This window comes from Mytilus edulis, chromosome 2 (genome assembly GCF_963676685.1).
Source record: "Mytilus edulis chromosome 2, xbMytEdul2.2, whole genome shotgun sequence".
Taxonomy (NCBI): domain Eukaryota; kingdom Metazoa; phylum Mollusca; class Bivalvia; order Mytilida; family Mytilidae; genus Mytilus; species Mytilus edulis.
In genome coordinates, this window is record NC_092345.1 from 87,536,466 (window position 1) to 87,680,644 (window position 144,179).

The 144,179-nt window shown below is 32.8% G+C and overlaps 2 protein-coding genes and 1 long non-coding RNA gene across 5 annotated transcripts; 2 read left to right on the forward strand and 1 right to left on the reverse strand.

The window, feature by feature from the left end:
- Positions 1-29,789: 29,789 nt before the first annotated feature.
- On the reverse strand, positions 29,790-46,940 carry LOC139513296 (uncharacterized). Of its 2 annotated transcripts, none has more exons than XM_071301662.1 (9): positions 46,850-46,940; positions 46,006-46,263; positions 43,097-43,284; positions 41,803-41,847; positions 38,916-38,962; positions 38,604-38,705; positions 36,739-36,830; positions 35,347-35,476; positions 29,790-30,118 (listed from the first exon to the last, which is right to left on the reverse strand). In XM_071301662.1, the coding sequence occupies exons 1-9, from the start codon at positions 46,852-46,854 to the stop codon at positions 29,831-29,833; spliced, it is 1,155 nt and encodes a 384-aa protein (XP_071157763.1). In that variant the 5' UTR covers positions 46,855-46,940; the 3' UTR covers positions 29,790-29,830. The 2 variants fall into 2 exon arrangements, with proteins under 2 accessions (XP_071157763.1, XP_071157762.1); XM_071301661.1 differs by having other exon boundaries at positions 46,845-46,882.
- A 10,643-nt stretch (positions 46,941-57,583) lies between these two features.
- LOC139513297 (uncharacterized) lies at positions 57,584-66,939 on the forward strand. The gene is made up of 3 exons (XR_011662423.1): positions 57,584-57,810; positions 58,939-59,046; positions 66,781-66,939. It is a non-coding gene; the product is annotated as an uncharacterized lncRNA (long non-coding RNA).
- An 18,549-nt stretch (positions 66,940-85,488) lies between these two features.
- On the forward strand, positions 85,489-112,030 carry LOC139513300 (uncharacterized). 2 transcript variants are annotated; one of them, XM_071301665.1, is made up of 11 exons: positions 85,489-85,697; positions 89,468-89,714; positions 93,528-93,563; positions 94,601-94,685; positions 95,322-95,387; positions 99,111-99,158; positions 103,228-103,266; positions 104,727-104,831; positions 105,935-106,027; positions 107,988-108,137; positions 111,535-112,030. In XM_071301665.1, the coding sequence occupies exons 2-11, from the start codon at positions 89,511-89,513 to the stop codon at positions 111,714-111,716; spliced, it is 1,008 nt and encodes a 335-aa protein (XP_071157766.1). In that variant the 5' UTR covers positions 85,489-85,697; positions 89,468-89,510; the 3' UTR covers positions 111,717-112,030. The 2 variants fall into 2 exon arrangements, with proteins under 2 accessions (XP_071157766.1, XP_071157767.1); XM_071301666.1 differs by having other exon boundaries at positions 85,489-85,632.
- The last annotated feature ends 32,149 nt before the right edge of the window (positions 112,031-144,179 follow it).

Genomic DNA, 144,179 nt, shown 5'->3' on the forward strand with positions numbered 1-144,179 from the left:
ATAACTTCAGGCAAATTATCAGTTTTCCTTATTTTTTTCGGAAGCTGGCTTGTCATGTTTTTAGAATTTTTTTATCCATTTGAATGCCATAACAAATTTTGCCCGACATTCGCTAAAAAGCAAGAGAGCGAAACAAAACTTTAGAACTATATCTGTAATCTTCATGGTTAACTCACATACTATAAATCAGACCAATATCTGAAGGCGTATATAATTTTTATCATAGTCCAAAGCCAATAATTTCGTCAAAAATGAGCAGAGCAGAATGAGACTTGATTTGTAACTCATCATGGTTAACTTACATACAAAAAAAATCGGCCCAATATCTGGAGGCGTTTTGCTGTGGAATGACTAAATGACGGACAAGGGTGAAAATGACCCCGATAACTTTGTTGCGGGCCATAATAATAAGTTGTGCTTATACATGAGAAACTATGCATTCTCCACGTACTCGTGTCACAAAAACTGCCAATACAGACATTTGTGAAAGAACGACTGAAAATGACACTGTCTTCGTGTTGAGGTACAATTACAAGTTGTCAATCGATAAGCTATGTCATTCTATTAACTGGATAGCGGTTTGTTGCACGGTAGAACATCTTTGAATTTCAGAAATATCATCTGAAAAATTTACCAGTTGTGTTTTATTCTAGATCGCGACATTCTGTCATAATTTTTGGATTCTCAAGTGATTCAAACATAACAAGGGATACTCACACTGTCGAAGCACATAGTCTTGCGCGTTTTTGAGTTCTGGGGGATACAAGTATACTAATGGAACCCAGTCGGAAAAGTTCGGATTGTTAATGGAAAGATCATCATCAATATATCTGAATGTGAAATAAAATAACCTGGCTTCTTTGATCTTCTTGCTTTGACAAGTGTCTGCAGGAACTCCGATTCATATGAAAATAAGTAGAAGTTGACAAGGAAAGGCGCACAGTTTCTTCCCATATGAATGCCGACAATTTGTTGAAAAACCAAATAAAGGATGGAATTTTGGGTCCTCAATGCTCTTCAACTTTGTAAATGTTTGGCTTTATAACTATTTTGATCTGAGCGTCACTGATGAGTCTTATGTCTTATGTAGACGAAACGCGCGTCTGGCGTATTAAATTATAATCCTGGTACATTTGATAAATATTTACACCACTAGGTCGATGCCACTACTGGTGGACGTTTCGTCCCCGAGGGTATCACCGGCCCAGTAGTCAGCACTTCGGTGTTGACATGAATATCAATTATATGGTCATTTTAATAAATTTTCTGTTACAAAACATTTAATTTTTCGAAAAACTAAAGATTTTCTTATCCAAGGAATAGATAACCTTAGCTGTATTTGGCACAACTTTTTGGAATTTTGGGTCCTCAATGCTCTTCAACTTTGTAAATGTTTGGCTTTATAACTATTTTTATCTGAGCGTCACTGATAATTCTAATGTAGACGAAACGCGCGTCTGGCGTATTAAATGTCCTAGTACATTTGATAAATATTGTATCGTCTTTCTGGCTATTGTCCTTGTTGGTTTGTAAATAGGGGCCAAAAGGCCAGATCCTGCTCCACATGTGACACCCATCGTGTTGCTCATGTTATTACACACCCGGTAAATAGTCTAAATCGGTAGGTCACACTCATGAAAAGGGAAGGGGATTGTAGTTACGACGTAAGAAACCCATCTGATATCATCTGTGAACCTAATTCCATATCGGTCAACCAACTCCGTAAAATTTGCGAAAGAATGATTTCAACTTCACCATTTGGAACTCTTGGTTTAATAGCTTCATTGTGAGCAACCACCCTCTATCAAGGAAATCATGATAGGAAATACAAGCGCTGAAAAATCGTATCAATTGGGAGATATATACTTCGTATGCAGGCGCAACTGGAATATTGCTACATAGAAATGGAAAGTTCACAATTGGAAAGCTCAATTGGACAGTTGAAATTATTTCTTTTGTCGTAAAATTTTGTTTTCAACCGATCTTCATTGTCAATTTCTAGATGTAAGTCAAGATATGAGGCCGACTTAACTGTATCTGTTGTATCCTTTATCTCTAGTTCGATGGGATAGATGCATTCAACATAGTCGCCAAATTTTGTATTATTTAGTGAGAGAACACCATCCATATAGCAGAAAGTAAAGTTATAGGATATTGTTAACTTCTTATTTTTCATCCTAAGAAGTTCCTGTATAAAGTTAGCCTCATAATAATAAAGAAGCAAGTCGACACGAAGAGGGTCACAATTTGTGCCCATTGGAATGCCGACAGTCTGTTAAAAAATACGTCCTCCAAACGTAACAAATATGTTGTCCATCAAGAAATCAAGCATCTTGATATTATCAGTTTCAGAGAATTTTATGTTTGAATCAGTGTGATCCTTTACAAAGTAGGATTTATCCCTCCCTCAGAAATAATACTTGTATCTACGTGGGCCATTCTTTTTTATGAAACAAAGCAATACCAACTCTTTCAATTGGTCTTTTAGTTTGGAATGGGGAATACTTGTGTAAAGTGTAGAAAAGTCAAATGTTTTAATACTATTGCAAGATGAACGAGTCTAAGATTGTATGTACTCTAAAATATCTTTTGAATTTTTTAGTATCCACATCTGATTCACGCCACCTCTAGAATAGGCAGCTTCAAAATAACTTTGAAGCTCGGCTTTGATCGCTGATAAAATAGATGTTAATAATTTAGAAAGAGGTTTCGTGGAGCACTTGGAAGACCCAGCAACAAACCGTTGTTTGTAAGGACACTTATGCAGTATATGTATCCAATACATTGATGGAAGATCCAGTTCTTCATCTATGGTTGAAATTCCAAAGAAACAAAGAACAGACCTATGATTATCCAGTATTTCCTCTTTGGTAAGTGTCGTGACGGTATTTGTTGAGTTTCCAAGTGAATTGTCAGTACCTAATTCATTTATTAAGCAGTTTATGTAATGACTTTTACACACAAAAACAATGCTGTTTAGGGCTTTATTTGCGGGACAACAACATATTTGTCATGGAGGTAGAACAAGTGTGTTTTAGTATTTGGGTCCTTAAAGATTGACGTAGCATGGGTATTATATATTCGGAAAGAGTATCTACGTCTTCCTTTTCGCGCTTAGCCCATTGCCTGGCATAATCCTCGACTGAATCCATCAGTATTTTGAAGTTGTATTTCCAATTGATGGATTTAGGCTCATGATATTTAGGACCTTTAGATAACACATTTCGCAGGGGAGTGTTATTGGTCACCGGTAATAACGTACGTGGCCAGCCAATTGAATGTTTCACTTTGTAATAAATATAAAGCTCTTTATTAAGTTGAAGCACAAACCGTTTCAATTCCACAAAGGTTGTGATTTATTGATGGGGTTATTGTGGTAGCTGTTTAGTAATTAAGGACCAAAAGGCGGTCAAAAATAAGCATTTTTAATGTTTCTGGACACTACTTTGAGTTTGGATTTCTATGAAATTTAACTACAAGGTTTCATACTTCAAAATGAAAGTTGGGATTAATTTTAGGGGTCATGGTCCAAACTGTTAATAATTAAGGGACTGAAAAGGGGCCTTAGTTTTATTTTTTGTTTCTGGACAATAACTTGAGTAGAAGTATATTTCTTACACTTTAATAATGCCATAAGGTTTAGGATTGTATAGGGGTTATGAACCTATCAGTTTAGTTAAAAGGGGCCAAATCCAGTACTTTGTATACACTGCTTATTTCTTTTGCACTTTCAATGGAGTTTAATTCAAAAGTATTTAATTCTTGGGACTCTGTAATAGGCTGAATCTAATTGGGTATTTGATATTTGGATTTAAAGTTCTGCTTTTGAAATAATTCATATCAAGGCCAAAAGGGTTCAAAATTAAAATTTGTTTGATCTCTTTAGAAATGAAATCATTGGTGTTACTTGATATTGTGAAAATAAGTGTACATTTAGAGTTTGTTTAATTTTGAGGCTTGTTTTCAAATAAATCCACATAAAGGTCCAACGGAATTCTTGGGGTTCTTTGATATGCCAAATACATTCGTGTTATTATTTTTGATTTGGTGCACATTATCCAAGATGGTCAAATTTGGCTTCAAAAATTGAACATTGTTTAATTTCACCAAAATTCAATTGTTTGTGTTATTTCATATGGTCAACCAAAAAGTGTTTTAGATTTTTTGATTTTGTGCTTGGTTTTCAATGTTGATCCATATTGGGGTCCAAAATTAATTTTTGTTTGCTATCTTCAAAAATTAAATAATTAGTGTTATGTAATGTGTGCATCTTACAGTGTTTTAATTATTTTTTTTTTAGGTCCTGCTTTTTCATCTGAACCCCATTCAAGTCAAACTCAAAGATCGAAATAAACTGACAACGCCATGGCTAAAACTGAAAAGTAAACAGACAAATAATAGTACACATGACACAACATAAAAAACTAAAACTTAAATGTGATAAGGAATTATTGAAAGTCATACAGAATAATACGAGTCATATGACAGTTGTGTTGAAACATTACAAATATAGTAATATGCAACAAAAGAGTTTATCAATTCGTATGATTAAAGAGAATATATGTTGTCATTTTACTGCTATATTGGAGAAGTTACGGTCATAAACTAAGTCCTCTATTTAGATTTTAACGTAGGAAGTCTGTTTCGTTATTTTACTTTAAAAGTTTATTATTTTTTGCTTGTTTTGATGCAAATGTTTATAAGGGTCCCAGTTTTAGAATACAACTGCAATTTTAGCAGCTGCCAGATGAGTGCCCTAAGCTATGATTCAAACACTTGGTAATTTTTGTATGTAAGTAAATTACCTTCTTTTCTCTTGGTAGTAATTAGTTGTTTTTATTTTGTCAAAAATTCTATACTTAATAGTAGAGGTCTTTGGTATGCTGAATTTAACCATGCATATATAAGGTTTTAAAATTGGTCCACATTGTCAAGAATTTTGTTTGATTTTATGAAAAAAAATAGTATATGTGGTTCTTCTATCTAACCATGTATACATATTGTGGATTTGGGACCCCTTCATCAAATTGGTCCACATTGATCAAAATCCAGATCAAGAGCTGTATCATGCTTGAATGTAGTGTCTATACTTGCCCTAACTGTTATTGGTTCAGTGGCAGATCCGGGGGGTTCCCCCTTTTTTGGGGAAGATCAATGCATTTGAATAGGAGCATATAGCTGGAACCCCCCCTTTTTACTCTGGGTTGGGAAGTGGAACCCCCCTTTTAAAATCGGTGGCGTCGCCCCTGTGGTTTGACCTCGAGCTGCAAAGTCCGTTGAGTTAAGGAATTACTTAAAAAATCACTTTAAAACCACGTTTTTTAAAGTTATTTCAAATAGGTAGAAAAACATATTATTGTCATTCCTTATAATTCAATTCTATATTTCATTTTTAAGGAGTAAATCACGATGATGACGTCACTATCACATAACAAAATAATGTTTTTGAGCTGATAGACAAAAACTGTCGGCCAATCAGAAGAAGTTAAAATTGAATGATGAAATATTATTTTATTTGTTTTATTCAGTTATAGATGGATTCTTAAAAAAATGAAATACCCAAGTGTGGTAGAGTCGAATGCTTTTTAAAGATCATACATGTCAAAATTGAAAACAACGTTCAAACCTATGGTTGCGTTGGATAAACACCGCATTTTTCATACGTGTGCATGTAACAAATTTCGTTGTACAGGGGTCTTAATACAGAACAAACAACATTTTACAAAAGACCAAAAGAGTGAAAAAATATATTTTAACAAGACGGCTTGACTAACAGGTCGAACAACTGATGTTCTTAAACGCTGCTGACTGTCATTGACGATTGCCAAATAAATAGATCATAAATATTAAGGTGTAACAAAATGGATCTCTCTATATTCATATATATAACACACAAGAAATGTCACTTATCTCTGTGAAGTGTAAGACATTATAAGTCTACAGTTTCTCCTCAATAAATCTACTTGTGATAAAGCCTGCCTGGTCAGAATTCATTAGTTTATTTGAACAGGACTGACTGTATCTCTCTCCGGTATACAGCTAGGAGCTAATTTATGTATTTACTCAAACTATGTCATGACAGCTGTATACTTATTGTCTTCATATTACTTTATTATTTATTCTCTCAGAATCAACTAATACTGATAACTTTACTTTCTTCACAGGTTTTCACTCACTTTTGCGCTGTGCAGGTGACCAATTAAGCCCCAGTCACATTTTCACGTTTCGACAGCTAGGTGTTAGTACGTTTAGAAATGCTACGTTTCATGATTTCTTTTTCATTTTTTAACGGTCCGTACGTTTTACTAGGTTATGCCACGTTTTGATACGTTTGTCTACGTATTGTTACGTTTTGTTAGGTTTTTCGATAAATATACGGGACACGTTCTATCAAATTTTTAAAATACGTTTCATTACGTATAAACTACGTTTTACTACGTTTCAGTACGTACTACGAGCCGGGGTCAGTACCTTTTAAATTTGGTTCACTACGGTTGAAGTACGTTTTCGCACGTTTTCTTACAGTTTTGTACGTTTATTCTACGCAGTATCAAGTGTCACTACGCTGTGATCATTGACATATGAAACGTCATCATTAATTCAGAAAATTCAGAAAATCAAGACAATTCAAGGAGGTGCACTTTATTAATATAATTAATACATCTGTTATTTTAATTAAATTATTTGGTTCCTATTTTATGTTCGTAACTCTATTATGATGTTTCTGTGTACTGTTCTTAATTAGTTTTAGTTAGTCGTTGATATTCTGTTAATATTGTTTACATGTCGCAATGTACTTTTGTATTATTTATTTAATTTTTTCTCTCTCCTGTGTGTTCTTGCAATTATTTCCACTGTATTCCCGTCGTGTAATGATGTCATTTTAGCAGTATATTTAACATTACAAACAAGCGCGAGGTTCGACTAGCCATAAAACCAGGTTCAAACGACCATTTTAATTTGTTGTTTGCTGCACTTCAGTGCTTCAGTTGTTTCGTGTTTTCCTCTTATAGTTGATGTGTTTCCCTTGGTTTTAGTTTGTAACCCGGATTTGTTTTCTCCCAATCGATTAATGACTTTTGAACAGCGGTATACTACTGTTGTCGTTATTAATGGTCTAAATAATTTCTTGTACTCCAAAAGCAAGATTTTATTGTTATGGTTTTTTTTCTGATAACATATTTGTTGAGAGGATACACGAATCATGAAAAAAATTGAAATCCTTGGTGGTAACCTTGTCAATGCATTCCCTTTTATATTAAATGCTCTTTTGAAATGTTTTTCGTTGCACTTATTCGTTTTTATTCCAATTTTCCTCCTCCTGTGTGTTTCAAATCAGACCGTTCTGATGAGGACCAGAGCAGAGGAAGGGGTCGTGGAGGGCGTGGAAGAGGCCGAAAAGTTAGTCCATCGTCCGATAACAAAATCGTTTTAATGTGTAAAACTCATTACATTAACTGCTTGATAAACGAATTAGGAATTTACAATTCACTTGGAAACTCAACGTATACACTCAATACACTTACCAAAGAGGAAACCTGGATAATCATAGGTCTGTTCTACATGTATGTTCTTTTGGAATTTCAACCAAAGATGAAGAACTTTATCTTCCAAGTCTTGCCTTAGGGAGGGACAAATCCTACTTTGTAAAGGATCACACTGATTCAAACAAAAAATTCATTGAAACTGACATTATCAAGATGCTTGTTTTCTTGATTGACAACATATGTGTTACGTTTGGAGGATGTGTCGGCATTCCAATGGACACAAATTGTGCCCCTCTTCTTGTCGACTTTTTTCTTTATTATTATGAGGCTAACTTCATACAGGAACTTCTTAGGAAGAAAGATATGAAGTTAGCTATATCCTTTAACTTTACTTTTTGCTATATGGATGATGTTCTCGCACTAAATAATTCAAAATTTGGTGACTATGTTGAACGCATCTATCCCATCGAACTAGAGATAAAGGATACAACAGATACAGTTAAGTCGGCTTCATATCTTGACTTACATCTAGAAATTGACAATGAAGGTCGGTTGAAAACAAAATTTTACGACAAAAGAGATGATTTCAGCTGTCCAATTGAGCTTTCAAATTGTGAACTTTCCATTTCTATGTAGCAACATTCTAGAAGCACCTGCATACGGGGTATATATCTCTCAATTGATAAGATATTCCTGTGCTTGTATTTCCTATGATGATTTTCTTGATAGAGGGTTGCTGCTCACAAGGACCCTATTAAACCAAGAGTTCTAAATGGCGAAGTTGAAATCCTCCCTTCGTGAATTTTACGGACGCCATCGCGAGTTGGTTGACCGTCATGGAATAAGTTTCACAGATGATATCGGATATTTTCCTTACGTCGTAACTACAATCCCCTTTCCTTTCATGAATGTGACCTACCATAATTGTTAAAATATGAGCAACACGACGGGTGCAACATGTGGAGCAGGATCTGCTTACCCTTCCGGAGCACTTGAGATCACTCGTAGTTTTTGGTGGGGTTCGTGTTGCTTATTATTTGGTGTTCTGTGTTGCATCATGTGTACTATTGTTTGTCTGTTTGTCTTTTTCATTTTTAGCCATGGAGTTGTCAGGTTTTTTTTTCGATTTATGAGTTTGACTGGTCTTCTGGTGTCTTTCGTCCCTCTTTCTCCTGGAGTTCTAATGGGAAATAACTGATCTGAGGTTTTATGAAGTCTTAAATAGTATTTTCAGGACTCTCCGAAATAAACAGAAAATATCGAACCTCTATTTGTCAAGAACGATTGCTTTTTTTTATTTACAATGAAGGTACAGATGACAAAATAGCACAGTGTTTTGAACATGCTAACAGACAACACGCACTACTTAAATCTACATACGAGAAATCACAAGCTAAAATGTGTTGGTATTCTAAGGCCCAAGATTACGAGAAGTAGGATTCTTAGACCTCACGGCAATCGGGAAAAAACCTTAACATTATCAGAACTTGGAAAGGTCCTCATACTATCCACCCTCTACTTTCAGAGGCACAATTAAAGGAGAATGCTTCCCTTTTAGACCTGTACGAACGATCCAGTAGATTTGCAAAAACAATATGCATTATTTAGTAAACGCCTTTTAAAAGGGAATTATAAAAATGAAATTAAAACTGTTATGCAGGAAGTGACTGCACAACAAAAAAATGACACATTAATGGTAAAACCAAAATCTGTATTACAGTCGCGTCGCGTACACAGTGTTTGAAGACAGAAAACACACTAAAAGAACCATATTTTTCTCTTTCCGTAGGCATACAAACTTGAAAGACACAGTACCATCTGCAAATCTTGGCAATTAACATGTTGCAAATTATAAAAACATGTTCTATACTGTGTTTGTTAAATTGATAAACATGAAAAACAGAAAAAAAAGTATAGAAAAGTATAAACAGATCACGAGGTGTCAAGTCCCTTTTAAAAATTACAGTATATTCAAAATAAGTGTCACCATGAAATGGCACTGGCTCCTGACGATGGACATGGCCATAGTCAAGTAGTTCATTCTAATTGGTCTAAATAGATGCCCGAAATAACTTGTGATCTATGGAGTTGGGGTGTTGGTATAGGATTGGACAACGATTTATTGTAATAACTGTGTAACAAACAATCATCCATAATTTGTCAATTCCATCCGTTTTCTCTTAGAATGACAAAATATTTTAGCAATTGGCGGGAAATATGGATACACGTGGTTTGCTTATAGGAAGAAGAAGTTAAAGATGCGTAGTAATAAGCACCAACAAGTATGCCTTGAAAAACGTAATAAAACCTAGTTATGCGTACCATGAAGCGTAATATATACCGTACAAAAACCTATGCGTACCATGAAGCGTAATATACCGTACAAAAACCTAGCAGATACGTACTAAACCGTAATAACACCTAGTGAATATAATCAAACACGTTTTAGTACGTAACATGTACGTCTCTGTTACGTATTTCTACGTCCCTATTATGTTTTTATTTTTAGTCACGTTTGTATTGTGCACACGAATACAAACGGGACCGATCACGTATCAATCCACGCATACCTACGTATATAGCCGTTTTAAGGAAGTTTGCTGCTCAGTTTCAAAATAAATAACTTTTCATCAAACTATAATAGTTTATATTGATAGGGGATTAATTGAGGAATCAAAAATGCAAAAAAAATATAGGGGTCAATGTGCTTGTTATTAGCCATTGAAATTTTGGCGGGAAAATGTTCTCTCTTGACTTTTCATAGCTTTATCATTGATCAGTTAAAGTTCTAAAAAACTATTAAAATACAAATTAAATTTTATAAAACTTTTACAAAAGGCGTATAATTATACATGTAAAAGATTTATTAAAAGAAAAATTGGGGTTCAGGGGCAAATTTTTTTAAGGCATTCAAATGAATAAAACCAGAGGATTTCGAAAATCTGACAAAAATTCCAAAACATGACAGGCAAACATCCTAAAGTACGGATTGTTACGATCGATTCGCTACGTATATTGCCGTTTAGCTACGCTGTGAAAACGTAGCAAAACGGGATAGCCGAAACGTGACCGTGTGGCTCAGCCGCTGGGGCTTTATAGTTATAAATGACAGTAATTCAATAGAAGTACATTTTTGAAGATTTGGATAATAAAAGAATTTTTCATTCGAAATTATATGTTCACTTGTTTAACGGTAAAATTTATTCGTTAAAGTAAATAAAACACGTTCTGCATAATAACGACTCTTAACATTACTTTTGTCGTTGAATTTTAAGGGCATACGATACAGTTACAGGGGAGGTAATGATGTTGCTAACGTAAAATGTTATTTTCGCGACGTCAAACTCTGACATATCGGGAAAAGATGCATTTTTCGACTGATTTTTATCATTCAAACTGATTTAATTTGAAAACGAGTGCATGGACCCCTATTTTGTAAAACGACATTTTGTTTCCTTTTCCAGGGAGATTATGTGGACCAAAATTTATAAAACTGTAAATAGTGCAATTTTTTTATTTTGATAAATATACAGCCAAAAAAGACGTTAATTTTCTCAATTCATGACCATTTGATAAATATGAGTTATTTCTGAATAAAAAATGCATAAATTTTTAGGATACTTATAAAATACAGAAATTATAAATTATTTAACAAAAAACAATTTGTGTTTATCTTTTAAAACAAAAAAGTTATGTCTTTCTTTCGAAAAGAAAAATACGGCCACAAATTCGAATTTTGAGCAAATATACAAAATTTCGACCTCATTTAACTCAAAAAGTAGCACATGGAGGTATACTTTTTATTACATATCCTGATCCCGAATTTCAATGAATTTAAATCCCGCATCCCGAAATTCGAAAAAAAAAGAATTCCCCTTGATGATTGTAGCACGTGTGCGTCCCGAACTATTCTAAGGGCATCACATACCTGTTATTGCTCAATCTCATGTAGCTAAACATCCCGAATGGATCAATCCCGAAATCCCGAGTTGAAATACACCAGATGCCGAAGTCCCGGTAAAGGTCCTATCCCCCTCTTTGATTCAACGCGGTTTGTTTGGATATTTTGGGAGCATACAAACACCACCTAGGCCGCCTTGGTGCACTAAGCTCAGTAACTGCACTAAGCCCATGACTGGATGGTGCTATGAATGAAAAAAAAAAACCAGAACATCGGACGTAGTAATACGATACCGAACGACGTTACGCCACGAGTTATCGTTCCTGACGTTATCGAATAACGTTCACACATACAAGCCAATGCAGCAGGTTCTTCAATCACAAAGTGATTTAAAAATAGTAAAAAAATAAATTTTGGAAACTATTTGACATTTTTATGCTAACTTTTTTTTAGATGCAGAGTGCCGAAAGTTTTTACGCAATACGTAACGGTACACTTTTTGACTTATATTGCTTTATCGTGTTCCGTCAATTCTTCTGCTCATTGTGAACCTTTAAAAATGTATTACTATACTTTTAATTTTATTCTGGTTTTTTTTAAATATTTAAGCATCTGCACGATTTATCTATATGTTCTTATGCAAAATGACTGAGTTTTATCACTTTATTTCATTCTTAGTTTAATTTTGCAATAAATACTTTTTCATGATGCACGCCGTATCCCCATAAATTTTGTTTTGAAAATAGAAAAATCTTACATGTATCTATAGAAACTTAGGATGATGTGTAAAAAAAAACGGGGAATCGTACAACTATTAGTTCGTGTTAAAATTGTCGTCAAAATCACCGCTCGGGCAAAATGGAAAAAGGAAATTTATCTGGATGAGAATACGGATAGAATAGGGCGAAAAAGCACAATACAAATTCAAATTCAAATTCAAATTCAAATTATTTATTCAAGAAAACTCACAAAGAGCATAAAATGAACAATATAAATGCATATGTACATAAATATTGAGAAAGAGTTATAGCTGACAAAGAGATCTAATACACACATAAAAAAGGAAATATTATATTATATGGTATGATAAATATCAAGGGAGACAACCCTGTTCTTATGTAAATACTATATCCATACAACAAATAAATATATATATATATGACAGAACACTAAGATGATAATTTTTCTGTTGCTTTGCTATCAGTTTTGTAAAATATACTCAAACTTAGAAATCTAGATATATTTCTACATACATTGGCATGTTCATTACTCATAAGCCAAATAAATTTGTTATCTGTGTTCAGTTTTGAACTATTCTTATTATAGCAAATGTCTATATAGGTTTGCCTAATAGTAAAATATTTTTGGCAATCTAATAAAATGTGTTTTTCATCTTCTACTTCACAAGAGGAACAGTTCTTACATGTTCTGTCATTAACAGGTGTTTTTGGTATTGTATATCTACCCAATTCAATTTGCAGTCTATGATTGCTGGTTCTATATCTACTCATGTTATATTTATCATTTTCGTTACAAATATTAACAAGATAATTTTCAAATTTGAAAATGTTTTTGAAAGTTCTATATGTTCTCAGTTTCTCACTGGTTTGAAGTTGTTGAAACCATCTAGATTCAAACTTACTTTTAGTAGATTTTATTATCCTTTGGATATCACCATTTTTCATAGAAACATGTAATTGAGTTAATTCTGACTCATTAGAGTTGAACATATTAAATTTCTTGAGAATATTTTTTATTGAGCCTAACCAGCAATTTTGATTATTTTCAATCATGAGTAGATTCTCTGCAAGTGCATGAGATAAAAGTTTATCACCTGTTTTATCATTTTCAAGTCTAGTCCAATATTTTAACATAGACGAAACAATATCAATATAAATTGGATATCGACCTAATAATACAAGCAGACTTTGAAACTCAAACAGAAAATAGTTTGTTAGTATGGAATGTAAAAAAAGTGGTTTAACTTGGTTATTTTGCCGAATAACATTACATGTGTTCCTAGTGTAAACAGTCTCATAAATCCGATATAGTTTCGGAAACATTTTAAAAATAAAGTCCTAACTTTGTAATATTATAGACAAAGTCTACACAGGACAGACAGCAACATCGGAATCAGGTCTGAGAAGGTTACCGTAGGCTGAGAAATACATGGAAACTTGATGCGAAAAAAAAAAAAAAAAAAAAAATAAGGTCCCGTTAGAGTCTGATTACGTTAGGCCACACCAACTTAATTCCTTGTTCGACGGACCCGCCCGCACCTATTTTTTTCAACACAGATTTTTTTTTATATTCCCGCTTCCCGCATTCGTAAATGTAATCATGTCCATTTCCCGCACCGTTTTTTTGTAAATATTATAAAAAGATGTAAACATTTGTCTTTAGATCAAAGTCTTTAAAACCTGTATATAACGATTTTATACCTATTAGCACCCCACCACACTGTACATGTATATCTGTGAAACCAATTAATCCCAAGTCGGAGTGCTCCGAAATGTAACAGCGGAAATACCTATACAGAACAAAACATAGGTTTCTTTCCCCTTACTTATATTCCCTATCACAAAATGTTCGTTGTTAGAATAAAATACAGGGAACTTCTGAAAGAGTTGCCTTCAACTGCAATTATATTATATGCTGGCGAAACAAAACTATCCATAGCCGCTGTATGTTTATGCACCTGTCCTTATTGATTCAGGGATCTGTCGTTCAGCAGTTGTCGTTTGTTGATGTGGTGGTATTTTCCCGTTTGGATATCTAAATTAGATCGTTGGTTTTCCTGTTCGAATTGTGTACACTAATGAATTTGGGGTCCTTTATAGCTTGCTGTTTGGTATTGATCAAAGCCCTGTGTAAAAGCCGTACTTCGACCTGTATTTGTTATTATTAGGTTGGGAACAATACCCCCCCCCCACCTTCAGTCAGACATGGGGTCATTTTACTGTTGTAGAAAAGAATATAGAAATACCAAGGATTTGTAAAGTGCTACTATACAAAACCTTTGATAACTCAGAATTTTTTACTCAAAAAGAGGTTAAATACAACATATTTTTAACATGTTTAACAACTTTTCTAAAAGAGGGGTCCACTTATTTTGAATAATATTAAACTGTTAAAGTAAATGTGTTAACATGGTTAAAGTCCAGAAATATTACAAAATTCTTGGACCAGATAGATATATAGTTCTTTGGGAAAATATGAGCCCTTTTGTACTAAAAAGTCTTTTTTTACAAAAAAATATATTATAAAGTTATATTGAACCCTCACTAAAAGGGATATTTATAACATTAAGGGGTTGTTCCCAACCTGATTATGACTTGGATGGAGAATTGTCTCATTGTCAGTCACACATACAAAGACCAGATTTAATTATTCAATTATTTCTTGGTAAACAGGGAAAAAAAACTTCATAAATTAAAGAAATGTTAAAGTACAAGTGATAAATCAAGTTTTAATATTGTCCAATCCTACTATTTTATGTTTACAAAAAAAAAAATATAATCGCTCGCCTTTACCTTTCAAGCTTCGCCTCAAAAATTTGCAAATTAAATATTTTTTATTAAAATTTTCAAATCGCTCGCTCGCCCCAATTTTTGGAGTCCAAAAATCCGTAGAACAAGAAATTAAATTGGTGTGGCCTTACCGCTTGCTAATTATGGAAGTGGGGTAACATGAAACTTTATTTGTAAAAGTACAAGTACAAATAAAACAAAAACAAATATGGAACATGTTATTTGTTCACCAGTTTACTGTTAGAATGATATATAGATATATGGGATATGCAATTTATAAGATTCTAACATTTGGACATTTAACCACATCAAAACCAAATAAATCAAGCAAATTGTGACTAATGGTAATTGGACGAGTATCTTTTTATTTCTAATTTGTAGTTTTACTAAACGACGGCCCACTAAATTGGAAAGTTTTGATAAGTATAAATTTCACAGTAACATTTCAGTCTCCTAGTACATATTTGTTTAAGTCCTAAAACTTTTGTTCTTCAGGAGAAAATTCAAACCATAATGAAATAAGGAGGTGCAGTAATACAAAATGACAGAAATGTTACCTTGCTTACATTGCTACTTCATTTTATATCTCCAAATTACCTTCCATTATATGAACTGCATATTCAAAAATATGTTTTGTCACCAATATCCTAATAGAGCACGTATCATCATATAGTTTCACCCGTGTCCGTTCTACCGTCAATCCCGCAATTGGTGTTTACATTTAGGGTTTATACGGCTTATCATTTAGGACTGCAGTCTTTTTGCTTCAGGTTTAAATTATGTACCTGGTGTTACTAAAATGTACTCATATTAAAGGTGCGCATATCGTCTGGATTTCCTTTATTTTTTGTTCATGACAGGTTGCTGGATTAGACGTTTTGATAAAATATAAAAGGCACGCAGTCTCCAGTAAAAATATGTTAATGACAAATGTGAAAAAGAAGAAATGTTGAACGGCTCCACATTTTTTTTAAGTTGAACAAGTTTTTGTTATCTTTCTTGATATTTGCCAAACCAACTTGATATGTATTAGTAAAATTAATAATAAAATTGAGAATGGAAAATGGGTTATTGCCCAAAAAAAGAATTTATCTAAAGGTACTTAATACTAATAGTGGGAGATAAAATGGACATAATTGTTCAAATCGTGATACAAGCATGAAATTTGGTACAAAGGTTGACTTAATGAAACTTAAGAAAAATCCGCTGCTGGCCAGAAAAAAAACTCATTTTTTCAAAATGGCCACCACACATTTCGGAAATGGCGTCATTACAAATTGGCAATAATTTGTTAATCCTTTGAAAGGTGTGTTATATGTAAAATCCAATTTCAGATTTGATAAAAAGTAAATGACAGTTCCTTAATTATGACTAGACAATACATTAATGAAACTAAAGGTGACTTCCGGTTTCAAAATGCCAGCCAAAAAGACAAAAATTTCAATTTTTATACTTTCAAGCAACTTCACAAGGGATGTAAATCCTTGAAAGATGTGTGATATGTATAATCCAATGTAAGTTATGATTAAACGTTAAAAACAGTTCCTAAGTACCTCAAACCAACACATAAATGAAAAAAATGGTGTCTTCCGGTTACAAAATGCCGGCAAATATGTAGAAAATATTTCTATTATTTCCATCAAATTAACAAGTGATAACACTCTTTGTTAATTTTAAATGCCTTGTTTGGTTAGAAAGACAGCTTGCTTATCTTTTAATTATCTGATAGCTGCCTATACAACAACCCGTACAAGGAAGGCCAGAACGGTAGCATCTACAGTTACCAACACAGCTGTATTTTCGCCTCCGCATTTCAAAATTTCCTGACACAAGGATGCAACGGCAGTCAAAGAAGTCCATTTTGGTTTCCAACTGCCATTCTTTCTTTCATCCAACCCCAGTGTTCATGACTTGGTACATGTACCTGTAGAATACATGAATCAGGCTGAGCCCAAACAACTCCTCCTTGATATACTTATCTTTAGATGTGCTCTGGAAAAGAACCTCTTGTTGGCGGAATTGCATCACAATGCCGCTGCTTCCAGGCAAACAATACACATCGTGCCTCGCTTCATACTTCAGCCAAAAAAACGTCCTTTACATCTGGAATACCTTCCGCAAAACCTTCCACAAAAGTGTCAGTCATATTGATTTAAGGGAAAATGAAAAAAATAGGTTTTGCAATGGTTGTGAGAGTCAATTTGTGATTAGATCTTCATGATGAAAAAAAAAAAAAAGTAAAAAGTTAAGGAAGTTAAACACGTTTGTTTGCCCATTAAGGAGTATATGGTACAGTTAGTGAAAGGCGTTACAACAAAATAAAAAATAGTCATCTGATATTGGAGTGTATATGATTTTTTGTTATAAAGAAACAGACGAATTTATATTTGTGCCGCAAAAAAATAGTGTTTGCCACATAAACAAGACATATTGGGAATATAATAATGATATACATATTTTCATACATGAGATCAACTGACAAAAAAAAGACTTCATAGAAAGATGCTATATAATTGCCTGTTAGAATTGAGAAAACCCTCCGTTGGTCGTTTCATTTATATCTCAATTTAAAAATTAAACTACTGATAATGTTTTTTTTTTGTTCGTAATATATAACGCAACGCAAAAATAGATTTATTATAAGGATGTATGTCAAGACAATTGTTCAATATTTCACCAAAAGATCAATTAGTTATAATTGAGTACAATATGACTGATATTTTTTTTTTTCCTGTTAGTTTTCTTTAAATATCAACAACAAAAAAAGGAATTCATAACAAAGATTTAATAATAGAGTTTTCAAAAAAGGATCATTGATATATGGTTCACGTACGCAAAAGAATAAATGAAGTCATATGATTATTAAGTTATGTCATCCTGTGAACATACTATATATTACCCTTGACAATCAATTATATTATTTTGTTTTGATTACTATTTGAAATGTCAGACTTTATGTTAATGTTCAACCTTGGACTGATTTAAAAAGTAAACAGTCGGCAATAGTATGATTTTTTAACCCAACTTAAATCTTTTAAGAGTCTTAAATCATTATATTTTCCAATCGCACTTACAGTTAAAAATATGTTAATGACAAATGTAAAAAAAGAAGAAATGTTGAACGGCTCCACATTTTTTTTAAGTTGAACAAGTTTTTGTTATCTTTCTTGATATTTGCCAAACCAACTTGATATGTATTAGTAAAATTAATAATAAAATTGAGAATGGAAAATGGGTTATTGCCCCAAAAAAGAATTTATCTAAAGGTACTTAATACTAATAGTGGGAGATATTATGGACATAATTGTTCAAATCGTGATACAAGCATGAAATTTGGTATAAAGGTTGACTTAATGATACTTAAGAAAAATCCGCTGCTGGCCAGAAAAAAACTCATTTATTCAAAATGGCCACCACACATTTCGGAAATGGCGTCATTACAAATTGGCAATAATTCGTTAATCCTTTGAAAGGTGTTTTATATGTAAAATCCAATTTTAGATTTGATAAAAAGTAAATGACAGTTCCTTAATTATGACTAGACAATACATTAATGAAACTAAAGGTGACTTCCGGTTTCAAAATGCCAGACAAAAAGACAAAAATTTCAATTTTTATACTTTCAAGCAACTTCACAAGGGATGTAAATCCTTGAAAGATGTGTGATATGTATAATCCAATGTAAGTTATGATTAAACGTTAAAAACAGTTCCTAAGTACCTCAAAACAACACATAAATGAAAAAAATGGTGACTTCCGGTTACAAAATGCCGGCAAATACGTAGAAAATATTTTTATTATTTCCATCAAATTAACAAGTGATAATGTAAAGCAAAATTATATCCGGGTGAAATTTGATCCGGAGGAAAAAATGTCACAGTAGTTGTTGTTATTTTTTTATCCGGAGGAAAATATTTCCCTGGGATATTTTTTCCTTTGCCGTGAAATTCTACCTGGGTAGTTAACTTATTGAATAGTTATTAGAAAAAACTTATCCTTTAAAAATACTATGAAATACTAATAGTGTATTTGAAATAAAGCGAAATTGTTAAAAAAAAAATGTATTATAATGGAAAATAATTTCACAAATTATCATTGAAAAAAGTTCCTGAAATATTCAAGTAAATATCATTCTTTTAAAAAGAAAATTATCATTAAACATAAGAAAGAAATTCAGAAATAATTTCAAAGATCGTAATTGTGAAATAATATCATGATTGAATAAGGTAAGTGAAATACATGTAAAAGTGAGTTGTTTTCAGATCTCAGTACAAATATAAATTAAAACGTAAAGGTAGAAATATAGTTGCATTACTACTGTTAACAGTAATAGAAGAATTTGATTATGATGATATTTTTAACTATATAAATAGTTTTGTCTGGGGACAGAGATGTATGGAAATCAGATAAATCATAGCATAACAATATATTGGATCAAAAGCATGTTTAACAGCTGGATAGTTTTTACATGTGAAATGTTATCTGTCTTATTAAATCAAGTTGTAAGTCATCTTTTTATATAAATGAATATATAAAAAATAAGATTTAAGGAAAAATTTCACTATAAAATAGATTCAGAAATATATTATATTAATATCTTTAAAATATAAATTGCTCATAATTACCTCCCTTTGATAAATTATGCAAATTTGGTCTACCTTTGAGAAACATTTTATAATTATAGTCAGGTATATATTGATTGTGAGTAACTTACTTAGTAGTTAATGGGACTCTATTTCACCCGGTTCTGTGAAATATAGTACGGCAAATATATACCGGTTCATACTATCCGCATAACACAGATAGATTTTCACTCCTCTGGAAAAAAACAACCTGTGAAATACCATGCCTGGTAAAAATTACCGGGACAAATTATCCTCAGGATGAAATATCACAGAGGAAGAAATAAACCGTTACAATAACACTCTTTGTTAATTTTAAATGCCTTGTTTGGTTAGAAAGACAGGTTGCTTATCTTTTAATTATCTGATAGCTGCCTATACAACAACCCATACAAGGAAGGCCAGAACGGTAGCATCTATAGTTACCAACACAGCTGTATTTTCGCCTCCGCATTTCAAAATTTCCTGACACAAGGATGCAACGGCAGTCAAAGAAGTCCATTTTGGTTTCCAACTGTCATTCTTTCTTTCATCCAACCCCAGTGTTCATGATTTGGTACATGTACCTGTAGAATACATGAATCAGGCTGAGCCCAAACAACTCCTCCTTGATATACTTATCTTTAGATGTGCTCTGGAAAAGAACCTCTTGTAGGCGGAATTGCATCACAATGCCGCTGCTTCCAGGCAAACAATACACATCGTGCCTCGCTTCATACTTCAGCCAAAAAAAAAGTCCTTTACATCTGGAAAACCTTCCATTGTTAGCCAAGCTGACATCTTCCCTTTCTCACGACAATACGACAAAGTGCCACATCCACTGAATGCATGGAAGAAAGTAAGAGCAGCTACACAAGGACCAAACGCATTTGATATGTCACGTACAGAAAGCCATCAAAAGACGTTATTCCTTCCATAACCTATCCTAAATTTGTTCTATCTAATTTTGCGATTGCTGCAATTTCTGAAACTTTTACATCTGTGTCAGTACTACATAACATTACATTTTACAACACTTTTCATAATCATGCCAAACATGGACAATCATTCGTGTATCTGCTTCTTCATGATAACAAGGGTGTAGATAGGAAGTATCTTTATTGAAATTGCAAAGAATATTTTCACCATGAGTAACATACACATTTTAATAAGTCTCTTAAGAAGCAATTTTGTCAGTAAGAAACTTGAACAATTTCGTGTCGTTGTCATCTTCACAGAGAAAACTATTACAAACCCTTGGTGTTCTACCAAAATCAACACCTTTCCATCTGGCACAAGAACCTTGCCTTTGTCTTGCCACAGCCTTTAAATTATTAATTTAGTAAACATCAAATACAATGTCTACTTTTGAATACTTGTCGATGCACGATTTTATATAAGGCAGTATGACATCATTAGCATAATCATCAAATATTTTTGCAAAACTTTGTGCCCTGGAATTAACCATTGCTGCCCCACCAACGATAAATGCGTCCGACATTGGATCAGCAAATCACAGAATGTTTCAAGTAAACCCATTTGCAGCGCTTTGATACCACTATTTCAAGTGACATCCTGAGATAAAGACGGAGGGGCAGTTTAGTTTTTATGGATAAAGGAATATTCCAAGTAAAACTGTCTACTATGACAAGAAAGAAAAAGTCTAGAAAAGATATCGAAATCACTTTTAATGTTCTCTAGCTTTGTTTTTGACAAAGACATTTCCAGTTTAATTTTGTGGCCAAAATAGGAAGTTGTTCTTTTTTATTTGGTTATAAAAAGCAGGTTCTCCTTCGTTTTGCATTTGCTTCAAAAGATCTTCGTTTTGTTTGGATCAATATCTTGAAGTTTATTTTCATATCTTACCTGTTTCCTAATCAACAATTTCCTAAATGGAGTATTTTTTTTTTTACAAATCTGACGACTCTTCTAGAAATGAATTTCCAAACTCGTTCATCACTTTACAATGCCTTTAAAGCTGTTTAAAGAAATCTTTTTGTGTTTTCGTATGGTCTTCATTATGTCGTTCGTCTGTTGTAGAATGGCCCAAACCACTAGATTTTTCAAATTCATCTTCTAGTATACTGACTCCTGGTCCAGCTACCATCCATTTGTCTAAAAGGGATCTTCGGTTAATCCTATGGCACCACCATCGCCCTTCACAATTGCATTATTCTGTTGTTGTGCCTGATCAATTGTGTTATAAGAAAGACATTTGCTGGACTTACGGACAGTGAAATTTTCATTTTCAAATTCCATTGCCACCTGTGGATGATGTTCGGGAAGGGAAGTCATATCTCGGAGACGGTCGGTAACGATCTAGCATAATTTACACGATCAAGACCTGAAACAATACGCTTTCGAGCTTTATATGGACTTTTTGAAAAGTACGAAATCTCACTCATGAAATGAGCATAAAACCAAAATCAGAAGAAGTTCTTAATTTATAATTAAACGCCAGGAATTAAACTGTGGTCGAAATGACTCTATTTCCTTACACCAGTCTTTTAAATTATTGAACGCCACAATGTTTTCATAACAGTCATGACATAATTATATATGCTGAGTTGAGCTTTCATAATCCGAAATTAACAATTCAAGCAAAATACATGCGGTTGTCTGATACGTCTGTCTAGTTCTATGTACATTTGAAAATACATAAAAAGAATCTGATGTTCTTGGTGTTGCAATATTGGCTTCAGTAAGACGAAATGTCCATCCGTACCACGCAATATATCACCCAGAGTTTTATAACAAGTCATTTCAATGTGCTATCCACCAAACATTACGATACACTTATCTCTTTCTTACAAATCAGGCCATTCTTACTGAATTTGATTTACCAATCGAATACCTGAGAAATGCTTGGTAGTGCATACAAATTGCTCTTGATGTCTATAAATAGTTTGCACATGCGCAAAAGTGTTAAACACATATGTATCATAACCTTGAAAAATGTTATTAAACCAATTCATAATATCATTAGAAATCCAAAAACACTAAATATATGTGAAATAGTTCAAATGTTTTTGAAAGAATTTTGTTACATTTTCGCGCATGCGCAAATACTGGATATGTCAAATATTATTTTTTTAATAAATATGTGATGTAAGGAAGTTATCCACCAAACTAGGTAATTGGTTTTTATTAAAAGAAGTTCAAAGAAAAGTTTCCCAGAAAAATCAAGATTTTCAAACTAATAAAAGAAAACAGCCATTTTAGAAAATGGCCGTGGCCATCTTGAATTTTTTTTTTTTTTTTTAATGGCCAGCAGTTATTTCTTAAAAAGTATATAATAATGATGCTTTGTGGTAATTTTCATGCTTGTATCATCATTTGCACAATTCCCTCGATTTTGCTTGCTAATATCTTCCACTATTTTGGCGACGTCAAACTCTGACATATCGGGAAAAGATGCATTTTTCGACTGATTTTTATCATTCAAACTGATTTTATTTGAAAACGAGTGCATGGACCCCTATTTTTTAAAACAGCAATTTGTTTCATTTTGCAAGGAGATTATGTGACCCAAATTTTATAAAACTGTAAATAGTGCAATTTTTTTTTTAATTTTGATAAACATGCAGCAAAAAATGACGTTTTTTCTTCTATTCATGAACGTTTGATACATATAGAGTTATTTCGGAATAAAAATTGCATAATTTTTAATGATACTTATAAAATACAGAAATTACCGATTATTTAACAAAATACACTTTTGTGTTTATCTTTTAAAACAAAAAAGTTATGTCTTTCTTTCGAAAAAGAAAATACGGACACAAATCTGAATTTTGAGCAACTGAATATACAAAATTTCGAACTCATTTTACTCAAAAAGTAGCACATGAAGGTATATTTTTTATAACATATTTGATTTAATGAGATAAAAAATAGCCTATTATGCAAATTTTCATCAACTTGTAAATACAGGTTCAAAACTGTATCGTATAATGTCCTTAAAATAATGTATATAACAAGTCAAGAATGTGACGGCTGTTTATCATTCTTTTGATGTATTTGAGCTTATGATTTCGTCATTTGATAAGGGACTTTTCAGTTTTGAATTTTTCTTTGAGTTTTGTTATTTTATTTTTTAGAATGTGTATTTTATCAGGATCATTATTTTCCCTCATAATATTCACAACTAACATAATGTTAAACATTTTTTGACTGGTGCAACAAATGTGTCTTTTATTAACAACTGTTTTCAATATTGTATTGTATCGTCCCGAACATCACTGGCGTCAACGTGATGATCGTAACTGCAGTTACGATCATCCCAATATGGTGGACACAAATATAGGGAAATTTTATAAGGCTGATTACTCCACTTTAACAGGTTATTTTCAGATATGTATTATTTCAAGAAACATCTTTATAAGCATTGCCAATGAAATATTTTTTCGGACTGGATGGAAAAGCAACAAGAAGAATGAAAATCGAAATACAAAAAATCACGATGATGATTTATCAGCTGATATTGTGATAATAATGACGAACGATCATAGAGGGGAGGATAACGTCCTATTGGTAAGTGCACAAATGGTTATGACTTAGCGAGATTTGGTATTTCTTATTTATCTAGTTCAATATTAAAATGCATTAACACAACTTTATATTGATTTCATATGTTTTATATAAATAAGGTATTGGACAGTTCATATTAATGACCAGTTTGTTAAAATTGAAGTTTTTATTTTATTTTTTCCCTACACTTTTAGGGACAATAGTACCTTTCGAGGATCTGGTATTTTTGGGGAATTCAGACTTTATAGTTTCTTTTATTTAACAGATTTACGATTTTTAAGGGAGAGGTTGGAAAAATAAAGCATTAAGAAGTGAAATCATATCTGTTGAATAAAAAAAACCCAATGAAACCGTCAATAAAGGGAGCTACTATTTGATTTTTATTTTGGGGGAGGGGCTAGGATGAATAATTTTGTCCTGCATTTTTTTTGTTGAACTCTCTATCCTGTGTTTTTATTTTTACTCTATTCGGTCCTCCTTTTTTTCATCCTGATTTTTTTTTACATAAATTGTCATCCTGCCTTTTTGTTTGGCCAAGATGTTCATCCGGCCTTTTTTTTACTCAAATCTCCTGTCCTGCCTTTTTCCAAACATCTCCCCTTATCATAGATCCCTTATTGATACGTTTGGCTCAACACAACTTCTTCGACCAACTTCAATAATACATGTCATATACCGTATAAATGTAATAATTTGTAGCTTGAAAAATCTAATATGAACGTGTATACCATCTATTTCAACTTTTCCTTCTTTACATAGATAGTCAACCCATGGTAAATATAGGCAACAGTAGTTCGGTGGCGTATTCAGAGATTTTCCAAAAGGGATTGGGGACTGGCTGCCTAAGAGTAGGCCCGCTACAGTCATGCTTCATTGATTCCCTATACAATCAACCAAATTTCCCCCACAAAAAGGTGATGCGAGCACCTTGACACTCCCTCGAAGTCCACCTCTGTAGTCTTCCAATTTTTAATGTCATAGTTTGATTAAGAAAAACCGAGACCAGGCAACAATTTAAAACCGATAGAAAGTCATCAAAATAATGTAACTTCATGCCCTCCTTTACTTTATTCAGTGAAAGTTTTGGTCTGTATTCTTAAACTGTATTATGAGAATGATATTTATATCAACTTCATATCCACGTAAATCTATTTTGAATGTTAACTTAATTTCTCATAATGTTGGGGACATTTGCATATAAGTCTGCTAATCCCCCTTATGTCATTTCTTTTTAGAATAGCGGTTTTCATTTATTCTTTGTTGATTTTAAAATAATATGTTTTTTTTATCGTGACTGCTGAATAGGGAATTCATTTAGTGGGGAAAAAAACATTCGTAAATTTTGAGTTACGATCATCTTTCTATAAAAACAAGTCAAAGTTACGATCATCTGTAGACGAAGTTACGATCATCATCGTGATTTTTTGAATCTCGATTTTCGTTCTTCTGTTTGTTTTTCTGTAACTTATGAAAAACACATTCAACGGCAATGCTTATAAAGATGTTTCTTGATATAAAACAAATCTGAAAATAAGCTGTTAAAGTGGAGAAATCAGCCTTCTAAAATATCCCTATATTTGTGTCCGCCATATTAGGATGATCGTAACTGCAGTTACGATCATCACGTTGACGCCAGTGGAACATGCATGAACTATTTGCCACTGACCGTAATACAACCATCCAAAACCGAGCAATTATAAAATTGTTTACTGAATCAAATCTTTAAATTACTCCATTTCTGCATGGATGAAGCAACGACACCACCATTGACTTAAACGATGGAATTAAAAACTCAGTAATTCAAATGAATCATACGTGAAATTTTTCATGTTATTTTCACGTGAACTTTGCAAATGTATGAAGGTATTTTTCATGATTTTAATTAAATTTTAGAAAAAAGATATTATTTGAATAATCTTATTGTTAAAAATTACGTGAATTTAATGTGTAACAAATTCCAGTGATTGATGCATGAACTATTATCATAAGATTCACGTGGAACCAACCAGTATAAGCAAGTTTCAAGTATATGCTCGTTTGGAGTGAAAATCAGACGAGATTAATGTTAATCCATGTGAGTGAAATTTCCTGGTGCAGGTCGAAATAAAATATATCAGCAGAATTGCATATTGCATCACTAGGAAATTTACGAAACCCGACAGGGGAAATTGAAATAAAATAAACACCATTCAGATCCCGACACATATTTTGTTTCCATATCTCTGAGTAGTAATACCATGAATACCGTAACGTTACATTCTGTATTCAATAACGTCACACGTTTTCGGTCCAATTCTAAGGGTATCAATCAACTTTGAAGCCATTTATCTCAAAAACAAGGATGGTGACATATGAATTTCTATACGTGTATGGATTTAGTATGCAATTCTGGATATTATGTTAGTTTTTTGTTTTTCTCCGTATATGAGAACATAGCTATCCATTGGAAAATCTAAAAAGGTAAGCCGAAAAAAAGACATTTCACCTATATACCTAGGTAAATTTGTCGCCAAAATTGACGTTTTCTTATGAAAATACCAAGAAGACAAAAATGATGACCCCCATTTTTTATTACATATTCCGATGTAATTCGATTGAAAGAACACGTGTGCCAAAGCGTTTTGAAATCGGGAGATATGCCATTCGGTATCGTGTTACCTTAATGTGAACCAACTGTTCTCCTCTTCTTTACAAATTATTACTTTACTCATATTAGTCTGATTTCAAACAGGAACTTCTTCGGAAGAATATAAAGGAGCTAGCAATATTCTTTAACCCTTACTATGCTGTGACCGTCATATGACGGTCTTACCCAAACCACCGCTAATTTGCTCCAATGGCTTCCCATACTTTTAGAAGTCAACTGAATGATACTTATTTCGAAATTCATGCATATTCCCTCAACCTGATGCTATGTATTGTCATATTTCTCATTTATAATTCCATTTTGAGCTCAAATACAAATTTGGAAAATTGAAATCGGATAAAACTGGGTTTCCTGGAGGGGTGGGCTTCTCTTCGATGTCTTACACAGGAAGTTCAGATGTCTAAAACTTGCAAAAATAGTGCAAACTCACAGGCATACAACTACTGATCGCAATTATTATTGAAATACGCAAACATTCCCCATTTCCTTTCTCAATCTTAGGTAGCACTCCACAGTTAGGTGTGTAGTTTCGCATTTTGGCCCCTGTGGATTTTTCAAATATGAGAGCTAGTGTGCAATAAAATTCATTTTTGGATAGCTGAGTATTAAAATAGCCTTTGTATTGGGTTTATATGAACATCAAGATTATGTAATGTATGTAATATAGGCTGTTTTCTGTATGACAGTCCGTATTTGCATGTCCCTACCATACATTGGTCCGGCAATTATTGTAATGTTTTTTTCCAACTTTTTATCGCACGAACTTTGTGATTGGAATTTACGAAAAAATGAGGCGAAAGACCCCCATTTTTTATTTGATCATTAGGAAGATTTATGAAAACAGTTTCTAAAAAGGTATCACTCAAAGGCATTGAAATTCTAGTTTGATCCAAATTTTGGGGGGATATGTGACATGTCCACCCCCCTTTTTGCAATATTTTATGGTAAATAAATGCAGAATGTTGCCATGGATACACATAACAGGAATTAATTTTCACTCTTTTAACTTTTGAAAATCAAATCTATGGACTATACTGATTACATACATATGCACATGTACAACACAAACAGTTAGGTTAATGTATTAGAAATCCAGGAATAGGAGATGATAAAACATTTTGTGGCTCATTTTTAATTTTATTTTCTAACTGTGGAGTGCTACCTTATAGGAAACAATCACTCCCGGTTTCTGGTCCAGTTGAAGTCAAAAATCGGAAAATTCCGTATTTTTGGTCCAAGATCAGATTCACTCCCACCTAACAACTGTTTGCGGTTAATATTCTTTTATATTTACAAATAAATAAATTTGGTGTATTTACTGTCTTCTGATTGGTTAAAAGAATTGGCTTTATTTTCAATGTTATCGTATAGTTTTTTATTTTAAAAACGCATAATTATATGCGAAGTTCGTTTTCTTCAACATTTCGAAATTCTCTACTATCTATAGTATATGTTCAGTGAGTGAAATAGCTGCCTACTTGGATCTTTTGACATACATCCTTCTTTTTGACAAGTTTCGCGAAAGCGATACTTAGCGATGCATGGTTCCGTCGTCACCATTCACGCCGACTAATTCAGCATTTAGGTTCAGTCTGTGGTTAAAGTTTTGTTTTACATCAAAATCGTTGTCAAACATAATGGAATTTCGGGAAATTGGGAGCTTCTTTCTGTCCAAAATACAGTATCCAGGGCAAAATTTTGCAAATATTTATTTTCATTTTTCCGTAGTTTACTACTAGATGTACTTCGTTTTTCCTGAACAGTTAATTTCATGTTTTGTTTGAAGTAAAGGTTTTCGTGCAGTCGTCAATAACCGTTTTGTTTAATCGTCCAGTTGCAAGTTAAATGCATATCCATGCAGGTCAAGATTATGATAATGATATATGAATGTTGAAACTATTTTGTTCTACATTGCGCTAGACTTTCACTCGTGTGTTTAAAATGCAACAGTCAGAGTAAAGACATTTATATATCTTATAAGTGGGTGCGGCTTTTTTTGCTAAGATTTTAATTCCATATGACGATCTGTAGCTGTTTGATTTTATGGGAACTTTTATTTTTATTATGGTTAGAACAAGGAACGTATATACTGTACCAAGGTTTAACGGTAAGATTATTTATACAATATTGAAAACATAACATTTATGAAGCCATGATGTTTATTTTTTATTTAATACATCGCATAATATCATTCATTACGACTGTGTGTTATGACCAGCAACAACTTTTCAAAAAGCTCCGTCTTACATGACAATCATATGGTTTAGATTGTTTATCTATATTCTCCCGAAAAAAGGCTAAAGAGAATAAATTATGTATTGTCACCATTGTATGCTATACTGTTTTGGCAATTAATGCCATTACGCCAGCATGTTTCTGGAAATTATTCTCAATCAACAAAAAATTATATTTCTGCACATAAACTTCTTCAAAGTTCTAAACAGCTTCCAGGGACTTGAAGGATCTCGTTCCTTCTTTATCAAACATTTCGTTTTGGCTTTTTGCAAGCAGTAATTTCAATTTTCTTTTCCAATTTTCTCCCGTAATTTTTAAACACTATGTCCCGAAATTTTTCAAAATAATACTTATTTTACTTTATTACACATAAACATACACAAACAAAAAACAGATGACACTCAACGACTTCGCAGGTAAACGGGAAAGCGGCAGGCGTCCTAATAAACGCCTATTAAACAACGATTATTGATGTGTACCATATATGACTTTGCCCCAGTTCAACCAAATCTCGTATATTCTCGCATGAGTTTTAATTAAACGCTTGACCCAATCAGAATTCTAGGTCGCGAACAAGCTTTCCCTGAACTACTGTATTTGCATGGACAAACAGAGAGACAATGTGATTTATATATATCTACAGCCCTTAACTTAGATAGCGGGAATATACCAAAAACTTGGGTTTCTTTGCATGATGATAGTTAGCTTAAAAGAGAAAAGGAGAGAAAAAGAAGTTCAGAACTATGTAAACTATAATAAAAAAAACCCGATGAGTTAACAATTGGTGTGGAAAAAATTCATTTTATTACAATTCGTCATATATTTTGTAATAGTATAAAGGCTTTAAAATAAAAACATACATTTTTCTTGTAATCCATATCTTTAATGATTAAACGTTGCATTCAATTTGATACTAAGCTAGAAGTTGACTTTACTCGGTTCCTTGTTTTATCCGGTGTGTCATTATTACCATACATCAATGAGCTATGAAACAGTCTAGCTTCCTCTCCATCAGATTCACTTTCTGCCATTCTCATTCCTGTCAAAGTCTTCACTCGTGTGTCCTCTGTTGACACACTAAAAGATGTCAGTGACACATCAAAGTCAACTGTACCACACTGGGTTGACTTTGAATTCCAATCGTCGCCTGCTATTTGTTTTTTATCCTTTTCGCTCCTCCTTTTGTCCTTCTAAAATGAAAATATGATTTGTCAAATGATGATAGTGAACAAAACAAACAATGCTCCTTATTTAATTTAAAATTGGCAAGTTTTTACAGTCACACCTTTTTCGACTTTACTTGTATTTAGCCAAGACATTCAGATCATAAACTTTGACACTTTAAATATCTGCAGTTTATAATTGAATTATATCATTAAATTTATTTGTAGATCTTGTCTTGCTAGTCACTTTTGCTATTTTATGTGTCTACCTATCTATTATAATTTGTTACTTGCCAATTTTTGTTATACCCCTTCCAAATTTATTTCTCCATGTTTTATGCCTCATATAGCAAGTTATGGGGGGGGGGGGGGGGGGGGGGGTGAAATGACACTGTAAAATAATTTGGGTCATAAATATTAATGTAAAGTAGTGATTAGGTCCTGCTGAAAAAGGTCAAAAATTAGCACTTCGGAAGCTGTCAAAAGATTTCAAGACCCCCTTAACATAAAATTGTCCATATTTTGAGTTAGAGCTGATGAAGTTTTCTATAATTTTGATATAATTTGTCCCAAAAAGTAGTACAACACACTGTAAAAATATTATTGAGAAAGCGCAGGTGGGATTTTTTTTATTTTCATTTATTGTCTAAAAGAAATGCACTACGAAATAACTGTGTACTCGGACCAGTTGACTGAATAATTCAACCACCAGACTCAAGTTATTGTAGAGATTTCGATATTAAGCAAAAACGCAAGAAAAGTTAAATTGTAATTAAAGGGCTATAAATCTAACAAGGAATTGTCTGAAGATTAATTTTGACTATGTGATTGGTTTGTGGATCTTGTCTTCCTGATCATTTTTTTCTTTTCAAGTTTCTATTAAAGTTTTCAAGATAAATTATATTTAATTTTGGATGTAACACGTCTTCTAATTGGCTGACGTCGTTTTATTTATCATATAATATACACAATTGTGTCATGTGACCATGACGTCATCAATGTTTTTTTCATGATTTTCGCCGGTTTAAAATGGAATTTAGAATTAAATTATATTAGAAATAACTGTAATATGTTGTCAGTCTATTCGAAATAACATAAAAATGGTGCATATAAAAAAGAAGATGTGTTATGATTGCCAATGAGATAACTGTCCACAATAGACCAAAATGACACAGACATTAACAACTATAGGTCACCGTACGGCCTCCAAAAATGAGCAAAGCCCATACCGCATAGTCACACTGTTAAATAACCCGCTACGGTGTTTTTGACCATCTTGATTGGCAAGCAGGATAATTGGGCATTTTTTGAAGTATGTAACCAATGATGAATGTGGCCAATTTTGTATAAATTTGGCCCATGCCATACGCAACTATTATCAGCACCCGCAGTGCGCATGCGCTAAATTTGATCGCAATCGATATCGATAAATTTACTATAGATTATTAAAGGAAATATTGAATTTTGGTTAGCTGACAGTAAACAAAAATAAATATCTTTTTCATTGGCATCACATTAGAAAATACATTTTCTTAGCTTTCTAATGGCATATTTTATAATTGAATCGGGATAGCAGAAGTTACGGCCTTTTTCATTTTTAAAAAAGTGGTTCATTCCCTATTACTTCATTCAATTCAAAATCAAAAACGTTTTCAAAGGAGTTTTCATATATGATTACATCTTTCACTATTTTTAGAAATAAATTCATTGGCATAAATATATATTCTTTGCTTTATAATTTTTCCAATGATATATATTTGATATTTTAGAAAATTTAATGAATCGGGGCCTTTTTTATCCAAAACTGGAGTTATTGTCATTGTTTGAAGATTGCGAGAAAAATTCTAAGTCCATGGAAGTATTATATTGATATAGTACTTCCATGGTCCTACCAAGTAAATCGCTCGATCACAAGTCACAAAACAAACTTTAATCTATTTGCACATAAAATATTTATACATTTAATACAATGTTTTATATCATGAATTTAAAAATTCAGTAAATAAAGTAAAAGAAGTGTAACTTTTAATTTAAAAGATTTTTTTTTGTCCAGCCGTCAGTTTTCTTTATTTTTGATAATATAAAATCTTTCACTACTACATTAACTCAGACTTTTGGATGTTTTTCGTGAAGCGTATTAAAAAAATTGAAATCCCATCTAAAATGATTTTTTTTATTTTGCAATTTTCTTACATATCTTTTTAAAAGTTTTTTTTAAATAATTAGGCGGCCGTAACTAAACAATTTTGATACTTAAACAAGCTCATCTGATTAACATAGAAGTAATAGATACATATTTTATATATATTATTTTCATGTTCTAAAAAGACCAATTAGTTTTGATGAAACAGGAAAAGTGTCATTATCTCAAATTTTTCAGATGCAGTAACACTTTCAGAAGATCTTTTGTAGTAGATGGATTTGGAATGAAATCTTAAACGTCAAATTTTCTTTCATCAATTTTATACCTTTTCACTGCTTTTGATTGGCAATATGAATCGCTGTACTATCTTACATGTACATGTGATGTATACTAGTCTATTGCTTGTTTGATGTACATTCTCCTTTTATCATTTTAACTGTTACTGAAAAAAATAAATCGCATAGAACAAAATAAAATTAATTTTAATTTGTCTCTCTCCTTTCAGAAGTTTCTATCGGGAAATATATTTAATTTTATACTTGAACATTTATGTAAAATTTGTATTAAAAGGAAACTTATTTTAATTATTGTTCTGTTAAGTTAACGGAGAGCTGTCTCATTGGAACTCATACCAACTCATCCCCGGAAATCTTCTTGCATTTATATTGTACATGTATTTGCAGAATTTTTTATTTTTTTATTTATCGAATGAATAAGATAGTTGGAATCGTTAAAATTTAGTATTATACATGCAAACAGATGCCTGCGACCCCTGTTGTTTCGATTAGCATGTTTTCTAAAGATATCCGCGTGAAGTTCACAAATTTCATCATTCATTTGATCACCTGTTGTGAATTTCAGATAACACTGTCAAGTTCAGTCAAATCCGTGGTTTAAACTTTCCTATTCATATCAGTAATATTATTTTCCGGGTAGGGTATCCCCCCCCCCCCCCCCTTTTTTTATATATTATACTCGGAACATTATTGTAAACACTTTTTCTGTGTGACTTTCTTTACGGTTTTAGGAAAATTTGAGAATATCAGTATATAAATTCATTAGTATGTGCTTCGATTGGCTTATATCTATATATAAAAAAATCTAAGACTATATCATTATTGTAAGTGAGAGACCTTTCCATCCATCAACGAACATGTGAAGCGTGTATAAATATTGTTGAAACTGAGAAATATGTATTGATATAGTGTCCATTCTAAGATCACCTGCAAACTGATCTTTTATAGAAAAACTTTGTCACTTCGGAACATCCAAACTTAAAAAAACCAATCCAATTTGAAAAATTGTCTATTGTTTCATAGGTAGCCAGTGAATGTGATAGAAGTGCCAAAATCTACAATCTTATTTTACATAGAAGACGCTGCTTTTCAAATCGTTAAACAGTTTGTCTTAACTGAAGACATTTTTAAAAAAATTGAAAATTTAGCTGTACATTTATACTTATTCATTATTAATACGACATTTGTCTTTTTTTCACATAGCAAAATTAAAGCTATTTAAAGGACAATACGTTGATGTACTGTAGCGTGTTTTCCATTGTGTTTTATAAACAAACTGCATCGTCGCGGGCAAAAGTACTATTAAACTGCATCGTCGCGGGCAAACGTACTATTAAGCATTTAGTGTTGAAGACCAATTTTTCTTTCAGAAATCATGGCTGAAAAGTTAGAGCAAATATTGATAAACAAACAATTCTGGGAGGTAACTGAAAATAAGAGTAAAATCAGAGACTGAATTTATTCTTTTAATAAAGACTGAATTTATTCTTTTAATAAAAAAGCAAAATGTTGCAATGAGTTTGTGTTTGTGTATGTATATTCAAATTCTACGCTGTCTCATATTCGGGTTTACGTCGAAAGATATATATATATATATATATATGTTTGGTAATCATGATATCATATTTGTCCTTTTTCGACTTTTTATTTTGTATGCATGGTTTGATATTCGATAAAATCGAATTGTATATCTTTCGGGAAATAAAGTCAGTTTATAATCTTTATACAACTCGTATTCATGCCGCGGAACCTAGCATGCTACAGTGTCATATATTTATAATATTGTTTACTTAGGGTAGTCAAATTATTTACGAGTGTCAACATTGTCTTTACAAACTCAGCATGTTGTCTTGATAAGATATCACACACAGAAAAGACCTGATCAGACGGATAAGAAATCAAAATCATGCGCGATAACTCGTACTGGCTTACACTGAGGACAATAGTTGGCCATGACTAGTTTCAGTGAAGATATTTGTACAAGAAACGACGACGACGACCGATACCAAGTGATGAGAATAGTTCACTTTGCCCTGTGCCTGTGGTTCAGGTGTGGTGATATAATATATTATACGAGCGTTCGTCAAAGAAAATTTCATCTCAAAAAAGGGTCTGAAAGTTTAGAGCGAAATTCCCGCTCAATATACAACTGAACTGAACAGCAACACGACATCGTAGGAAGGCGTCACATCAAAATGAATTAAAAAAAAAAGCGTCATAATTATATAAACTTGAGATCTTGAGGAATGTATGATTAAACAGAACAACGTCTGTGACAAGTCCACACAGAAGTCATGATTCACGTCACATCAAAAGATATCATAATAGCTTTTACAGCACGAGGTTAATAGGGTCCCAACCTACAAATTTTGGTTGTTACAGACATTCGACTGGGATTTGAAAAAACTATTAATCAAGTTACAAGTTTTTTGTTTGAATAGACCAAAGATCGAACCCAAGATCATCCCAACAACCGGCAAACACTCTGCCATGAGACCATCGAGGTGGTAAGACACATGACTCATGAGCACTATAAGTTTAAATCTTAAAGAGCACAAAACATACGAAAATGTTATGAAAAGTTCAATTGAATAAAGTGCAAGCCAAAGAACAATAACATTTCCGTTTGATGTTGATGGTACACCTTAAGTTTGATAGTCTGTTTAATGCATTCACATCTTTCCTGGAAGATTGTGTTTGTTAATTTTTTGTTTGTTATTTGTGTCGTTGAATTGCTGTCACATTGACATGTTTCCCCATCTTATATTGAATTGGAGAATAAAATGTTAACTTATATTTTAGGGAAAAGTACAAACCTTTTTATCTGATGGATACGAATGAGGTTGTGGTACTGGATTTTTCTGGATGATTACCCTCTGTTGTAATAGTTTTTCCTTTTCTGCTACACTTGTTTTACTGTTACGTCTAAACTTGTCAATAAATGAACTAAAAAAGAAAGAAAAAAAAATTAGAATGGTTCTTTTGTATTTATAGAATTGTAACTTTTTATCTGATCGTTGAAAATAGAAAATTATGTCTTTCTAATTTTTAATGCTATTTTCTCAAATTTGATGCTAATTTCTCTAATTTGTATGCTCTTTTCACATATTTCATATTTTTGATCGATGTGAGAAAATATTTCTCCTCACTAGTGAAATATCTGTTCTTGGCAAATTTGATATGAAGTTGAATTTTTCTTTAGTTTCTACTGAATTTACTATTGTGAAGTCATGAAAAAGTGGACCAATCCTTTATGACGTCACTCATAAAGAACACTGCTTTCTACAAATCATTAAAAAATTAAGCATAATAACCACACAAAAAAAGATTTTACCAATACAACTCGTTTTGGTAGTGCGATTGTATCTCTCCACTCTCAACTGACAACTGTTTACTTTTATTATTTAAAAAGCTCGGCAAGCCTCCTGCTTTTTAAATATTAAAATTTAAATGTCTCGAGTGGAAAAATATCGTAATGCACTTGTTTGCAGTTGTGTAATCTAAATTTCTCATTTCTATATCGATACGAGAAAAACATTTCTTAACACTAGAGAAAACTTTGTTTGGTCGATATTCAACTAAGACGTCAAATATTTTTGATTTCTTCAGAATTTCCTATCGTGATGTCACTGATGAAAACAGGTTAGGCAGCAACCATTTGATTTTCTGGGGGGGGGGGGGGGGGGGGGGGGGCTACGGTTTTTTTTTGGAAAAAAAAGTTTGTTTCCAGTTTTTGGAGAAAAAAATAATTTGTTTTTGATTCTGAGAAAAAAAATTGTTTGTTTCACCCTCAGCTGCCACTATATGTAATGCTAAGTTAAAATTGATAATATAAGTTGGTAGAGCATCACTTACGGATAAGAATAAGCTAAAAATAGTGATAGGTCATGGACCTCCTTTTCGAGATATTTGAGATTTAAAATATGGCGGGAAAAGGCTGACTCGGACTTTTACCTTATATTTGCATTGATATTATTAGGTCTCAAAACAAAAGAAAGAAAATTAAGAATCTTCTAAAATTTTGGTAAATGACCTTTCATGAGTTATTAAGTCTTATATGAAAAAATAAATGGGTGTTATGGAGCAAAATATTTTACATTGTATTGTATGGAAAAACACCAAGGAGTCCGAACATTTGACACAAATTCCAAAACCTCGACTAAGTACTTCCTTAACTGAATATTTATGTACTATTTTAAATTACTTACTCACAACAGGTGTCCCGCTTGTCTCGTGACATTCCCCCGTCGTCAAGGCTGCCTTTATCATACGGGGATTTTGGAGAGGAATCTTTATTTAGCTGTAATCATAAAAAAATGTATAAAAGTTACTCACTGCAAATATGCATTTTGTATTCTATGATAATAATTTTACTATGAAACGGTTTTTAATTGTTAAAGATCTCTCACACCTCCGATTGAAACGGAGAATTCTATAAATTGTAATGCTACAGAGGGTTACATTTCATTAAGTACATTAGAGACTATTACTTGGTTTAATAGGCCAATTTATACGACATCAAAACAGAAAAAAAGTAACTGATAATGGACAGAACTTTTTTTTGAGGGCTCAAGCTTAACTCTTTAATGTGAGGGGGGCAAGGGGGGGTCCCAATAACAGCAAAACAGCAAATTGATTTGGCTTATAACAGATAACAAGGAATTGAAATGGACAAAAACAGATAACAGTAAATGAAATATTAAAATAAGTCGAGTCCTTGACAAATCCAGTATTTCTTATTACGGATATAATCCTTTGTAATGAATTCCATTTTCTATGAACATGGTTTTTAGAATTATGTATCTAGATATGTATTTGGTATATTCTTGTCCGTCTGTCGTCAACATGTCGGACATTAACTCAAACACTCTTTAAACAATTTACATAAAACTTTGGTAAATTGTTTATATCTATTGACGTGAGCTCCCTATCGTTTTTTGTTATAAATTTTAGATTTTAAGTTTCTGAGTAATGGGGTTTTATTCAATAAAAATGGTGTTTTTTTCTTTCAGTTTTCTGATAATATCTCAAAAATCCTTTCACAAAATTGCAAGGAATGTTGGTGAATTGTTTATATCAATTGACATGAGCTCCCTTTCAATTTTTATAAATTTTAGATTTTACGTTTCCGAGTTTTATTAATTAAAAAGGGGGGATTTTCTAGTTTTCAGACATTAACACAAAAACGTTTTCAGCAGTTCTCACGAAAGTTTTTTTCTGAATTGTTTATATCTATTGTTGTAAGCAACCTTTCGATTTTTATTTTTTTTTCGATTTTATGTTATTCAGTTAAGGGGTTGATTCATTAAAAAAGATGGTATTTTCCAGTTTTCGGACAATAACTCAAAAATGTAAGCCCCAATTATAAGCATGCAATTTATCAAGTACCTCGAACCAATTTTGACACTCCAAAAGTAATTTATTCCACAATTTTCATAGGCCTTATTTGAACAATTTTTTATCAGGTTTTTGATTGTACCAAGTCTACTAATAAGTAGAATACATAGTTTAGTAGTGGAACGATGGCTTGAAGACGAAATAAATCTTTGTTTGTAATGAGTTATGTGCAGCTTCGGCCTTGGACCCAGTACATGGTGGGAACTTTCATTGTACAGTGTATTTGGTTCTGCTATGAAAAGAGAGCTGAGTCTATGTACCATATAATATAAAAGGTTAACTGGTTGCAAGGACCTAGTCCTTAATTGAGATCCTTGTCAGATATTCCTGGCCATATGTTTTCCTTTTTGTCATATTAAGAATTGTTCTAATTTTATATGTTCGTTCGTGGCTGTCAAAAAAATGCTAACATTCCAATTTTCGATAACAGTTAACAGCAAATACATTATCACAATAACAGATAACAAAAAAACTAAAAGCCCAATAACAGCTAACAAAGAATAAGACAATAACAGCTAACAACAAATATATTTTCAGAATAACAGATAACAAAGAATTAAAATGCCCCATAACAGCTAAACCCCTTGCCCCCCTCTTTAATTGATATTGTTACCTAAGATTTATAATAAATCTGATATACTATATGTCATGCAAAAGTATGAAATTAATACTTTACCCTGATTACAAAAAATATACAAATAATGAAGACAATGGCACCGCCAGCAACTCCAAACCACATTATCATTTCTTCTTCATTGGTCAGTGTTATACCAGTATCCTACAGACATTGATAATTTAATATACAAGATTCTTATAAAGTACTGGTCAAGTGAAATATTATATATCAAGTTACACAGACATGAAGCAAAAAAAAAAAAGAACTTTAGTGATTATAAAAATGAATCGAATGATAATATTGAATTGGCGCACGTTATTGTGTTATCCGTTAAAAAGTTTAAATGTTATAAGATCTTATAAATATACTTACTTTCTTTGCTGGTTTTTTCTTTTCATCAAGGAGTTTTGTCAAACCATCTACAAAGCAAACAGCGAGTTATAATGATTTTATTTAGATGGAATGGTTATTTCATTACAGTTTATCTTGGCTCTTTGGATGAGAGTACTCGATGATTGAAAATACAGAAATACAAATTTCCCATGGTGTTTGGTAAACCGAAACACCTAAAGTATTTGGTGATCCGATCGGGACTAACTGTGTCACTTTTTATTACTATAACACAGTGTATGGTTAAACTTCATTAAACACACTTAGTTTTTTTTTAATCTTTACATATCGCAGCAAAAACCAGTTTGATGACCACTTTTATTTACATAACGGTATAAATATAACAGAAGTTATATACGGAAATAACATATAATTTTTAAAGAAGATTAAAAGGACTGTTTATAGAAAAAGTAAATATAAATTCAAATATTTCAATATTTTTGTGATATTGTTTTTTTATTAATTTCATTTTACTATTTGTATCATCCGTACCTATATATATTTATTCTCATACAGCCAATGCATAACATCAGTACAGAGATAACAACAATAACTATATACAATATATACATATATACAAAATAAGGAGAGGGGTTACAAAAGACACTAACCAGGGGGACAAACAAAAGTATAAAAGGGACACTAGCTACGATATATAAAAAATCAAAAATATAATATATTTTGTTCAATCATTAATGAAAATGAAATGGTGAAATAATAATTCGCTTTTATTAAAGAGGGCACGCGGGTCTAAATCAATTTTTTCTTAATATAGGATTTCGTTATATTTTTTTTTATAAATGAACATTATCTTATACTTTTAAATAGAAAAATTAAATAAAAAAATGGGACAATCTGACTTCGAAAGAAACATACATTTATGTAAAAGTACTTTTTTCTGTTGAACTAATAGGAGAAAAAGAGGTAATATCGAAATAAAAAAAGAACTAAATTACAGAAATCTCTAAAATAATAATAATAATAATAAAAAATATAGGTCACCGATGATTTAAAAAAGATATTTCAATTTTAATACCAAAAATGGCATTGTTGCACCAAAGGGAGATAATTTGGAGCTCTTTTAATGATGCATACATTTTAAAAGTCATCTGGGGCCAAAACGAATTGATTTATTTGAATGATTTTTGTAGCATATGATAAATTAACAACTAATAAAGTAATAAATGCAATTTGTAATGAAAATAAAAATGTTTATTTTTTTTCTGAAATCTGTATTCCCTCGTGTCCCATGTGACGTCGAACAAAACTTCATATTCCCCTCTGAGCTTCATATTCCCCTCTATACGTCGGGATTGCCTTGTGCGACTTTACCAGCAGTTAATGTTTTAAAACATTTCGATCGTTTTTTTCAAAGATAGTATATAGTCATTTCGTTTTTACAAAATATTTCAAATCTAAATACAAACAGAAAAGAATAAATAATTAACTTTCAATCGGTACTGATGATCATTGTTTATGTTAATAGTCCAGTCAATCTAGCACAAATTTGACCCTAACCCGAAAGTAATTGCAACAGAAGATTTTTAAGTTTTATTCTTTAGCATTATACCCCAAATATACACAGAAAAAAGTCCCATGAAATCTAACTTGAAGAAGACTAAAAAAATCACCATTTAAAATTCCTATGGAGATTTGCATTGAAAAGAGAGATAACTCTTGCAAAAAAGAGGCAGAAATATCAATAAAAATTTATACAAAATTATAACTTTACCACTTCTATTCATCAGAATGTATTGATTCTTGATTTTTTTAGCGGTCTTTAGAGAATAACAAACAAGTCTAATGGTGTTTTCATATATTTTATCAAGCTATAATCTAGATTTCGTAATTGATTAATTGACCATTTATTGAATTTTTGTAACATGTCAAGGTAAAGAATCTCAAATTTGATAAAAATAATAAAGCATGTATTCTTCTTTTTTGTGGTTTAAAGTTTCTTTAGATAAGTAAGTTGCTGAAAAAATATAATATACAGATATAAACAATGCCAAATTTTCACATTATTTCTTCAAAATGGTTACAAAGCTTCAAATTTGCAATTTCTTTAATGAAAAATGCACAAAAAAATAAAACTACCCATAACACTTCGGTTTTGTACATTTCATGAGCAGAAGATTATATAATTTAGTCAAATACAAACTTATAACCCCATCAAAGTTTCATACTTTACATAAATTTCAAGAAAAACAACAAAAAAGTTACCAAAAAAGACTCATTTTTGCAAGAGTTGTCTCCCCTTCCAATGTTAATTTCCATAGGAAATTATAAATGCTGATTTTGAGTTTTCTTCAAGTTAGATTTAAGGGGACTTTTTTCTGTGTATATAAAGGGCATAATGCTATAGATTAGAACTAAAACATTTTCTGTTGCAATTAGTTTGAGGTTAAATCGTAGTTTGACTGGACTATGACGTGTTTAGTTAAAAAAGAAACGAATAGGAAAGCAATTATGTAAATTAATATCTTATGTTCATAAGTTCAACAAAAGTATAGGCAGTGGAATAAAACATTCATTTCCCTTGGCTTAGGGAGATATGAAGATTTGTTCACCCTCGAAAAATCATATGTCCCTCGGGCGATACCCTCGTGAAATATGATTTTTCTTGGGTGAACAAATCTTCATATCATCCTCAGGCACGGAAATAAATGTATAATAGTACCCATTTGCATCTATTTTGACAGGTTTGTTTTATCTTCATTTGTTTAAAAATCAGGTAAGTGTATCTAAACGGTATTTTTCTTGTAGATGTATCCGTATTTACCATAACTATTAGTTCATAATCTATTTTGAATCCTCAGTGATTCACTCATGCTATACGAATATAGTTTGTATTATAAAGAAAACGTACCATTTTTGGAAAATAATCCATCTTTAGTGTCTTTCAGTCTTCCTACTACAATGATAAGTAACTAAGTAAAACACAGTAATTCTATAGCAAGAGATAGATATAGTGCCGTATGTAGTCTTAGATTGCTCTGACGTTGTGTGGCCATTTACGGACTTTTTGGAGCCGTGAGAGGTCAAAGCGCAGTCAAATAAAAATATGGATATTACCGACTTAACAATCATATGACATGCATCATTCGTGTTCTTATTCATTTAACTCCAGACCACGAATGTTTATCTTTTACACACGTATTAACCCCTGCGTCGACAGTAATTATGTTTTCTATGAATATTCTGTGGTTGCTATAATACATAACCTTTATTCATTTTGGCGTCATTTTGTTTTCAAATGTTTAGCTGATAATGTCATTATTTTTTGTAAAATGCTTTCTACTGCACTTCTATTTGTTACGACACATTTTTTTTTATGACAGATCATTTGAAAAGATAAAGAAAGTGACTACGGATCGGCTAAATATCATACAGATTAAGATTGCAATACTATTTTTCAAACATTTGGAAATGTAATGTTGTACACAATTTCTAGACTATTTTATAGTGTGTCTTTCTATGTTGTGATGTTATACTACTGTTTCAAATAAGGGAGAAGGTTTGGTTCCATTAAAACGTTTAATCCCGCTGCAATTGTTTGAAACTGTCCTAGATCAGGAATCTTATGTTCAGTGGTTGTTGTCTGTTTATGTGGTTCATAAGTGTTTCTCGTTTCTATGGATTAGGAATTATAACCTGGTCTTGTCTTTTATCGCAAAAAGTCAGTTGTGTGCATCTAAAGGTTTTTGTTATCAGTAAAACAGTAACTAATGTTGTGTAGCAAATCAAATACTATAGACTACAAATGTGTTCTTTAAGGATGTACTTAGGTGAGGTTTTGGAATAAGTGTCAAATGTTAGGACTCCTTGGTGTTTTCCATACGATACAAGGTAAAAAAATTTGCCCCATAACACCTTTTTATCTTTTAACATAAGACATAGCTCAGAAAAGGTCATTTGACAAAATTTAAGCAGATTCTTGATCATACAACTTAACAGTTAAATACCTTAACCAAAAACTTAAGCTGACACGCGACTGACAAACAGACGGACAGGACAGGTGCACTGACCAGAAAATATAATGCCCCTTCTACACCATAGGCGAAATATAACACGAGCTTAAGTTACGAATGCGACATGGAAGAACAGGAAAACCTGTAAACGGTAATTAATTGATTGATTTATTCTACAAAACATTAACTTGCCACATAGTTGATCATTGAACGCTTGACATTCTCTTCCCAATGTTGACAACCTAACACTCATTTGGTTTGTTTTGTTGTAAGGTGTGTAGTCTACCATCATAGCAAAAACACTTTTATCCACTCTTCCGTGCCTAAAAACTGCATGCCACATGCAATAACATTGGATGGTTTTATCAACCGTAGTTAATCTAAAAAAAAATTATATATATGTTAAGGTATGTAGTATGGAAAACGAAGAATTCTTTAGTACACAACTCTTTGCTTTTCTTTTATTGATTATCTATATGACGCCCGTCAAGCAAAAACTACCCTTATAGCAATATTATATATCTAGGGATGTGTCTTAACCAAACCGATAATTCATGTATTTTGTAGAGTGTCGGACTTCTTTTTACAGCGGATGACCGTGAGGGAATTCCGGTGTATTGCTATCGCCTAGATTTCCATTACGTAACTTTCGTTTTGGGTTGTTAACCGATCTATAAACATGAAGAATACGCATACATCATCGACGGCAAAATAACATTCCTTATCGCTTGTTATAAATTCATTTCTTCAATGAATACTCTTTCAATACTTTTTAAGGATGTAAGTTAGATGAGGTTTTGTAATTTGTGTCAAATGTTCGGGCTCCTTGGTGTTTTTCCATACGATACAAGGTAAAATATTTTGACCCATAACACCTATTTATCTTTTAATATAAGACTAAATAGCTCACAAAAGGTCAATTGACAAACTTTTAGCAGACTCTTGATTTTCTTTCTTTTGATTTGAGACTCAAATAATGTCAATGCAAATATAAGGTAAATGTCCGAGTCAGCCTTTTCCCGCCATATTTTATAAATCAAATATCTCGAAAAGGAGCTCCATGACCTATCAATATTTTAAGCTTATTTTGATCCTTAACTAATACTCTTCCAGCATATAGTATCGTTTTGTTATATGTATATATACACATAAGTAAAAAATCACCAATATCTTTGCACACGCATACGGAGGAATATCTCAAGAACGTTTGCAATCTCAAGGGACGATAACTTTGCATAGGAGATTAAACATTTTTTTGCGGGACAATACGAATGCCTTCTCAAATCCAATCTTTTAGAAAAATCAAATTATTACAGAAGAGTGTTCACCATGCACTTGCACTGCACTATTATTGATATAGTATAGAATAGAATGATATACAAATGCATGAAAATTATATATACATTTAACTGTAATATACAAATATTAATATTAATATAATATATACATTTGTAACAATAAACCAGAGTATACTGATGTGTATCACTACACTATAATAATCATTTCGGTGAGAACTTGTCTCAGAAAAAAAATCTGTACATTAACCTCACTTTCAGGTATAGCGATGTGATTTTCCCCCTAGGATAAGTGCTTATTACAAGAACTGGCGGTCATCCGATGTTCAGCACTTCAGTACTTTGATTATACATATACTGTAGATGCAGGTACTTCATATTCTAATTAATTTCAATGAATTTAACACATAAAAATCATCTAATATATGAAATAAAGAAATCACAATGATTTGTTCTTTTTTTTCCCACTTGATTATGATAATACTAGTTTTATTGCGGTGCTTTGTTTTTGCTCCAATTGGCATTTCACTTGCGCCAAAAGAATTTTTCATTTGCGCCACAAACCATATTTCATTTGCGCCAATAATACAGGTAAATTATAGAAAAAATAGCTTTATTCGGAAGAAACTTTTAATAATAACTTATAATATTAACACATATCCCTCCGAAATCAGTCATTGTAACCTGTTAACCATATACACTGATAATTCTAATAATAGACTTTTCATAATAATGTTAAAATACAGTTCTGTTATATATATATATATACAACTCGTCTAAACATCAACCCAACAATGTTAGATCTGTAAATATATATATTAAAAAAATTCTTACACTTTTAAAACTTGTAAGCAACGGGTAGGGTGTACTCGTGTGCAGTGGAGTTTAGCAAATGCGTTATATTGATTACGCTTCTCGAAATGAAATAGAAAAAGCATTCAAATAATGGAAATGCAAAGTACATTATCTTGGTTTGGGAATTTCAGCTGTATATTTTTTTTTTAAAATAAAGCTACCATTTTAAATAATATATGGACTTTTTTTTATTTTTTTTTATTATTTATGATCCATAAAAATGTATGGTGATATACATCTGTCCCTCTGACAAGTCGACTTTTATATCTGACAAGTCTACTTGTCACTGATTTAATGCCTCGTTCACACGTTGCTTAAAATCTGACAAAAAATGACCCCAGAATATATGTTGTATATAAAAATATTTTGGGGTCATTTTTGGTTAGATTTTAAGCAACTTGGTACCAATAGAAGCAGAATTGTCACAGGTGTATTTGTTTATTTGGTTACATATTTTTTTTTTTTGGGGGGGGGGGGGGGGTAATTTTCATTATTTTCTGTTAAAAAATTCGCTAAATATTCAAACAAATTAAATTATAAATTTAATTGCATGTGTTCACATCAAGAGAAAACAAAAAACACCTAAAGACAAAATCATGACCAAATAAACAAACGAAGACCTCACCACGACCGTGATACGACCTTACTACGATCTACACGATCGTACTACGATCATCAAAATTTGCATTTTTTTCACAGATCGTAGTGCGATCGTGGCCTAGTGGGACTGCGGTATTAGACAATTATACGTCTTTTAATGCCTTGTTGATAAAAATCCAACCATAAATGCCTTTAAAATATTTTTTTGAAAAAAGGTGTTTTTATATGAAATTAATATATAGCAAAAAAATGTAGGTGACGAATACTTTTGGCCAGGTACTGGCTGTTCACGCTACCACTTGAAGAGAGTTAATCTTAAGACTACTGTGATACGATCAATATAAAACTCACTTTTTTATCGTTTTCTCAACCAATGACTTCTTGCAATGAAGGTGAGCTATCAATGGATCACAAAGTGATTTCAGAAAATTCGGTAACTGACAGGTCAATTGACAATTGTCACTGTTTACGGCGTTTACTTGTCCATCAACTACTGCAGTATTTTCAGCATGTGTCCTTTCTGTCAACCCAACCAGCACCAATAACAGCACAATTATCAAATTCATCATCCACATGGTATGGAACCTTTCATAAACATGTCTTTTTTCTCTAAAAAATAACCCGTTAAAAATTAGTTTTTTTTCATTTACGAACTACACTCAGAAATGGGGATGTCAATATATCGGTTTATGTGTCATTTACCAAGTTGCTGAGATTGTGCAACGTAAATTTACGAGGAAGGAAGTAACAGGAGTCAAAGTTGACCATTGGGCAAATACAGAGGAATACAGATCGGAAGGTTCTACAACGTGAGATGTTTCTATCATATCTTTTTCTTTTTATACATCCCTTGATACAATTATAATGTGAATCATAAAATAATTACAACATGATTATTCAATTTTCTCATGTCGCTATAATATGTATTATTATTTTAAGACAAAATAGTATTGAATATATCCACCTATTCAAACGTACGGTAAACATATGTACAGATAAAACGGTAAACAGATGTAAACTCATTGGAGCACGCTAATAAAACGAAGCATAAAGATATAAAATATCAGTGAAAATGTTATTCATTTTCGTTATGAATACAGTCCAATTTCGAGTAAAGAACAATTAAGTTTTTCTCAAGTGTAAGGTACGTATATTATGATAATAATTTCGACACTTGTTCCGTTTTTTACCTTACCTCATAGATAGTGTACATTCCTGTTTACTTGCACTTCTAAACGTTTACTCCACATTGACGTCATAATAATAGACGTAAAATTACGGGAAAATTCAACACGTCATTTAGCAATATTTAAGGGGGTTGACAAATCGTTCATTCAAGGACGTTATTATGTACATTGATAATTTTTAACAGTGACTTTCAGTACTCTGCTTTACTTTTATTAGAAGGAGGCATGGGCCGTCAATTTTAATAGCATAATTTAACCAGGTAACTCAAATAATCAATCTGTTGTACGTTTAATAACAAATGTTGTTTTACCCTTCTAACCTACAAAAACTTATTTACTGTTTCAACTTCATTATTATATAACTATACTACGGAGCCCCGCTGGGGAATGCAAAGAAAAAAATATATTGTGCACACAACTTAAATAAATTGTGCACACAAAATAATATAATGTGCGCACAAAATAATATATTGTGCGCACAATTTAAATATATTGTGCGCACAACTTAAATATATTGTGCGCACAACTTAAACATATTATGCTCACAAATTAAATATATTGTGCACACAAAATAATATACATGTAGTGTGCGTTAAGTTCTTTGATCTTAGACATGATACGGGGCTACAATGTCTCCTTATTAAAGTGACAGAATGGAGAAATGCATAAGGTTTTCTTTTGAAATGGGGCTAGATTACATGGAAATACTCTAGCAAAAAATCATCACTGCATTTTTATCAATTCCTGACACGAATACTAAAGAAGTAACGTTTATTTCGTCTGAAACTTGGGTTACCAACAGATGCGTTGGAAGCCTCCACTTTATATCAGAGTTTATTGGAACGGTTTGAAACAGACTTAATGGCAATAGAGAACTTATGTAGACTTTGATAATATGGTTCAAGTTACCTGTTTTCTTGTAACAAATAAAAAACTACTATTTGCACTTATGCACTATACTTTATGTCTGAAAATCTCAAGATTTTGTTTATGTTGATTGACACAAGACTGACATGTTACTCAATTCACCACTTTGATCGACTTTGATTTTGTTATGCTCCGTCGACGATAGAGATGGTCAGTATATTTAAAAGTCTTGATCAGTCTTTACGTCCGTCCATCTACCCGTCTCTGTTTATGGTAAATGTTTTGGTTATAGATCATGATGAAGTGTTAGTGTCATCAACTTAAATGAATTATTTGGTTTCTCTAAAGATATCATTGTAAAAGTGTAGAGTAAGTCAAATCCACTGAAAACTGAAAGTTTTTTTTTTGTTTTTTGTTTTTGTTTTTTTATTAAAGATGAATATGTTTGATCATGACCAAGTACGATTTTGACACAAAATGTACTGTTCTTTATTGAAATGTGACGGTGTGTTCAGTTTAAGAAATTCACCATGAAGTTGTGATAAAAAAAAAGATAAAACTGAGTACTTATATAAATCAGAAGACGCAATATGAGTGCCAATGAGACAGCTTTCCATCCAAGTCATAATTTATTAAATAGTACGGTCTTCATCACGGAGCGTTGGGTCATACCAAACAGCAAACTATAAAAGGCCCAAAATGACTATAACAAAACGATAATCAGATATGAACCACACCAATAAACGACAATCACCGAATAACAATCTCCCGACATAGAACAGTATGCTTATTATGATTTAAAAATTTTAAGAGTTGTGTACTATTAGTTACACAGTGTGTAATTGTCCTAATACGAGAATTTATCGGGTCAATAAAATTCATATCGGGTGAGACGAAGCCAAACCCGATAAAGCCAAACCCGATATGAATTTTATTGACCCGATAAATTCCGTATTAGGACAATTGAACACTGTGTAACGAATTTATCCTGATTTTGTTATATAACATATTATTATTTTTAAATTCAATATAAGGACAATATCAACCAAATATATTTTAGATATTTAATCTAAAACTGTGAAAAATTAAAATATTAGGACTATGAAGCAACTAATTTTTTTATTAGGTCAATTGTATAAGGGAGATAATCCCAATTGACGTAATAAATAAGGGAGATAATTTCTATTGACGTAATAAAAAATTGTACTGAAATTTATTAGGACAATATCAGCCAATCAAATTGCGAGAAATTACTCTAAATCAGGATAAAAATGTTTCTGGTCAAGTTAAAGTTTCATCCTGATTAATAGAAGAGAGGACAAGAGGTATCTATTTTTGACCGGTCTATTTTTGATCGATTTCATTATACAATTTTACACAATATTGTTCGTATACATTATGAAAATGAAATGTTACGAAGCAATTTAGGAATAGTCAATGAAAATGTATTCTGCAGTGGAATATTTTGAAAACCAACGAAACAATTATTATTCATTTTTTCCAAATATGGTCCCTTTTGGGGCATCATTTATTCAAACTTGTGACGCGATTGATCGCGATCGATGCTAATGCCAATGAGACAACTATATATACATATACACCATAGCTCATACAAATACGGGTTATATTCTTCTCATATATTTTATGATGGTATGATACTCAACCCATAACAGGAGGGATTGTGCTTGATATTCATATGATTAAGACATAATCTTTCAATCAGTTTAATTAATGTGTTGAACTGGCATGTCAGTAACTGCTAGTAGTCCTTTGTTCTATCGATATTGCTTTGTGTGTGTTTTTTGTTATCTGCATTGTCTTAGCGGTATAAAAGGAGGGTTGAGATCTCACAAAACATGTTTAACTCCGCCGCATTTTTTTGTCTGTCCAAGGTCATGAGCCTCTGGCCTTTGTTGGTCTTTTATGATTTTTAACTTTAGTTTCTTGTATATATTTTGGATAGATAAAGGAAGATATGGTATGAGTGCAATTTATAAAAGTAAACCTTTATAGGTCAAGGTACGGTCTTCAACGCGGAACTCACAACGAACAGAAAGGTATAAAGGCCCCAAAAATTAATAGTGTAAAACCATTCTAACAGGAAAACCAACGGTCTAATCTATATAAAAAAAAACGAGAAACGAGAAACACTTATGAAGTTCTATATAGATATAGTATTTTTTTTTAATATCACGCCACTATTTGATTGACGTATCTAAAAGTGCAGAAATGTTTTTAGTAACTTGTATTTCATTTAATAAAACACATATATAAAATTATATTCACAAACATCACATGACCACTAAAAAAGTCACTATTACATTCTTCCCCGTCCTCGAAATGGCGACTCGACATTTATCTATTTCTGTTCTGACTATCCGACATCTAAAACAGTATTTACAATTCTGCTGACCATAGTTTCTGACACATCCTATAACACTCCTGAAGAAATCAAATTAACTAACACATGTTTTGTCTCTGGTAATGACTCCCGAACAGAAATTTGATTCATCTGATAAAAACTATGCCATTCTGGCTTTTTCCTACGTCTAGCAGATATTCGCGGCACCGGAGACTCTAGAACTATTTCATGTTCTGTATTAACTTCATTTGCGTTCTGTGTTTCTCCATTCCCATTAGTATACAAAGTTCTTTGATTAAATCACTTTCAAAATTTGGTCCTTGGTCACTATGAATTCTTGACGGTATTCCATAATGAACTATGAACTGATTGAAAAAAAATTCAGCCATGGTTTTTGCCGTTTGATTTCTTGTGGGGACTGCTAATGCGTACCTGGTAAAATGGTCCGTCATTACTAAAACGTTTTCGATTCCCCCTTTAGATAGTTCAAAAGATAAAAAATCTAAACAAACTAATTCCAGGGGAACTACTTGTAATATTCACCAATGGAGCTTTTATGTCTGTGGATGATTTTCGTTGTAAACATCTTTCACATTGCTTTACCCATGTTTCCACACCTATGGCGCAAGTTGATATGAGAGAACTTAGAAAACAGCAACGTGAAGATTCACTGATAGGATTTTGGGTCAGAGCTGTAAAAAACAAAAGAATACCGAACAAAATAAGTTTCAAAAATATCAAAGAAAATTTGACCAGGTATAGATCTTTTCAAAATTTGAAACTAGTTAGAGGAGTTCTTTATAGAGAAATTCAGGAAAATGGTCAGATGGTTAGTTTTACCGTCAGAATACAAAAATCAAACACAACAAGGAGGACATGATTTTATGGGACATCCGGGGAGGGACCGTACAATTTCAGTTATTATAGATCGATTTTTTTGGCCTGGTATTACATCAGATGTGCAAATGAAAATCCAGGACAATATCTAAACTGAAGTCTGCCTATTATGAGAGGTGTGTAGTAGTCAACAATGAAGAAAATCGCCTTGAAAATGTTTTTTTAGTAGGGTCAAGTAATGAATCAGAAGTTACAATTTGTGGAATTAAAAAAACCGCATTATTGGACATTGGTAGTTGTGTCAGTACAATAAATGAAGAGTTTTATAATAAACATTTGTCTCATTTACAGTTGAGTCTAGTTGAAGGAATTTCAATGTTGAGTGTGCTGACGAAAATGTGTTACCATATAAAGGGCTAATAGAAGCAGACTTGACGTGAAAGGTATACCACTTGACCATGTACAGCATTGCTTGTTTTTAGTTGTTCCTGAAAGCAGATACAGTAAAACAGTACCAATTCTACTTGGAACCAATATTTTGGCAGAATTTATGAATACATGCAAAGAAAAGGTTGGTGAAAAATACTTACAAGATTCAGCTTTATTTACACCTTGGTATTTGGTATTTAGATGTATGACAATTGGTGAAAAGACTTTGAAGAAAAAAGAGCAAACGCACTACAAAAGTAAGGTATAGATTGGCATTAGGGACCACAACAAAATATAGCATTCAAAGAGCTTAAGGACAGAATGACATCAGCACCAATGTTAGCCACATGACCCCCGTTACACTTTTTGGGACGATCAATGCATTTAAATGGGACATATTTCCACTTTTCTCCCTTTTCCACTACCTGTTTATTTGGGATACCCCTTTTAAAATTGACTGGATCTGCCCCTTCATCCCTTCAATTCGTATTTGTATCATACAGGGTGCTGTGATATTTCACCTGGGGATCTAATTTGGAACAAAAAATATCTTATCTGTATGTATCATAAAACAAACTGCGACATTTATGAAGCAAAATGACAAATAAAAAAAATGAATTAAATAGGTACAACCTCGAGGGTACAACAGAATCTAAAGGATATCCTAAGTATCAACTAAAGAAATATTGTCATATTTATTAATTACCACAATTACAGCTAACAGTTATGTAGACTATAAAACATAAATAAAAAAAAAATGATCAAAAGAAAGGAATATATATGAAATAAACATACTAAAAGAAATATTCGTTTGACCATGTAGGTAAACTTTTTGTACCAATGGTACATGTATTTCGTATGGTTTTTACACTATATGTGAGTTGCAATTTTCATAATTATATAGACAATAACTGTTTAATGTCTTTTATTTTAAATATCAACTGTACGGGACTAAAAAACAGGTGTAATGCGAGCTTTGGCTATTACTCCTGTTTCGAGCCGAGTACAAATACAGCTGAAATTTATTATTTAAAGACAATAAGCATTTTTCTTTTTTCTTTTCCTAAAATTAATTTTGTATGTTGTTTGTGCTTTGAAAGACACAAACACTTACTTTTTTTTGCACTTATTTCCGATTTAAAATCTCTAGATGCCCTCGTAGTAATAATAAAATAATTATCAAAATCACGACACGGGTTCGCAAAAATAGAATCTCGAATGGTCAACAATAATACATCGCTCAAGGTAAATACTTATCTATTTTAACAACTGTAAATTTCAACAGTAAAAACAAATTAAAAACTAGTATCTCAATTGTTTGTAAAACAATTGAAAGGTCTTTCCAGTAAAAGTGATGTTTTTGTAATGTACTTTGTACGACCTTTCGTTTGATATACGACAAGCATACCTTCTGAAACTTTTCGCTTTTTACACTTAATGACCCAATCCGCCTACATTTTCGAGATCGAAACTATGATATATGTAACATAGACTTGATGATCTTTCATTTGATATGCGACAACGCCATGTTCTAGAAAGTTTGATTTTCACACCTAATAACCCCATCAAACTAATGTTTGGAGGTCAGGAATTTGATATTTCAAATGCACACATCATGATACGACCTTTCATTTGATATACAACAACCCTATCTTAAAATGTATACATCATGACCTTTCATTTGATTTACAACAACCCTATCTTAAAAGAAAATTTATTTTTTGCACTCAATGACCCCACCCAACCAATGTTTTGGGGATGTCAATTTGAAATTTGAAATGTACGCTTTATGTTCTTTCATTTGATATGCGACAACCTTACCATCTGAGAAATTTGAATTTTTGCACTAAATGACCCCACCCTTGAAAAAGAGGTAAAACATTTTCAATTAAATAGAGTTTATTAAGACCTTCAATTTGATATATCAGATGACCCCATTTGACAAAGTGCCAATAATGATGCAATATCAACTATATAAATAGAAGTTATGAAACTTACAAAGTCAATTCAAAACTTGAAAATTTCAAATTGATTTTTTGGTGTTATTTTCCATGGAATGTTTTTGGTATTTGGTCTAACATATAACTATGTTAACCTCTTCAATTTCTAACACATTTTAAGTATTAAGCTGTTGTTGATTCAGAAATACATGCCTCCGCTCGCAAAACTTCAAACTGCATGATAACTGATCTGCAGTTAAAGCACATCATTGTAGAAAAAAAATTGGGACAATTCCAAGGTTCATCAATGTCACAATGAATCATCAAATATATGATGCAATACCAAACTTTAAAACCGGAAGTCGTGGAGACATGGGACTACCACCATTCAACTCAGGACCACTTGACCTTTCAAATATCACAAGGTCAAGGTCATTGTATACTTTGAAGGTCAAGGTGAAATTGCATCATGATCTGACATTAACCTCAAATTGAAGGTCTTGAATTACTGATCATCTTTGCAGTTTATAGTAGGTTGATATCTGTTACCTTTAAAAGGATGTACACACAATACTATACTTCTAAGAATCATCCCGTTGTAACTTTTGAACAGACGGTCGGACATTTTTGGGCTTGATGTATTCAATGTAGAGCTCATCAGCAATTTATACGCTGTATGTATGCAGCAAAGTCTTATCGTTTTCCTAATATGTAAGCTTGAAATTGCAGCGTAATTTTTTTGCACTTGGTGACCTTTGACCTTGGGTGCATATTAAAGGTCAGATAATTAAAGATTATTGCTGAAGATTCCAAGTCTCTATGACTTCTGGTTCTCGAAATTAATTGTTTATGTTTATGAACATTGCCATCTGCCAACAATAAAAGGGAGATAACTTCTACAGGGGACGATTGATCCTACACAGCCTCATCTGGTAATACTTCATGATGAGATCTACCTATGGTCATTATTTGGTCTTGATAACTCGAATAGAAACGGGGGGAGGCCATGTCAAAAAAATGCTGGAAGTAAAAAAAAAAAAAAAAAAAAAAAAAACAATGAGAAAAACAATAAGTAATTTCCTCGCGTTTTTTTAAAGAAATTTTTAAAAACAAACAGAACGTATAAAAGTAAATCGTTAGTTCAAATACGTCATTGAAATGCGACTACAATGTCAATACACATTCTTGGGTCACACATGTTCATACAATACTCGTCAATACACAAACGTTGTTGCTACGATATTGAACACAACCCTGTGTATACAGATACAGCATAGTTATATCTGTAGGGCTGTATCTTTATAGAACAGTAAGACACCTAAATTGCAGGATAAAATAAATTAATGATATATTTTACAGAACTCGAAGCCTTTCCTGCATGCATTTGATATAAATTCCCCGATGGAGCATTGATGTCGAGACGCAGAGCTTAGTCGATTCTCAAATTTAGGGGTGTGCTAATGATCTGCATTGGTCAAAGGGATTTTTTTCGAAAATGTTTACAGAACTGGAAAGTAAACCTGTTGCGACTAATATTTAAAACCTTTCTATCATTGTAATATAAATACCTTGATGGATTACATATACATATATCCTGATGGATATCATTGACAAACAGTATTTCATTCAGTGGCCTCCAAGCTCAAAACTTCCAAGTTTGTTGTCGTCTTTACCGGATGGTGACATTGGTAAAAAATCAACACAGAGCACGTGGAGAACGTAACACAAACATTAATTGATAGAGCCATGATTTTTAAGCCCCCGCCGTAGCATAGGGGGCATTAAGTTTTGCCTTTGTCTATCTGTACAATTGGTTCCCGTTCTCTGTCTTTAGTTCATCTCAACCAAATGGTATGAAACTTATACACAATGCTCATTACCATAAAACTCAGATCAAGTACAAATTATTTCTTTTACAGTTTTTGAGTCATGTCACTTTATAACATTACTAGAACACACCCGCGAAATCGCGGGCATTCAGAGCGTAGTTTAAAGTATGTAAAGTGTTGTTGGAAGAATTTTGTAAAATACAGAATGACTAAAGAATATCAGCAAAAGTATCACAAGTCATAGGTTATCAATGGGGACAGGAACATGTTTTTTTTTACCCTCCATCTTTATTTCCAAAGTTCCCATTTTTTGGTTTTCTATCAATTTCAATATGAACATACATTTAATAGTATGTTATGAACATTTAAGTAAGGCAAGGAGCCTGTAATTCTGTGGTTGTCGTTTGTTTATGTGTTACATATTTGTTTTTCGTTCATTTTTTGTACATAAATAAGGCCGCTAGTTTTCTCGTTTGCATTGTTAAACATTGTCATTTCGGGGCCTTTTGAAGCTGAGTATGCGGTATGGACTTTGCTCTTTGTTGAAGGCCGTACGGTGACCTATAGTTGTTAATTTTTGTGTCATTAGGTCTCTTTTGGAGAGTTGTCTCAACATGGCAATCATACAACATCTTTTTTTTTGTAATCAATGAATTTTGTAAAAGATCTAATGACTGGAGAATTTCAGAAAAGGTACATCAAAAGTTCACATGAATAATTTTAGCACTTATCTGTATATTATGAACATTCATTACTTCATAAATATAACGTATTTACTTTCAGTTCTAAGTTAACTAATTGATCCCTGGTGATCATTGATATAGTAATACAGACCCTGTCTATAAAATTTTAATAAACTCTGTGACCGCCGTGGATAGTAAACTTGAAAATGATAGCAGATAAAATTCTGAAAATACACTTTATTCGTAGTATATATGTATGTTCAAAGTATACAGAAAAACGCAAACCGGAAGTCTAATCTGACTTGAAATTTCGTCCAATGACGGGACAATATCCGGAGGCCTTTTTTTCTCGTTTTTCTCCTAAAATAACTCAATCTGAATAAACATATGAATGGATGACAAATGCGACTATGCACTGTACCTATAAGACACAAAGGCGTGTTGATTCATTTATTGTGGAAAGAAGAGAAGCGACACACAAAATGAGGTCTTCTCGTTTAATAGTATAGAAGATATGCAAGCGGGGGCATCATATTTTTCCCATGGACACATTCCCCATCTATTAAGTAGAAATGCACTAGAATTGGGTTGAGGGTTGATGTGGTTTGTGATATTGAAAAATCCATGTCATACATTGCTCAATTAGATGTTTTATTTCAAGTGACATGACAGTTTACAGATTATGATTACCAATTTTATTTCACCAGATTCGCATATTGAACATGTGTCGTGACTGATATCGATTTCATGACACAATACAGGTTAGGGGTTCTAAAAAACCTTTTGACTGATATCAATGTGCTACCAGCTCTTAACTCTCCTAGGCTACGGTATGTCATTGGAGTTTCCCAGGCCTTCCTTGGAGCTAACTTATATGCTTTCAGCTCTGTCACTATCCTAGCCTTTGTCATTGGATTTCCCCATTTCTGCCGGAGAGATATATGCTATCAGCTCTTTATTCTCCTAGCCTAGGCATTGGAGGTCCGCAGTCCAGTCGGAGAGAATACAAATTCGCTATCAGCTCTGCACCCTTCTAGCTAAATCATATAGATGTTCTATCAGTTATGTAATCTTCTAGCATTTGTAATGGAGGTCACAAGTCCACCAAGTCCAGCTGCAAAAGAACGCATATAGGCTATCATTTACTCTCCCTAGTCTATGTCATTGGATTTCCCAATTCCTGCCGGAGAGCATATTTTATGGTATCAGCCCTGTACTCTCCTAGTCCATATCGTTGGATCTCCCTAGTACAGCCAGATATTATACAGATCTGATATGAGATATGTATAGCCTATGTTGATGGAGTTTCCCAGCCAGGGACCTGAAAAAGAGACAGTGTATGCAGATCTATGCATGCTCAATCACTCAACCAACTGAGATTCATAAATCCCTGTTTTAAATAATTGTGCCTTCGAAATCGTAAATTTATACGGTAGGGTATGCATTATAAGGAAAATAGTTTAATAACGGCGTAGTTTAGGTGAAAAATATATTGTGTTAGTATTTCATCTATTGGTGTATTAATGTAATTTTGAATGCACTGTATGCATGTGATGACAAAAATGGTAGGCACTTAAAGTTAACCATCGAGAGACGTTAACCACCGAGAGTCGGTTTTTAGACCCGCCCTTTGCACCTAAGCACGCCTACTTTTGGAGCTCTTTAGTATGAAGATAAGAAAAATATACGAAATTACGGAACTGTATACCCTGTTTTATCCTTATTGTTGGTGTTTCTTGCGCATGCGCACAAAGCACGGTGATAGTTACGGTTACTGACTCAGGAACCTTGTATATTATATATGTTTAATAAACTGGATCCTTGTTGTGTTCAGTTATCGATACACTACGATGGAATTACGGACCAGTTTAACATAAACATGGTAAATAGATAGACAGCTGATAATCATAATTGATTAAGAAATAACCTGGAAGAAGAAATGAGTTAACTATTGATTACAACAGAGACGAGAATGCCATCGTGTTTGTTCTGCTAAAAAAAGCAGGAACATTGGAGTTTATGGTTAGATTTTAAATATTTATTGTCTCCAAACTGGGTAAACTTGATATAGTAACACCCCCCCCCCCCCCCCTTTTTTTTTTAAATAACTCGAGAACCACACATCTCGCTCGCTTAACAAAGTAACAATAAGAAATAATTATTGTTAGTTTCAAGAATAATTAATCGTCAAAACTTATCCCCTCCCCGACATCAAAGGAAGTTAAATGTATTATCCCAAAATTAGACCAAATTTTTATGATATAAGGACGTCTTGACAGGCTATTATTTTATTTTGTTTTGTTGGTTGTTTTTTTTTTGCTTTGACGTCTTCCTCCTGTATGAAAAAAAAACATAATAGACCCCCCCCCCCTTTTTCCCCATAATATAGCTTTTTAAGAAGTCATAACTATTTAGACTACCCCTAAATATATTTCAGACAGACTCTTCTCTAAAAAAATGTAAACATGATTTGAGAGAAATCTTTGGAATAGTTTTTTAAATGATTTAATTATTATGTCATGTATATAATTGACATTAACATAGTTATAAACTGAGACTACTAGTATAACACATAGTGTTATAGTAGTCTCAGATATAAACTTTCCATTGTATTGACCAATATGACTAACTCATATGCTCTTTCCCATAAATGTCACAATATCAATATATTACAGTAAAACTGATAGTTTGATGACATTGTTTAAGACTATTGACCTCAGGTCAGCCTAAACTGAGTTTAAAACTGTAATTTATTCATTAAAACAGTTCAAGACATGTACCTTCTGAAATGTGATTGCATCAAAATTAAACCTAAGGCATAACATACTTAGTGTGCAGGAAGTGCCACCAAATAAATACTGATTTGTAAAATTAGATGATGATATTTGTGAAGTCAAAGATATTATAGCTAGTTATAACTGGTTTTAGATATAAATCTGAGTAAAAGGTTGATTTGTATGTGCTCTTTCATGTTTAGATTATAATTTAAATTTAATCTTTTGAAGTTTTTTTTACAATATTAAGACATTAAAATCACAATTATTTATTTATACACAAAAAAATAATTTTTGTCCTTTTTTAGTTGAATGACTGTACACAAACATTATACACACATAATTTTGATAATTCTGTAATGTTTTTTTTCTATAGCCCCAGAATGTGACAAAAGACTTATTAATCCAGATTTACAAAAAATAGGAATAGTTCAGCTACCATAAGACTGCTATGACAAAAATTTTGCAGTTTCCAGAATTTGAGGTAGAGTATAGTTAGGAATAGTTTGATTATGCAGATGCTTAGTTTGCCATAAACAATTATGCCCTTGATACAAAAGCAGAGGAAACAAAAAAGTATGAAAATAGTTGAAAAAAGTAATCATTATTACCTAGTCATATACTGTAAATAGAAAAAGAGAAAAGCACTGGTTATGATTTGGTATTTTTAATAGCATTATCATTTGTCCATAACTTGGAATATATACTGGATTGAGCTTGACATTTATTTAATATCATTGACACATGGTTGCAAGAAATGAAAGATGGTAATTTAAACCTAGCAATTTTATTAAGATTTAAAAAAAAGCTTTTGATTTGGTAGAATATGACTTTCTTTGTTTAAAGCTCGACATGTATGGATTTAGTGAGACTACTGTTAGTTTTTTTAAGTCGTACCTGAATAACAAAAGGTATACATTTGTAATGTTAACTCTGAACAACAACATGTAAAATTTGGTGTTCCCCAATGTTCTATACCTTGTCCTCTATTGTTTGTGCTATTTATAAATAAAATCCCTTATGCATTAAAAATTGTGAAACAGACCTATATCGTTGTATATGCTGATGACACCACTATTCATAAATCAGGGGGAAACATCTAGAAAATATAAATGATGATGTTCAAGAAGATTTATACAGGGTTGAAGAGTGGTGTAAAATGAATAACATGTTCATAGATGCAAATGAAACAAAATGTTTGATTACTGGAACAAAGCAGAAACTATTCAGACTTTTCAACCAAACTTGATAATAAATTAAAGTATTACAAAATTCTTCATGTGAAAAAATATTAGTTTCAAAATTGACAGCCCACTAAGTAACTGGAGAAATCAAATTGACCAAGGTTGTGCTAATATATCATCCAGAATATACCATCTTTCTTAAATACATTTTTAAAGCAATTGCTTTTATGCTATCGCGTATGGCCATCTTTGTGACCCAGATCAGAGACTCCGCCCATATCAAGCCATAGTATTTTGTTAAACAGGCTCCTGGTCTGTCATTCTTTAACACCTATGTATGTTTTCTAATGCAATACATAGCTTGAAACTTTAAAAAAAACGTTAGTGGATTTAAGAAGTTTCAGAATATGTTCTTGTAGATGTATTTTTGTATTTAAAGGATCAACCGTTTGACTATCAAATAACATGGAAGTCCGAGTGAAAAAAAGTACATTTTTATAACTGCGATTCCGTTTTCCGCCGTTCGTACGATGTTTCAACAAAATATGGATTTAGTATTGAAAATTTAACTGAATTATCTCCTATTAATACGGTTTTATATGTTTAATTTGTGTTTCTTTAAGAGGTCAGGTGCTCTTGTTCATTCATAAAATTATCGTTCATTCATACATTTATCGTAAAATCAAAATCACTACACAGGTTAATGCGTAGTGTCAAATGATTACCTGTAATCTAAAAATAGACAAACTTTGTTTGCGCAAATAATTTAGCGGAACGAAACCCTTGTTGAAAACACATAACAATAAGTTCGTTTTCCTTTTCTGTCAAACTCCGTAATATTTATCGATCACCTTACTAATGAAATGGACCCGTCCAAACGTAGTAGATGCCAAGTCGGTCCAGATGAAGAGATATTTCAATTTGGAATTTTCTAGTTACATAGATGGAAAAAAAGAACGTCTTTTTAAATATCATGATCAAAACTGGGAATGCATAACAAATGTCAGATGAAACCATTATCCTCGTCTTATCAGTGAACAAGTCTACTACGTTTGTTGACACTCGACGGTCCACCGTGTTAGCAATTTTATTTCACATGTTTTCGAAATATTGAAGATCATTTTTCGCAATGTTTCCTGAAAATTGATAAATGTCAAAGCAACGTAGAGCTGTTTGTTCTTGTTCGTATAATAAAATTGAGAATGGAAATGGGGAATGTGTCAAAGAGACAACAACCCGACGATAGAAAAACATACAACAGCAGAAGGTCACCAACAGGTCTTCAATGCAGCGAAAAATTCCCGCACCCGGAGGCGTCCTTCAACTGGCCCTAAACAATACATCAGTGATAACGATTTAATGTCATGTTTGTCTGTGATGACCCCCCCCCCTTTTCGGGATTGCATGAGAATTATAGTTATCTCGTACCCACATGCACTTGTTTCTATCCATAGGAAGGTCGGCTATCCATATAAAACTATTTTGGATAGAAACAAGTGCCTGTGCTCGTACCGCATCAGAAGGACATACATGTATATCAACTGAGCAATAATGTTTGGAACTTAGTTTTAAAAATGATGACAAAGTACCATTATGAAAATATTTTTATTAAGCTGAAATATATATTTATTCTTTACATGTTTATGTCTTGTAAGATATTTTATTTCTTTCCCGTTTTTTAACATTTGCGTCAGGAAAGTTGAAATGTTTTAACTTAATCATTTGTGTTAATGGTTAAATATAAATTAATAATGAAAATTGTTAAAATTAAATCAATAAAGGAAATTATTGCCCAGTTACAAACAATACCAGGGGATAATCCATGATGATTTCTTTTTGAGTTATATGTTTCAGTACATGTATATTTGACCCCAACTTTAGCCTGGTAAACGTGTTGTCTCCTTGTGAAATATAAAACATATTAAAAATGACTTTCTGCTAAAGTCTTTTATTTATATAAAGTTAAAACCTTCTTACTTCTAACTAAACAACACTCATGTCAGGTTTAATCATTATATATATGTGGATGAAAAATAAATGTCCCCAAACATTAACATGACAGCAATTGCTTTTACAGCCTTTAAGGCTTTGATTTTTTATATAACTGCAAGAAAACATAATACAATGGGTGTTCTGCCCCTAATTGACTACTGTTGTATTATTTGGGATGAATGTAAAAATTGAGGGATAACAAGAATTTTAAAAATCCAAAAAAAGGGCAGCATGATAAATTCTAGATGCAGATCCGTTATCCCTCTTGGTATATAGGAGCACTATATTCTATGTTAACCTCCGCCAGTAGGTATAAACAAATACTGTTGATAGACGGTATATAGGAGCACTATATTCCATGTTAACCACCGACGGTAGGTATAGACAAATACTGGTGATAGACGGTATATAGGAGCACTAAATTGTATGTTAACCACCGACGGTAGGTATAGACAAATACTGTTGATAGACAGTATATAGGAGCACTATATTGTATGTTAACTACCGACGGTAGGTATAGACAAATACTGTTGATAGACGGTACATAGGAGCACTATATTGTATGTTAACCACCGACGGTAGGTATAGACAAATACTGTTGATAGACGGTATATAGAAGCACTATATTGTATGTTAACTACCGACAGTAGGTATAGACAAATACTGTTTATAGATGGTATATAGGAGCACTATATTGTATGTTAACTACCGACAGTAGGTATAGACAAATACTGTTTATAGATGGTATATAGGAGCACTATATTCCATGTTAACCACCGACGGTAGGTATAGACAAATACTGGTGATAGACGGTATATAGGAGCACTAAATTGTATGTTAACTACCGACACTAGGTATAGACAAATACTGTTGATAGACGATATATGGGAGCACTATATTGTATGTTAACCACCGACAGTAGGTATAGACAAATACTGTTGATAGACAGTACATAGGAGCACTATATTGTATGTTAACCACCGACGGTAGGTATAGACAAATACTGTTGATAGACGGTATATAGAAGCACTATATTGTATGTTAACTACCGACAGTAGGTATAGACAAATACTGTTTATAGATGGTATATAGGAGCACTATATTGTATGTTAACTACCAACAGTAAGTATAGACAAATACTGTTGATAGACGGTATATGGGAGCACTATATTGTATGTTAACCACCGACGGTAGGTATAGACAAATACTGGTGATAGACGGTATATAGGAGCACTATATTGTATGTTAACCACTGACGGTAGGTATAGCCAAATACTGTTGATAGACGGTATATAGGAGCACTATATCTTATGTTAACCACCGACGGTAGGTATAGACAAATACTGGTTATAGACGGCATATAGGAGCCACTACCGACAGTAGGTATAGACAAATACTGTTGATAGACGGTATCAAAGAGCACTATATTGTATGTTAACCAGCGACGGTAGGTATAGACAAATACTGTTGATAAACGGTATATAGGAGCACTATATTGTATGTTAACTACCGACAGTAGGTATAGACAAATACTGTTGATAGACGGTATATAGGAGCACTATATTGTATGTTAACCATCGACGGTAGGTATAGACAAATACTGTTGATAGATGGTATATAGGAGCACTATATTGTATGTTAACTACCGACGGTAGGTATAGACAAATACTGTTGATAGACAGTATATAGGAGCACTATATTATATGTTAACTACCGACAGTAAGTATAGACACATACTGTTGATACAAGGTATATAGGAGCACTATATTGTATGTTAACTACCGACGGTAGGTATAGACAAATACTGTTGATAGACGGTATATTGGAGCACTATTTTGTATGTTAACCACCGACGGTAGGTTTAGACAAATACTGTTGATAGACGGTATATAGCAACACTATATTGTATGTTAACTACCGACGGTAGGTATAGACAAATACTGTTGATAGACGGTATATAGGAGCACTATATTGTATGTTAACTACCGACACTAGGTATAGACAAATACTGTTGATAGACGGTATATGGGAGCACTATATTGTATGTTAACCACCGACGGTAGGTATAGACAAATACTGTTGATAGACAGTACATAGGAGCACTATATTGTATGTTAACCACCGACGGTAGGTATAGACAAATACTGTTGATAGACGGTATATAGAAGCACTATATTGTATGTTAACTACCGACAGTAGGTATAGACAAATACTGTTTATAGACGGTATATGGGAGCATTATATTGTATGTTAACCAACGACGGTAGGTATAGACATATACTGTTGATAGATGGTATATAGGAGCACTATATTGTATGTTAACTACCGACAGTAAGTATAGACAAATACTGTTGATAGACGGTATATGGGAGCACTATATTGTATGTTAACCAGCGACGGTAGGTATAGACAAATACTGTTGATAAACGGTATATAGGAGCACTATATTGTATGTTAACTACCGACAGTAGGTATAGACAAATACTGTTGATAGACGGTATATAGGAGCACTATATTGTATGTTAACCATCGACGGTAGATATAGACAAATACTGTTGATAGATGGTATATAGGAGCACTATATTGTATGTTAACTACCGACGGTAGGTATAAACAAATACTGTTCATAGACAGTATATAGGAGCACTATATTATATGTTAACTACCGACAGTAGGTATAGACACATACTGTTGATACAAGGTATATAGGAGCACTATATTGTATGTTAACTACCGACGGTAGGTATAGACAAATACTGTTGATAGACGGTATATTGGAGCACTATTTTGTATGTTAACCACCGACGGTAGGTATAGACATATACTGTTGATAGATGGTATATAGGAGCACTATATTGTATGTTAACTACCGACAGTAGGTATAGACAAATACTGTTGATAGACGGTTTATGGGAGCACTATATTGTATGTTAACCACCGACGGTAGGTATAGACAAATACTGTTGATACACGGTATATAGGAGCACTATATTGTATGTTAACTACCGACGGTAGGTATAGACATATACTGTTGATAGATGGTATATAGGAGCACTATATTGTATGTTAACCACTGACGGTAGGTATAACCAAATACTGTTGATAGACGGTATATAGGAGCACTATATTGTATGTTAACTACCGACGGTAGGTATAGACAAATATTGTTGATAGACGGTATTTAGGAGCACTATATTGTATGTTAACTACCGACGGTAGGTATAGACAAATATTGTTGATAGACGGTATTTAGGAGCACTATATTGTATGTTAACTACCGACAGTAGGTATAGACAAATACTGTTGATAGACGGTATATGGGAGCACTATGTTGTATGTTAACCACCGACGGTAGGTATAGACAAATACTGTTGATAGACGGTATATACATTGTAGGAACACTATATTGTATGTTAACCACCGACGGTAGGTATAGACAAATACTGTTGATAGACGGTATATAGGAGCATTATATTGTATGTTAACCACCGACGGTAGGTATAGACATATACTGTTGATAGATGGTATATAGGAGCACTATATTGTATGTTAACCACTGACGGTAGGTATAACCAAATACTGTTGATAGACGGTATATAGGAGCACTATATCTTATGTTAACCACCGACGGTAGGTATAGACAAATACTGGTGATAGACGGTATATAGGAGCAACTACCGACAGTAGGAATAGACAGATACTGTTGATAGACGGTATCAAAGAGTACTATATTGTATGTAAACCAGCGACGGTAGGTATAGACAAATACTGTTGATAAACGGTATATAGGAGCAATATATTGTATGTTAACTACCGACGGTAGGTATAGACAAATACTGTTGATAGATGGTATATAGAAGCACTATATTGTATGTTAACTACCGACAGTAGGTATAGACAAATACTGTTGATACACGGTATATAGGAGCACTATATTGTATGTTAACTACCGACGGTAGGTATAGACAAATACTGTTGATAGACGGTATATAGGAGCACTATATTGTATGTTAACCACCGACGGTAGGTATAGACAAATACTGTTCATAGATGGTATATAGGAGCACTATATTGTATGTTAACTACCGACGGTAGGTATAGTCAAATACTGTTGATAGACAGTATATAGGAGCACTATATTGTATGTTAACTACCGACAGTAGGTATAGACACATACTGTTGATACACGGTATATAGGAACACTATATTGTATGTTAACTACCGACGGTAGGTATAGACAAATACTGTTGATAGACTGTATATGGGAGCACTATATTGTATGTTAACCACCGACGGTAGGTATAGACATATACTGTTGATAGATGGTATATTGGAGCACTATATTGTATGTTAACTACCGACAGTAGGTATAGACAAATACTGTTGATACACGGTATATAGGAGCACTATATTGTATGTTAACTACCGACGGTAGGTATAGACAAATACTGTTGATAGACGGTATATAGGAGCACTATATTGTATGTTAATAACCGACGGTAGGTATGGACAAATACTGGTGATAGACGGTACATAGGAGCACTTTATTGCATGTTAACCACCGACGGTAGGTATAGACAAATACTGTTGATGGACGGTGCAAAGGAGTACTATATCGTATGTTAACCACCGACGGTAGGTATAGACAAATACTGTTGATAGACGGTATATAGGAGGACTGTATTGTATGTTAACCACCGACGGTAGGTATAGACAAATACTGTTGATATACGGTATATAGGAGTATTGTATTTTATGTCAAACATCGACGATAGGTATGGACAAAATCCGACAAATACTGTATACAGACAGTGTATAGAAGTACTGTATTGTATGGTAAACACTGACGGTTGGTATGGACAATTTCTGTATCATGGATCAATTGTAAATAAAAGTATCATGTGAGTGACACAGGCTCATTGAAGCCTCTAGTTTTAATATTATTAATGTGGAGATCTGGTCTAATTTATCATTTTCTCTATTACATGCATGATAACTGCAACAATTGAATTGAAATAAAAGTGATAATATTTCTATTGTAGGTTATCAAGATTTAGTGTTTCCATACAAGTGACAAAGATTGAACAACAAAAACATCTCAAACTTTACAGGACAGAGTAGACTTTTTTCACTGTGCTTAGTTTTGTCTTGATGTCTAAATTATGATACCTTTGAAAAAACCAATAAAATATGGAATAACATTTATTTCTATCTTATAAAGTGGAGTGAAGAAATAAGGGGTCATTGAAACCATAAGAATATATTGCTATCATATAAGCAGATCAGCAGCCCATACATTTGCTATAGCACATAAATATGTGACCAATAATTTCAAGTTGCCTTTTAAAAAAGACCTTATTAATGTTATGCGAGATACCACCAAAGACCACTAGGTGTTGATCAAATGATATTGTAAATAAGAGGGTTGTCCAAAATATTTCCAACAGCTGTTTGATATACACTACCTTAATCAAACCACAATGGTAAAAAAACAGTTTTGGTCAGTCTTAAAAGAAGCAAATATAATTTAGAAAAAGTGCAAGCTGTTGATAAAAACTACAAATAACTGCCAGTCCTAAATGTGGGTGGAGATTACCATTTAGCACAAATGAGTTTCTGGACTAAAGAAAGTAATTTCGGCACAAACCGATTATACCCTTTCAAAAACTATGTGTAGTCCCTTTTATAAAAGTGGCAGATTATCTTTCTATCTAGAGTATCTATGACAACTAACTGCTGCTCCTAGTGACGTTAGTCTTTGGTTTTTGAAAAGATTGGATATATTGTCACAATTCTTTTCTAAGGTACCAGTCTGATAAACAGGAAGTAGCCAGATTAGCTACTAAATATATGCACACTGAAATATAGTCCCTTAAAATTCCTATGGCTGTGTACATGTTCAGATACGAACTATGAAAATTTTGTTTATATCTTTAGAGAAGTAAAATCAAGTATGTATGTCTTTAGTTTTGTCAAATTACTGTCTTGTTTTGTCCTGTTATTAGGTAACAGTACTGATACAATACTGTAAAAATACGGAGATGTAGTATGATTGCCAATGAGACGCCTACATGTATCCACTCAAGTTCAAATAAAGTGGATGTAAGCAGTTATATGCAACCATACAGCCTTCAACAATGAGAAAAATCATATCAAATAGACCCTTGTAAATAGGTGTTGATCAAATGATATTGTAAATAAGAGGGTTGTATATTTCATGACGGTATAATACTAAACCCCTAACAGGAGGGATTGTGCCTGATATTCATATGATGAAGACATAATCTTTCAATCAGTTTAATTAAGGTCTGGTTCTGGCATGTCAATAACTGCTAGTAGTCTGTTGTTATTTATGTATTATTGTCATTTTGTTTATTTTCTTTTGTTTCATATTCTGACATCGGACTCGGACTTCTCTTAAACTGAGTTTTACTGTGCGTATTGTTTCGCGTTTGTTTATTCTACATTGGCTACAGGTATAGGAGAGGGTTGAGATCTCAAAAAACATGTTTAATCCCGCCGCAATTTTGCGCCTGTCCCAAGTTAGGAGCCTCTGACCTTTGTTAGTCTTGTATGATATATAATTTTAGTTTCTTGTGTATAATTCGGAGCTTAGTATGACGTCCATTATCACTGAACTAGTATACATATTTGTTTAGGGGCCAGCTGACGGACACCTCCGTGTGCGGGAGTTTCTCGCTACATTGAAGATCTATCGGTGGCCTTAGGCTGTTGTCTGCTCTATGGTCGGGTTGTTGTCTCCTTGACACATTCCCCATTTCCATACTCAATTTTATAGTATGATTTACATCTGCAATAATCACGAAACAATCAGAGACAAGTTTGGTCTAAATCTGTATGTCCCACATAATCAAATTGACCGAAGAGAGAGGCGAAAGATACTAAAGGCTTATTCAAACACATAAGTCAATAATAAACTGACAAAACCACGGCAAAAAAAGAGAAAGATTAAAAAACAAACAACAGAATGCAAAACACAACAAAGAACATCACAGACTGAACAAAACGAACCTCGCCAAAAAACTGGTGCGACCAAATGACTAATTTATCTCAGCCTTACATTATTTAGCAGACCCTTTATTATACCAAACCAAACAAAGTTCTTTATGGTACAATGTTTTTGATCCATCGGTCTGTCAGTCCTGTTCTCGTTATTACAACTCCTCTGAAACCACATAACAGAGTTTTATAAATCTTTGTAGATAATGAGAGGAAATTATGAAATTATCAATTCATTGATTTCCTATATACTCCTACAACAGTTTGTCATAAAATCTGTCTAAAGACCACAACAGAGTTTCATGAATTTTTTAGATAGTTAGGACATGCTATGTAAATGTGCATATTGGCAGAAAATCATGATTAATTTTGTTATGCCCCACCTACGATAGTAAATGGGCATTAGTTTTCCGGTCTATGCGTCTGCTCCTTTGTCCGTTTTCTCGCTTCAGGTTAAATGTTTTGGTCAAGGTTGTTTTTGTTGAAGGTCAGGTCCAATAAACTTGAAACTTAGTACATATGTTTTCAATGATATGTTTTTTTCTAAGCTTAATGCCAAAGAAGGTTTTTTTTTCCCTATTTCACGGTCCACTGAACAAAGAAAATGATAGGGCAAGTGGGGAACGGTGTACGATGGACACATTCTTGTTTTTGTCGAGCCTGCGACTTTTGTCGCAGAAAGCTCGACATAGGAATGGTGATCCGGCGGCGGCGGCGACAGCGTTAGTTCACTTCTTAAAAGCTTTATATTTTAGACGGCGAACGACCTGGATGCTCCATACTTTAAATGCAGATACCTTAAGTTTGGAAGTTTCCGTCTGTCACATGTCCATTGTCCTTGAACTCATTTTCATGGTTCAGTGACTACTTGAAAAAAAAGTTAAAGTTTTTTGTAATTTCTCTCATATTATGGGTAACTATGTTTAGTATTTGCGTACCTTGGTCAGCATGCCCATCAGACAGTTTTCACTTGACCTCGCCATCATTTCATGGATCAATGAAAAGGGTTAAGTTTTTGGTGGTCAAGTCTATATCTCAGATATTATATGAAATATGTCTTGTATATTTGGTGTATGGAAGGATTGTAAGGTTACATGTCCAACTGACAGGTGTCATCTGATCTTGACCTCATTTCCTTGGTTCAATGGTCAAAGTTAAGCTTTTGAGTTTTGTTCGTTTTTTCTAATACTATATGCAATAGGTCAACTTTATTTGGTGTCTGGAAATATCTTATGATGTCAGCCTCGCAAGTCTCATTTGACCTTGACCTCATTTTCGAGGTTCATTGTTCAGTGTTTAGTTTTTGTGCCAAGTGTCATCTGACCTTGACCTGATTTGTATTGAATGATTGTAAGGTGTAAATGTATTCCTCATTTTGGTCATATGACCTTGATCTCATTTTCTTTGTTCATGTTATTAATAAGTTTATGTGATAATTGTAGTAAAACTTTATATTTAGGTCTTTCAACATAAATAAGGCGAGAAATTTCAACGTGTGTACTCTTGTTAGGAATTAGGAACTATGCCTTCTGAACTTAGAATTTCGGCCTAAATATACTTCTGCATATCTTCTGAAATTACACAACAGAAATTCATGCGTGTTTGAACTAAATAATCTGTTGAAATTTTGTTTGCTTAGTGACAATGTCGGGCTGTGAAGTATGTGAGCGTGCTCACAAAGGTTCTTTGATTACACACAGTCAATGCATTGTCTGTGCTTCCCAGATACAGTCTGTATGCATTTTCTTTGTTGTAAATTAAATTAAGTTTATGTATTGTACGTCGTTCTTAGTCTTTATACATTGTTTATATGCTTTGACTATGAGTCTAAGATACTTCTATTGTCGGTATATCTTAGATTTAGTCGGTTAACACTGTCTATGGATCAGAGACACAGTATGTATGCATTGTAAGTTGTTCCAAGTTGAAATAAAAGTCTGTATGTTTTGCCTGTTACTGCAAGATAAAGTGTGTGCACTGCCTGTGGCTCTTATATACAGTCTGTATGCATTTTCTGTATGCTTTATCTATGGGTCTAATTTTTAGATTCAGTCTGTATACAAACTGTATCTCTGACCCGTATACAGTGTCCAAAAAAACTCTGTTTTAAGATCTCTAACCCATATACAGTGTGAAAATGATCTTTGGTTCTAAGATGCATTTTGTTTGATTGGCTGAATGCTTAGTATATATTGGTTTCGATATATGGTCTGTATGTATTGTATGGATCTTATATATTTGTATTTTTTTCCATCTGATGAGTAAGCCTTTTTCAACTGATTTTTATAGTTCGTTCTTATGTTGTACTGTTACACCAAAGTCCCAGGTTTTTGGAGGTTTGGGATCCCGCTAACATGTTTAACCCCGCCACATTCTGTATGTATGTGCCTGTCCCAAGTTAGGAGACTGTAATTCAGTGGTTGTCGTTTGTTTATATGTTACATATTTGTTTTTCGTTCATTTTTTGTATATAAATTAGGTCGTTAGTTTTTTCGTTTAAATTGTTTCACATTGTCATTTCGGGACTTGTTATAGGTGACTATGCGGTATGGGCTGTACTCATTGCTGAAGGCCGTACGGTGACCTATAGTTGTTAATTTCTGTGCCATTTTGGTCTCTTGTTTGTTTGTGCACGTGCAAGAATTATGTCCGTGCAGAGAAACAAGAACCGGTTTGAACCGGTATAAATGAGATGATTCTGGCTCTGTAGGTGGCCGGCTCTTAGCATACGGTCCAATCAAACAAGTTTTATGTCTATATAGTCCTTAACTTAAAATTATGATGAAGATTACTAAATGCTTAAGGAAGAAAGATGATCAGGAGGATTCATTAATTATACAGAAACACAAAAAATTGTATTGACTATAAAAATTATTTCAACCGTATAGAAGATAAATTAGTCTACTGTACTTATACACAACACATTTTAGCCTATTGCAAGGCAAAATTTATGTTCCTATCCAATATACCCTTTATCCCGTGGGGTGGCCTCTTTTACAAGACCTATACCTATTGTATTTATGGTTAACGTGTTCTAAACATTCATGAATTATTTGCCACTGGACGTTAAGCAATCAATTACTATTTCCGTTTATTTCCTTAAATACGGCTTTGAGTATAACAAAGCTGTAAGAGAGATACTAAAGGTTTCACTGAAATTAACACTATGGACGAGTTTTGTTTATTTATTAATAGCGAAAACTCGCTTTCATCCATCGTTTGAAAATAACGTACGTGGCAATTTCAAAGTGCGCCTTGCAAAACGCTATACGTTGGATGGATCGTGGGAATGTGCATTGAAGGTGTCGTTCATACCGGAATTAGAAGCCTAAACGAGACGTATGTACTTCTGTTCCGATTTCATGCACCAGTCGTACGTTAGGGAAAAATCTCTCCATATTCTCCAGTCGATACGATTAAATGAAGATATCACGGACGTGACGTTTGGGAAACCAGTCTATTTCACGGTAACCAGGAATGAATTGTATCACATCGAATTTGTTTTGAGATACGATCATCTTCAAATATGTCGTCTAAAAGATGACCATGTATTTCTCTTGCTATATTTTCTAAGGAAGTGAAGTAAATCTATAAGAGGAAACTACTCACTGTCATTTAGGAAATTACGAGTATGTTTAATTGCAATATTTGCTGTAAAGTGTATGTGTGGCCGCACGATCTTCAAAGACATATAAGGAGTAAGCATTCTTCCGATGAGCCACTATACCACCCAGGTGTTACCCAGCAGCAGCAAAAGCAGTAACAGCAGCAGCAGAAAAAGAAGCAGCAGCAGAAGGCTTTCGTGTTTAGACACCCTTTCGCCATGATTGTGTCCGGTCCAACCTCCTGCGATAAAACTTATTTTATTTTATTTGTTTCAACACATAAAAAAACTGTGAAGTCCTAGTCCAGACAGGATCGTTTGGTTGTATAAAAGGTGGCAACCTCTTTACGAGGAAATACAACGAACATGCAGTGCTTCCACGCGTTGAATTCATTCGTGGAATTCCTTTTGATCTCGAAAGGGACGATTTTTTCGATCCCAACATTCGAAACATGATCCTATTAGATGACCTCATGTCGACATCGGACAAAGACTCCAGAATAAATGATTTGTTTACGGAAGGGTGTCACCATAGGAATTTATCGGTCGTCGTTTTTAATCAGAATTTATACTTTGGCAAAGACCCCACCCAGAGACGAAACTGTCATTATCTCATTCTCTTTAATAACCCCATTGATCGACAGCCCATCGTGACTCTTGGCCGACAGATGTATCCTTCTCGAGGGGACTTCTTTCTCCGGAAATTTGAAGAGGCAAAGAGGACACCTTTCGGGTACTTTCTTGTTGACCTAAAAGCTAGAACCCCAGAAGCCTCCAGATTGCACACAGAGGTCTTGCAGGTCGGTCAAGGAGAGACACCAGACGGACAGAGGGATGACGACCGTCTCTCGAATACTTTTGAAGACGATAGTTCGGTCTTATCAGACGAAGATATTGCCGACGAGACAACACATATTTCGTCAGAGGATGCTGAAACACGGAAAGATCTCATCGCCTGTCAGGATTGCGGAGTACTTAGTGTTTGCTCACCTACGTGGATGAGAAGCCCAACGTCAGCAAGGTTGTGGGAATAAAAACGGCATTGCCCTTAACGATGACCGGGAAAGATGTAGAGGATGCTTTGAGTGGATTGCCCGTGACCGTTTGCTGTGCAGAAGACTTGCCTAGATATGTGAGCGACAGGCGTAGAAGGTTTGTGGTCAATACGGACAACTGTGATCAAAAGGGGAGTCATTGGGTTGCATTTCATTTCCCCGCATCGGGTCCATCAGAATTTTTCGACTCCTTAGGACGATTACCGGAAAAGTACCAACGCTATTTCAGAAATGTACTCATCGTCAATGGACCGAAATACTGTGTGGTTTGCAATCAAATCCAACCCGATGATTCAGATACATGTGGCCTGTATTGCATTTATTACGTCAAATTGAGATGTCGGGACTCGAGATGAAGGACATTATCAACAACTTTTCATCCACTGACACGATTCAGAATGACAGTAAACTCGTAGCACTATTTGGTTAAATGAAAAATAATGATACAAAAAAAAATAATGAAAAAAGAAAGAAAAAAAAGAGAAGAAAAGAAAAAAAAATCTTAAAACACCTACATGGATGTATAGCAGGTCTCAAGTCTTGAAAAACTCTTTCTAGGGTCACTAAAAGTATTCACCCTGGAGGGTAGCCTGGTCAAACATTAAGATATAGCGTCCAGGATTTAAGCCCAAATATGGCGTCGGCGTCTCGATGTCCGAGTAACATGGTCCAACCCGAAGTTTGCGTCTTGATTTCAGGGTCGACTATGGCGTCCGCTTTAAGGCCCAAATATGGCGTCGGCGTCTGCGCCAACTTTCGAATATGGCGTCAGCGTCCGACGTCCACCTTAATGGGGTTCATTCTGTCCCACAAACACTACTGTTGTCTCATTGACAATCATACAACATCTACTTTTTTATATTATATATGTATTATCTATACGTATATATTTTCTTTATACGAATTTTACATGTTTAGATGATGCAATGAAAATTCAGAAGATATGTGGTAATATTGCCAATGGAAAACTTATCCACCAAAGACAAACGAATGTGAATCAGCCATGAGTTACACATATGTATTCATGTAAAATGCAATTAAAACCCATTCCTGACTAGATGTGACGAAAAACGAAAACTAACAGCCCGATTAATGCTGAAACGATAAACGTAAAATTAATATCAAAGACAGCAACCAATAACAATACAGTGCTCCTATATATCGTCTACCAACAGTATTTATCTATACCTACCGTCGGTGGTTAACATGCAATACAGTACTCCTATTTACCGTTTATCAACAGTATTTGTCTATACCTACCGTTAGTGGTTAACATACAATATAGTGTTCCTATATACCGTCTATCAACAGTATTTGTCTAAACCTTCTGTCGATAGTTAACATACAGTATAGTGCTCCCATATACCGTCTATCAACAGTATTTGTCTAAACCTTCTGTCGATAGTTAACATACAGTATAGTGCTCCTATACACCGTATATCAACAGTATATGTCTGTACCTACCGTCGGTGGTTAACATACAATACAGTGCTCCATTACACAGTCTATTCACAGTTGTCTATACCTACCATCGGTGATTAACATGCAATATAGTGCTCCTATATACCGTCTATCAACATAATTTATCTATACCTACCGTCGGTGATTAACATGCAATAAAATGCTCCTACATGTATATACCGTCTATTATTTTTTTTTCTAAACCTACCGTCGGTAGTTTACATGCGATATAGTGCTCCTATATTCCGTCTACCAACAGTATTTATCAATATCTACCGTCGGTGGTTAACATGCAATACAGTACTCCTATTCACCGTATATCAACAGTATTTGTCTATACCTACCGTCGGTGGTTAACATACAATATAGTGCTCCTATATAACGTCTATCAACAGTATTTGTCTATACCTACTGTCGGTAGTTAACATACAATATAGTGCTATATACCGTCTATCAACAGTATGTGTCTATACCTACTGTCGGTAGTTAACATACAATATAGTGCTCCTATATACCGTCTATCAACAGTATTTGTCTATACCTACTGTAGGTAGTTAACATACAATAGAGTGCTCCTATATACCGTCTATCAACAGTATTTGTCTATACCTACTGTCGGTGATTAACATACGATATAGTGCTATTACACATACCGTCTATCAAATGTTTAGTCTTTACCTACTGTTGGTACTTAACATACAATATAGTGCTCCTATATACAGTCTATCAACAGTATTTGTCTATACATACTGTCGGTAGTTAACATACAATATAGTGCTCCTACATGTGTATATACCGTCTATCAACAGTATTTGTCTATACCTACTGTCGGTAGTTAACAGTCAATATAGTGCTCCTATATACCGTCTATCAACAGTATTTGTCTATACCTACTGTCGGTAGTTAACATACAATATAGTGCTCCTATATACCGTCTATCAACAGTATGTGTCTATACCTACCGTCGGTAGTTAACATACAATATAGAGCTCCTATATACCGTCTATCAACAGTATTTGTCTATACCTACTGTCGGTAGTTAACATACAGTATAGTGCTCCTATACACCGTATATCAACAGTATTTGTCTGTACCTACCGTCGGTGGTTAACATACAATACAGTGCTCAATTACACAGTCTATTGACAGTTGTCTATACCTACCGTCGGTGATTAACATGCAAGATAGTGCTCCTATATACCGTCTATCAACAGAATTTATCTATACCTACCGTCGATGATTAACATACGATATAGTGCTATTATATATACCGTCTATCAAGAGTTTTAGTCTATACCTACTGTTGGTAGTTAACATACAATATAGTGCTCCTATATACCGTCTATCAACAATATGTGTCTATACCTACTGTCGGTAGTTAAAATACAATATAGTGCTCCTATATACCGTCTATCAACAGTATTTGTTTATACCTACCGTCGGTGGTTAACATACAATATAGTGCTCCTATATACCGTCTATCAAGAGTTTTAGTCTATACCTACTGTTGGTAGTTAACGTACAATGTAGTGCTCCTATATACCGTCTATCAACAGTATTAGTCTATACCTACTGTCGGTAGTTAACATACAATATAGTGCTCCTATATACCGTCTATCAACAGTATTTGTCTATACCTACTGTCGGTGGTTAACATACAATTTAGTGCTCCTATAAACCGTCTATCAACAGTATTTGTCTATACCTACTGTCGGTAGTTAACATACAATATAGTGCTCCTATATACAGTCTATCAACAGTATTTGTCTATACCTACCGTCGGTGGTTAACATACAATATAGTGCTCCCATATACCGTCTATCAAGAGTTTTAGTCTATACCAACTGTCGGTAGTTAACATACAATATAGTGCTCCTATATACAGTCTATCAACAGTATTTGTCTATACCTACCGTCGGTGGTTAACATACAATATAGTGCTCCTATATACCGTCTATCAAAAGTTTTAGTCTATACCTACTGTCGGTAGTTAACATACAATATAGTGCTCCTATATACAGTCTATCACCAGTATTTGTCTATACATACTGTCGGTAGTTAACACACAATATTTTGTTCCTATATACCGTCTATCAACAGTATTTGTCTATACCTACTGTCGGAAGGTAACATACAATATAGTGCACCTTTATACTGTCTATCAACAGTATTTGTCTATACCTACCGTCGGTGGTTACCATACAATATAGTGCTCCTATATACCGTCTATCAGCAGTATTTGTCTATACCTACCGTCGGTGGTTAACATACAATATAGTGCTCCTATATACCGTCTATCACCAGTATTTGTCTATACCTACTGTCTGTAGTTAACATACAATATAGTGCTCCTATATACCGTCTATCACAAGTATTTGTCTATACCTACCGTCGGTGATTAACATACGATATAGTGCTATTACATATACCGTCTATCTAGAGTTTTAGTCTTTACCTACTGTTGGTAGTTAACATACAATATAGTGCTCCTATATACCGTCTATCAACAGTATTTGTCTATACCTACTGTCGGTAGTTAACATACAATATAGTGCTCCTACATGTGTATATACCGTCTATCAACAGTATTTTTCTTTACCTACCGTCGGTGGTTAACATACAATATAGTGCTCCTATATACCGTCTATCAAGAGTTTTAGTCTATACCTACTGTTGGTAGTTAACATACAATATAGTGCTCCTATATACCGTCTATCAAGAGTTTTAGTCTATACCTACCGTCGGTGGTTAACATGCAATATAGTCATCCTATATACTGTCTATCAACAGTATTTGTCTATACCTACCGTTGGTGGTTAACATGCCATACAGTACTCCTATATATTGTCTATCAACAGTATTTGTCTGTACCTACCGTCGGTGGTTAACATACAATATAGTGCTCCTATATACCGTCTATCAAGAGTTTTAGTCTATACCTACTGTTGGTAGTTAACGTACAATGTAGTGCTCCTATATACCGTCTATCAACAGTATTAGTCTATACCTACTGTCGGTAGTTAACATACAATATAGTGCTCCTATATACCGTCTATCAACAGTATTTGTCTATACCTACTGTCGGTGGTTAACATACAATTTAGTGCTCCTATAAACCGTCTATCAACAGTATTTGTCTATACCTACTGTCGGTAGTTAACATACAATATAGTGCTCCTATATACAGTCTATCAACAGTATTTGTCTATACCTACCGTCGGTGGTTAACATACAATATAGTGCTCCCATATACCGTCTATCAAGAGTTTTAGTCTATACCAACTGTCGGTAGTTAACATACAATATAGTGCTCCTATATACAGTCTATCAACAGTATTTGTCTATACCTACCGTCGGTGGTTAACATACAATATAGTGCTCCTATATACCGTCTATCAAAAGTTTTAGTCTATACCTACTGTCGGTAGTTAACATACAATATAGTGCTCCTATATACAGTCTATCACCAGTATTTGTCTATACATACTGTCGGTAGTTAACACACAATATTGTGTTCCTATATACCGTCTATCAACAGTATTTGTCTATACCTACTGTCGGAAGGTAACATACAATATAGTGCACCTTTATACTGTCTATCAACAGTATTTGTCTATACCTACCGTCGGTGGTTACCATACAATATAGTGCTCCTATATACCGTCTATCAGCAGTATTTGTCTATACCTACCGTCGGTGGTTAACATACAATATAGTGCTCCTATATACCGTCTATCACCAGTATTTGTCTATACCTACTGTCTGTAGTTAACATACAATATAGTGCTCCTATATACCGTCTATCACAAGTATTTGTCTATACCTACCGTCGGTGATTAACATACGATATAGTGCTATTACATATACCGTCTATCTAGAGTTTTAGTCTTTACCTACTGTTGGTAGTTAACATACAATATAGTGCTCCTATATACCGTCTATCAACAGTATTTGTCTATACCTACTGTCGGTAGTTAACATACAATATAGTGCTCCTACATGTGTATATACCGTCTATCAACAGTATTTTTCTTTACCTACCGTCGGTGGTTAACATACAATATAGTGCTCCTATATACCGTCTATCAAGAGTTTTAGTCTATACCTACTGTTGGTAGTTAACATACAATATAGTGCTCCTATATACCGTCTATCAAGAGTTTTAGTCTATACCTACCGTCGGTGGTTAACATGCAATATAGTCATCCTATATACTGTCTATCAACAGTATTTGTCTATACCTACCGTTGGTGGTTAACATGCCATACAGTACTCCTATATATTGTCTATCAACAGTATTTGTCTGTACCTACCGTCGGTGGTTAACATACCATACAGTACTCCTATATACCGTATATCAACAGTACCTGTCTATACCTACCATCGGTGGTTAACAAGCATTACAGTACTCCTATATACCGTCTATCAATACTATTTTTCTCTACCTACCGTCGGTGGTTAACATATAATACAGTGCACCTATATACCGTCTATTATCAGTATTTTTCTAAACCTACCATAGGTGGTTAATATGCAATATAGTGCTCCTATATACCGTCTATCAACACTATGTTTCTAACCTGTTTCTATACCCACCGTCGGTGGTTAACATGCAATACAGTGCACCTATATACCGTATATCAACAGTATTTGTCTGTACCTACCGTCGGTGGTTAACATACAATACAGTGCTCAATTACACAGTCTATTGACAGTTGTCTATACCTACCGTCGGTGATTAACATGCAAGATAGTGCTCCTATATACCGTCTATCAACAGAATTTATCTATACCTACCGTCGATGATTAACATACGATATAGTGCTATTATATATACCGTCTATCAAGAGTTTTAGTCTATACCTACTGTTGGTAGTTAACATACAATATAGTGCTCCTATATACCGTCTATCAACAATATGTGTCTATACCTACTGTCGGTAGTTAAAATACAATATAGTGCTCCTATATACCGTCTATCAACAGTATTTGTTTATACCTACCGTCGGTGGTTAACATACAATATAGTGCTCCTATATACCGTCTATCAAGAGTTTTAGTCTATACCTACTGTTGGTAGTTAACGTACAATGTAGTGCTCCTATATACCGTCTATCAACAGTATTAGTCTATACCTACTGTCGGTAGTTAACATACAATATAGTGCTCCTATATACCGTCTATCAACAGTATTTGTCTATACCTACTGTCGGTGGTTAACATACAATTTAGTGCTCCTATAAACCGTCTATCAACAGTATTTGTCTATACCTACTGTCGGTAGTTAACATACAATATAGTGCTCCTATATACAGTCTATCAACAGTATTTGTCTATACCTACCGTCGGTGGTTAACATACAATATAGTGCTCCCATATACCGTCTATCAAGAGTTTTAGTCTATACCAACTGTCGGTAGTTAACATACAATATAGTGCTCCTATATACAGTCTATCAACAGTATTTGTCTATACCTACCGTCGGTGGTTAACATACAATATAGTGCTCCTATATACCGTCTATCAAAAGTTTTAGTCTATACCTACTGTCGGTAGTTAACATACAATATAGTGCTCCTATATACAGTCTATCACCAGTATTTGTCTATACATACTGTCGGTAGTTAACACACAATATTTTGTTCCTATATACCGTCTATCAACAGTATTTGTCTATACCTACTGTCGGAAGGTAACATACAATATAGTGCACCTTTATACTGTCTATCAACAGTATTTGTCTATACCTACCGTCGGTGGTTACCATACAATATAGTGCTCCTATATACCGTCTATCAGCAGTATTTGTCTATACCTACCGTCGGTGGTTAACATACAATATAGTGCTCCTATATACCGTCTATCACCAGTATTTGTCTATACCTACTGTCTGTAGTTAACATACAATATAGTGCTCCTATATACCGTCTATCACAAGTATTTGTCTATACCTACCGTCGGTGATTAACATACGATATAGTGCTATTACATATACCGTCTATCTAGAGTTTTAGTCTTTACCTACTGTTGGTAGTTAACATACAATATAGTGCTCCTATATACCGTCTATCAACAGTATTTGTCTATACCTACTGTCGGTAGTTAACATACAATATAGTGCTCCTACATGTGTATATACCGTCTATCAACAGTATTTTTCTTTACCTACCGTCGGTGGTTAACATACAATATAGTGCTCCTATATACCGTCTATCAAGAGTTTTAGTCTATACCTACTGTTGGTAGTTAACATACAATATAGTGCTCCTATATACCGTCTATCAAGAGTTTTAGTCTATACCTACCGTCGGTGGTTAACATGCAATATAGTCATCCTATATACTGTCTATCAACAGTATTTGTCTATACCTACCGTTGGTGGTTAACATGCCATACAGTACTCCTATATATTGTCTATCAACAGTATTTGTCTGTACCTACCGTCGGTGGTTAACATACCATACAGTACTCCTATATACCGTATATCAACAGTACCTGTCTATACCTACCATCGGTGGTTAACAAGCATTACAGTACTCCTATATACCGTCTATCAATACTATTTTTCTCTACCTACCGTCGGTGGTTAACATATAATACAGTGCACCTATATACCGTCTATTATCAGTATTTTTCTAAACCTACCATAGGTGGTTAATATGCAATATAGTGCTCCTATATACCGTCTATCAACACTATGTTTCTAACCTGTTTCTATACCCACCGTCGGTGGTTAACATGCAATACAGTGCACCTATATACCGTATATCAACAGTATTTGTCTATACCTATCGTCGGTGGTTAACATGCAATATAGTCCTCCTATATACTGTCTATCAACAGTATTTAGTCTATACCTACCGTCGGTGGTTAACATGACATATAGTACTCCTATATACCGTATATCAACAGTACCTGTTTATACCTACCATCGGTGGTTAAGGGACGACATCAAAAGATCGATGTAGGATAAAAAACTTAAATCAAATAGTTTGGGTGTGGGGGGGTTAAAATTCTGCAAGTTTTGTATATCTAAAATCGATTTTTACATATATCCCTATTGGTAAATCAATTTTTCCCAAATTAAGTTAAGAGGGGGTAGGGGGGTCAGTGAAAAAACTATGTGAATTAAGTTTTTTATCCTACATTGAACTTTTGATGTCGTCCCTAACAAGCAATATAGTACTCCTATATACCGTATATCAAAAGTATTTGTCTATACCTACCGTCGGTGGTTAATGTAAAATATAGTGCTGTCTATTAAAATTATGTGTCTATACATACTGTCGGTGGTTAACATACAATAAAGTGCTCCTATAAACCGTCTATCAACAGTTTTCATTTATACCTACCGTCGATGGTCAATATAACGTATTATATGGTCCGTATATAGTGCTCATATATACCGTCTGTCAAAAGTATCTGAATTTACCTACCGTCGGTGGTTAACATACAATATAGTGCTCCTATATACCGTCTATTAACAGTATTTCTTTATACCTACCGTCGGTGGTTAACGTAAAATATAGTGCTCCTTTATATACCGTCTTTCAATAGTATTTCTTTATACCTACTGTCGGTGGTTAACATAGAATTTAGTGCTCCTATATACCGTCTATCAACCGTATTTGTCTATACCTACCGGCGGTTGTTATCAAAACAAACTATTTTCAATCGACAGTCCAAAATTTCGTATCTATACTGCACTCTGAATGACTGATGACATTTATTTGACCAGTAACATTCCCTATTGTATTCATTATTTAGTTTTCTCCCTGAACTTGTCTGAAATATTTGCGGCTGTACTGATGGCAAACAACAATCAATCAATTTCTTAAAGTACTTCTTAATCTAAATAATATATTATTTTTTAATCTAACCAGTAATATGTGATCGGTGAATGTACGTATGACAATTACGCCAATTTTGAAAAAGCATATTTTTTTCATTTGCACACATTGACATTTTTTAATTTGCGCCAAATTGATTCGAAAGGTTAGGTCTGATAAATTTAGATGAAAAAATTTAACTTGTTTAACCAAACGCAGCAATTCAATGAACACAAGCTACAATATAGATAAATGTGTGTATAGAAACATGTTGAGCTCATGGGTATCATCATTTAATCACACTTCTGGTACCCGAACATTTACTTTCATATATGGAACCGATGCCATAAAGAAAAAAACAGGCTTTAACTTATAAAAATTTTGATAAAAAAGGGGATGCTTTATTGTAGGGAAGATATCACAAGGTTGCAGTTCAACAGAAGTGTTGCATGACAATACTCAGTTAAAAAAGATTTGTGCATATGCAAATGTGCTTTTTATGTCAAACTGTTACAATCTTATTTTATAAAGTGATACTTCAAGTGTGATGTACACTTGCAATAAACTTATCCTGCTTTCAATCCCCCTTCTCCTCCTCGTCACGTGTGAGCAAGTGGCAGGTGGCAAAAGGCCAGAAGGAATATTTTTGTTATTGTATAAATAAATTCTATACATCTTATATGCCTCATGACTTGTGTTTACCTGTTAATTTGTGCAAATGAAGAAAATAAATTTGGCGCAAAGAAATAAAAAAAAAATAGGCGCTAATTAAGTGCCGATTGGCGCAAATGGAAAAAGCCGAAGCAAATATAATCTTTTCTCGTATCAAGATTTCGAGATTTTATTCATAACCTCAGACACATACTTGTGTACAAGAGGACAATAATATATACAACCATATTAAGATAATACATAGCGAGACAGGACAAACGAAACACAAATACATAGTATATTTTAAAAGACAATTGGTATAATTAGATAAGTATTTTATGATTTTCTTCACGAAAATTGATAATTTCCTTTGAACTTGTACGTTACATATAGACAACAAGCCAGTGAATTTCTTCTTGCTTGGATTCATTACATAGTTATTTGGTACAAACTTTGATCTAAGAGCAGAAACATCAGCATTTTTACAGGTAAACAATATATGAAACTCATCCCCTATTCCCTCATTACATAATGTACATATTCTATTTTCCCTCGCGATCCCCGCCCATCTACCCGTCTCAATAGGTAACTTCAAATTCGAGCATCGAAGTTCAGATATGTAATATCTGTCCTTGGGTAATAATCGCAATAGATACGGTTCCAAACCAAACTCGAGTTTGAATTAATAAAGAATAGAATTCACCCCTATCAGATCAAATTGGTGTTTTCTTTCTTTTTTTCGTTCAGTTTCATCTAGTCCATTTGTTCATTTGACTCTGTCTCCATCACGACTAGGATGCATTTTAATTTATAATGTAAAGTCGTTCAGGTTTTTGTTTTATTATATAAAAAAAAAGAAGATATAGCATGATTGCCAATGAGACAACTCTCTAAAAGAGACAAAGTGACACCGGAATTAACTATTAAAAAAAACCTTTAACAGATCACGGTACGCTGACGGTACAGATGTCTGTAAATTCAGAAATTAATGCGAGGTTTTTATTATTGCGACAATAATTAAGACTCGCATTTTGAAGTATTGCGTTTGAATTTTTTCTTAATCGTTGTAATCAAAATCTCATTTCAGGCTATAGTGACACTCATCGCATTAAATATTTAACAATTGCACGCAATAAATTTACATTCAAAAGACTATGAATTTGATGTATATTTGACAAGATTAGTTCGTTTAATTTGCTAAAAATTCTATAATTAGTGTATTATTCTCCCAAGTTTATTTGAAAAGGTATAATTCCTCTATACAAATGGCAAAATCTTTCATAAAATATCCAGTAAGTTGGATAAACGTTTACCAAATCATCCCAATACAGTTTGATTTATATATTCACTTTGCTATTCCGTTCTTGCACAGTGATATATAGTTCATTTTGCGTCATCCCATATTCTAGCAAAGGGAGATTATCTCAGCATCACCGTTACATTAGTAATAGCTGTCGCAGTGGCGGATCCAGAGGGGGGGTTCCGGGGGTCCGCACCCCCCCTTTATTTTGGCCGATCAATGCATTTGAATCGGGACATATGTTTTGCACCCCCCCTGCACCCCCCCTTTGCCCTGGGCTAGCACCCCCCCCCCCCTTTCGAAAATTCCTGCATCCGCCACTGTGTCGTACATAAAATAGTTAGCTCGAACTGTATGATCCTGTGTGAATCTGATCTTTATATTAAAAGTGCATAAATGGTTCACATATGGGTCTTATTTAAACATTAAACAGTATCAAAACAATTAGTGCATTATAATATAACCAAATAGGCATGCAAAAAAGAATCAATAGGCAAAATATGCTTGTCTACCGTCTAATTCTAATTGCTAATATTTACTGTATTGTACATAGCTCAATTCCATTCCATTCCATTCAATTTTATTTATTTTTTAATTTTCAGCAGAAAACAGTATTTCTAACAATTAAATTGAATTAATTTGATATGACGTTGACACACGGTAATCACTCTCATGTTTTTATTTACATCGCTGTCAATCATCCGGTAAAGATGAATATTCATTACTACCCTCGGTAGTTAACGTCCCTCGATGGTTAACATTAAGTGCCTACCGACAAAAATATGTTCCAAATTTATATTCGTTTAATGCATATTCTTTGTACGGCCATTTTTATCTAGGATATTGTATTTTTTAATAAGATAAAGTTCATACATAGTTCATGCATTATTAAAGAAAGAATGGTATTCCAAGAATAACAGACACACACATTAGAATATATATTTGGGATAGGTTTTCGTGGAAGAGATATGCAGGTAAACAACAGTTATGACCTAGATACATTGTTCCTTCAGTAGCAATCGGATATCTATATATACAGGTAAGCTGTGTAAAAATATGACTACAATTAACAAATATTTTACATTTGAACATATTTTTGCATCGAATTAAAGTTACAAAAACATAAAACTGTTGATACTGCTTCTTTTTTCAGTTTAATTTTGTTTAAATGCAGATTTTATTCTTTTATTTTTTTTTAAATGGTCAAGGACATTCACACAGATTTAATGGTACAACATATCCAAATAATATAATACAACTACCTAAATTAACGTTGCTCGTTAAGGAGAAAAGTCTTTAATAAAACCTTTAGGAAAATGCCACTCTGTTACTTTCAAGTACATTATTTTTTTTCTAGTGCATTAATACAATTTATAAAAGCCCTTTTCCTCGAGTATTCAAACGCATAATCTTATTCTACCATAGTAATACAATGCTTTGGAACAAAGAAAGGGTTGATAAAATTGGTAGACCTACCATATTTAATTTTTCTAGTGATTATAACCAAATACATGCTTTTTATAACTGATTGGGCTACCTAGGGGTCGAAATTTCGAATATGTTTCATGCAATTTTGATCATATGCCAATTTAATTTTATATTTACTACCAAATGAAATTTAAAAAACTTGATTTCTATAGTCGTTATTTGAAATTTTAAAATATATAAAAAAAAAACATTTTATGTCCCTCAGAAAATTGACGTTGATGGCAGAATTTTTGCAAAATTTAATAATGAATTTTATATGTGTTCAAGATCGAAAGCACCCTCAACTTTTTATTGAAAATACATTCATTATTAATTATTAGGAATACTATAGGTGTAATTCTTTTTATTGAAAAGAGCACCATTTAAATTACAAGTATGTTATCACCCGCTGCACTTGCATGTAAATATTCTACGTCGGTCCAAACGTAACAGTGTGTGGACACTACACATCTGAGACTGTTTGTCCGAAATATTTATGCGTTGCCATCCATTTGAGTTGGTTTTTTCGGACTTCGACATTTTTTGCCAATTGTTCCTCAATGACATCTAGTGAATTTATCTTCCCTGAGACCATATTGCCAAAAGCTTTCATACCAAAACCATGGCCAAGTCAGATTTAATTGTCATTATGTGAAGAAGAATATATATACGTCATATACCGCCATTAACGTTTGACAATTTTTGAGAGGATTAACTTCTTCTAATAGTGACTGGTCATGTTATCTGCATTTGTAGTTTGAAACAGTGGCACAACTCGAATGGGAGCGTTTGCCCCGAAATTTCCCATACATGATAGGATATTTTTTTTATATCATATGAGTAGACCATACTACTCAAGCACCGCCATTTTGATTAAACATTTTACGAGAGTTATTGGGACTATGACCATTTTAATATATTGTAGCGCTAAGAAAGTATGTAAATCAAAGCAGAGGAGTATCTTTGTAAAGTTTTCACTTTTTTTCGGCTTATTGTTCTAGTTTTTGTTTGTTTTTAAGTCGTCGCATCTATTACGAAAGTTTTCTTGTGAGATGAATTTGCAACAGAAAAGTAGGTCCCAGGATAAACTTTCTATGCTAATCAAATATGTCAGGCACTTTTTCAAAGGACCTTTTAAGATTTGTACCAACACGACATAATTGTAAAAATACAAAATATAAGAATAATTAAAATCTGATTTCCTACTAATATATGTGCGAGTTTTCAATATGGCATTCATTTAAATAAATTCAACGTTCCAGAGAATGATAAGAAATCATAACATGTTTTTTTTTATGATAAGAGTCTTGGACATCGTTCTACGAGTAAACATGTCTAATGTAATGTTTAAAAATATCCTCATATTTCTTATATGACAGATTAATGTATATTAACTGTTGAAAAAATATTGGAACAACATACGCCTGCATACGGAGTATATAATCTTCCAATTCAAATGATATTACCGGGCTTGTATGTCCTATCATGATTTCCTTGATAGAGGGTTGCTGCCCACAAGGAAGCTATTGAACCAAGAGTTCCAAATGGTGAAGTTGAAATCATCCCCTCATAAATTTTACGGACGCCATCAAGAGTTGAATGACCGTTATGGAATAACTGTTTCACAGATGATATCGGATATGTTCCTTAAGTCGGTAACTACAATCCCTTTCCCTTCTCACGAATGTGACCTACCGTATTAGACTATTTATCGGGTTTGTAATATAATGAGTAACACGACGGTGCCACATGTGGATCAATATCTGCTTACCCTTCCGGAGCACATGAGAATAACCCCAGTTTTTAGTGGTTCGTGTTGCTTAGTCTTTAGTTTTCTATGTCTTGTGTACTATTATGTGTCTGTTTGTCTTTTACTTTTTTAGCCATGGCGTTGCCAATTTATTTTCGATCTATGATTTTGACTGTCCCTCTGGTATCTTTCGCCCCTCTTTTAAACATTCAGTACAAAGAATTTTTCTAGTATGATAAAGGACGAGGAAAATTAGGGACATGAATTCCTACGACAATTTGTCTGAAAACATTCATTACTGATATCGGACTAAAATAATAAGTAAATACTGTAGCCTTTGACTAATAAACTAGAAATTTGTGTCCAAATATGCAGAACCAATTTATCTCTTAAAAATCATGATGTATCGACATATATAGCCACACTCTGTGTACACATGTTGAATTGAAAGTTTGTTGCAAATGCAAATGTTGACAGATTTGGCGGAGGCATTGGAATGGTTTAGGGAGTATTTTACTTGAGTAACATCTTTGGCAACTTGAACACTTTTCTGTATCGAGATTTTCAGCATGAAAATGCTACACTAACAGGATTGGTTTGATCAGCGTATTGGGAAGTGTTAACATCATATACTGACGCAAACGTTCATGAAATATACCTGTAGACATATTTTGGTTATTTCAATTCATGTTTATAAAAAATCGTCCTGTGTATTCAGTGTATACATTTAATATTCAAATCATAAAGTTATTTCTATTTTTCATATTTTGTGTTTCAATATCAAGAATATTTAAAAGACCGAAAATTATTTGAACAAGTCAAGTTTTTATTATTGTCATAATTTTAAAAAGGTATGCTAAAATCATTGAAGTATAAAATATCAAATGATCTATTTAAAAGAAACCTTTGTTCAATGATTATTTTGTGTTTGTTTTATTAGAATCAAATATCGGTCCAATTATCATGTTATTTTTTTAACTAAGTACCTTTGTAGATCTTAAGCGATTAGACTTACATCTGTTAGTTTGTGAAATTCAGCCTTTGTTGAACAGACTGTATTTGAATTTGTTAAGAGATATTATCAAATAATTCAATCCTTAATGTTGTCTCGTCTGTACTTTTTCTATTATTTGTAACAATGTAAATCGCATTGTAAAATTATATATGTAACTAGTTTAAATCAATACACAGAGTATAATAGTTTATAAGTACAGATTTACTTCGACCTCACATGCATTTAATTTGTACAGTCTGATAGTTACTTTATTTATATGCACTACATGAAAAAAACTTTGTAAACGATTATAAAAATAAAAGTACAACCGAAAAATAATGAATTTACAGTATATTTTGTGCTCTGTTTGTTAATTATTTTACATTTCAAAGATATCATATATTGATATAACTAACTTTTATAGTGGTCTAGACTTACCTAGTTAAAGCTGAGAATGTATTTTGACATTTTTTATGGAACAAAAACCAAATATCAATTGGTCGTCCCCTAACAGTTAAAACATCCAACCCTATTATAATTGACATCTGAAAATATGTAATAAAACCTGAGGTAAAGACAATATATGATATGTTTCCAGGTAATATTCTATTAAAATATGCTGAAGGTCATAGTGCAAATAAATGGCACGACAACGACCATCCTTAAAAAGTTATATCAGTGTCAACGATGAAGATGAGTATAGAGAAAAGATATGTGATGCAAGTAGTGAAAATGGTCAGGACAACAATGGTGCAGAGGAAACTGTGATGAATGATGATGATGTTTTTGACCCTATTACCGAATCTAATGAAACTAGAAACGATGCAAAGAAAACGAAAAGAACGGTAGGACGTATTTTTTAAAAACAACTACCATTGCAGTAATTCAATTTTACATGATAAGTTTTTGTTTGCTATGGAAATTCCGTATATATATCATCAAGAAAACTGAATTCCCATGGGGAATAACTGTACACCGCTTACAGCGGACCTGTTTCTGTATTGTTATGAGTTACAATTTATGACTAAAATCAACAAAGACCCATCTAAACAACATCTGATACAAAAATGGAATAACACTTTTAGATATTTGGCTGATATATTGGCTATGAATAATGACTACTTTAGTATGTACACTAACTAGATTTGTCCTGCTGAACTTACTTTAAATAAACCTCATACCAACACACTGCTCTTTTGTGGATCTTGATATCGATATCAGAAACGAGAAGCTAAATACCAAATTGTATATTAAAGAGGTGATTTTTAATTTCCTATTGTTGATTACCTATTTAACCATCCTATGGTGTTTATTTATCTCAATTTGTTCTAATTACTCATGTATGTAACAACGTATTTGGTTTTAACGAAAGAAATCTCTGTATAACTGAAAAAAATATTAGACCAAGGTTTTCAATATCACAAACTAGTCAAAAGCTTTATTTAATTTTCGGAGTTTAGTATGACGTCCATTTCAACTGAACTAGTATACATTTATGTTTAGGGGCCAGCTGATGCCCACCTCCGGGTTTGAGATTTTCTCGCTGTGTTGTAGGCTAATATGTGGACTTCGGCTGTTTTCTGCTCTTTGATCGGGTTGTTGTATTTTTGATACATTCCTAGTTTCCATACTCAATTTTAGTTTAAAATCTTAGAGGCCCCTTTATATCTTTATACTTTATATTCAAACACACAAAGCAAAGAAAAAACCCAAAAAAAACCCCAACCAAACACAATTCCCCCCCAAAAAAAAAACAAACCCCAGCACCATCAAACGATATTTCTGTCATTTTCCAAGGATAACATTCAACCTGTAGGTATATAGAACTCATTTATACATTGGGCTGTAAATAGCTATCAAAGGTACCAGGATTATAATTTAGTACGCCAGACGCGCATTTCGTCTACATAAGACTCATCAGTGATGCACATATCAAAATATCTATAAAGCCAAACAAGTACAAAGTTGAAGAGCATTGAAAATGTAAAATTAATCACAGAATTGCGGTAAACCGAATGTTTTATTTCATGATCTTAATGATATATGCGAGTCAAATCTTACATTTTCATTCGATAAAAAAAAATAATACGATGTAGTATAATGCCAATGAGACAACTCTTTGCCAGAGACCAGACGACATATAGAAGGTAACAACTATACGTCACCGTAGGGCATGCAGCAGTGAGCAATACCAATACCAATGACCTTCTGCTGTTGTCTATTATATGGTCGGGTTGTTGTCTCTTTGACACATTCCCCATTTCCATTCTCAATTTTATACTCAGCTATACAAGGCCCCGAAATGACAAATGTAAAACAATTCAAACAAGATCACTAACGGCCTGATTTATGTAAATCAACAATGAACAAATACAGATAAGATTTACCACAACAAACGGAAACCACTGTATTACAGGCTCCCAACTTAATTTGGACAGGCTCATACAGAATATGGTGGGGTTCAACATATTATAGCCAGTGCCCTACCCTCCCCTTACCTGGGACGTCACAGTGGTGTAACAGTACAACAGAATTATGAACACACTTTAAACATCAGGTGAAAGTGGCTCAACTCATCTAATCGATACAAAGCTGAAAAACAAGAATAAAAAACAGGGACCAGATGTGACATGGTATTTATCTTTCCCTTAAAAAAAATACGCCAAGAACAGAGTACTCGCAATTAATTTGTTAGTTTTATTTTGTGTTTTTCTTATACGGTTATTTTTCTTTTGATTGTTTTAATTTTCTTGCCATAGTATTGCAAGATTCTTTTCGACTTATGAGTTTGAATACCCCTTTGGTATATTTTGCTTTTTTGAAATATCGCAGTAATTGAAACAATGACCAAGAAATTCTGTTTGTTACATCTGTTTATAAGTAAAATATGCAGAAGCATTTAAGAAAATTAGACAAGTTTGGCTCCACTAAGCACTCAATATAGGAATTACATTATTTCTTAAGATTAAAGAAATCGAAAGCTGAAAAGGTAAAACATAGTATAAGTGCACGAAATGCTCCGAAAAAAACCTGTGTTCTGAGGAATTTTTTAATGACTCTTGAAAACAATTTTATATAACCTTGGAAGGTTGTTAAAATGTTATCAGGAACAAAACAGATTAGAAAAAGGCTCTATATTTTTTGGGGCGAAGGCCCCCTTTTATGTGTTTTAAAAAATAGTAATTTCTTTAGTATTTCATCTAATTTGTCGAATTTTTATTTACATATTCTTGCTATTATCTTTATGATTTAACAATAACAGAATCATATCGCAGATGCTCCGCTATTCCTTTTAATAAGAGGCATATACTACTGCAATGAATACCATGACATTTCGGATTCACTTTGAAATATGTTACTACTACGTATATTAGCAGTTAGTGATATTCTTATTGAGTATATGTGCGAAAACAAATAATATATATGCATTCTCCTATTTTTGGTCGTTTTTAAGGTACCGCCAAAACACTGGTAATACTCAATATACTCTTACAATTATAAATGTAACAGTAAATTTTAACAATAATTTGGTAGATGATGGATGAACCCCTATCCTTTAAATTGCGTGAATATAGGGAAAAAAAGGAAGAGGAACATTTTGTGTTTAGTAACCAAGGCCCACCCCCTTAACGGTTTCTGTTGTTCTAATCTTGGTTTCTATGTTCTCAAACATTTTATGTTTTTGACTATCCAAAATGTTGGGCATGTGGACACCTCGTGAAGGGTTTTCCAGAAAAATTATGTTTCAGGCCCGGAAAATGTACGAGTCATTTCAGTCGCTTGTTTGTGAATTGTTTCACATTTGTTAAACTATTTTTTGTACTATATAATAATGCATTTGTAATAAGAAGTTTTACTCATAAAGAACCAGACTGACAGCTACCAACAATACACATAACTAAAGACCTTATATATATCGTTTCATACGAAAGTTCAATCCACTTTCAACAATCATATTACGTGTACGTTACTTTTGGCGAGTGATTTCTTCTTAAATATGAGATTTCATTTTTAATGTGACAGAAAGGTGAGTTAACTAAACATCAATGTAAATAGTAACTACGATATATTAAAGAACAGTCTGAAAAAGAATCCAAGATTTGGCGGTAGCCATTAATCAGTTGATTATTTCTTTAAAGGTAAACAAAAATACGCATTTGGTTAATGTCTGCTACGTGTTCCCTATTTATATATAATGTTTTCTTTGATTCCTATAAGAATGTAAATATTCACATAAAAAACTATAAATCAAATTATCCTGATTTAGAGTAATTTCTCGCAATTTGAATGGCTGATATTTCCTAATAACTTTCAGTACATTTTTTCATTACGTCAATTGGAATTATCTCCCTTAGTAAAAAAAATGAAATTTGAGTTGCTTTATAGTCCTTATATTCTTACTTTTTCACAGTTCGAGATTAAATATCTTAAATATATTTGGTTGATATTGTCCTAGTAATATTGAATTTGAAAATAATGATATGTAATATAACAAAATCAGGATAAAATCGTTACACAGTGTTCAATTGTCCTAATACGGAATTTATCGGGTCAATAAAATATATATCGGGTTTGGCTTCGCCTCACGTATTGAACACTGTGTAACTAATAATATTTTCTCGTTTGATTTTAATAATAATATTTTGTTTCATTCACAGTGCACGCTGCCATCAAAGTTGAAAATTTGTGTTATTGTAAGTATAAATAAACCTATTAGGATACCAGGAATGAAATATTTGATTTGCGCCAGACGCACGTTTCGTCTACAAAGACTCATCAGTGATGCATCAAATATTTTCTTTTTAAAAAGACGAAGAAGAAAAAAAAATGTTCATAAACTAACTTTTAATTTGAAATGTAAAATTAAAATATACAGTTGAAGCATTTTATGTCAAATGGGCAATGTTACAGATTTTAGTAAAATTATGCCTTTAACATTGACCTGTAATTGAAAATCGAAAAAAATTAAATGCATTTATCTCTTATTTTCTGAATTATTATTGACTGAATTCTTTTAAAACAGGTGAACATTTGAATAGAAAGCACACACAATTTCAAATCCATAAACTTTTCTTAAAAAGATATATATGTTGATACTTTAATTTTCGTTTCAATGATATACAATAATAATCGGTTACCATCTTCGTTGAACGGTAATTATCATTCGAAGTGGCGTTCTAGGTGAAAAAATACCACAAAACCTCAAAATAAGCGGAATGCCATCACGTTATAGGCCGTAAAACGGGACCAGGTTTATCATTTAAGAAATAATTCATTCATGTCATACTCCATGTTCATTTTAATATGGGTAAGGATTAAATTTGTCGATATTTTACATTGAAAGTTTACTTAAATTTAAATATTTTGAAACAAAAGTACATATAAATTTTATAACCTTAGTCCAGCCATGTCTTAATTTTTTTTTACAGTTGCGCACTTTTTCCGTATCCAGAGCAAAATATGGGATGTTCGTACGTCCATCAATCTATTCGGCCGTCTGAAAAAAAAGCCATTGAGAGTACTACATAGATTGTGTCATGCGAAGCTACAATTTTATTCAAATTTGATCAAACTGTAACTGCAATCATCAACAATAATTTTTATTATAATAATGAAATAAACGAGTATCACTAGATCTAGTATCAATTATAAAACTTTCTTTCTAATTTTTATATCAAAATATTTTGTAATCAAGAACCATTTGAGAAAAAAACAATTTGTTTACATACAGGCTGCTGTAATTGTTGTTGTTTTAAGCATAGTAATTTGTGTGATCAAGTCAAGAAAAAAGGACAATGTTCATAGCGTATCTGCAGGTATGTTTAACAATAATCAAAGTGATTGATTTTTTCTTCAAAGTTACTACATGCTTACTTCGGTTTTAAAGGGAATAAGTATTCTTATAAAGATTTATAATCCCGACCACTCACTGTCTCATACTAACATACAGGTTTAAGGTTCAAAGGACTTTACTGTTACAATAAATTTGTGAGTGGCCCATGACCTCTGAAAAAGTTAAATCTTTAAGATTTAAAATTATACAGCTATACAAACATTTTTTTTGTATATAGTTCTACATCTTCATTTGTTACCATGACGATTTAAGTCAGGGCTTTGTATTTTTTGGAGACACACATTTAAATACTTTTAAAACAAAAATAAAATTTAATTTTCACTTCTATTATCTACCGTTTTTGTTTCCTTGTTTACAATGGATTAATGCTCTAGCATCCTGATTCATAGAAAAAGTTACTATTTGAATAGAAATCTATTTAATGTATACTTCTTTGTAATGTTTTAACTTCAATCATTTTTCCATAGTAACTGCTGGTTTCCATCCTTAACAGATATATGATGTCTGGTATATTCTTAAGACGTTGTCATGTATATCGGCTACAAAATTTATCAAAAGTACTGTTTGTCACATGATGTGTTTCTTTTTTCAACGACAGCACAAAAAGGCCATCAGTATTTAAACATACACAAAGAGTCGGTGTGTCTTTACCATGAAAAGGCAGGTATGTTGTCTAACGAATATTTATATTATCTATTGGTTGTTCTTCTGTAAACATAAACACCTAAAAATACATGACGTCTTTTAAAACACTTTTGATATTCTATTCTTAATTAAAGGAATTTATGTTAGTTGGCATTATACAAGCTTTCAGTATCTGCAAGTACTCCCAGATCTCTACTATTTGTCTTTAGTGTTTTTGTGCTTTGTACCGTTCTAATGAGTTAAGCCTTTTTCAAGTGATTACTTGTTTGTTTTTATGTCGTGCTTTTATACCACTGTCCAAGGTTCATGGGATCGTAGGACGCCAGCAAAAATGTTTAACACTACCACATTCTGCTACGTTGTGTGCCTGTCTTATATCAGGAGCCTATAACTCAGCTAGTGGTTGTCGTGTGGGGCTGTATATCTTATTTTTGGTTTCTTGATTTTTCTTATCTATAAGTTTACGAATGACATTTATTCAATGTTCAGAAACCGTTTGGATAACTATGTCGCTAGACGGTCTAAAATATATAGACACTGTTTTGATAACTATGTCGCTAGACGGTCTGAAATATATATGTGTTCCGGACCATATGAGTATTTGGACCATACGCGTATGGTCCTGACCATATGCGTATACTCATATGGTCGGACCATATGAGTATAATACTCGTTTGGTTATTAACGGGCCGGACCATATAGGTATATTTTTTTTTAAATTACATTATAAAAGTTTCAATAATATAAAAAAATTTAAAAATAATATGACAATGTGTTATTTTTATAATTCAAATGCTACGTAAAAATTAAATATTGATGCCATAGTTAGTTTTCATCGCTAATTACATTCTTGCATGTAGGCTTGGGATGACATTTACTTCCACACAGTATGATAGCTTTTTTGCATTTGCAAGTCTTGGTTGTGCACGATCCTTTTTAGCTCACCTGGCCCGAAGGGCCAAGTGAGCTTTTCTCACCACTTGGCGTCCGTCGTCCGTCGTCCGTCGTCGTCCGTCGTCGTCCGTCGTCGTCGTCGTCGTTAACAATTTACATTTTGAACTTCTTCTAGAGAACCACTGAATGGAATGGAACCAAACATGGCATGAATGTTCCTTATGAGGTGCTGACCAAGTGTTGTTACTTTGTAGCCGATCCATCATCCAAGATGGCCGCCAGCGGGGGACTTAGTTTAACATAGGACCCTATGGGAAATGCATACAAATGACTTCTTTTAGAGAACCACTGAATGGAATGAAACCAAACATGGCATGAATGTTCCTTATGAGGTACTGACCAAGTGTTGTTACTTTGTTGCCGATCCATCATCCAAGATGGCTGCTAGCCGGGGACTTAGTTTAACATAGGACCCTATGGGAAATGCATACAAATGACTTCTTTTAGAGAACCACTGAATTGAATGAAACCAAACATGGCATGAATGTTCCTTATGAGGTGCTGACCAAGTGTTGTTACTTTGTTGCCGATCCATCATCCAAGATGGCCGCCAGCGGGGGACTTAGTTTAACATAGGACCCTATGGGAAATGCATACAAATGACTTCCTCTAGAGAACCACTGAATGGAATGAAACCAAACATGGCATGAATGTTCCTTATGAGGTGCTGACCAAGTGTTGTTACTTTGTTGCCGATCCATCATCCAAGATGGCCGCCAGCCGGGAACTTAGTTTAACATAGGACCCTATGGGAAATGCATACAAATGACTTCTTTTAGAGAACCACTGAATGAAATAAAAACAAACATAGCATGAATGTTCCTTATGGGGTGCTGACCAAGTGTTGTTACTTTGTAGCCGATCCATCATCCAAGATGGCCGCCAGCGGGGGACTTAGTTTAACATAGGACCCTATGGGAAATGCATACAAATGACTTCTTCTAGAGAACCACTAAATGTAATGAAACCAAACATAGCATGAATGTTCCTTATGGAGTGCTGACCAAGTGTTGTTACTTTGTAGCCGATCCATCATCCAAGATGGCCGCCAGCGGGGGACTTAGTTTAACATAGGACCCTATGGGAAATGCATACAAATGACTTCTTCTAGAGAACCACTAAATGGAATGAAACCAAACATAGCATGAATGTTCCTTATGGAGTGCTGACCAAGTGTTGTTACTTTGTAGCCAATCCATCATCCAAGATGGCCGCCAGCGGGGGACTTAGTTTAACATAGGACCCTATGGGAAATGCATACAAATGACTTCTTTTAGAGAACCACTGAATGGAATAAAATCAAACATGGCATGAATGTTCCTAATGTGGTGCTGACCAAGTGGCCGCCAGTGGGGGACTTTTGAATGAAATTAAACATGTTCCTTTCCTTATCAATGAGGTTGTGTTGTCACTTTTAGCCAAATTTTATATTTTTTCATATGATTTTAAAAACCCAAGTAGAATCAGGTGAGCGATACAGGCTCTTGAGAGCCTCTAGTTCATTTACACCTTTTGTTTGCGAGTGAAAAGCTATTCTTTTTGTAGCTGCGTAGAGTGATACCGAGGTATTTGGCCATTCCGATATGTCTACGGTGTTATTAAGAAGCTCAAGATCTCAAATATCGTAACATGACGGCAATACACCATATTCACAAGACAATTAAAATAAACTATGTTACTTTCCAGTGACTTCTTGTGTAACAGTTCATTAAGAATTTTTTTGAATTTAGTTTTTTAAGTCGACATATTGTCATTCACTCGTAATAACAAAATTTACTATATGAAACATGTAATTTTTATTTAGCTAATCTTTTTATTATAATATAATAATAAAATTACCTATATGATAGCGTCTTTTTATTGAACGAGTTATGAAGAGTTTAGAAGTATTTTGAAAAAGGAAACTGTAACAGAGTGTTAACTACCCCGACCATACGCGTATGGTCGGACCATATGAGTAAATACCCATATGGTCATGACCATACGCGTATGGTCAATATACTCATATGGTCCGGAACATAAACACTGTTTTGATAATTAAGTCGCTAGACAGTCTAAAATATATAGATACTTTTTCATAAATATTGTGAAAGCTCGAGAGATTGAAATTAAATGTAGATAAAACAAACAAAAAATGAGTTTTTTTACCACATGGAAGATAACCAGATTATTTATAAATTTTGCTTGATTGTCATGCATTTAAAAAAAAAACAGAAAATGTGGTATAATTGCCGACTGGACAACTTTCTATCCGAGACCAAATGACATCGAAGTTAATTCACCTGTACATGACGTATGCATTGTTTGTTTATAATCGCAAATAAATCAAAGTCGTCAAAGGAAAAACATAAAATGGGATAATATTACGTAAAGTGTACTTCTCGTTTCCTTTAAAACCTGTATTTTGATCGAATACGGAGAGCGATTTGTTTTTGCATTTCAATAAATGTAATATTACTGAAATATTTTGTGTTTAATTGAAAAAATGTACGCTAAACAAACATGCGAAATCTGACCATTTCATATATAGTTTTATATGCAATGTCATTATGAAAATAAGGCGATCTGGTATGATTGCCAACTAGACAACTATTCGCCAAAGTAAAAATGAAGTGGATGTAAGCAATTATAGACAATCGTACGACCATCAAATGAGAAAACCCCAATAACATATAGTCGGCTGTAAAAGACCCGACATGAAAAATCTCAAATTCAATTGAGAAAACAATTTATAACGAAGGAATTTGTCGGATCTAATACAAATGTATAACATTTTATATCTTAACAGAGTCCTATACTAGGGAATCAAATCCACTGAAAGAGAGATGTAAACCAGGTAAGTGGAAGTGCGTGTGAAAAAGTATAGTAATATCAATGGACGTCTATAACATAAATATTTCAATGGCATACTATAGTGTGTGATAACATTGTGTGAGGGAATTCGACGTTTGATGTACCACTGTTCACTCCAGTGCAATTTATGACAATACCACTGCATCAATTAGAATTATTTTTTTTGCAGTGTTTTAAGAAATGATTTTGCTTTGTTGTCGCGTATTATTTGTGAAACATTCAATGTTTTAAAAAGGCGAATTTTCTTTATAAAGTCAATTATTATGCTGACTTTTGAAGGCCAAACTTTCTACAGCCTTAAATACGCTAATGAAAGATCCAAAAACTATACCAATACATAACGACATGTTTATGAAATTATAGCAAATCTATTGGTTAACACATTTTTACTCGTTATTGCAAAATAATGAACTTAATATATCTGACATTTTCTCCCTACCCAGTTTACCCCTATACATTTTTATGATGTGGACTGGTCATTGTTATTGAATCGTAGGCAATTTGATTGGATTAAGTTGTTATTAGTTTACCTTCAAACTTGTTTATGCTTTTCATACATGACTATTGATTAATTAGAACGTGCATGAATGTGTACGGTAACTAAAATGACCTTCAAACTGGACACTGGACGAGTCAATATTATGTTTTATCAATGAAAGTTAAGGTATGAAAGGTAAGAATTGCCACTTATTCGATTTTCGCAAAATTTTCGGAATATACAGTTGAAAGGTTATTTTTTAAAAGCCTATTGTGAAGAGTAAATAACAATAGACAAATAATACGTTTTGTTCCATTAAACAAGTCATTTTCGTAAGAGAAATACCGAAATATATTTTACGCACGACTACGGCAGGTAAAATTATTATTTATCATAATAAAAGAAGCATTTTTCAGTCTCATTAGAATATGTTGATTACAATTAATCCCAAACTTAAGAAGTAAGTAACTAAAGTCAAAATATGTCCGATCTGCCTATTTCTGCACATCAAAAGTCAATACGATCGTTTTAAAGTCAATTTCGTCTACCTCACAAAATCTTGTTAGGCACTATAAGTATCACGATAAAGAAACAGAATTATACTTATTTAAATGTCTTACAAAAAATAAATCACGGATGTTTACATTTACCCTTCCTTATCCTCGAATTTATTTTGTAATTTATGACTTTGTAAAGAAAATGATATCATTACCTTTATGTATAGTTTGGTATATAATTTCTTATGAGTCTCATTTTTACTTTGATAATGCAACAAACACATACTGTCCTGAACGATATCATTGTCAATTCTAAGGAAAACAGTAGCAGTGTAAGATTTAATGGCGATGTTTACTTTGAAAACGATTAAAGGAGCATTAGCTGTCAAATTTATGTTCACCGTTTTGACTAAAATGTTTAACGAAATGATTCATCTTTGTTTTACCTTCAATTTTGAATTTAGTTTACTTTTAATGACTGAACACGACTACTACATGCTAATAAATTAAATTTAAGGTCACATAAATACGGATCCAATGGGATTGTCTTATTCATTTGAACAATTCATCAGCGATATATCTTAGCTTTTTTTGACAAAATTGAACTAAACTGGCTGCTAAAAGCGAATATTAAATTATTATTTCACTATTTCACTTTCATCAAAGTTTAATAACACCACGGTTTCCCCCATACAATGTATTAGTCTTTGTTGAATTTGCACTTTAAAAAAAAAATGTGCAGAATTTATTTCTGTTGCAAATAGAGAAATAATTCGTATGAGTAAAGTTCTATCCTGTCCAATACCACAGTCGAAATTTCACATAATATTTCATTGCATACAAGATAATCACAATCACTGGAAGTTAACCAATCAAATTTCATCCCCTTTCTTTACTATTTACAAGCTTTTTATAGAAACACGAAACACCAAAAGAATGGTACTTTTAAACACACAAGATATTCAAATTCAACGGAATATTTTTTTGTCATTTATAGTTTGCAACCGGATACGACGAACTATACCATGGTGGTATAACATCTAAATGATTGAACAAAATTTCATATTTCTTTTTTTAGCTCAACTGGCCTAAAAGGCCAAGTGAGCTTTTCTCATCACTAGGCGTCCGTCGTCCGTCGTCGTCCGTCGTCCGTCGTTGTCCGTCGTCCGTCGTCGTCCGTCGTCGTCGTCGTTAACTTTTACAAAAATCTTCTCCTCTGAAACTACTGGGCCAAATTGAACCAAACTTGGCCACAATCATCATTTGGGTATCTAGTTTAAAAAATGTGTCCGGTGACCCGGCCAACCATCCAAGATGGCCACCATGGCTAAAAATAGAACATAGGAGTAAAATGCAGTTTTTGGCTTATAAGTCAAAAACCAAAGCATTTAGAGCAAATGTGACAGTGTAGAATTGTTAAACAGGTGAAGATCTATCTGCCCTGAAATTTTCAGATGAATCGGATAACCCATTGTTGGGTTGCTGCCCCTGAATTAGTAATTTTAAGGAAATTTTGCTGTTTTTGGTTATTATCTTGAATATTATTATAGATAGAGATAAACAGTAAACAGCAATAATGTTCAGCAAAGTAAGATTTACAAATAAGTCAACATTACTGAAATGGTCAGTTGACCCCTTTAGGAGTTATTGCCCTTTATAGTCAATTTTTAACCATTTTTCGTAAATCTTAGTAATCTTTTACAAAAATCTTCTCCTCTGAAACTACTTGGCCAAATTAATCCAAACTTGGCCACAATCATCTTTTGGGTTATTAGTTTAAAAAATGTGTCCAGTGACCCGGCCATCCAACCAAGATGGCCGCCATGGCTAAAAATAGAACATGGGGTAAAATGCAGTTTTTGGCTTATAACTCAAAACCCAAAGCATTTAGAGCAAATCTGACATGGGGTAAAATTGTTTATCAGGTCAACATTTATCTGCTCTGAAATTTTTGATGAATCGGACAACCCGTTGTTGGGTTGCTGACCCTTGAATTGTTAGTTTTAAGGAAATTTTGCTGTTTTTGGTCATTATCTTGAAAATTATTATTGATAGATATAAACTGTAAACAACAATAATGTTCAGCAATATAAGATTTACAAATAAGTCAACATGACCGAAATGGTCAATTGACCCCCTTAGGAGTTATTGTTCTTTATAGTCAATTTTTAACAATTTTCATAAAATTTGTAAATTTTTACTAACATTTTTCACTGAAACTAATTGGCCAAGTTCATTATAGATAGAGATAATTTTAAGCAGCAAGAATGTTCAGTAAAGTAAGATGTACAAACACATCACCATCACCAAAACACAATTGTGTCATGAATCCATTTGCTTCCTTTAATATTCACATAGACCAAGGTGAGCGATAGAGGCTCTTTAGAGCCTCTAGTTTTATATCTGGTAGCTAATGCGCCTTTAATAGAAATATAAACAACGCTGTTAGTTGAGTGTTTATGAATGCATTGTGTATTATCGGGACTGGAATGGACTGGACATGACTAGACAATATTAATGTCATCTATTGTCTTAGTAAGAGTGACATTAAGTTGTAGGTTGGTTTCATCTCTTCCCTTGTATTATTTAATCTTTCATTAAGTGTTATAACGACAAAGTGTTATAACGACAGTTTTTACTGCTTGTAACCATGTGTTTAGTTTATCAGTTGTTTTATAATAGTTCATCATGTTAAAAAAGCTTCGTTTGCATTGTGACAACAATTTGTATTTTGTTTATACTGCATTTAGGACATGTTATGTATTATACTGTTTACAAGGCGTTGAATTTCATCACAGTTTTTTTTTTATGTCTACTTGTTCAATTCCTGTCTCTTGGATATTAGTTATAATTAGAATACCTATGTAATTCTTAAAACTATCAGTTCTAAAAGTTGTGATAAACAAAGGAGACAGGTTCTCATCAAAATTACACAAATGTCAGCTATGATAAAGAAAACTGTAAAAAATATGATATTAGTACAACCAATAACCAGCTGAATCAAAATATCAAACAGGAGAAGTTACATAATTATCTTAATAATCAAATTTCTATAATCTTGTAAAATCTCTTTTCAGGATCTCCATTTGTGAGTAAACTATGCCCATCCGATGCCTGTAAGTAGATAAACAGCTGTTAGACAAAATCATTTCTCTGCATGCCCGTTAGCAATTTCTCTCTTTCTCTCTCTTTCTAATTTAAAAATGTAGGTTAAAGGCATTACCGTCACTAGAAAACGATATGTTTGATGGACAGATAATTGCTGACCAAAAAAATGATTTATTATATCCGGTTGAATAGTATTTATTCAAGTAAAAATTATGACTGAAAGTTGAGAAACATTGAACTAGAAATTAAATTTAAGCACAGTTTTTAGCTCGAATTTAACTTTTCTTTTTCTATTCCTTTTTAGTTATCATGCTTTGATTTTAACACCATAGTTTCATCTCAAAGATATACAATAAATATTGTAATTGTGATAACAGGACATATCATAGAAACTAAAATACTTTATATAGAACCACACAGCTGCCTTATGATAAAGATAACAAAATCATGTTAAGGGTTGAGATATATAATGATTCAAATTGTCAATGCAATTATGAAATTGAGAATAATGGTTATCAAAGGTACCAGGATTAACTTATATCTATACCAATATTTGTTTAACACGGAGTTGTCTTTTCATGCTGATGTTTGATGGTGATATCTTATAGCTATATAATAAAGATACATTTTCACTACAAAGCCATCTTAACATTTAACATTTAACAATTTTTTCGTACTATTTGTCACCTCACTATACTATTATGTCTTATAACTATCTTATTATGATAAATTGATAAACTATACAATCACCTCGTACAACGTACAGCAACTCTTTCATTCTTTTCTGTCATATTACTATCGGACAACGACAAAGTCGTCTACTTAAAAGACATCTTGATATATTATCTTATGGAGTCACCTTTTCGTACTATCTTACACCTCACTGTGTTATTCCAACAGATTACTATATCATAAGATCTCGTAATATAAGAATATCTTTATCATGTTTATGACAAAGTAAAATGACAGAATTGTATGAAAAGTTAACTCTCTATTATATCAAATCGTCTTGATAGTATACAGATTGATCTTAGTGATATAGCAGATTGACATATTTGTATAGTCAAATTTCGTCATAGTATAGAAAATTTGCTTCATGTTATATGTCGAATGATAGATTATCGTCATCATAAGGCAGTTGTGGAGTTAAAAAAACCCACCAAAAATAATGAAAACCAGATAACATGAATCCTGAGCAGCAGTGTTTTCATTTAAAGGGGATCTGAACATACAAACATCCGACCAAGTCTTAGAACAAGGTGTACAAACAAGAAAGAATAGCCGAAACAATATTTTTTTATAGAATTAAGGACAGTGTATATCACTAAAATCTATTGATATCTTTGACATTATATGATTCAATCATATTTTTATTTCAATCATATTTTTATACGATACCTATCGTATCGTATAAAAATATGAATGAAATAAAACCTTATCAATAAACTTATTACTATTCATATTTTAGCACACCATGAGTGCAGTGATTGTAACGGAAAACTTTTGCCAAATTTCTGTTTTTGTGACATTGGTCAACAGTGCAACAACCAGGATGCACCAAGGAAACAGAGATGTAAGTTATCAGAAACACTTATACATATCATGGTTTGTTTTAGCTATAACAGGACAGGTGTGATTTTGCTAGCAATTTGCGACCTTCGTTCTGCGTCCGTCAGTTACAAACTTTATTTAAATGTTCCTAGTTTAAACATTGTATTCGGGATTTAATCAATCAACAAGCATGACAATTTTTTAAAAGAAAGACAAGCTGACATATACTAATAGCTATAATCATATATAAACAAGCGGACAAAAATGTATCAATTAAGATCCGAACCTGACAAAATCGATATATATAGTATAAACCATGACAATTGTCAAGACACTTAACTGTATCATGTCAATTGCTTAACTGAACACAGTATCATTCTCTACCTGGGTTTATATCCTGTTAATAAAAATTGATGTAGATAATCTCATCATAGATTGATTTATGTGAACAAAGATTGCAAGTTTTCTATATTTTAATCCAAACAAGAATTTGTCTGGTCATTTTTGCGACACAATTAACATTAATTTACAAAGGTGTTTACTCGTAAAATGGGAACACATGTAAGACTTTGAAAAGCTATGAAGAGCGATTGATATCAGCTCTACTTTATGAATTACAAGTTTCAGACAAACAAATATTGATTTAAAACAGGAATAAATATTTCTTTATATGATTTTGGTAAATTTTCAAGTAATTTTAAAAATTAAAAGGACATTCCTAACACAAACTTAACATTCTACTGGAAGCTCAGCAATGATGTAAATAAGTAGGTTAAGGATGTCCGACAATGCAAAATTTTCCAAAGCATGTTAAAATGTGTAAAATTGATTAATAGTTATTTAAGTTAACGATATCTTGCACTGAATTACGTTGATTCCATGGACATGATCAGAGTTATAGCATATTTTTTGACAACATTATGATTTACTGTCTTCGGGTGAAATCTAATATGATGTGGGCGAATCATGTTAATGCGTACAATTAATTCTTATATAACATACGTATGAAGTTAAATAGTCTGATCGTACGGTTTCGAAAAAAATAATCTCTTTTTTTATATTTGTAATTAGTATTTAAGAAGTTCTATAGTTTATAAACCTAATCTAACTTATATAATTTGCCAGGTTCATGGTGCAAAGATAATTGTCCATGTATGCAAAATGGAACATGTATCTGTGATCGGACGGGAGAAGGCCTTTATTGCAAATGCCCAGAAGGTATTTCAAGAACTATAATATATAATATTGTATCCGACCAGCATGTAGCGTTTAATGTCTATTCTATAATTACTGGAAAACGTTAATTTGATCAGCAAATCATAAATATGTCAAAATATCTGCAGTTCGAAAGAATAAAATCTACGATGACCTACCGTTGTTTACTTCTGCGTCATTTGGTCTCACATCAGAGTTAATCTCATTGGCAATCATACCACATCTTCTTACTGTTATATTAGAAGTCATAAATTATGAAAAAGAGGAAGAACAATTTATGAAAATGAAGGGAAGTTTACCATTGTTTCAAAAAGAATTGTTTGCCATAATGCATTCAAATGTCACACATAGGTGACAACATTTTTTAATGTCTATGCACCGATATATTTGATGTTTATAAGATGTTGAAAAATATCCTATTGAAATTGTACTGCATCTCCATAATTTTTATAAAGAACCGATTTTCAAACCGATTTCTTTTCAATTGGCAATTACCTGTCCAAGAGCTTACCTCTCGTTGTGAAATTGTAATGTTGTGAGATGTATTTCAGTTAGGGGATCTCTGCCGACCGAAAGGCGTTCCTGAAAATTACACTTTGAAGGTTTACATGCAGAATAGTAACATTTGAATATCAACAATATAATCTTTCTTTAATAGTTCTTTCATCTAAAAAAACAACCCTGATATAACTTAGTGTAACTACTGTATCGGACAAATAATCACTTGCTTTCAAACCATCAATTATTCTAAAAGAAAACAAAGAACTGCGTGTGTGTCGAAAACCATCTTTGTATTGCGATATTACACCAAAGAGGATTTAAAAGTATGTAGCAGTTTTAAAAGCATTTGGAGAGCCCTAATAAATAATTATGCAATTAAAAAATAAAATTTGGTTCAAATGAGTTACAATAAAATGTCAATTGTTGCAAAAGTACTGCAGCCATTCTTTTACATAGCATCTAGTTAAAACTAGTAAACTGCAATTCGTTTTAACTTACTAAATACATTTCACAAATGAGTTTACTCTCCTTTCTTTTCATAATCAGAAACCTGTATTATGTCAAATATTTGATCACAATCCAAATTCAGACGGTGTCAAGCTTGAATATTGTGTCCAAACTTGCACACACAGTTCAGGGTTCGACCTCTGCGGTTGCATCATGCTGTGCTTGGCGAATCATTTTACTCGATGAAACATTGTGAAACATATAGGACCTGGGTACAAAGTGTGTGTGTAAAGATGACCAACGCAAGATCTGAGAGACCTGAAAATATTTGAAATCTTGTCAACCTGTTTTGAAGTAACTGCCCATGATACGAATTCCTAACTAATTGTTTGCCGTTATGTTGAAAATTTTAGCAGCTAGGTTGAAAGTGTGATCAACTAAAAGGATCAGCATAACAAGAACTATCTACTTTGAAAAATTGACAATGCGGTTTGGAGTCTTTACCTCTGAAATTTTTAACCGGATTTTACCGTTTAACCAAAGCTTTTAAAATTCAAATATGTTGTTACTGACAAAAAAATGGAGGTCGAGTTCAATAATGACGATTTCGACTTTGAAATTAATTTTGAATTGATGTCCGACATGTTGCGACGGACGGACAGACAAACCCTTGCTCTATCAAATATTCAATCACATTTCATATTGAGAGCTTTAAAACAATGTTGTGTCTATACTTGCTCAACTGTTCAGGGTTTGACCTCTGCAGGAAAATCCGGTTTGCTGTTTCTCTGACAGCCTCTTGCTCTTTCAGGTTTTGCTGTTTATTTCAAAACTAATAAATGTTATTTTGTAAATTGAAAATAATACCAACACATAGGAGTACTTATGTATGTGCTTATAAAAGAACTAACTAGAAAACTGGTGTTTTAGCAGGTGAGCAAAACTGACACATATTTTCATCCTGTATTAATATACAAGAAGCTCAAGTAGTTTAAACAAAATAATTTCACTTCAGGATATGATGGCACATATTGTGAAAATATACCGTATCGTATATGCAAAATAGATCATGAGACAACAGAATTAGAGCACTGTAAGAAAAGCAGAAATGAAACATGTTTTATAAATATTCAGGATATAAAACTAAAGTGTACAATATCAAAAAGTAAGTAGAATAGTTTAAAATAAAGGCAACAGTAGTATACCGCTGTTCGAAATTAATCAATCGATTGAGAAAAAAAACCAAATCCGGGCTACAAACTGAAACTGAGGGAAACACATCAAATATAAATAATAGGAGAACTACGACACAACAGAAATACAGCACTAAAACGTTACACACACAGAAACGAACTATAATATAACAACGGCCATTTTTCTGACTTGGTACAGGATATTTTAAAGAAAAATGGTGGGTTGAACATGGTTTTGTGGATAGCCAATCTTCCCTCTTTTAAGGCAAAGTTAAATATAACATTAAAATGACAACATTACCCTGTGAATTAATATATGTATAATTTGGTTTAAATTCCGGTTAATTACCACTTTTTTTACCAACAGAGGCTTTTGATGCATGGTGCTATATGATGTTATGATAAAATCAATCGCAATTCTGATATGATTTCGTAATGCAAATGATTTTTTTCTAAAGTATTGCTGTTTGAAATCGTCTTTACCAGTTGGTACCCGCATTTGAATGGTTGCTTCAAAAACGCCGATGAAGGTTTTCTGCTATTTTTTTTCATCCAAATAAATCATTTTATTCTTTATAATCAAATTTATTTACTCTTCAGGTAAACATCTATAGACTCATTGTATGTGATAAATTTGTACTACTATTAGACCTTTTCAACATCTCTCGACACCTACTGTTGAGAACGACTACGACAGGTAAAATGTGAAGGGTCGTCTCAAAACTCAAAAAAAAAATTGAGATCATTATTGATTTTATTGCTTTCATTGACAATGATAAAACTTTCCTACAGAGTACAAATGACATGATTTTTTAAAAATTATTATAAAGAAAATGATGGACTTTAAGTCACATTTCATCTTTTAGACGTTTAGCTTCTAGCTGTCCTGGTTGAAATTGGAAAATGAAAAGAACAAATCATGTTTTATTGTAGTTGATATTTAATTAAACAATAATTATATCGGTTGACAAGGGCGGCACATGTCTGTTAGTTTTGGCCTTGGATGTCTCCATAATGTACTCAATACTTTGTATCATTTCAATTCACCAATTTGGTGTTCCACTTGAATTCTGTATTCACCAATCACTGCTTAAATGTTGTAACATTGAAACGAGGGGTCAATTATATATTTTTTCAAAATTCATCAAAGAAAAACTTTAAGTCGAACAAGATATCTTGAAGCGGAAAAGACCGTCGTTGATAAAAAAAAAAACAAAAAAAAACGATGTGATATTTTCCTTCGACTTAAAAAATCAATAGAAATTATCCCTCCAGAAATTGAATAATTATGTACATCAACTAAGGCGAAGATCGGTGGAAAACACCAAGTTGGTCGTATTCACAAGTGTGATACGGACGGACGGTCCAGTATTCTTTTTTTTATAAATTTTGAAAAAAAATCATAAAAGCTCTTACACCAACAAATTAAATCGTTATTGGCATGCGGCAAATATTTGGTGAAAGACGCACACAATCACGAAAGTCAAGAGAAAATGGGTTAGGATTCAGAATGATAGGAATATTTGTTTAATCAATTCAACATGAAATGTCGTGAAAATACATACAAAATATAGATATTATATGACAGAGACATATATATTGTGGCCGGATGCGGACGTTTCCCCTTTTCGTGTTTTCGGAGAAATCCAGAAATCGAGAAAGCGAAATCGAGAAATTGAGAAATCGGGAAATCGAGACATCAAGAAATCAAGAAATTGGGAAATCGAGAAATAGAGAAAGCAACAACACCGAAATCGAGAATTCATTTCGCGTTTTCGCATTTTCGTGTTTTCTCTTTCGTGTTTTGGCGTTTTTGCTTTCTTGATTTCTCGATTTCTCGATTTCCCGGTCGTATCTATTTCCCAATTTCGCGATTTCCCTATTTCTCTATTTCTCGATTTCCCGATTTCTCAATTTCTCGATTTTGCTTTCTCGATTTCTCGAATTTCCAATTTCGCGTTTGCAAAGTGAAAGGAGAAGTCACGAAAACGCGAAAACGCGAAATAAATGGCCGCATCCTGCCACCATACATATATTTATTTATTTATTTGGTTGATATATATTCTTAAACAGTATAAAACCGCCAATCCAATATGTTACGTAATGATAATTATGATGGTTTTTGTCTTTGAGACGACCCATCCATTTTACCTGTAAACTGTAGGTGTCATTAGTCGGTGTTGAGAGATGTTGAAAAGGTCTATTTAAAACTTGGTGTAATATAACAATCTAAGTTGAATGTTTAAAAGTAAAAGAAGCTTATTATTTAGTCTAAAAAGGCAAAATCAAATCATCTTAAACCCAGGTAAGGAATATGACAGTTGTTTTCTATTCATTTTATGTTTTTCAGCACTTGATTTTTCCAAGTGTCTTTCCGTTTTGGGTTCGATATGTTTGTTATATTACTTTTTTAAACATGATAATAGCATTCATTCAATAGAAAACAATTACCCGATGAATTATATATCTAAGATAGTCTATGCCTCAACTAAGCTTTTACCAAATTAAACCATATTAACTGGTTGAATCTACTACTGTAGAGTTTTCGAAGACAATAACAATCACAACCAAGGAGTAAACTAAAAAATAAAACCAAAAGACATTTACATCAACAGTTACAAATAATAAATAAGAAACAACATGAACTCTACTAAAAATCGGGAGTGATATCAGGTGCTCCGGAAGGGTAGGTATTTCCTGCACCGTATACGGCACCCGTCGTGTTATTTCTTTGTTCAGTTCGGTAATGATGGAAGGTTATTATGACTGAGAAAGAATATCAGATATTATTTTTGACTCACTTTTGTCATAATGGCCAATCAGCTCATGATGGCGACCGTAAAATTTCTTGAGTGATGACCTTAATTTGATTGATTCATAGCCCTGTCTTACTTAGGGAACATACCTTTTATAAATGTTTTCAAAGTTTGTTCATATTCACTTCTCAATAGCTTCTCTAATGTATGCCTATTGATGATACAGATTTAAAAGATATGTCTTATCTTGTTTCAGTCAATTTCTTGAAATGACAAATAATATTCACAGTACAATCAAAACAGTGTAAATTGAAAACCACATATCAATTGTATTCAGATACCATTAATACTTATATATAAACTATATATATATTTTTAAAGTAAACACTCCTAATGACGGTGCCTGAGCAAACATTTTAATACATTTTAGAAGCAAGTTTTTTTCAAATTGTGAATTGTACATATTTGTTATGAAGCAGTTAAGCAGGCTGCAAGACATTTTTGGTATCGTGAATTCATATATATCTAGTAAATTAATCTTGGTCAATTTATCTTTATGAAATCTATAATACATTTTTTATTATTTAAACTAATAAAAAACAATATATTTTAGAAGTAGACGAATCAATTGAAAACTGCAGCTCTAACAACACGGAAATAATGAAATATGTCTTTTTATCAACAAAGGAACAAATAGTATTACCAAATAAGAATGGTGGAAAATCTTTTCTATTATGTTTTGAATTGATCATTTTATCTGTGTTTATTGAGTTTTGTAACAGTTATGTTCTTTAAAACAACTTTACTATATTTGAATGTATTTTTTTAACTGAGGTGAGCAATAACATGCATTAATGTTTTTTTCCCGTGAAATAATGAATTTTATATGTTTGTCTTGAGATCATATTTGAATTGAATATCATACATTATGTATAGACGATTCTTATATATATTAATTCCATTATGATAACAAACGCTAACAATACATACTGACATAAACTCAGAGGAAATCCTGTCCTAATTACATTTGGAATTACTTGTTATAACTGGACGAAAATTTACAGAAAAACGTGTTTAACTTTCCATTTAGTTTCCTATTCCGCCAAAAGTGCAATACAAGTTTTGTATCAGTTATATGTTTACTTTTGTTGTACTAAATTCAACACATTCAGTATGTACTAGTTAAAAGATTTTACGATACTTATGCATTATGACAAAACTCTGGGTTAAAAGAAACCAATTTATATAGGTTCTGTAATGAAACCAAAGAAACGATAAGTCCTCTTTTCTGGGAATGTACTCGAGTTAGAAATTTCAGCTCTTTGTCAACTTAAAAGTAATTTATTATTAAATGTTAAAAACATTGTTTCTTTGGTCAGATTCATGGGATTTTTCGCTAAATTTATACACAGTTCTGGTTATGTATTTCATTTATACATGTCGCTGTAATAAATGTACTTCATTACCGACTCTTACAGGTGCGATCACTATGATCAAAAATACCTACCAAACACCAAATATATATTCATATGTGAGGAATCTATGTTTTTCGTACTCATTCAATAAGAAGATGTGGTATAAGTGCCAATGAGAAAACTCTCAATCCAAGTCATAATTTGTAAAAGCAAACTATTATAGGTCAAAATACGTTCGTCAACACGGATCATTGGCACACACCGAACAGCAAGCTATAAACGGCCCCCAAAATGACTAATGTAAAACCATTCAAACTGAAAATCTAATAGTTTAACCTAATATAAAAAGTAGAAACGAGAAACATTTATGAACCACATATTTTAAGGCTGTATAATAATTTATGTTGAATTGATTTGATATTGTTGTCCATGACAATTATACAGTAATTTGTTTGCGTGATAAAATTGCTATATACAATGTTTATTGAGATTGTTTTTATATGTATATACTATATAGATATGTTTGATTTGATTTTATTGTATTTGAATTGGGTTTTTTCATGACTTTAGTTGTTATTTGATTATGTAATTATATCCAATATGTCCTGTATGTCCCTTATATGTTAATGATCTCTGGTGACATCTTCTGTTTATGTTTATGTTCGACTTTATAGTATTGACAGAAATGTTTGTGATAAGAGAAAAAGGTTCATGCCATCATTCAAGTTTTCGACGTATTCATGCAATTTATTTCAGAGTGATAAATAAGAGTATGATCTAGTAAATAATTACCATATACAAGCAGAACATTTAAGATTTTAATTGCTATTGAAACAAGTTGCTTTCTTTAAAAAAAGAAAAGCAATACATGAACCTAAGACCGCTGACTGCCGGGTCATTAAAAGATCGTTGCTGAATTTGTGTTTGCTTTTGAATTGAAATAATTGACTGTGAATAGAAGAAGCCAGTTAAAAGTATATATTTACAGCTTCTATTTGAATAGTTATTTTAAAGCTCGACTATTTTATTTATTACTTGGGAATGTACATATTTTTTCCGATTATAACCCTTTGGCAAATCCTAATTTCTACTAATCGGATGACTTATGCAAATTGCACAAACCTATCGCAATATAAATTTATGCACTCAGTTTGCTTTATAATCTGGAATTGTGGATGCATTTATTTTATCTATCATATCTTTATATTTTGTTTCCTACATGAATGACTTTATATTCTCAACTCGTATTTGAAGCTGTCTTTACTCATGGCAGATATTGTATGCGGTGAAACCTGTTGCATGCAATTGATTGGGACCTCTTATGAAGAGACTTATTTTGGTCTCATGAAACGTCTCAAATTTTAAGGATTTCCTGATTTTACTTAAATCAATTCAAACATTCTACAGGGAAACTAAGTTTTGCCGAAGAATTTCTTAATTCAGAAGTTTAGGAATACCTGTACACACTTTCAAAATAACCAATTTACACAAAAAGGTATGTAGATATAAAGAGATACCAGAATTAAAATGATGTATGCCAGACACGAGTTAAGTCTACAAAAAAACATCAGTGACGATCGAATGAAAAAAGTTAAAAGGCTATAGAACGAAATACAAAACAGTGTGGCTGTGCCCATTGATTGACACATTAAATTCAACCATTGACTATGTGAATATATATCTATACAAAATATAAGGAAAGACTTCTAAATCCATACTTAAACAGTATAAAATAATCAACATTATGGTTGTAATTAAATTTTGTTGTGATTATTGTAAATTATTTTTACGGTTGTTGTGAGCTGCAAGATTTTAAAATCATGCTTTATGAATTGAAAACACACAAGTTTTTATTCACGACCGTTTAAAATAAAAAAAATAATAAATTTATCTTACTTTCCGTTTTATGGATATATATAAAATACAAAAAAAATAAATAATAAATACTCATAAAATCTAAATACTAAAATGGTATGAAATAATTAACGTAGAAATATAATGATTATTGTTTATAAACATTTTTTTTGTAGGATGTAAGAATTTATTTAGATTTAATTTTTATGTTTCCTTTACAAATGAATATTCAAAAATGCCAAAGCAGAGTATCTCGTCATATATAAAATACTTCATTTCTTAATTGCAACTCTGAAAATATTCTGATTTCAAACATTGTTAGTTTCTTTAGAAACATTAATACAGTATATAATTTGTATATATTTCTTTGATTCCGATTGAATTAAATACTTTTGATAAGCATATTATCTTTCTGTTTTCCGATCTAATATTAATATTTTAACCAGAATGCTCTCTCCCGTAAGTCTAAGATGAAATACACAGTATCCCGTGGTTAAATCTTCAAACATAATTAGTTTACATGTTATCGAGACAACAGACAATACCACGTTATAATTGACCCAGATACATACAGTGTACAGTGGTCGTTTTAAAACAAATATAATGGCGTCGTCAAGGGCCATTAAAGGACCATATCAAAGACGTAGATAACAACATGTTAAGACCTGTATAAATTACCGAAAACTTTCGAGACGTTCCGAGAATTTTATTCTGACTTCCGGCCGAGAGATACCGAGTGGCCCATAGACACATCCAAAACTCGCCAATATATAAGCATGAACCCCTCAGGGGGTTCATGCAAAAAATTTGATAATAATACTTATGTTATGAATTATATATTATATATATATATCTATGTATCTCAAATTTTGTGTTTTTTTAAATAAAAAAATTAATACAAAAAAAAAAAAATGTGTTCGAAAAAAGCCACGAATTTGATATTGTTTTTATTTTTAATTAACAATTGAATGTCCGAACAATATAAAGATGGCAGTGATTTTTAACATAAGATCATACCATGACGACTATGGTGACTGTAATCTGGTCATTATATAATGAAGTGTGATAGGTTGTGAATGCTTAATCCTCTCTGATTGACAAATATGTCGTTATTCACGCAGATAAAGACTCTAATAATATTGTCATCGCATGTTAAATGTACAATCACAGAATACTGAACTTCGTGAAAAATTCAAAACGAAAAGTATCTAATCAAAGGGGAAAATCAATAACTTACAAACAATGAAGCTTATTAAGTTTCAATGGGCTATACGAAACTAGTCAGAATTGTACGTCGTAGATTTTTCTTTAAATAAGAAGATCCTTTTTCTTTTGCACAAAACAGCGAAAACAATAAACATACAAATGCATATTGGTTTAAACATAACAACATTGAACTGGAAAACGTTATTTATAAAAGCAAAATAAAGTAAATTGAAACATTACTAGAGTGTTAATTTGAAACTTATGACCCCGAGAGGAGTGATAAATTTCCATGTAAAACTGATTTTTATTTTTTTAATCGTCAATAACGTTAAAATTTTCTATACCTGCTAATACAATTTTTAATCAGGAATATCCATAAGGATGTTTAACAAGTTTATTACACAAAGTAGATCTAGCTATAGGGACAGTAAAATAAAGTTGATATCTATATTTTGACGAAAAATGTGATGTGTTTAATCAACTGAATTATGGTTTTTCGAAAAATTGAATTCTCTTGAAGGAAATGAAGGCAAGTACGTTAATAAAATCATTTTGATGTAGGTGGATGACAAAATTACAAAAATACTCTATTCGGAAAAGAAATTTTGTGACCATACGAATTTCTTACAACAAAGGGAAATTAAAGTAGACATATGTATATTCATTATAAAATGATTTCATACACAAGAATTGCGGACAGCTCAGCTGGATGGCCTTATCAACTATCCCCCAGAGAGCAGTTATCATTGAATTTTTTTTAACGTTATTGTCTATGGAGAATTATGACCACTAATTAGATAAACGAATATTTTGCCTATACTATATATATCATATAAAATTAACAAATTATAGAGATTGCACCAATTTTAAAGCTTTCAAATGGTGTAATAAAATTCACTTTATCTTGAAATTTACTGGTGTCCTCATCGTGTTGAACGTTGGAGCATCTTCTGGTTGAATATAGCAAATACGAAGTATACATGTCTAATAAAAAAAATCATATTTAATTCATTTTTATGCCCCACCTACGATAGTAGAGGGGCATTATGTTTTCTGGTCTGTGCATCCGTCCGTCTGTCCGTTCGTTCGTCCGTCCGTCTGTCCCGCTTCAGGTTAAAGTTTTTGGTCAAGGTAGTTTTTGATGAAGTTTAAGTCCAATCGACTTCAAACTTAGTACACATGTCCCCTATGATATGATCTTTCTAATTTTAATGCCAAATTAGAGTTTTTACCCCAATTTCACGGTCCACTGAACATGGAAAATGATAGTGGGAGTGGGGCATTCGTGTACTGAGGACACATTCTTGTTTATTGTAAATTATATTAATGAATTATATAGTATTGACAAAATGTTTTCCTTTCAAATGGTATAAAAATCATCATTTTAAAATAATGTTTACTGTTGTCCCTATGCTTTTAAAAGTGGAACTTCACAATTTTTTTTATACATTAGTGACAACGCCAATTCAGCCAACTACGATTGACCGTATTCAAAGACTAATTGTGGTTGGTGTTATTTAGTTGAATTCTCCTTTTTATTTTGTGATTTTTTTAACTTTTTTTTTACATCCATTATTAAATAATAAATACATCTATTTAGGTTTTAAGCAATACACAAAGAGGTCTTTAAAGTAACATCAAAATTAAGTATTGTGGTTCTGTCGACATCTTTGAGAAAAGTACAGAAAAGGGATGGTTTTTTTTTCTAAAAAGAGGCTCTGTCTAATTTAACTTGTATAGTTTCGAGAAATATTAGTACTTTGTAATCAATTAATTGAATACACGATGATGGATTTGTTGAAAAAATTGGTTACATTATCTGAAAAAGTAAATTGAATTAGAGTATATCATGATAAAACGTTACTTCGAAAAGATGGCAACGTGAAGTTTTAATGTTATTCAAAACATATAAAAAAATGTATTCGTTTTGTTTTATGAAAAAGGTACATTGTAGACTTTTATTTTTATAGGGGGTATTGTTGTTGTCATATGATGGAGCTCAATGAGGTAAATGCAAGTATTTTGAATGTAAACTGTAAGATAGTATCGCGTCGAAATAATTGGTACATGTAGGATATGTTATCTTTATGTTCTCATTCGTTCATTGATTTAATTGTTTAGAATATTCATAAAATGTCGTCTGATAACAAAAATGACAAAATACATCGAAAATCCTTTTTAAGCAAATCTCCATAATTATCGATATAATATGTAAGTATTATATGATACTTACATGATCTAAACTGACTGCAATATAAACACGAATGTGTCATATTTACATAGTATATAAGCGTTCCATGGGGCCACGACAAATCCTTTCCAGTGCTGTATCACAAATCAATACCATATGTTACTATTTTATCTTATCATGGAAGTATTATATTGAAAATAAAGTATTTCACATACAGGCTCTTGTTGAGTGTCCCCCTTTTTTCATTTTATTTTGGTTAAGTTTTATTTAAAAATATTCTTTTCATATTTCACTTTTTTTCTTTCTTGTAAAACTCTTATTCTGGCGATTTAACCATACTTATTTATATTTGTTGTGCTCTATTATTTTGTATAAGAGTATTCTTATTTCTACACATAAGAATATACAGAGGGTTATACATAAAAAAACGAATTTTATTTTAAAGTGAAAATAAATTAAGAAACGTTAAAATATGAACGAATATTTTCAAAAATTAATTAAACAAACAATAAAAAATGGGTGAACTAGACGAGCACCTGACTTTCATGTGTCATGACATTCCTCATTGACAAATGTTTTGCGCTTTTAGATATTTTGTTTCTGTTTTGAATTATTTTCGTGTGTTTGCTTACAGACAGCGGTTGTTGGGAACACTCAATAACAAACCTAAGATAGGTTACAGTCTTTCCTAAATCACAACAATTTTGTGTCAGGATTTCTGTATATTAGCGGTCATTACTGGTTCTTTGTTTATAAAATGTATTAAATTTCTGTTCCGTGTATGTTTGGTAATAATATGCGATTCTCTCTAAACTTGCGAATAAAGAAGATTTCCTACTTTGTGTCTATCACTGTTGGATTAATTAGGTCTAGTTGTGTTTCGAATATTTGTGAATAAATTAAGGAAAATGGACGTCATACTAAACTCCAAAAAATAAACATATAAATGAACTAAAATTAAAAAAAAAACACACCAAGACTATATATAACAAAGGAAGACCAGGAGCTCCTGACTTGGGACAGGCGTAAAACGCGGCGGAGTGAAACATGTTTTGTGAAAATTCAACCCTCCCGCTATACATTGTCACTCTGGCAAATGTAGAATAAACGAATCAAAACTTGTTGATACATTTGTCTTAAATAAAGTATGCAGAAATAACAATAAATACATATTTAATCAAATAATTTTCACATTCAATGACAAAATCAGACTTTACAGCTTTTCTCTTTTCCACAACTTTGGTTTTACACCGTTACTTTTCAAATACAATTTTTGAGAATGGTCTGTATCATATAATTTTCTTGTTCAATATTCAGCAGTTAATTTATTATTGATCTCTGCTTCGGAAATTTCTTCTAAAATCAAGGATCTTTAAGCTTTATTTCGCTGACCTAGAGTTTTTAAGGTCATTTGTCAACGAATTTGAACTTTTTCAATAGCCTTTTTCCCTTTCTTATTATTGGTATGTCCATCGTAAAGGTCTCAGTGGGAAAACTTTTTTTTTCTAATGTTTTATTTTCTCGCCATTCACCTGTTTAAAGTCATAGTGGGGGTTCCTTCTAAAATCAATTGCGTCTGGAATTATCGTATACATGCTAATAATTTATCATTTATTACGCGATATGCCTACACTGTTCGTTTAGGGGAGTTATCTTTTCTTATCTTCTGGTCACCAGACGATGAGAACAACATGGGAACCAGAATAGAAAATTCATACGAGTTATCTCGCCTAGAAATGTCCGTAATTCTTGTACATGCTAGCCAAGTGATACTTGGGGGGGGGGGGGGGGATAAACTTAACCTTTAGACATCTTATAACCTTTTTGTCGTCGCATTATAAGGTTCTTATAGACCCACCTTAAATTTATATGTTTTTTGCAAATATAGATAGATTACCTACTATATCCCTATCCCTGTGGTCATCACTTCTATGTCAACAAGAGTTATCATTGATATAATAGTTAATATTAATTGCATGTTTTCAAAATGTTTTGAAAGACAATAACAATCAAAACCAAGGAGTAAACCAAGACTCACAAAACCAAAGGACATTTACATCAACAGTTATAAATAATAAATAAGAAACAACACGAACTCTACTAAAAACCGGGAGTGAAATCAGGTGTTCCGGAATACGGCACCCGTCGTGTTATTTCTTTGTATAGTTCGGTAATGATGGAAGGTTATTATGACCGAGGAAAATATCAGATATGATTTCTGACACACTTCTGTCATAATGGCCAATCAGCTCATGATGGCGACCGTAAAATTTCTTCAGTGAGGACCTTAATTTGATTGATTCATAGCCCTGTCTTAGCAACTTTTGAGAAAGCAGTATTCCTCGTTCAACAAAATCAACGTACTTTGAGCTAGCTCTAGAGTAACGTATCAATTGAGACACATATACTCCATATGTTGGTGCCGCTGGGATGTTGCTACACAGAAATGGAAAGTTGACAATAGGAAAATCAAAATCATCACGTTTGTCATAAATTTTGGCATTTAATCTACCATCATTAGTCATTTCGAAAAAAAAGATCTAAATATGAAGCAGATTTATCTGTGTCGGTAGTATCTTTAATTTCAAGTTCACTTGGATATATTAAATGTAAGTGATCACTGAATCTATGTTTTATTAAGAGACAGTACATCATCAATATACCGAAAGGTGAAATTAAAAAACTGGGCTAATTTCTTTTCTCCTTTCTGTACAAGCCCTTGGATAAATTCTGCTTCATAGGAATACAAAAAACAAATCTGCAAGTAGAGGAGCGCAATTGGTACCCATTGGGATTCCAATAGTCTGTTGGAAGACCAAACCTCCAAATTCAACAAATATGTTGTCAATTAAAAAGTCCAGCATGGCAGTGATATCTTCTTTGGTGTATGTTTTGCTTGACTCTGTATGATTTTTTCACAAAGTAAGCTGAATTCCTGCCCAAATAAAGGCAACAGTAGTATACCGCTGTTCAAAACTCGTAAATCGATGGGGAAAAAAACAAAATCGGGGTAACAAACTAAAACTAAGGGAAACGCATTAAATATAAGAGAACAACGACACAACATTAAAATGTAACACACACAGAAAAACGAACTAAGCATTAGACAAAATTCGATGAGAATAGCAAATATAACATCAAAACCAAATACATGAGTTTCGATGAGAATAACAAATATAACATCAAAACCAAATACATGAATTTTCTTCCCCATAAATAGATTACAAAACTAGATATTTAAAACGTCTAGTGCCCGTTTTGTTAAAGAAACATAAGCTGACGTGATCTTTCAGTCGAGCTTTAAGTTTAGTATGTGGAATACAAAGAGTTGAAAAATCAAGGGTTTTAATGTTAGTACAATGTTTTAATGGTGGAGATTGTAAATTCACCAATAACTCTTTTGAATTTTTCAGTATCCACATCTGATTAACACCACTTCTTAAATATGCCGTTTCGGAATATTTCTGAAGTCCTTCTTGAACTGCAGTGAGAACTTTAGAAAGGGGTTTAGTGGAACACTTGGAAGAACCTGCAATATACCTTTCCGTATAAGGATTTTTGTGAAGCTTAGGAATCCAATATAAGGATGAAAATTCGAAATACTAAGGATTTTCTTCCCCATAAATATATTACTTACGATGTACTTGGCAAAACACTTAGGAACTTTTGTGTCCTCAATTTTCATCAACTCCGTACTTCACTAGGCCATGTCAACTTTCTTTTATTCGAGCGTGACTTATGAGTCTTTTGAAGACAAAACGCACGTACGATCAAAAGTTAAAAAGTGGTATCTATATTGAGTTTATTTACTGGAATAATAATTAAGTTTTGTAACATTTCGTTCGTTTATTGTTAAATGTTTACGACCATTGTGATTTTCGTAAAATCTTGTATAATCAACTAATTTAGATAACAGAGGGTAAAAGTAGTTAAATTATTTCGTTCGTATACAAAAAAGTACTCATTTTTTTTTACATGTATTGATTTCATGCAATCATTTTTCTGTTGATTTGTTTGTGTCTGTTGAAATGAGTTGTTAAAACGACGCAAAGTGGAATGGCAGCAATTTCCTACATGAAGGTTAACTCTCATCTTGCCAAACGATCAGACAGTATTTTTAAATTGACTACAGCTCGAAAACTATATAAAACGACGCTAAATAGCTAGTAGATCGAAATACAATGAAAAATAATGATCGTGATGATACTATCTGGATAAAATTTATCAGTTTTCTAGAAAAAAACAAATATAAAGTTTTAAAAATTATGCACCTTTGATAACTATTAGTACAGAGGCACTGACATCTTTGCATTTAATACCATCGAGACAGTGGCGCTGACATTTATGCATGTAATACCATCGAGGAGCTAGAGCTGACATCTTGACTTGTAACACCCTCGAGACTGTGACACTGACATTTTGGTGGGTAATACTATTCAGTCAGTGGTATCGACATCTTGGCTGATGATACCTCGAGGCAATCGCTTCGACATCTTAGCTGGTAATACCCTCGCAACAGTAATATCGACATCTTTGCAGGTAATACCTGCGAGAGTCATACTGACAATTTGACTGGTAATAACTTGGGGCAGTGGATATGAAATCTTAGTGGGTAAATCCCTCGAGTCAGTGTTTTCGATATCTTGGATGGTGGTACCCTCGAGGCAGTGGCATCGACCTCTTAGTTGGTAACACCTTCAAGGCAGTGGCATCGACATTTTGGCAGGTAATACCACCAAGGCAGTGGATCTGACATTGGCGGGTAATACCCTCGAAACACTCACACTGACATCCTGACTGGTAAAACCCCCGAGGTAGTGGATCTGACATCTCGGCGGGTAAAACCCTCGTTTGAGATGGGTCAATATCCCTAATGCGCCTCCAATTGAGAAACACAAAAGTTGTTAGTATTCAAAATTTCTCTGTGTAGTGATATTGGACATGTTTTAATTTTTAACAAATATATGAGCCTAACCATTTGTGTTGATCTATGAGGTAGTGGAACATAGAATAAATAAGTAAAAACTACGAAGTTATTAAATGTATTCAAAGTATTAAATTTTTAAAGAAATTATTGTGTGAAAAAAGGGATTTTTTACATTGAGAAGCAGCTTCACGAAAAAAGTTAAATCACAAAAATACTGAACTCAGAGGAAAATCAATCGGAACGTCCCTAATCACATGAGAAAAAATCAAATGACAAAACACATAAAAAACGAATGTACAAGAACTGTCATATTCCTGACTTGGTACAGGCATTTAATTGTAGAAAATGGTGGATTAAACCTGGTTTTATAGCGCTAAACCTCTCACTTTTTGACAGTTTCAAGGATGTTCGGGGTATGCAAATTACGGAAAAATGAAAGCACCCCGAAAATTTAACCACGTATGTGAAATGTCTGAGCTTGGAAACGAGTCATCATACATATCTAAGTTTACGATATGGACTGAGCTAGAGAAGAAAACGTTACCATTACCGCCTATGTAGAAACAATTGCGCATGTTGCCCCAGCATCGACAATTTGGCTAGTAATACTCCCGAGGCAGTCATAATGACATCTTGACTGGTAATAACCTCAAGGCAGTGGATCTGACATCTTAGCGAATAATACCCTAGATTTAGTGGCATCAACATCTTGGCTGGTAATACCCACGAGGCAGTCACACTGACATATTGACGTGTAACACCCTCGTTTCAGTGGCTACGACATCTTGACTGGTAATACCCTCAATGAAGTGGATCTGGCATATTGCCCGGTGATATCCTGAAGGCATTTACATAGACATATTGGCTGGTTATAGTGTCGAGGCAGTTGTACATACATCTTGTTAAAAACCGAGGCAGTTGCACTGACATCTTGGCTTGTAATACCCCGACAAAGTAACATTGAAATTATGGCGTGTCAAATCCTTGGTGCAGTGACATCGACATTTTGGTTGAAGAAAAACTTACCAATACGAGGATTTGACTGACACACACACACACATTGTGTGATATATTATTTATACAGGTATTTGGTATATATCAACTGTAAACAAACTTAGAATTAAGGATTATCTTCCCCATGGATAAAAGAATGTAGGACAGAAAGTCACAGGACAAAAAGTCACAGACAAAAAGTCACGGACAAAAAGTCACAGGACAAAAAGTCACAATTCATTTTTTCTGATTATTTTCTTTGAATAAATAACGCTTATTTCTACAAAAACATTTTTGTATTTTTCTTAAACTATTGTATATAAACCAACTTTTTAAACAAAATATATCAAAAAAATATCAAAGATTATCAAATAATTGTTAAAAAAACAAAATGTCAAAGTGACTTGGCACTTAAATGGCTTCATGGTGCCAAGAAAAACATCTTTTGCATGATTAAAATTAAATAAATCTTCATTTTTCAAGTATAATGACACATTTCCTAAACTTTAATATGAATATATGTATTTAAAAGTAAATATTTCAAGATATATTCTTATATATTAAAACAATTGTCAATAAATTATTTGTGACTTTTTGTCCTGTGACTTTTTGTCCTACCAAATTTGTGACTTTATGTCCTGTGACTTTTTGTCCTGTGACTTTCTGTCCGTTTACCGAATAAAATACCTTAGAAGAGAGGCGAAAGATACCAGTGGAATCATTCAACTCATAGATAGAAAACAAACTGATAGCATAAAAAGAAAAAAGATAAATAATAGTACACAAACACAACATAGAAAACTATAAACTTTATATATATTGTGTACTGTTTTTATAAATTCATGATATAGTTATAAGATGCGGAAGGATTTTTACCGCGCCTACGGCCATCCAGGTGCAAAATTGATACACAAATAGATGAATAGGAAAAATAATCACAAACAGAGCGTACAAGATATTTGAAAGTAGCAGTTAAGTATCATTTGCAGAAAAATGTACCTTTCTACATAATTATTAATGATGTTTAATTTTAAACAGGTTTTGTTATGAAGCTTCTAGCTATTTAATCAAATTCCACCATGTTGTTTTAGTTCTGCGATTCAGGTTTACTCGATAATGATACTAGACTTTTATATTCACCGTAGGGCGATTCATTTTTAGTGTACATTATGTATTTTCACAGAAGGAAATAAGTCAATTTTCATTATGAGAAGTCTTAATTCAGTCGACTCTCTTACAAAATGTATGAAGTCATAAGGGTTGATTATATTTGGATACTTATTTAGTGAAAGTCTGAGATAATATATCAATAAATTCCTTAAAAATAGTAGTTATTGCTAATATAGTCAATCCCCCCCTAATATGTGTTCAGATCCAGATCTATATGTAGGATAAAATGTGTCCTTTCCAATGACACGCCATTATTAAATACATATATCTTGGAGAGTTGATGAGCCAATCCACATCAGGAAAGTTTCTGTTTCGGTCTAAATCTACATCTCATACTAATAAATTTAACATTATTAGATGTATTTTCTTAATGCTTGTAGTTTAAACATGTGGTTGGTTCGCTTGCTTTGATTGTGTAAATGTTGCCTTAAGATGGTAATTAAGATTGAGCAAACACAAAACGATCTTCATTTCACTAGTGAATGAGTTGAAACGTTTTCATTTTGCACAAACAATTGACGTTTGGGTGACTGGAAAACTGATAATGATCATGCCATTGTGTATACATCTTATACAGTAAATAAAGTTGGAGCAATAATGGAGTCACTTTAATTATGTTTGAATTTCGTGTAAGTCGGTGTTATACATAATCCAATTCGCTATTGTAAGAATACAAAGAAATATTGAAAGCAGTTAATTGTTACATGTTAAAAGGTTCAATACCAAGGGGTATAACCGCCGTACAGTTGATTCTAGACTATATAGTTTAATACCCTTTTATGTTTATAGTTTACTTACATTCTTTAGTACCGTTCGTTGTAGATATCAATATGGTAGAAATATGTATGACACGGCGTGACAAATTTTCAAAGCTTTTTTAAAAAGAGTCCTAAAACTATTCAAGGAAAAAATCATCGTTGGAAAACGTTAAATTCATGGATGTTCTGCTCCAGTAAATTTTCGGATCCATGACAAGCTAATAACAAACTCACCAACAATATTTGAGTATGCATTATATGAACGCTGTTATACCCGTGTATATGCAACTCAGTATCTATGTCTAGCTTGAATTTTAAAAAGTAAATGTCATCAATATTAATGTCATTAGTAAACTATTATCAGTTGTTGCTTGTCGAATTATCATATAAAACGAAAATGAAAATTCATTGTACGTGTTGGTTAGTGTATAGAAAGGTCTATACTATGAAACATAGAGCGAGGGGCTTGCCCCAAGCTCTTAGTTTCATAGTATATACCTTTCTATACACTATCCAATTTAGCACATATTTACAACTTGAGTAATCCTGTAATTAGTCTATTGACATGTTTTGGCTGACTAGATGTAGCTCATTTACGTAGTTTTAAATCTACTCACTAATATCATTGTAAAAATGGAATTTCAAAAGGCCCTTGACTTTAGAATGAAAAGATGGTAGCTGCTGGTGTAAGTATGTTTATTGATATAAAGCGGTGTTTTACTATACATGTACCTATTTAAATGGTAAGATGACAAAATAAATTGACCAAAAGCAGACAATACTTAAATTGCAGCGGAAGCTTTACATTCTTGAAAACATTTTTCAATTTCACATAAAAACTAAAACTACTAGTATATTGAAAATGCTTTTCGATGAGTACAAACAGTTGGGTCCCCCTCCCATATCTTTGGTTGAAACGCCTTTTAAAAATGGCTGGATCTGCCCCTTGTATGCACCCTTAGGTAGTCTAGTGGATAGTTTACATCCATGAAATATATGTCACTGGATATTAGGCAACCAATAATCGACCAATTTATGACGAAATATATCAAATTGCTTTATTAATAATTTCCCTTCAAAAGATTCATGGTTGACTCTTTCGGTGTACAAAGTAACTGAATGGAAGATAAAGGATTACAATTTTTTAGATGGAGTTGTACTTTTAACTAAGGCATAAAGAACCATAATTGTTACTCTTTATTTTAATGAAAGAAACTTTTAATTGTCCAAAAACATTTAGATCAAAAGATTGATTTGTAGGATGTTAAAAATCTATTTGAAAACTAATTACAAACTATTTAGTTAAATTTGGAACACAGAATTTATTTCAAAATAGCCAGTAGCATTTTTTTGTTTTAATATCTTGATTACGATACAATGAAATCTTACCCTTCTGGTCATTCATGCGTAGTTACTTAGTACACGGAAAAAGTATGTACTATGAAAATTAGAAGGCAAATTCAAACAATTTGATTGGATGAGAAGTTGTAAGTATGTGCTAATCAAAAATATTCAACTTCAGAAATGATTGCACTTGAAGCGATAAGTCATCGAATATATAGTTAAAATGAATCGCATTCAGTAATTAATATAATGGATTTTGCAAATTAAATTATGCTGTTTTGGACTTTAATCCTGTTATTATACATTAAAAAGTTATATTGTTATGAAATTCTGTTAAAAAATTATTTTGTATTTTCAAAGAATAAACAAACGCAGTTTTCCCCATCATCCTTTATTCTACAATAGACATACTCGCATGCAAGAGTGAAAATGAATTAACTGGATTCGCACTTTGTATACACTGTATATACACAAGTACATATCATTTTATTTCGTTAAATTCTCCCTCGCCCTGCTCGTCCGAATTTAAAGCATTTAATTTCTAATTCAATAGGCTATAAACAAGACAAACACAGATATAGGATTAGTTGCTCGCAGTAACATCGATATAAACACATGACATATAACATTGTTCCTCTTTCGCATCGTTTCTTTCCCCCCGGCTAATGCCTCCAACGCCTGTACGTACAATAAACATAGCAGCAACTGCACATATACCTATGTGACCAACTTCAATCCGACGTAACTGCGAGCACCTTCGATACTAATACATTTAAATCCCAAACTTTATATAGTACCTTTAAACCCCACCCATAAAAACCGCCAAAACTTTCCTCGTGCCTCCTGCACCTAACATCAAACTTATAAATAGTACATACTGTTACAAAACCAGTATCCAAACTAGTTATACTAGTTCCCATCTATAAATATTAACTACAAATAGCAAACGGGAAAAACCCTATTTCAAACGAAATAAAATACATAAAAACACGAATGTTTGAATCCGATCTTACATTTTGCTATTCCATCTATACAGTATACAAACTTCAGTCAACTACTGTAATTTGATAACCGTTGATTGGGATAATTGAATAATAAGTGAATCAAACCGTAAGGTAAATGTGAGTATAAATAATTGAAAGAATTTTTATTTTTTTCACGTGTTGTTCTTTGTTCTGATGCGTAAAATAATTTGAAGATGGAGAAAGTATAGATAAGATTTATGACATGAAAATCTCATTTCCAATCTTGCATTCCATTAATATGTTTTTAATGGATATTTTTACACGAAGTATACACTCGTTCCACAGTTAGTTCTTTCTAGTAATCTACCAAAGTATTTGCAAACATGAATACTGTACTTATAAACTAAGTCATATGAAACTGATTCCTAGAAACAATATGATCTCAAGTCCTATGCACGAAATTTTACATATATAACGAATCCATTACATATAAGGGAGTAACCATTTCACTTTAACGGAGTTGGGTTATGGTTTTTTGTCGGAGTCAGAATTTTGTATTTTGAGTTTTCGACGCTATCAATCAATTTTGTTTTTCTTTTAAAACTTTAACGCTTAAAGTTAAAAAGGGAAAATCTGGTCTAAAAATATTTTGTTTCTTCATCTGCTAGACATCGATTTTTTTTTTCATCAAATGAGGGATCATAGTATTGTTTCAGGGAAAAAAACATACTCCCCTTTTTAAAGTTTAATGGTCGTTCCCTAATCGAAGAAAAATATTTCATTTATAAAAAGAAATTCCTGCAAATAATTTTAGTGTTTTATTGCCGAAGTTTGCAGAACGTGACCCTAAAAAATCAACAAAGAATATTTGACCACTTTAAAAATGAGTGAGATTATATACATTCAACAGTGCGGTTTTTTCTTTCTTTTAAACATACTACAATGTATGCGTTTTTATTTGCTATATATAGACAGGTAGACGAGATGAAATCTAATAATTTACATAAATAAAAGGGTACATAAATTGTAATACACAGAAACGAATGCGGCATACGGAGAATTAAAGATTTTAAAGTAGGCACCATTGGCCTTCAGAAGACTTGAAGTCTTCTTCCACCCCAAAAAAAAATGAAACATAAGTAATTTGTTCAACCATTAAAGAAAGTGGAACAGTGTAATGAAAACTCGCATTAAGAAGCCAGTTTTTTTTCTATTTTTTTTCAAAATAAGTCTAACATAAACCGATCGCTGATGAATTCTTCACCTGCAAAAAGTTGATGAACCAGGGGTATGTCAAAGACTGTCTCGTTCTTTTTCTGAAAAAAAAAATCATCGGAATAAAGATACGAAGACCTTGTTGATAACTATTTCGTATCAACATCACACATAATGCTCAACAGTCTTGAAATATAGATATTATATACTTATGTGGTTTTCATCTTAATAACGTGTTATTGTATTCTACGGAAGCGTATTAGGGACATAATAAAAGTAAAATTGGCAGTGAACTTTTTTTTCAAAGTCGATATTTTGACATTTCTAATCTCGTAATTTTGACTGCAACTTGAAATTTTGACTTTTCAAATCACGAAATTTAAAAAAAGTTCACTGTCAATTTTATTTTACTATGTTCCTAATACGCTTCCGTAGTATTCTTTTATTTGTCTTTGTAAATTATAACTTTTACTTTTAGATTTATTTTTTGGGTAATATCTACTTATACATCCGGTCATTGTGTGTCATTGTGCTATGGTAAACTTTTGTGTTCTTGTTTTTCATTTTTGCTAATGTGCTTTGTCAATATGCCTTTTTGTTTTTCTATGTTGACATATTGGTTATTTTTTAGTGATTAAGATTTTTGATCAATGTTGACTGCTTTACCCTTACTTTTGACACTTTTACCTATTCTATATATATATAAGAAGATGATATATGATTGTCAATGACACAACTCTCCAGAAGAGATAAAAAAATAACACAGAAATTATAAACTATAGGTCAACGTACGGCCTTAAAAGCCTGTTTTTTTTGTCCACACATTGTTGTAAATATAATAGAATTGTAAGCAACTGTCTAACAAATGAGAGGTTTAGCTAGCTATAAAATCAGGTTAAATCAATCATTTTCTACATAAGAAAATGACTGTACCAAGTAAGAAATATGACAGTTGTTATCCTTTTATTTGAGGTGTTTGAACTTCTGATTTGCCATTTGCTTAGAGCTTTACGCGTAGAATTTTTCTCGGAGTTTTGCACTTTTGTTATTTTACATTTTGCACTCGAATGACTCGACCTCGTTGATTTCATTTTGAAGTCACCTTTAATTTAACCCGTTTTTTAGAGATGGGTTACATATGAAATATGCGTGTTCAGATATTGAAATGGAAAGTCTGTCAATATTGATAGGGAAACCAAAGGTAACCATTTGAATGACTGATTCGATCCACAAAGCCTTATTCTTATACAGGCAGCCAAATGATTATTACATATTTTTAACTTATAATATGAAATCAAGCATTCTACTAGAAAATTCCAATTGCACGAGTTCGCTATCTATTTATATCTATATTTATGTTAATATCGAATTACATGACAGTCCACTGTCTTTGGAGATTAACAAGAAAGTTTAATAGAAGTCCTTTACACTAAAAAAAACAACAACACATAAAATGCATTGTTAAGGTGGATCGGTACTATTGGACTGCGCATAATTTTACGCATGAATTACAATGCACATAAAAAGTATGTGTTGTAAATTCGATATTATTTTTTTATCATTTTGATTGATTAGAAATGTTAAATCCTTGTAGTTATATCACTAAAAGAATATTATCGTTATTATGTGTACAGTGTATCTGTGAAAGGCTCAAAATGACATTTCACCCATATTCACCATTTTCCCGCCAAAATTTGGGTTTTAAGGCAAACATTTTTGTTTTCTTATCGGTGACCTATGTTTTTTATTTGCTAATTCTTTGAAGCTATATTTCAGCTTTCTATATTACAGTTTTGGAACAAGTGTCATAGAAAGTTTTTTTTTTATATTCCAATAAAAATATGTCAACACCTTTATTTTCCCTATCTTTTCATTGAAAAGTGGTCCCTTTTACATACCTATTTAAAAGTAAAATTTTGAGCTTTAATGGTCTGTGACCCCCTATTTTTTTTCGACCAATTTGATTCACTTTCTGTAAGGAATAAAATAACAAAAAATACGGCACTTCTGATAGAAACTTCGAATAGGCCCGAGCCATCTTAATTGTTTGTTTAAGACTTTTTTAAATACATGTATTAGTTTTGTATTGAGATTGAGAATTTGAGTAAAATCAGTGAACATGAATTGACACAACGGGTGCCACATTTGCAGCAGGATCTGCTCACCCTTCGGGAGCACCTCAGATCACCCCTAGTTTTTGATGGGGTTCGTGTTCATTAGTCTTTAGTTTTCTATGCTGTGTCATGTGTACTTTTATTTGTCTGTTTTTCTTTTCATTTCTTTTAGCCATGACGTTGTCAGTTTAATTCTGATCTTTGAGTTTGACTGTCCCTCTGGTATCTTTCGCCCCCGCTTTTTCAATACCCATTCAATTAGACTTCGTCATATCAATTCTTAAATGCCAAGGTATTTTGATATTTGTGTTTGATCATTAAACAAAATATGACTTTTAACTTTGTTTTACCTCGTCTGTCATAAAGGTTTTCCAACTACAGGTAGAATTTGATTTATGAATGGGAAAATGGTTTTATTAGTGTAAATGTTTTGGACATTTACTCTGGAGCAAGTCTAGATCAATGAGAACACGACCTTATCTAGTTTTACAAACATATATATTCTCCATTCTAAATATAAGTTGTGTTTATTTCTTTGGGGGGAAGGGGGGGGGGGGGGGGGGCACTTCAATTTTTTTGGTAGAGATGAGCAGTTGAGACTGTTTCTTAATACATACAAATCATTAACTCCCTTGACAATAATTTTAGTTACGTCATACTCATTAAAAGTAAACATAAATAAAAAAATTTCCTCATCTGACATTTTGGTGAAATCTGGAACTATATTCTTGGTAAGATAAAGTAGTTACCACCCAGAGAGTTACACTTTCACTGTGTTTTATATTATGTAATGAAAAACTCTTGTTCCATGTATACACACCTGGAATTATGTCAAAATGGTCAGATTTATAGCATATATTACTGGCATCACTGGAAATACCACATTGAAATAAATAGATATTATTAATTGGTTTGACAAATAGCTGATGCATTTACGTCTTTGGTGTAATGTCTGACATCTTATTAGTGCTAGAATCTTATGATAACATCAAGCAAATGATAATATAAACCTATTTAAATATATGAGTGTGAATAACTAACCGTTTATAACCGACATGTTGAAGGTCATATTGTTTATGTTAATCTCAAATCATTTTTTTTTGTTAGAACCAAAACGTAGGATATTGTTGATGTTATTTTTTTTTTATTGAAATGATTTTTATTTGTATTAACCATATGTTTCAAGTGTTGTGATATAATAAACAAGATGATGTAAAATGCACTTAAGTTAAGAGTCTGTTTACAAATGGAGTGATGATAAATGTTGTATCTTTTTTTCTTCAAATACGTCACTTATTAAAGGTTATCCGATTTGCTACCATACCAATAGTTGTTTTTGTTTTTGAAACAATCAAATCATGTGTATTGCCCTAAATGCTATTGAACAATTTACTTTGCTTACATCATTGAGCTGAGTATCCTTAATTATATATCAATTATTATAAAAATCCAGGACGAATATATGATAATCTATTATATAAATGTTAGTATTATACAATTAAACATATGAAATCGACTATTATGCATGTTGCATGTTGCGTGTTGCGTGTTGCGTGTTGCATTATTTCTTATACTTTTTTTGTAAAATTGGAAGAATTTTTAATTATGATAATTCAAGAAGGTTATATGACCTCCTATGATATACATATACTTTTTGTAAAATTTATCTGTAAAATTTATTATCAGTCAACGAATTTTCAACATATTTCTTAACATACATCCCTTGTCAACATCTTATGGTGTTTATATATCTCAACTTGTACGATTCGCTCGTGTATGTAACAACGTATTAGATTTTAGCGAGAGAAATTTATGTATTACTGAAAAATTATTACACCAGGGTTTTCGATATCACAAACTAGTCAAAACATTTACTAAATTTTATCATCGATATAAGGAAATAATTCGTAAATATAACTCAACATGCAGACATCTTATACGTTCAGGTATTTCACATCCAATCTTTTATGGTAATATTCTTTATTTTAAGCAATAAAATCTGCCGTTCAAATTCCGGTACGGATTAACGGGGTCCAAAATGATCCCAAACCAGAAAATGATAACTTTACAGGTGTAAGCCGAAAACGAACGTCCAGATTTTACATCACAAACATTGATCCTTCCTCAAGTAAGGAGGGCCTATTGAGCTATGCGAAACAACGTGGAGTTAATATTACGCACGTCATACTGTTCAAACCACGTAAAGGCAGAATTTCTGGTACAATAAACGTTACGATGGAATCTAAACCGTTACTTAAAAACAGTGAGTTTTGGCCCAACAACATAATCTGTCGACCTTGGTATAGTAATCGTGATTGGAACGATCGGCTTAACAATGAGCAATCAACTGAAACACATCACTATCAAGATGGCTCTTAGCTACATTCATGTACATTTTGGATATTTAATAACTACAATCATGCTTTCTCTAGTGACTTGGAATGTACGCGGTATCATGTCATCAACAGTTTGTCTAACAGAACTTTTTAGGTATACAAATTGTGACATTGCCGTATTATCGGAGCACAAGTTATTTAACCACTCTCTAAAATTCCTCAACACATTAGACACTAATTACCACAGTATAGGTATAGCAGATACAAATATTAACATTGAAACCTGTAAATGTGGAAAGGGTGGCGTTGCAATTATGTACAAGAAAACATTGAAATTCAACATAAAACCAATTAACTGTCCGGTCTCTGAAAGATTATTAGGAATTGAAATACAGTGTAACGAAAACTACTCTATATTTGTTTTCTCGGTCTACTTACCCGAAGACAGTAACATGCAAAATTACAAATATGAACTGAACATTGTTGAAGATTATGTCAACAACTATGCAAAATTTGGTCCCGTAATTGTAGCTGGTGATTTCAACACTAGTTGCAGAGTAACCGACCTTGAACGAACTAATGTGAACAAATCCATCATATTTTCAGATTTCATATTAAGGAATAACATAGTTCCGATTAATGCTAGCAGTCTTTGTGATCCTTCATCATTCACGTTCATTCCGACTCGTACTGTACTGGATTATTTCCTCGTCAGCGAGGATTTGGCTAATGACGTAACTTTTTGCGAAAATATTCCTGAAGGAACTTTGAGTCTTACTTCGGACCACCTACCTGTTTTCTTACAACTGAGTATACCGTGTGTTGCTAATTCGTCAAATGGAGGTAATACTGTTTGGCCGTCGTGGCGCAAAGCATCTGATAGTAGTTGGCATATCCAAAAGATCAACTGCTATTTCATTTGTAAGTTCGTTGTAGGCATGCCATTAGGCACATTTCTAGATTTAGATACACTAGCTAGCAAACTTACAGATAAACTGAAAGAATGTGCAAACATAACAATACCGTCAGGTAGCTTTAATCCCAACACTAAGCCGTACTGGTCAGATCAAGTAAAACAAGCACACAAAGCTGAACGCTTAGCTCGCAGGACATGGATTAATCATGGTAGACCCCAAGGGAAGTCCTTTCCTTCCTATGTTGAATACAAATCTGCGAAAAACGAATTTCGTAATCGTCAACGTTTTGCATATAACGCCTATATGGATAATACTTACCGTGAAATCGACGAAGCAGCCGAGTGTGATGTTAGACTCTTTTGGCGCTTAATATCCCGTCGGAAATGCCGTAAAACCAACCAAATTTCAGAAATACTGCATGATAACCGACAGTGTAAATCTCCTGAAGATATTTCCAATGCATTTGCTGACTTTTATGCAGGCGTGTATACTCCAACCGAAAACGCTAAATTTGATAGTGATTTCAAGGCCTACGTGACTGAATTTGTAGATCGCACATTCGAGTCATGTGCAAAATATAATGGCCTCCTCCCAGGAGGGGAAATAAACATAGTTGAAATAGAAACAGCGATCAGAAACCTCAAGCTACAAAAGGCACCAGGCTATGACAAGCTACAAAACGAACATGTTAGGTACAGTGGAAGTAAACTACAAACAGTTATTCTTCGTATTTTTAATGCAGTGATTCGTTTGGGTCGTATTCCCTTGCGTTGGAAGCATGGTTTATTAATCCCATTGTATAAAGGTAATGGAAAGTGCAAACTAGCGCCCGAAAACTGTCGTCCTATATCGCTATTGCCAATACTTTACAAGCTGTTCGAAACTGTATTAAAGAAGCGACTAGTAACCTCTTTGCAGAATGATTTATTCCCAAATTTACAACAACAAGGTTTTCTAAATGGACTAAGCTGTATAACTGCCTCCTTCAACTTCCAAGAAACTATTTATTACCTCTTAGAATTAGGCTGCAAATTGTTCGTTGCGTTTTTGGACAGTTCCCGTGCATTTGATACAGTGTGGCATAGTGGCCTAATATACAAACTATTCCGTCTTGGTATAAATAGTAAAGCACTACAAGTTATTTCCGATTGTTATAGCGATATAACCAGTGCCGTTTACGTCAATGAACACGTATCAGTTCCCTTCAAAGTCCAACAAGGCGTCAGACAAGGTGGTGTACTATCGACCTTTCTTTACCTGGTGTACATTAATGATCTGTTAAATGAATTAGAATTAGTTGGAACTGCAAATATTTCAAATATTTATACAAGTAATCCATCATTTGCTGACGACGTAGTGTGCATCGGTACCTCACCACAAAGACTCCAGATTTTGTTAAATTGTGCTTACGATTACTCACTTAGATGGAGATTTGAGTTTAATCCGCTAAAATCTGTCATTTCATGCTACAAAAATGAATTAGAACACGTATTTAATCTTGGAGATAATGATGTTAACATTTTAACCGAGACAAGGCACCTTGGAATATTAAGAACGGTTGATTTATCGCCAAGCTCAGATATTCAGCTTTCATGTAGGAAGGGCCGAAATGCGTATTTTGCTATAGCCGGTACTGGAACTTGTTTGCTAAATCCCTTAACTGTGTGTAGCCTTTACAATAAAATCGTAATACCTACGGTACTGTACGGATGTGAGCTTTGGAATGGGTTAAAAATGAAAGACATAACGTCTCTTGAAACTTTCCAACATTTCATTGTGAAGCATATTCAAGGCCTTCCTAGACGAACACGGTCAGATATGTGCGAATCGATGATCAACCTCGAGAGACTACCAGTACTAGTTGAAAAACGGAAACTGATGTTCCTATGTAAACTATGTGAAATGAAGGCGGAATCTCTTACAAAACAAATTTTCATCTACAGACTATACCAGTTTTTCGGAGATACATGTAGAAAACAATATGGATTCATCCCAGATGTGATTAACATTTTATCAAAGTTTTCCCTTTTGAAATATTTGACAAACTATATGTTTACAGGCACATTCCCGACCAAGTTTCAGTGGAAAAACATTGTCAGTAGTGCTGTTAACCCAATTGAAAGACTTCAAAAGGAAGAGCGAATGCGCAGGGACAACGATTTCGTCAAATTCTTAAGATTATCTGAAAACAATAACTATGATTTCCTGTGGCAATATGCAAAAATTAGTGGCAGTCTTATAACCGCAAAACATATAGCTAAACTCTGGACTACTCCTCCTACTAGCGGAAATTGCAAACTGTGTGGACACTTTGTTCTAGATATACTGAACCACCAAATATGCATGTGCACAGAACTTCAATCACAGAGACTTTCACTTTATAACAGATTAACTGAATTAACTAGTTTCAATTTCATGTACACAACGGTTTCAAAATCGGATGAGAGCTTCTCAGATCTTTTGCTTGGCAACCATGAAGATCTCTGTGACATTTTAATACCAGAACATCGTTTGGAAGTCCTTAACGAGGGATTTTCCTTCCTAAAATACTGTAGACTGTAAATACTTTTCCATTCAAAATATTAAGTTATTGACATTTCTAATTATGTGATTTCAAAACTTTTCTAATTGTACATAATATTTGTATTTTGTCTTATGTCAATCTCCTATAGGAGGAAATAAAGTATGATGAGGTATTTCACATCCAATCTTTTATGGTAATATTCTTTACAAAGCACAAAAATGTCAGTATTCACCTCAAAAGCTTACAAAACCTTTAAACAGACTTATTAAGAAGGGACATGGTTACGATACTGTTGTCAGGTCATTAAAGATTGCATATTTTGGTTTTAATATTGATTCACTTATAGGGTCTTTGCATCGGAACTAAACACATTTATTTAAGAAACAGTTGTTGGCATGACACGGGTTATGTTCTTCTCATATGTTTATGAAAGTATGATACTAAACCCCTAACGGGAGGGATTGTGCCTGATATTCATATGATGAAGACATAATCTTTCAATCAGTTTAACTGAGGTCTGGAGCTGGCATGTCAGTTAACTGCTAGTAGTCTGTTGTTATTTTTGTATTATTGTCATTTTATTTATTTTCTTTTGTTACATCTTCTGACATCGGACTCGGACTTCTCTTGAACTGAAACTTAATGTGCGTATTGTTATGCGTTTACTTTTCTACATTGGCTAGAGGTATAGGGGAGGGTTGAGATCTCATAAACATGCTTAACCCCGCCGCAATTTTGCGCCTGGTCCAAGTCAGGCGCCTTTGGCCTTTGTTAGTCTTGTATGATTTTTAATTTTAGTTTCTTGTGTATAATTCGGAGTTTAATATGACGTCCATTATCACTGTACTAGTAAATATATTTTTTAAGGGGCCAGCTGAAGGACGCCTAAGTGCGGGAGTTTCGAGCTACATTGAAGACCCATTGGTGGCCTTCGGCTGTTGTCTGCTCTATGGTCGGGTTGTTGTCGCTTTGACACATTCCCCATTTCCTTTCTCAATTTTATCACGCAGTTTGCACTTTTTTCAATATCTGTCTTTTAATTAAAGTTTAAAATACTGTCATTGAGCTTAAGTTTGTAAACTATATCTTATCTATAATAAGCAGTTTTTAATTGTTGACCATACTTTGCTATTTTCGGGAGTGTTGAAATTACTAATAAATTATTTTTCTGTACTTAGCAGACTGACCATTGACTGTTAAATTTAATGTATTATACTCAATATTTCACGACTTTTTTGTTTTTAAATCCTGTTCCTAAAGTTGTGTGAACTGGAACTAAATGCTTCATGTTAGAAAGTATCCAAGTCCTGGTCAAAATTAAGAATGTAGGACAGAAAGTCACAGGACAGAAATAGTTATCAGGTACCAGGATTCTAATTTAGTACGCCAGACGCGCGTTTCGTCTACATAAGACTCATCAGTGACGCTCATATCAAAATATTTATAGAGCCAAATAATACCAAAAATGAAGAGCATTGAGGATCCAAAATTCCCCAAAAAGTTGTGCCAAATACAGCTTAGGTAATCTATTCCTGGGATAAGAAAATCCTTAGGAAATTTTAAAAAATGAGCACATTATTGATATTCATGTCAACACCGAAGTGTTGACTACTGGGCTGGTGCTACCCTCGGAGACGAAACGTCCACCAGCAGTGGCATCGTCCCAGTGGTGTAAAACGTCAGGGACAAAAAGTCACAATTCAATTTATCTAATTATTTTCTTTGAATAAGAAAACGCTTATTTTTGCAAAAACAGTTTTATATATTTCTTGAATTTTTGTATATAAACCAATTTTGAAAACACAATTTATCAAAAAAAAATATCAATGATGGTAAAAAAAAGTCATAATGGCTTCATGGTGCCAAGAAATATATCCTTTGCATGATTAAAAATTAACAATTCTTTATTTTTCAAGTATAATGACACATTTCTAAAGCTTTATTATGAATATATGTATTAAAAGCCTCGGTCACACCTTAACGGATACCTCGAAAGGATGCCTAAAGCCTCGGTCACACCTTAACGGATAGCTTGAATGGATGACTAACGGATAACTTTTTTTCAATCCGTTCATGTCCGTTAGACGTCCGTCCATATCCGTTGCATGTACTATAAGCGTACGTTTTATCCATCGACGTCCGTTTTGTCCGGTGGAAAATTTTGAGCATGTTCAAAACTTTGAACGGACGTCCAACGGATATAATGTACGTGGAACGTCCGGTAGGCGTCCGTTTTGTACGGTACTCGTCCGTTACGTTTCCGTTTTGTATCCGTTACGTGTCCGTTATACATCCGTTGGAGGTCTGGCAGATAAATTCACCAACGGACTTCTAACGGACGTCTAACGGACGTCTAACGGATGTTGAACGAATGTGAAGCGGACTTCTACCGGACGTATTACGGATAAAACGGATGACGAACGGATCTGAAACGGATAAATGCCAAATTGAAGATTTCGCGTCAGAAATGCCTATTAGATTTCTTAAGGTTCATGAAATCTTATTAACCATAATCGATCTTAGAGTAAGGACACGTCTTCACAATCAAGCAGCTCTTAGGCCAGACACTGTCCTTTGGCGGCATTTTGGAGAACAAATCAAAACCAGTTACACAGAAACATTTTGAATATTTATGCCATTTACATGTATTATTACTGTCGCCTTTAATTTTTCCGTATATCTTGTTCATCCGTACGCTTCCGTTCGGTGTCCGTTTTGTGCGGTACTCGTCCGTTGGATGTACGTTCGACATCCGTTCTATCCGATACGTTTCCGTTTCTCGTACAATGCATATCCGGTGTGTGTCCGTTATGCATTCGTTACGCCTCCGTTTTATTTGGTCAGTACATCAACAAACTCCCAACGGATAACAATTTTGTCAACGGACAACTTTTATTTTCCTACGTTAGTCGTCCGTTCGTGCTATCCGGTAAGGTGTGACCGAGGCTTAAATATTTCAAAATATTTCTTTTATATATTCAAACAATTGACAACAAATTATGTGTGACTTTATGTCCTGTGGCTTTTTGTCCTGTGACTTTCTGTCCATTTACATAAAATTAATAAAAAGTAATAAATGTGAAAATGTGAAAAAAGTTGAATATGTTTAGTGATGACTTTCCGAAAAGAGGGTGGGGGTGGGATAAATAAACCGTTTCACATGGGCGTTCCTTAATTTTAATTGTTTTTCAATTATTGTATAGGGTCACTATTAGAGATCATTTCACCTTTAGCTTGATAAATTGTTTATTTATTTTAGCAGAATATAAAAATATCTATGTTGAGAGAAAATCTCTGTCATTGAAAATAATTAACAGGTCATACAATTCTATCAAATTACCCATATCATCTAATTAATACTATCAGTCTCCAGAATCCAAGTTTAAATGACTTTTGTTGAAAGGTTAATTATAAATTTTAAATGAATTGAAGGATATCTACAAGCATAATATACTGCAGAGTAAATTTGACTCATTCATTCAGTTATGACATAAATCTAAACATTGAACCTCAAGTAAACTAAACGAATGAATATCGAAAATTTACAGTCTTTATTTTTCAGATTCTGTCACTTTAACATAAAAAAGAGTTACATTTGCAGACACTGGTAAAAAAATAACATACATTGAAGGCCGTACTATAATGGTTTACTTTTTTTTTAAATTGTTATTTGGATGGAGAGTTGTCTTATTGGCACTCACACCACATCTTCCTATATCTATAAAGGAGTAGGTTCAGTAAGACCCCTTTTTGGCCCCAAAATATAGCAGTTTTACAAAATTGTTAAAATGTAAACCTTTAGTTATTTATTGGACAGTAGAATGCTTCTGCTACATACATATGGGCTGTTTTTGACAATACAATGCACATATATCCGGTACTAGCACCATTAAGTCATGCTAAATGACTGAAATCCTCATAATTCTAGCATTTTAGTTAAATTTTAGACGGTTTTCGTGTGAAACGAAAGTGGCCGCATTCGTGTTCATCCTAAATATTGAAATGTAAATTGTATTTTATGATAATACATAACATATATAAAGGTTGAGGATGAACACGGATGCCGCCACTTTCATTTTTACCAAAAACCATCTGAAAAGTGACATTTTTCGGCATATTAGGTAGATTTTTCATATTTGAGCTTGAATCGGATCGTTTTTAATGACTAAATCTGTTAAAATCTTTCACATAAACTAATTAATTCAAATAAAATAGTCTAAGACACTTAAGTGTTTAAAAAGTGGTCAAAATCTTTCGTCGGATGAACCTGAAATTTGAGGCCAAAATCGGTCCTTACCGGACCTACTCCTTTGTTTTCGTGATGATTAATTAACCACCCTTAAAAATTAAAGCACCATTCATATTTCGAAGGTATTGTAGTATAATTTTGAATTACCTCATTGAAACAGCAATCGCACAACAACAAACTAAAATGAAAGATTAGACTTAATGTACAAATAAACAGCTGCGCCATGAGCGCATGATACGCCCGACGTCTTGTGTGGAAGTTTTATGCAATAATCATAAATAGTTTCTGAGAAAGTTTTAAGCAATTACCATTTATTGCTTTTGAGACACGGCGGGACATGTGAAACCCATGGTTTTTTTTTTACAAATATCACTAAAATAAATTTTGAATCAAACCAAAAAGTATACAGATCTTTAGATTAATATAACAAAGAAGTGTGTACAGTTTCAAGCAATAATCATAAATTGTTTTTGAGATACGGCAGGACATGTAAAAAAAACCTCCCCTTTTTTACAAAATACTCAATAACTCAAAAATAAAATTTTGAGTCATCACCAAAAGGTATACAGATCTTTAGATTAATATAACAAAGAAGTGTGTAAAGTTTTAAGCAATAATCATAAATCGTTTTTGAGATACGGCACGACATGTAAAAAACCCCTCCCCCTTTTTTACAAAATACTCAATAACTCAAAAATGAAATTTTGAATCATCACCAAAAAGTATACATATCTTTAGATTAATATAACAAAAAAGTGTGTAAAGTTTTAAGCAATAATCATAAATCGTTTTTGAGATACGGCGCGACATATAAAAAACTCTCCCCCTTTTTTACAAAATACTCAATAACTCAAAAATGAAATTTTGAATCATCACCAAAAAGTATACCGATATTAAGATTAATATAACTAAGAAGTGTGTAAAGTTTTAAGCAATAATCAAGAATCGTTTTTGAGATACGGTGCGACATGTGAAAAAAAACACACCCCTGTTTTAGTTACAAAGTGCCGTAACTCAAAAAGTTTAAATCTTATTTTGACCAAAAAGTATACAGATCATTTGACCATCATAAAAAACAACTATATTAAGTTTCATGAAATTTAGATAAGTCGTTCTCAAGTTACGGTGCGACATGTTTACGCCGAACAGGCAGACGAACGGACACCGGACATTTGTATACCATAATACGTCCCGTCAAAATTTTGACGGGCGTATAAAAATGTCATTTAACTTTATTCTTTATTCAACACGCAACATACAGCACGCAACACGCAACATGCAACATGCAAAATAGCAGTTTCCTAAACATATTACATAATATAATCGATATAAAATGATTCATTCATTGTTGTTTTTTTGTCTGCTTAAAAAATAGGACAAAATAACGGATCTACACCGTACCGTTTTGTGATTATTATGTGTTTTTACTTTCTCACAGGATACAAGTGTAATTGGAATCTGCTTATTCTTTTATAATTTGAAGGACATAACAGGATAGACTAATTTCTTCAATGCTGTTATGAAATAACTACGCCCTTTGATGAAGTGATAATATTTTTCTGTTGTGATTTTGGTTTACAACACGTTATTGCACTTGGTACAAGTATTACATCGGTGTAATTAATCAATATATTGGTAACAGCATAGACATGACAAAAAAATACCCCCATTTTTTCACTAATTGTCTTGAATTTCTTTTATCTTCACTGTTATGCAATAAACGTGCTGTGTTCGATGTTTAGTTTACTTTGCACTTTTGAAATCATTACTGACTAGTTCAATATTCACAGGGAGAACAATGTAACGGCTGATTTAAGTAGCGGTAACAGGATGGACATGAACTTCATGTACGCTAACTGAATTTAGTTTGTAGAAAAAATGTTACATATACTAATAAAGAAGCCACGATTTTTCGTTATTATAAACGTTCCAAGAAAGTCCCTTATGCCGATTTCAAGGCGATCAGAAAAAAGCAAAAAATATATTTAAAATGTGTTTCTTTGAAACTGTACGCACAGGAATTAAGCAAAAAATAGGACTTAAATACATGAAAATAGATCTAAATCGTATTTATTATCAATGTCTTGAATCGGAAATCCTACAACCTTTCATTTAAACCCTTACAGCTGCAATTTCCATTAAAAATTAAAAAAAAAATTAGCATGGGTGTACTGAAAATTCTACATTTTTTGAAAAGTACCCATATCTGATATTTTATAGCCAGTTATTAAATTTTCTAGCCTTAGAATGAAGATAGAGTAGTTGTTTATATATTTCATTCCACTTAATAGTATCATAAGGGCATATTATGAAAAAATGTTTATAGTTATCAAATTCTTTGCAGAAATTGCATAACTGTTTTCTAAAACTTTCCATCGAACTAATAGTTCATTGCATGAAAGGATGAAGTGGAGTAATTTTCATTTAAACCCTTTTTGAATTTGTTATCAGTTAGGTATTTAAATATAAACTTAATAGTGCTTTTAAAATTTTTATTAAAATTTTCTTTAAAAGTTCTTTCCCACTTAAGGGGGTACAACAACACCTAAGAAAGATTACTCTTATTCTTTGGTCTGTTTCATTGCATGCAATATGCAAGACTTTGAAAGATCCAGGGTTTTCTTGTTTATGAGGGGCAAATAATATTGAATATATTTCTTCATTACTCATTTCTGGATGGATATTATGATTGAGTAGTTTTTGCAGATTTTTGGTATCATTTATATCTACATTTGTTTTAAATGAACTTTCTCGCTTTAAAATATTCTGCCAATGTTTTGGAATCCAATCTCGTTTATCTTTTCGTTTAAATTTTTAATATATAACCTCTTTTATCAAATGTACGTCATTTACATAAAGAATATTATTTTCAATCCATTTAGTAAACAATAAGTATTTTCCTTTTGTTTGTATGTAATATGCTCTAGCATAGGGTATATATATATATATATAGTGTCTAAAAATAGCAACAATCAACATTCAATCTATCTAGGTGTGGATCAGTTTGTAAATAAACTAATGCAGTTACTAAATTAAATTATATAAGTGTCTAAGAATGTAACTTTAACTCACTAATGAGT

What these genes read in the sequence shown, in the direction of transcription:
- LOC139513296 (XM_071301661.1), bottom strand. Translation starts at nt 46,867, where the DNA reads ATGTACACTATCTATGAGGTAAG. An exon ending in TGGATTATTTTCCAAAAATG is followed by an intron (nt 38,963 to 41,802) that starts GTACGTTTTCTT and finishes TTTGCTTTGTAG; the next exon opens with ATGGTTTGACAAAACTCCTT. An exon ending in AAGCGGGACACCTGTTGTGA is followed by an intron (nt 35,477 to 36,738) that starts GTAAGTAATTTA and finishes TTTCTTTTTTAG; the next exon opens with TTCATTTATTGACAAGTTTA.
- LOC139513300 (XM_071301665.1), top strand. Translation starts at nt 89,511, where the DNA reads ATGGCACGACAACGACCATCCTTAAAAAGTTATATCAGTGTCAACGAT. An exon ending in TGTTCATAGCGTATCTGCAG is followed by an intron (nt 94,686 to 95,321) that starts GTATGTTTAACA and finishes TTTCAACGACAG; the next exon opens with CACAAAAAGGCCATCAGTAT. An exon ending in AAAGTGTACAATATCAAAAA is followed by an intron (nt 108,138 to 111,534) that starts GTAAGTAGAATA and finishes AATATATTTTAG; the next exon opens with AAGTAGACGAATCAATTGAA.